The sequence below is a fragment of the Copadichromis virginalis genome, linkage group LG5 (assembly GCF_057382275.1).
Source record: "Copadichromis virginalis isolate Kocher_CV1m ecotype Utaka linkage group LG5, C_Virginalis_male_GT1.1, whole genome shotgun sequence".
Taxonomy (NCBI): domain Eukaryota; kingdom Metazoa; phylum Chordata; class Actinopteri; order Cichliformes; family Cichlidae; genus Copadichromis; species Copadichromis virginalis.
This window is the reverse complement of record NC_140622.1, coordinates 31,905,468-32,027,363: the sequence shown is the minus strand read 5'-3', so window position 1 is coordinate 32,027,363 and position 121,896 is coordinate 31,905,468. Positions and strand designations below refer to the sequence as shown.

The 121,896-nt window shown below is 38.8% G+C and overlaps 9 protein-coding genes and 5 pseudogenes across 13 annotated transcripts; 1 reads left to right on the top strand and 13 right to left on the bottom strand.

The window, feature by feature from the left end:
* Positions 1 to 571: 571 nt before the first annotated feature.
* Positions 572 to 9,984, bottom strand: agtrap (angiotensin II receptor-associated protein). Of its 2 annotated transcripts, XR_014920533.1 has the most exons (6): positions 9,785 to 9,984; positions 8,866 to 8,900; positions 8,566 to 8,674; positions 6,450 to 6,645; positions 2,867 to 3,010; positions 1,512 to 1,570 (listed from the first exon to the last, which is right to left on the bottom strand). XR_014920533.1 is itself a non-coding variant. In XM_085457364.1 (5 exons), the coding sequence occupies exons 1-5, from the start codon at positions 9,809 to 9,811 to the stop codon at positions 1,446 to 1,448; spliced, it is 492 nt and encodes a 163-aa protein (XP_085313490.1). In that variant the 5' UTR covers positions 9,812 to 9,984; the 3' UTR covers positions 572 to 1,445. The 2 variants fall into 2 exon arrangements, 1 of the variants encoding a protein (XP_085313490.1); XM_085457364.1 differs by lacking the exon at positions 2,867 to 3,010 and having other exon boundaries at positions 572 to 1,570.
* Positions 9,985 to 16,368: 6,384 nt separating this feature from the next.
* On the bottom strand, positions 16,369 to 39,867 carry draxina (dorsal inhibitory axon guidance protein a). The gene is made up of 7 exons (XM_085457363.1): positions 39,619 to 39,867; positions 28,879 to 29,384; positions 26,870 to 27,087; positions 20,504 to 20,624; positions 18,339 to 18,431; positions 17,999 to 18,088; positions 16,369 to 17,490 (listed from the first exon to the last, which is right to left on the bottom strand). Exons 2-7 carry the CDS (start codon positions 29,357 to 29,359, stop codon positions 17,378 to 17,380), a joined length of 1,116 nt encoding a protein of 371 aa, XP_085313489.1. The 5' UTR covers positions 29,360 to 29,384; positions 39,619 to 39,867; the 3' UTR covers positions 16,369 to 17,377.
* Positions 39,868 to 46,154: 6,287 nt separating this feature from the next.
* pank4 (pantothenate kinase 4 (inactive)) lies at positions 46,155 to 64,260 on the bottom strand. Its single transcript, XM_085457362.1, has 19 exons — positions 64,088 to 64,260; positions 63,558 to 63,640; positions 62,638 to 62,846; positions 61,846 to 62,029; positions 61,360 to 61,452; positions 61,096 to 61,249; positions 58,030 to 58,211; positions 57,814 to 57,895; positions 54,456 to 54,556; positions 53,240 to 53,395; positions 52,246 to 52,358; positions 51,759 to 51,846; positions 51,461 to 51,612; positions 51,234 to 51,289; positions 50,473 to 50,522; positions 49,835 to 49,939; positions 49,653 to 49,753; positions 49,114 to 49,182; positions 46,155 to 47,677 (listed from the first exon to the last, which is right to left on the bottom strand). Exons 1-19 carry the CDS (start codon positions 64,206 to 64,208, stop codon positions 47,428 to 47,430), a joined length of 2,349 nt encoding a protein of 782 aa, XP_085313488.1. The 5' UTR covers positions 64,209 to 64,260; the 3' UTR covers positions 46,155 to 47,427.
* Positions 64,261 to 67,516: 3,256 nt separating this feature from the next.
* Positions 67,517 to 68,181, bottom strand: LOC146710104 (transcription factor HES-5-like; annotated as a pseudogene).
* A 4,103-nt stretch (positions 68,182 to 72,284) lies between these two features.
* LOC146710103 (transcription factor HES-5-like) lies at positions 72,285 to 73,466 on the top strand. The gene is made up of 2 exons (XM_085458092.1): positions 72,285 to 72,392; positions 72,507 to 73,466. The coding sequence occupies exons 1-2, from the start codon at positions 72,285 to 72,287 to the stop codon at positions 72,921 to 72,923; spliced, it is 525 nt and encodes a 174-aa protein (XP_085314218.1). The 3' UTR covers positions 72,924 to 73,466.
* Positions 73,467 to 74,593: 1,127 nt separating this feature from the next.
* LOC146710102 (uncharacterized) lies at positions 74,594 to 75,684 on the bottom strand. The gene is made up of 2 exons (XM_085458091.1): positions 75,580 to 75,684; positions 74,594 to 75,473 (listed from the first exon to the last, which is right to left on the bottom strand). Exons 1-2 carry the CDS (start codon positions 75,633 to 75,635, stop codon positions 75,239 to 75,241), a joined length of 291 nt encoding a protein of 96 aa, XP_085314217.1. The 5' UTR covers positions 75,636 to 75,684; the 3' UTR covers positions 74,594 to 75,238.
* A 3,085-nt stretch (positions 75,685 to 78,769) lies between these two features.
* LOC146710101 (transcription factor HES-5-like) lies at positions 78,770 to 80,172 on the bottom strand. Its single transcript, XM_085458090.1, has 2 exons — positions 79,733 to 80,172; positions 78,770 to 79,606 (listed from the first exon to the last, which is right to left on the bottom strand). Exons 1-2 carry the CDS (start codon positions 79,793 to 79,795, stop codon positions 79,286 to 79,288), a joined length of 384 nt encoding a protein of 127 aa, XP_085314216.1. The 5' UTR covers positions 79,796 to 80,172; the 3' UTR covers positions 78,770 to 79,285.
* A 7,175-nt stretch (positions 80,173 to 87,347) lies between these two features.
* Positions 87,348 to 88,855, bottom strand: LOC146710100 (enhancer of split m3 protein-like). Its single transcript, XM_085458089.1, has 2 exons — positions 88,770 to 88,855; positions 87,348 to 88,654 (listed from the first exon to the last, which is right to left on the bottom strand). Exons 1-2 carry the CDS (start codon positions 88,803 to 88,805, stop codon positions 88,328 to 88,330), a joined length of 363 nt encoding a protein of 120 aa, XP_085314215.1. The 5' UTR covers positions 88,806 to 88,855; the 3' UTR covers positions 87,348 to 88,327.
* Positions 88,856 to 91,647: 2,792 nt separating this feature from the next.
* On the bottom strand, positions 91,648 to 93,376 carry LOC146710099 (transcription factor HES-5-like). The gene is made up of 2 exons (XM_085458088.1): positions 93,265 to 93,376; positions 91,648 to 93,149 (listed from the first exon to the last, which is right to left on the bottom strand). Exons 1-2 carry the CDS (start codon positions 93,325 to 93,327, stop codon positions 92,823 to 92,825), a joined length of 390 nt encoding a protein of 129 aa, XP_085314214.1. The 5' UTR covers positions 93,328 to 93,376; the 3' UTR covers positions 91,648 to 92,822.
* A 2,993-nt stretch (positions 93,377 to 96,369) lies between these two features.
* Positions 96,370 to 97,863, bottom strand: LOC146710098 (transcription factor HES-4-like). Its single transcript, XM_085458087.1, has 2 exons — positions 97,730 to 97,863; positions 96,370 to 97,618 (listed from the first exon to the last, which is right to left on the bottom strand). Exons 1-2 carry the CDS (start codon positions 97,859 to 97,861, stop codon positions 97,295 to 97,297), a joined length of 456 nt encoding a protein of 151 aa, XP_085314213.1. The 5' UTR covers positions 97,862 to 97,863; the 3' UTR covers positions 96,370 to 97,294.
* Positions 97,864 to 103,894: 6,031 nt separating this feature from the next.
* On the bottom strand, positions 103,895 to 104,629 carry LOC146710097 (transcription factor HES-5-like; annotated as a pseudogene). Its single transcript, XR_014920530.1, has 2 exons — positions 104,494 to 104,629; positions 103,895 to 104,378 (listed from the first exon to the last, which is right to left on the bottom strand). The product of XR_014920530.1 is annotated as a transcription factor HES-5-like (transcript).
* A 2,069-nt stretch (positions 104,630 to 106,698) lies between these two features.
* LOC146710096 (transcription factor HES-5-like) lies at positions 106,699 to 108,284 on the bottom strand (annotated as a pseudogene). The gene is made up of 2 exons (XR_014920532.1): positions 108,162 to 108,284; positions 106,699 to 108,048 (listed from the first exon to the last, which is right to left on the bottom strand). The product of XR_014920532.1 is annotated as a transcription factor HES-5-like (transcript).
* A 3,511-nt stretch (positions 108,285 to 111,795) lies between these two features.
* Positions 111,796 to 113,150, bottom strand: LOC146710095 (transcription factor HES-5-like; annotated as a pseudogene). Its single transcript, XR_014920531.1, has 2 exons — positions 113,029 to 113,150; positions 111,796 to 112,915 (listed from the first exon to the last, which is right to left on the bottom strand). The product of XR_014920531.1 is annotated as a transcription factor HES-5-like (transcript).
* Positions 113,151 to 120,391: 7,241 nt separating this feature from the next.
* Positions 120,392 to 121,005, bottom strand: LOC146710094 (transcription factor HES-2-like; annotated as a pseudogene).
* Positions 121,006 to 121,896: the final 891 nt, after the last annotated feature.

Sequence of the window (121,896 nt, the reverse complement as noted above, 5' to 3'; positions counted from 1 at the left end):
ACAGTTTCTCAAAATACAACTTAAACTTTAGAAGTTATAACTTTACATAAGCAATACAGCAAACTGCAACTCTGCATTATTTAGTATGCTTCTTACAGGCTCTTTAGTAACTGCAAGTAAGGTGTGTCTTGTGATCTATATGTCACGCTACTATGGCATGCATAATTTCACATCTCTATACTGTGACCAGTATAGTTACCACATCTCCATTTAGTCACACAGTTTATCAGGATTTCAAAAAAAACACAAAACTCCAATCTTGTAACACTTTCAAAAGTGAACCGAGTCCAAATTGTCCAAATGATGCAATCCCTGTAGCCGCTTTTCTTTACACTCATATCGCTACCATAGTCGGACAATCTGCCAACAAAAACTGAGAGTACACACTTCTTGAAAAGCTCAGTGAACGACTTGTTGCACATTTTCAGTAACCACAGTGCTGATGTGAACATTTCAAGCTTTGAACACTTTTACTGTAATAATACTTTCTCATATCTCTTGTGCCTACACAGCAGACATATTGTAACATATCAGTATGGTGTGGTCTGTAATTTACGCTAAACACTGTAAACAGGTTTTGCATACTTAAGCAATTTACTTGCAACTATTAGAATAACAAAGAAAACAATCGTTTACTTTTTTTTAATAATCATTAACTGACGATTATGTGATGCTACAAAATCAGCAGTCTCTATATTTTACATTTTGGTAGATTGGCAGCTTGATATGAAAAAAGTCTTAGTATGAAGAAACTAAATATCAGCATGAATGAATAGGGCCCATCTGCTTTGCAGTGAGTGTATTTTCATGCCAAGTTAGGAGATGAAACATTAACTACAGTTCTTGCTATGCGTTCAGTTTGGTTGAAGCAGTTCAAATTTCACATTGCTTTTGTATTTTTTTCACCCAAAGTTTAACTTCCATGGCACAGCAATGCACATTAATTTCATTTCTCGTTAGTCAAAAACCTCCATTCTAGTCAGCAGAACTGTAATATTTAAAATAAAAAGATCAATTGAAAAATATTAATCTACTGCTTACAAAATGAGAAACGGACTCTTTGCATCCGAAAGTACCACATTTGTGGGAAATAAAAAAGGTAACAGAAAACAAAACCGCTGTAGACACAGCAGTTCGATTCAACACCTGTCTACTAAAAACAGAAGGTGAAAAGTACGGCATCACAGCATGGGAATGGGAGAACAGTTTTTCCTCTGCGTGCGTTCAGCAGGTATGTGCCAAAGTTTGAAATGAAAATGGGTGTAATTATGCCACATTTCACTCTGAAGCTCAAACTGATGACTACTTAGCATAATAAAACTTTCAGAGTTACACGCCAACTGTACAAAACAGGGACGACACAGAATCGATTATAATACTTGTCCCAAAGTGCTGGGCAGGTGATGCTGAAAGGAAAACACTGCATTGCTCAACGGCTGCTTGGTTCAGTAAGCGCGAACTCCTGGTTTGCTGTCCGGCGTCTGGTTGAAGGGATTTCCTGAGGTAGAGGAGCCATCCTGCTGGTCAATGGACTGATAGGCATCTCGGTTTCGTGATACAGAAGGGAAACCTGCAGAGACAAGCCACAAGTCTTCAACATCAGATTTTAACCACATCTAATCATGGACCTTGGAGACTGGACTGTTGTTGATATACATATTTAAAGTACTGGCACCCAGAAAGCTCAAATCTTTTTCTTTATTGTTTTCCCTTTCTCCTTACACACAGATTCATGAAACGGTTATGCAGATTTGCTATCTTGAGTCAAGTGCCCAGCCATGTCTGTAGAAATATAAATGACAGTGCTTGAATCTGTTATTACCAGCATACATTAAAAATACACACTCCCTCTGATGAATGGTAGACTGAGAAAACAGCCACTTTTATTCAAAATCCTTCTTTGATGGAAGAAGAAATTCCTCCCATTTCCCCACTACTGTTTGATTAGTCATTTTGAGAAGAGTTTGGGCACGGGAACTTCACTGATGTGAGACTGAACATGAAAAATCTCTTGTCCTTCTGTCAGCAGTCAAATAATCAAGATTATTTGAAAAAAAAAAATAAATAAATTTACCAGAGGATATAGCTTCCTTGCTGTATTATAGGTGGGAACGTTTATGAAAGATTTTTATAAAGGGACTTCACATGAAGCATCTACAACAAACAGTCCTGACTCTGACATGGCCAGAATATCAACTATCCCCTTTGGCGTTTCAAAGACAGCACCTCTGCACAGTCCAGAGTCCAACTGCGGTGACAAACATGCACCTTTAACGCCAGTAAAACAAGAAATCTGGTTTCACTGCAGCTGTGTGGGAATATTGGCAATAGCCCAAAGATTGACCAAAGGATGGCATCACATAAAGCTCAACAAAGCGTGTGCATAAAACCAGGCCATACTCACTGTCTAGTATCACATCACATCATGTTGATTTTAATTAGGCTCATTTTAGAATGTGCAGCATCATGCAGCTCTGCTTTAAATACATGCAAATACAATGCAAGAGCACAAATGAGGCATCTGGGGACTAAAAACCTGAATAAACCATATAGCTGATGCAAACTTTCAGATACATATAAACTCCTAAAATACAATAAATAGTGTTTGCATAAGAGCAATCTCTTTTTTTTTTTTTTTTTTTTTCCTAAATGTCATTTAGCAATCTCTACAAACAGACATAGCAATGCAGGCAGGTATGGGCTTACTGAAGGTGGGAACAGTCAAATTAAAAGACACATTAAAAAAAAACACAAAGAGATGGACAGCAGAACACTGACAAGATGATTGTTTAGAAATAAATACAAAAGGGGAAAAAAAATAAATCTATTTCTCTTTATCATCCTGCAGCCTGATATGGAATCTTACTTCCTGCATAGAAGGAGTTGGAAGAGGATGATTGGAGGAGAGAAACTGTAAAAAGGGAAGAGGCCAGGAATCAATAGCGGCGCCCAATAAAGGCACTGTCAGCACTGTCCGTAGTGCATCGACTGTCCACAGAGGTCTCAAAGTCTGAGAGGTCAAAAGGTTGAAGAGAAGAGAAGAGAAGAAGAAATGATCAAATTCCAACTACAACAACAAAAATCAGCCTTTACAAAAAATAAATACTAAGGTGTGACAGTAAGGTATGCCAAAGAGCAAAGGATGACATGCAAGAAAAATAATGACATTTTAAGTTGGGAACAAATATTTAAGGAGTGCACATTAATTTAATTTAGGAGCACATTAATTTAAGGGTAATGCATGGCAGGCAGTCTGCTAAGCTGCAATTTACTTAGTTATTGCTAGCAAGGCTGTTGCACTTTACATCACGGCACAGTTCTGGTACAGTTCACACATAATGGCAGCAGACTCATTGCTCAAAATTAATGATAAGTGTTTAAAAGATGAGTCTGTCATTTCAGACGTGCTATGTTTATCTAGCAACCAACCGTCAATTTTCCAGTCGTTTGTTGTATTTAGTTTCCCTGGCTGCAGAGTTTTTACTAACTTTTCAATGTCTTGAGGTGCACTGTATGAAAATGAGACTCCTAAAAACAGTCTTAAATATGTATTTGTTGGCTAAAGCTTAAAGGTCCCTGGTAGGCGTTAGGCCTAGTATTTACTGTATGATGTGGAAACTGTTCAGACTGCTATTTGGTCTGTCTACAATAGTCTTTGCATGCACACGATTAAAAATCAAACTACACAAACGCAGAGATAAAAATTAATCTTATCTGTGTGTGTGTTTTTAAGCACTTGCTAAGTCTCTTTAGCAAATACGACCCTGGATAACACTGGCACAGTTTGAGATATGAAGTTATTCAAACCATTAATAAATGGCTTTTTCTAATGCCAATTTAAAACCTCAAAATGATTGCAGTTAGCCGTAAACATAAATAGGATACCAAACTCAAAGATGGAGCCTTTTCACTCTAAAAAAAAATTGTCCACATTTTTTTTGTAGCTTGTTGAGGCCAGAGGTCAGAAGTGAATGGCCAGAGTGCTTCAAGCTGATAGGAAGGCAAAAGCAACTCATTACAACCAAGGTGTGCAGAACAAAAACAACAACAATCTTTCTATAATTTAAAATCTTTATAATCTTTATAACCTCTTTCTGCTATTTGCACATTTTTTACTGTAAATTTCTAAGTTAATTTGTAAATTTTTGTAGTAACCTGTAAATTGTAAATACTGTAAAACTTTTTTCTGTCATTTAATAGTCGGGCATTGCACAGCTACAAACATTTCACCCCATGTCATACTTTGTATGGTTGTGTGTGTGTGACAAATAAAATTTGAATTTGAATTTGAAACCCTTCAAACTTGTAACATGGGCTACAGTAGCAGCAGGCACCACTCCCCTCAGCTAAGAACAGTAAAATGAGGCTACAATTTTAAACTGGACTACAGAAGACTGTAAAAAAAAAAAAAAAAAGGTGCCCTGTCTAATAAGCCTCAATTCCTACTGCACGAGAGCTGCCAAGTTACCCAGCAGGATAAGTTGGAATCTCACAAACCTCAAATCATCACAAAATAGTTTCTTGAAGATTACAATGATCTCACTGTAATGCCACGAGATCTGAATCTAAGAATGAACCTTTGGGATGTGATGGAAAAGGAAATTCAGCTGACAAATCTGCAACATAGTGTGATGCAGTCGTGTCAATATGGGTCAATATCTTTGAAAAATGTTTCCAGAACCGTGTTGAATCTATGCCATGAAGAATTAAGGCAGGTCTGAAGACAAAATAGGGCCAAACCCATTAAAAACAAGATGTACATAAAAAAAATGCTACCATCTATGGCTCACAAATGAGAAGGCACCTTTTCCTTTCAATTTTGCTTATGGCTTTTAATTACCTGCCAATCATTCACAGTGTAAACAAAATCACAGCTTATTACTTGCTGTTCTTTTTCAATGCTTTCATCTACCCATGTAAAGTACGTGCCTCACCTCTATGTGCTTTGACAGTCTGGATTTGCCTGTTTATAGGTGCTAAGCACTGGTTGGTTTAATGACCACAGTCACTTTGACTGACTGCAAAAGTGTGACGGCTCAAATGTGCAGTTTTTGCTTCATTGGATGTAAAACTTAAGTCTAATACACAAACTCAGAGTAATTCAACCACCATAAGAGGTCCATCAATCAAAATTCTGGGAGCCCCAAATACCTGAATCAACAGTTCACTCACACACACTTGATTGTCTGGTTCCCAGAGTGCTCAGTGCAGCGGGGAACCATATAGATGCCAACAACGCAATCAGGCAGCAATTAAAACTCACATAGTCTGAAACTGACATTAGCCGCTTTCATCAGTCATTACACACGCTAATGGATGTACCTGCTGTGTGAATGTGGCGGTAAAGTAAAACCACAGAGAGAGCACATTCATCAATATTCAATTATCTGCCAAGCATGCAGGAAATATATTTTGTCAACTGCAGTTTTGGGTCGCAATGCAAGAGAAATTTCATTACTTTACCCAGCGTGACATGAAATAACATAGTATTTTGGCCTATAATACTAATATTAATAGTAATAAAATTGCGTTACACCAACAATATGTGGTTTTATTTTTCCCATTTGTGTTGTTGTTGCTCTTATTATGGATCAATCGCTAATGAATGAGTAACATTTTCCGGGATTTAAGAGTCCAGCGGACGTCACAGCTCAGTGGGATTTCTAATGGAAAAGCTCTCAGCAGAGAGAGATAAAGTCTGCAAATCAATGACCACACACACTTGATCAAACATCCCTTCACTTGTTAGCGTGCTTATTAGATGTTTGCCTGCAAACAGAACGCTATACACCCAAAAGTCAGTGCCAACACAAAGAGTCTCTTTCTGTGTTCATCAGATTTGAGTCCATCTGTGTTTCTTTCCACATCACTCCTGTGCTATTTCTGTCCATGTGCTATCATGGCAGATCATACACTCGTAGGCCTGCATGTGTTTCTCCATGCAGTATAAACTGGTTGCCAGGATGACACACAAATGTAATAAACATTTCATTGAGAAAGGGTTTCTTTGACTGGCCGAGCTGCAGCTCAAATATTTCTCTGCATTTTAAGTCTTGTGACTGTAACTAATCAGTTTGACGGTGGAATCATCTGCCAGCGCTTTCGCTCAGCGTCCTGCCAGGTTGCTGCTCTCGGCAGGCTTTTCATGGCAAACGGCATAAAACAACACAAGGAAGACATCAAAGTGCCCTTGGACACATGCATTACTCCATACCTTAGAGCTTTGGTCATAAAGTGGTGGGTAGGCTCAGGTATTTTAGATACTTTCTCACTAGTTCTGAAATTATACTGGGAGATGTACCCTCTGTGTTGTGTATGTATTTCTGCTTTCATTACCTTTTCACAGCTTTCATGACAACAAAATGAAAAACTGAGGAACCTGAGCCAAAATCTTTTTAAATCTCGAAATGTTTTATGCTACTGTACGTGACCCATCTAGTCGTACTTACCAAAGTTGATGTTGTAATCTCCTCCTCGCTCGCGGTACATTTGGTAGACAAAGAAGCAGGAAATGGGTTTGAGCAGCAGGTTGAGGATGGTCATCCCTGCGCCGAAGCGAAACAAGTCGGTCGAGGCACCGAGAGGGTAGAATATTCCGAGATGGACGATGTCGGTCAATATTGTCAAAATCATCCCTATCAGAAACTACAGGGAGCACACAAAAGAGACATGTAAAGCCACATAATTGTAACATGGAAAATGAAGTCATTTGGTTGGTGGGTGTGATATAAAAAAAAACTAAAGTATAGCATACATGTTCTGGAAAAAGATTTTTGAGGCAAGCCATTACAAAAAGAGTAAAACAAAACAAGATCTTGTCTTATAATTTGGGACAGTCAATGTCCATATTGTTAAATGAGAAATAACTTTCCAATAAAAAAAGAATTAAATATGAGTTAAACATGCTATTAGTTAAACACTTGAAAATAAGTGAATTCACTTAAGGCACCTGAGAAAAATGCTGCCAGGACTTAACCATACTGGAAAAGATATACAGTGGGCTATATTACCTGCAGCTGATTGGGCGGGTGATTGATCCAATTTAAAATACCACTCAGTGCTAAGAAATCCTGCTTATCCATTAGTTGTGCACCAGTGTTTTTTCTTGATAGATCTTGGACATGAGTGAATATGACATTGGACTTTAATGTACACAAGGTAAAAGGCTCCCCTGTGGTTACATCCCAGCGTCTATAAGTCTAAATTAAGTTCAGTACAGTGACAGAGTCCAGTACTGTCAAACTCTCGTTTTGGTTACTGTCAAAGAATAACACAGTAGACAGCTATTTTGTTCAAGATTCATCCCTTCATTTCAAACACTCAAAGCCTGGACAAAGGTGGACTTTAAGTATAGTTTTGTTAAATCCATCAGTTAAAGTTAGTCATAGTGGGTTAGAGTCATCCACAAAGCTACATAGCCCCCTGAGATTAATATAATTTCCCATCAATTGCAGTAAAGAGTTTGTTTTAGTTAAATAAAATAAGTAACCACATCATTCAAACAGAAACTGAAAGAATCCGTCCATTACAAGGACATGAAGATTTAGAGTGTAACAAATATTTTGCATCAGCATAAAACTATTTATGCAGTGAACACACAACTAAAATGTAGCAACCTCTGGGGCTGAAAAATGAAATAAGAGCTGAAGCTGAAGCACCAAAAGCTGCAGCCCCTGAGGTTGGCTTCACGGGCCAATCAGGTCCCATGCTAAAATGTCCAACGTTACAGCAGAAATGCATAAAGCATTTTGACATCTGGTGTTGTTTAGTGTTCAATCATACAAAAACACACTTGAGTAATTTTAAGCCTGTTTTGATGCAAGTCAGAATAAGCATCCCATTTAATATTACAACACTTTATGAAGGTACCCTGCTAACCAAACTAGCTAGCAATAGATGGCAACTCCTCCTCACTGCCTGCTCATGTTAATATGGTCAGATTTGACTTGAAAAAAAAAAATGAACACAGCCAGAGCCAGAATGTGAAACTCGATCCAAAACTAAAGCCATGAAAAACCACATACCATTGTGGCCATCTTCTATATACAGTCTATGAGAAGGGCTCAGTACTTTGTTGACCCACAGTCAGGATGAGGCACTTAATAGTTTCCTCTGACAGACAGAAGAGCCAACTGCACAAGTTTTCCTTCTATCTGATAACGGCTCTCATTAAAAGCTGTTCTTGCTTCAGAACACAATCAAAAAACAATTCTGAAGTCACACTTTTGTTTAGTTTTTTTTCCCCTTAGTCAGCTGATGTCACTAATGTACAATGGAAACACCAGTCACGGGTTCAGAGTTACGGTATGATATGGGTTGACAATTCTGAAACTTCAAACATTTAAATTACATTTGCTTAAGGAGCCATTTTAAACTGTCTGAGGGCCTCAGCTACTGTACTGTGGTAAATTAAGGGCTCTTTTTCAAAGGGATGCTCACAGAATGCCCTAGATTCCACAGACAAATAGGTTAGCACAGATATGCAGCACTGCACCTAAAGTTGGACTACTTAATGTGTCACATGATGCTATAAGAGCGTATGAAGAAATGAAGGCAGAGACTCACCATGATCACTGCATCTATTGAGTCCCTCTGTGCAATCGCCCACACTCCAACTGCTAAAACGCTAAAGTTCGCCCATGTGAAGGCCACCGACAGCCACACCATACTCCCCCTGAAGGAAACACACAATTCATACGAGACAGATTCTTACACACCCCAGGAGAGTTACGTGCGATTTCACAGAGGATGAGACATGTAGGTGAAGGAGTTGACCTGAATCAGGAGTATAAGCATGTGTCTGTGTGCCAAAAGAGGAGAGAAATTCCTCAGGTTTGTGGAAAAAAAGCCTGTGCTCATACTCACCACACTGTAAGCAGCCAGTGCACCAGTACGATGGCCTGGAATAGAGAAGGACAAAAAAGTGTTTACACTGAACTGAGACCCAGAACAAACAGTGTATAGCTAAGAATGATGAAACTCTATCACTCAAACACAAGTTAAAAACTTCAAATAATAACTGCGTGCAGCTAATCTGCAGCAATGATTTATCTTTTTATTTAGGTCTCTAAGAGGACCGAAGACATCTTTTTTAACCTCGCCAAATTGCATTTTTATACATATGATTTCCTTCAATTCTGTGAAACAAAGTAAAATTAACTCATTTCAAAAAACTTTAAGAGATAAATGAACGAATGACTGAACACACTAAATGAATATAAAAATGCACCATCGTGCAGAAACTGTTAGTGTCCTCCAAGCTTACTTTTAACATCACAGGTTTTATAATCCTTGAAAGAGCTGTCCAAAATTACATTTGACCCATTTTAGTCTTTGGACAGAGCACAAGGACACTTTTGTCCCTGTTCAGTTTCACGGTTAATCAAAGGCATCAGTTCATCAGTTAATGTTCATCACAGAATATAGTTTGTCTCTACTATTTTTTGATACCTTAGTTCCCCCCAAATTCACTGCATATGAGTGTTTAAAGTGTTTGTGAAAATAAATATGTTTATATGTTTAAATAATGACCTCTGTCAAAGGACCTGCTGCCACTCAAAATTGTCCTTCAGGGACCGTATCCCCTGAACATTACCTTAAACACTTCTTACTTAATAGCAAAAAGTAGAGCAGCAGTTTACTGTGATCTGAGTCACAAGCAGAGGAAGGTCGTTGCCACACAGAGGAATTACCACTGAGGAACAGAGCTGACATTTCATTGAAAACCAGCTTTTGTTTGAGCGTACAAGCCGAGGCAATCAGAAACGCAGAAAGTAAACCTCACCTTTAGATTTATGGCAGGGATTTCCATAATTGTCTGTTTGGACAAAGCAGCTCCTCCTTGATCCGATTCGGCGTTTCAACTTGTTAAAGAGCTACATGAAAAAGTACTGCAGTTTCTCTTCTTACACAAACTTCTGTCCAAACCCCTCCTCCCGTCGGCTCAGCCTTGCAAACACAAGCCATGTGACAGCAACCTGACTCGTTCCCATGTGACTCCTGCCCCTCTCACCCCCTCACCCCCTCCCCCCAACCCCTGGGGTGCGGTTCAATTGGCAAATTTGCTTAGGAAGGTTACTAACTAACTGAAGAGACCCGGAAATATGTGTGCGGCAGTCAGCCGCTTCCGTGCTTCTTGTATTACTTCCTTAAGCAGAACTTTAATTTAATGATTTAATAATAACTGGACGCAAGGAATTATATATATATATATATATATATATATATATATATATATATATATATATATATATATATATATATATATATATATATATATATAATTGAAATGATATTTCACTCTTGTTTTTAGTTTATATTCCCCGCATGGTAAATTAATATTATTGAACTTTTCTTTGTGAGTTCCTGCCACACAAACACATGAGATTTCAATTAAAGGTCCAGAATGTATTTAGTACATCTTAGTAGAGTAGCTCAAATAAGTCAAAAGATATCAACCAAAAACTATTCTATTACACATTCTCAGGAGGATATAACTGTACCCGGATTCTCAGCACAGCCCGGTTCAATTTTCCTAAGTGGCCTTTCTAAAAGTATATTAACATAAAAAAATTCTGTGAAGTTTTCAGTGCTGACAGAAAAAAAAATACAAGATTAATATAAAAAAATATTATATTATATAAAAAATAGTAACATTTTATTTAAGAGTTATTATTATACTGTCAACTAAATATAAAGTGTGGTGATGGAGGTTGACTACCCAAGCACCCTGGGCTCCAAAAACTAGTGAAGCTCTCTGATGCCTCTTTCATCCCTTACAAATGAGGCAAAGTGGCTTAGTCCACCCACTCTTGCAGATGCATTCACAGCACAGCTAATTTATTGTATTTTAGTAACTGCTAATCCACATCCCGAATCATGTCTCTACCCAAGTAAGGATAGAAAAAGGAAAAATATAAAAGAAATGCTTGGAGAACAAAGGTCAATGGAGGACAGCTAACAAGTTAAAATGGTTTAGCTATCAGTGGTTGCTAAAGACAGAGAGCCATTGTCAGATGTGACACACTATTAAGTTTACTCAGCACGACTAAACAGCATGAAATTTCAGAAACAGCCAGAGAGAGTGAACCAGCAGCCTCTGCAAAGAGGAACTCAGTAAGTTTATTTCAGTCACTTGTATTTAAAGCAGTTTCAACAGAACATCAACAATGCCAACATCAAGCAGCATTAAGCTTTATTGTAGGTTGGACCAGCTGTGTCGTAATCAATGCACATTTTGAGGAAGCCTGTGTGTTTACAGCTCATGAACTAGAATACCACAATGACACTGCTTATTAAAAAAATGAGTTTGGTAGTCACGTATATGTTGATAGATGTTTATTATTGTTTGCTACTTCTAATGAGACACTGTCAGGCAGCACACCAACATATCAGCATACACTCTTGCAAACCTTGTCATGCATTATTTAATCATCCTGCATCCACAAGACCATTAGACTGTCATAGATGTTTTGTGTTTGATAACATCAACGGAGCACTAACAGACAGTAGTGTGAAAATGACTTTAAAAGGAAGTTGGGACTGAAGGAGTACTTTGAGCATTTGAACCACTTGCAGCAGATGGTGATGTCTGTTGTTTAAATAGATACTGGTACAATACATGCCCCCCCCCCCCCCCCCCAAAAAAAAAAAAACCCCAACAACAACAAAAAACAAAAAAACAACAACAACAACCTATAGCCACCTTCACTGAGTTCTCAGTAAACATTTTCCTGATGATGATTGAGTCTTAATGAAAACAACATGTGGACTCAATTCACAAGCATTTTCTTATTGCTAATTCAGATTTCAAAGTAGGCTATAACTTTATTTAGTTCAGACATTTAGTGAAGTCCAATTAAGTCACAGTCTGGTCAAAAGATCTTGCAGGTGCATTCCTGTAAACCTTACACAGCTGGTGTGGAAAAATCTTTTCTTGTCTTTCAGTCCATAAGTATAGTTTTTAACAAAAACATATGCAATAGCCATAATCATATATCACCACAGAAACACTTACTGCATATAAAATATATGTAAGCAGTCTCGTCTGTCATCACACAGCTCAAGTGGATGAAAGCCAGGAGGTGCAGATGCTGTGACAGGCTGGCAACCTGGATTTACCCTGCCTCTTGGCCTCTGCCAGCTGTGATAGGCTCCACCCACCATGACGGAAGAGAATGAGTGGAGGGAGGTGCAGCTGAAAGCTGTAGAAATCATTCAAAACTGTGCTTGTCTGATTATTATATTATTTCAAAGGGTGAGCGCTGCTTGCCCTTTGGTTCTTAATATTCTAAATTACCAGAATCATGAAGTATGTATCACTCGTTCCTTATGTGACTGCCATTTGCCTTCCTCACCGATGCCTGTGTGACATTATGTCCCTGGACTTTAGCACATTTAACCTTTAGCTCGCTGTAAGTCACTGTGGATGAGAGCAGCTGCCGAACTTTTAAAATGTTAATATGAGATTCACTCTCTGTGATTTCTGTTCTGCAGTCTGACTCAGTCTTTGGCACTTCTGTGCCCTTTTCACTGAAGACAGATTCACAGCCCAGTGTTGGCATATGGCCTCTGCACTATCCAGCATTAACCCTGACCCCACATGTGACCTCTGACCCCACACGTGACCTCTGACCCCAGTGGCAGCACACAAATTAATTTTTCTCTTTGACTGAAAGATAAATTTTTTAAAATCCACCATTATTAAATTTAGCAGCCTTGCTGTCCTGAATGTGCTCGTGTATACATGTGTGTGAAAATGAGACTGCAGTGGGACAAACACACGAATGTTACATTTTGTAGTGTAACGTCACAACTTTATCCAGCACAGATAAAGCACTCATACAAAAAACTAATATTTGAACTGAGCACATATAATTTCTTTGATGTTTTGACACGTGGTGGCAGATTTCGGACTAGCTCCCATGTGACGTCTTTTCATTTCTTGCTCATCTATGTGCTTTAAGAAGTAACCTGATTTTGAAAAGTTCCCTTGAAATAGACACCATGGGGGTTAATTAATTCAAGAAAGGTAAACATGCATTTGTTGTAGCTGCAGCTCTACAGGGATGTGGCTGTGTGTAATCTATCTTTTCTCTGGCTGTTGGCCAGGTTTCAACAGGGCACTCTACCAGAGCACTCTGACATAGGTAAATATAAAGAATACATGACTGTTGCTTTTATTTTGTGTCTGTAAATCAGGATAGCACAATCGCAGTTCAACTGAGATGGTGCTTAGGAAAGAAAAATCTGTGTTACTTTCTTCATCTAATGAAATATTGATGTGGCTAGATTTGCAGAGGCTTTGTGTGATCTGAACTACGCTGAATGTAATTTCTTGCACTTGCTCTAATGTGTCGTAAGCTTTGTGTTAAAGCATTCTGAGACTTAAGTGTAGATGGCAGATTATCTTATTACATGAAGATAGACGTTGCTTCTTTGGTGCCTCAAAAATCTCCATATTAAGGAAAATGCTCTCTTTGAAACAGGCTTACATTACAAAGTGTATCGATCAAAGTGAGCCATTTAGGCTTCATCTTCATAAAGATTTTATCTTTTTTCCTTAAAACTGTGATATAAAATAATGAAAGAAAGGGACTAGCTAACTACCTTCTGGCCCAGTGGTGGAAGGGGATTAATTACATATTCTGTGCAACCCTGTTTCCAAGAAAGTTTAAAATATAAATAGAAGAAGGGGGGATTTAAAAAACAAAAAACAAACAAAACCAAAGCCAAAGATATGCTTAATTTGACTTTGATGCCAGAAACACTTAAGCGTGATTCCTACTGCGCGTTGCATCACCTCTCCATTTAACAGCACGCTCTAAGTGTTTCAGAACTGTGGGCATTACTTGCTGTGGTTTCTAAAGCTTTCTGGATACTGGATTTCAGCTGCTTCAGGGCAAAACTCAACATCACAGCCATTGGTTTTCAGCCTTGTCCCTTGCATGCAAAGATTTATCCCAGTTTAATGATACTGAGCACTGAAGATGATGAAGATTTCACATTCTTTTTGTGTTTCTACACTGAGAAATGTTATCCTTAAACTATTAAATGACTTGCCTCTTCCACAGAATGATGAACCACCCTCCAGTACTCCCCACCATCCTTTGTTCCAAAAGCCTATTTATAATAGAATATAAGGACACATTGTTTCAGTTTCTACATTCAAAACTGACTCGAATTATTATTTCATGGTTGGTACAGTGTTTGGCTTATTCCTCTTGAAACTGCAGTGTCGCAGCCTCATGTGGCTCTTTTACCCATTTCCAGTGATTCCCTGTGACCCTGAGCCAAAAACAAACAACCCAACCAACTTTGAATATTTGCATCACAGCCTGTGTGTGTTACGTTGACCATTATCGTGTTAATTTTGCATACATGCAAAGATAACAATGGCTCGTGCTATTCCCCCTACCTATGGATTTCACATCCAAAAGAAATCTTTAGAAAAAACACAGAATTTAACAATGCAAGGATAAACCTTCACCACCAACCCTGCTAGCTTAGCAGTGGCAGTGAAACTGGCATGTTTTATAATTATTTTTACAATTGTAAATGGCTTTGGCTGCTGCATGTTCTACTTATTATAAAAGTAGGTGTTAATTTGACTGATTTGCATAAACCCAGTAGGTGTCAGGATAAACCTAAAGCACAGATTTTCCTAAAGCATAAGCAAAGTAAATGATTTTGTTCTGTTCTAATTTAATAAAAAAAAAAAAAAAGGAAAATATGATGTTATTATCACATAAATACCATATTTTAAGTGCCAAAAATCCATAGATTCCCGGCGGTAGAGTAATCACATGCAGTAGTTTTCATTATCTTTACCTGTGAACATGTTTTTCAATAATTGCTTTTAGAAATTATTTAAAATGGGACATTTTTTGTCAAAGTTAGTATGTGTTAATCTCAAGAGTCAGTATAGCTCTCTTTAGCAGACGTATATTTTTGCAGTCATTATTCTTAATTTTTAATAATCCTTCTTTATGGACTTCATGAACTTTCTTTTTGTTTTCTGCTAGTGTGTTTAAATTATTAATCCTGTCCAGGTGAAGTCCAGCTTTCCTAAAGATAACCTCTTATGTTCAATTAAATAATCTTTGGTAAGATAAAGAATTATTTGTTGAATCAGTGACTGCAAGTTGCCTCATGTCTGAGGCGGCAAAGCAACCCCAAGCCATAACATTTCCAGCACCGTGCCTAAGTTAGAAGAAGCTTCTGCTCCTGATCAGTTATCTTTGAACACATTATTCCAATAGGTCTTGTCTTTCTGTATAAATGGACACTGGCCAATTACAGTTTTGTTCCAATTCTATTTTTAGACTGCAAATGCGTGTCTCTCAGATTGTAGATTGATACTCTTTGATACAGATGGTTGCGAGAGTTATCTGCAGATCCCGTGATTACATTTTCAGGTACTTGGAGGCTTTGATTTCTTTCTCACTTCTTCAAAATGAGATACATTTCCTGTGGCAGGCAGGAAAAATTAACAGTTATTTAAAATCTGCACCATTTATAGAATAATAATTTGTTTCTATCTGGAAATCTTTTTAAATCTCATGGCAGACTCACAAGAATCGAAACCTTTTACTTGTGAAGGCCTCGGAGAGTGCTTTAGATTTGTGACACCGTACACCTGATTAGCAAAGAGAAAAACTTGAACCCTTAAGAATGCTCTTATCATTTTATCTATTTGAAGGTTTAGGAAATGTAGACGTGCTTTTACTTATTTATCTGTCATTTATTTACTGAAATTATGAAAATGAACAAAAAATGTCAGTTTTAAATCATATTTGTTTGAGTACTAGTTTAAAAGAAGATCAAATCTTTTCTTGTCCAAAAATATATTAAAAAAAGTAAAGCACTTTTTTTAAATAATTGTTTTATGTGATATAAAAATTACATTTAGAAATGTTCTCCTTGTGTCTCATCACACAATAGTGTCGATAAAACGACCGTCTAAAGCATAGGTGTCAAACTCTGGCCCGCGGGCCAAGTTTGGCCCGCAGCCTAATTACATTTGGCCCGCGAAGCCATACCAAATTACTATTAGCGCTGGCCTACTGGTATTATACAGTTAATATATATATTGTTTAGTATTAAGCTTTGCTTGTTCCATATTCAGTTTTTCAGCAAAACTTGTTTGAGTCCATAAGAAAAGATTCATTCTTATATCCAGAGATTTTTTTTTTCAATAAATATTAGCGTTAGCCCGCGACTTTGTTCCAGTTTTGAATTTTGGCCCACTGTGTATTTGAGTTTGACACCCCTGGTCTAAAGGATAGAGAGTTTGCTTTTTAGGATTAGTAAAAATGGTTTAGCCAAACAGTGTGTAGACGTGTAGAAACAGCTTAGCATCACACAGTGTGCATCCTAGTAAGTGTTTTAATTGTAAAAATAAAAACAGGCAGAAGAACTGAATATATAAACACGTGTTTGAGTACTGAATAAATAAAACAGACATGTAAAGTGGAAGGTCAGACAAGCATTTTGTTTATCTTACTATCATTAAGCACATTTTTAACAGTGGTGTCAATTAAAAAAGGTGTTGGTAATTCAAACACAATCATATATACAGTACAGGACAGCAGACCAGTTTAGATAATATTTTTAAAAATAACTTTTAGCAGTTGTTTGGAATACCAGCTCAGAGAAGAGGACAGGGAACGAAATCTGACACGCTTCTTCACATAGTCACGGCAAATAGTCAAAGATAAAAAAAAATTTTTTAACATTATTTTTGTTTCCATTTTTATTTAACTTGGTCTAAAAGTCTTGAAGCGGAAAACGCCACTGTTCTGGGACTCCAAAGATCTTAAAGCAATACTAAAAATTATTTTGAACAGGTCAGCGTGATGAAAAGTTACAAAATCTGTTCTTGCCTAAAAATGAAACCACATCAACAGGAACCATGAAGGCAGTAAATATTCAAACCTAATCTGTGTGAAGCTACAAACTTTAGTCACTGATGTGTCACCCAATGAGTGAATCTTTTCAACCAGGCAAATAAAAAGACAAAAAAAACCCTGCAGGTTTTCTTAATGACAAGAATTTGGAGAGGCCGTCTTCCTGCAGGGAATGAACAACACTAAATTAAAACAAGCGTGCTTAAAGTTGGTGATTTGCTGGATTAGGCTGCATAACGTATCCCACAATGCAACATTGAAATGTTATTTCCACTTTGGCCACCTGTTACTTCGCTTTAGCTGACTAGGTGTTGGCATCAGGGTGATTTATATATTGTGGGTTTGATTTGAAAAACCAGCAAGTCATCACCTCTAAGTACTTGGTCAGTTTAGCAGGGTCATGTGGCTTCTTGGTCAGGGGGGGTCATTATTTATGTTCTTCCTCCACCTTGGCCTTCATCACCTCCTCTTTATATGGTAATGAAACCCCCTTGGTCATTGCTGACTGACTCCGGCACCACGCAGCGACCCCTTCTCCTGGTCACGCGTCGCTTCCGGTGAAATTTAGCATAACAACGAAACCCTGAAAGATAACAAGTGACCCATTATCTGAAAAGGTGATTGAATTGGATAAAATATGAGTTTTAAATGACCAGAGGCAGTACTTTAACATTAGTAGAAATGCTCTATTTTAGGATAGAATAAAGAGCTGAATCAGCAACGCTAATGTAGCTGAGAAGGTATAAATTAAATTACTTACATTTAATATTTGTTAGAATTCTGCATCATCATCACATAATCTATGAAATGAACAACTTTAAGCTCAAAACAATGTCATGAAACACAAAAAATCTCAATTTACTGACACTTTGAGATTTACTGTTTACTGCTATGTTAGTCAGCCTCTAATCTTTTAGTCCCTCTGGGGACCCATTACAAGTCAAAGACTTTTAAAATCTTAATTGTAAACAGTAAGACTTGGGGGAAGTGACCCAAATGCACAACTGCACATGAAGAGATGAGCTGATGCTGATGCTAAAGCGCCTAATGATGCTAGTAGTGAGTAAAAAACGAAAGTAATAATCTCTCACCTTCCTCACACATGCAGTCGTCGTAGCATTTGTTGTTGAGACCTCTGTTGTGAGGTTTACACTCATGTTGCCTCAGGTCACAACAGGAACCTTGTTCAAGAAAAACACGTCTTTTATCAATCAAGCATGTTTTATATGTGTGCATAGACATTTAATATACAACACCAACACCACAGTCCTAACAGTGTAAAACACCGTTTTCAATGCTGGTGAATACATGGTCTGTGTGGTGTTTTATCACTTTATAAACAGTCAATAAATGGATTTTAAGATAACTGCCAAGAGCGATAAGGTCACAGTAAGGTCCTGAAAAATAAATATGACTCTTGTTTATACTGACCTGGAAGACAGTCCAGGTGGTGGTCACATGGTTCAATTGCATCAGCATCCACAGTCATATTTCCACTGCTGAGGTTCTTACTCCGCCTTTTGTCTGCAGAACAAGAAATGAAAACAGCTGTTTGAGCATCAAACCACTGATCAGTGTGCAGCGTCATCCAAGCAAACTGTTGGGTTTTTCACGCAGTAACAAAATTCTACTTGGTGTGTGATCTTCTTTCGGCTGCTTCCTTTAGGGGTCACCATCATCATCTGTCTCCATGTGACCCCCATCCCTAGCCTCCTTTTAGGTCACACCAACCCCTCTGCGTGTCCTCCTTCACTACATACAAAAATCTTTTCTGTTGTCTTCCAACTCTGTTTCCAAAGCGCTCAACCTGAGCTGTTACTCTGATGTACGCATATTGAATCCTGTCCATTCTGGTCACTCCCAATGAAAGTCTCAATATCTTCAACCCTGCTACCTCCAGCTCAGCCTCCTTTTTGTCAGTGTCAGCATTTTCAAACCTGTCTTTTAAACATTCCCCTTCAATCTTGCTGCTATCCTCATGTATAAAAAAAGAAATTCTACTTCACATATTTAACATGACACCCGTAAACACTGATGGCAGATTTAAGGCCTCCAGCTGCCCCCCAGCAGTAAGTGCTTTGTTACTTCTTACAAAATAATTATGTGTGTTGAGTTTATATTTCATTTACTTGAGCTTCATACGGTGGCCCCGGGAGGCCAAACAGACTGCAACTTAAGAAAACACCATCAATAAGAAAAACGCTGCAAAAGCACACAAAACACAATGAAAATAGGAAAAAGCAAAACAGAAATAGGAAAAACGAAAATAGAAATAGGAAAAAACACAAGGGAAGTGTTTCTGGGGAGACAATAACCCAAAGGACCAGCTGCAGGAACCCAAAACATGGTAGGCGTGTTTTATCATGATTCATATAATACTGATGACAGATTTTTAGGCAAATAGTTATGCTAACACACTTACCTCTCCTCTTTTCTTTCCTCACAAAACCGATAGATCCTCCACTTCTTTTAAGTGTCTTCCAGCACAATTATTAGCATATTTTGGTTCCTGCAACTGGTCCGTCGGGTTATTGTCTCCCCAGAAACACTTCCCTTGTGCTTTTGGAATTCTGTTTTTTCCTATTTCCGTTGTCATTTTTCCCATTTCCTCTATGTTTTGTGTGCTTTTGCAGCGTTTTTCTTATTGCTGGTGTTTTCTTAAGTTGCAGTCCGTTTGGCCTCTCAGGGCCACCGTAGCTTCAAGTTGTTTAAATTTAAAATATAATTTAAATAAAGTGTTAATAATGCAGTTTGTAGCCATCCTAACATGTCTCTAGTAATGGTAATATTGAGTCAGTCAATCTCTTCATCACAGTGGTGACAGATTACCATGAAATTTGATGCAGATATTCACGTCACCTAACCTGTCTGTGGCACCATCAGCAAATGCCTTTACTTAAACAGTGAACACGTGTTAAATAGATTGCCGTGAGATTTTCTGACTGTATTCAAGGTCTCTTGTGGATAAATTAAAAACATAGATATCCTGATGTTTCTGTGGAGCCACAAGCAAGTCACGGGAAGTTTATTCATAAAGGGCCTATCAAACACAGTTATTCAAAGTGTTTTACAAGATAAAATTTAAAAAAAAAAACATTTTAAAATTATTGTTTGTTTATGACAAAATTAACATAATAAAAATAAGTGGAGTTAAATAGTTTTAAAAAGTCCAGCAGTGTTGATTAATGCTGTTTTTAACTTCTTTTTAAAAATAATGAGAGCTAATAACTGGTTTGATTTGACTGCTTTTCTTAGTTATTGTTAAAGTTGCAGGAGCAGCATTCTGACCTAACTGTAGCTGTCTAATAGTCTTTTTTAGGAAGGATGATAAAGACAGCATAGCAGTACCCAAATCTACAACAGATAAAGCTATTGATAAGCGTCTCAACATCTTGCTTTGACACATCTCACTTGAGCTATATTTGTCGAATACAGAAGCTGTTTTAGTTAGTCTTAATATGGTCAGTGAAACTAAGGTCCTCATCCATAATTTCTCTAAGAGTTTTCACAGAATGAGGTCTTTGGTGTCCTGGGTTCTAGGTAGGAACTCATCCATCTGTCTTTGTTTTTAATAACTTTAAAATAACTTTACTAACCTTTCTTCTTGGAAGATGACCAGTTGTCTGCTGGTTTCATGTCCTCATAATCTGTCCAGTCAAAGAGAGCCATGTCCAGCGTTGGCATCACCTCTCCTTGTCCTTTTCCTCGTCCAGACCTCTGAAAAGGAAAGTGTACCTTGAAACTACACCTTACCTTTTACCCATGCATTATCAAGCATAGACAGTAAATACATTTCTGTCATCTGTGATGAATGCTTAGTTGTTTCAATTAAACCACAGCAGCAATAAATGAGTGTGTTTTGGTTTGCTCACTGTGTTTTGCTAGTAAATGTATTCGGTGTGTTCTTAATGAAACTCATTGGACTTGTGTTGTGACCAGCAGCAGTGATGTTTCATTGATTTATAAAATACCCCCACGGAGACAACAGGGATAGCAGCAGAGCTTTAAAAACCAATCGATTGGTAACAGAGAACATGGCTGGCCACACACCAGCATACAAATATACATCATGCAGTACTTGTGTGGTTAATACATAAACAGTTTACAGACTTGCAGTTCATTGAACAAACGCCTTTTCTTTCTAGTCAGTGGGGACAGCCACTGCCTGCAGATCAAATACAGCACAGAGTGGATGGTGAGGTGACATGTTTAAATGAAATCCAGCTGTATTTTTATTTTTATTTTTTAAAGAAATTGCATTGCAGTTATGGAAACGTACAGAATGTAATTTCTTACTTCATTATGTTTTGTTGTTGTCTTATCTATAAAAGCAAATGGAAGTGATTAGCATGCAAGAAAATCTTTGCCTTATGCGTTTATGTCAGGATGGTAGAGTGCAACATGCGATGCACTAAAGGTATGATGGTTGATGATGATGGTTTCTAGGCTAAGTGAAAAAAAAGCCCACCCAAAAGACCCGAACCACTTAAAACTGTTTTTTCCTATGTGTCAAAGAAAATAAATCAAGGTTTGCTGAACCAAATTCTTAGAATCTCCTCGAGTACCTATGCACAATTATGAGTTTAAAATGATCCTTATTTATCTTCGCTCTATTTTAGATGGAGACAGGCCCTTGCATCTGTTCTATCTCTGTTTGAAACAAGCTATTTTAGGCCAACTTTCTTCTAATTGGCTGATCCTTTAAAACAGAAGATTTGAACAGTTGGTAAGCGGGACATATATGCTCAAAGCCAGAGAACACAGAGAAGATATCCTTAATACAGAAGATCCTTTTAAGGATATCTGCTGTATTTGAAGGAAAATGTACTTGACAAAATGTTTGTGAAGGTTCTCAGTCATCCAGGTCATCGTAGTCTAAGGAGCTTGGAAAGAAAAGCGTCTGGACTTCTTTGAGTTGCTTGAAGACGTTTCACCTCTCATCCGAGAAGCTTCTTCAGTTCTAAGGTCAAATGGTGGAGAGTTCCAGATTTAAACCCAGTGGGAGTTTCCCCCCAAAAAGGGACAAAGGACCTCCTGATGATCATCTACAGTACCTAATCACATGAGCCAAGGTGTGAAAGCAGGTGTGGGTCACAATCAGCCAGGGTTTTGGGTGAGCTCATTGTGAAACCTGGCCCCACCCTATCATGTGATTTCCTGAGGTCAGATGGCCCAGGATGTGAGTGGGCGTTAAGGCGTCTGGGAAGGGTTCTCAAAACTGGATTATAGATGGCAGACAGTTGGTGTCGTAAACCACCACCTCTGTTCAAAGATGGTCGCTCACTTACGTCCACTGTGAGCGACCATCTTTGAACAGAGGGGGTCCTTGGTCCCTCTTTGGGGGGAAACTCCCACTGGGTTTAAATCTGGGACTCTCCACCATTTGACCCTTAGAACTGAAGAAGCAGCTGCCACCTCTCTGGGGACATCCCAGGTCCTCCAAGGTATGGAGGCCTATCTCCCCCCACCACTTCCCCTGCCAGTGGCAGACGCCCTCAGACATCGGTGCGTTGGTGGTTCTTTGTGTCCGAGGATGGGCGTCCAGGTACACACCGGCTCACTCCTTGGTGGCTGCTTATCGGGGCCTGGAGCCTGGGGCTTGCTCGGGCCGCTTCGGAGGTGGGGTGCCCCCGGCCTCTCGGCCTGGGGCTCGGTCACTCAGGCACGGCTGGCTGCCGGCGGAGCTCACGGGCACGTCACTGCAACCCCCCCTGGCTTCTGCTCCGCGGCTGCTGAGTGACCCCTCATCTGGGACTCTCCTCAGCTCTTTCTGGGACAGTGGCGCGGCTGCCCCTCTGTTGGTCTTCCTTGGTCTCTTGTGTTCTGAGGGCCTCTGGATGTCTGGAGTTTTGATCTCCTCCATACCTGCTTCATGCCCTGGAGGACGGGGCTGTGGCTCCCCACACCCTCTAGCAGATCATTACATGAAGGAACCTTTTAAAACAAGCACGTTCATGCTCACAGGTGTACACACGGGTGCTCACACACACAAACTACACCCTTTTTGGCTCCTACCTCAAAGCACACTGTGCGCTGTCGATCTTACGTGCTGCACAATAATGTTTAACATTTAGTATTTACAGTTATATTCCCATAGATCATCGTGATGTTGTTTATTCTATTGCTCTCGTTTTCTTCTGCTTGTTTTCTTTTTTCATTCTCAACAGGTGAAATTAAAAAAGTATCTACTGTTATCTATTATTAGCTAGTTTATTGTGATGGTGTTGTTTTTATTATGTTGCTCTTTGGTGATCGTGGTGATCCAGGTGTTTTGTTTGTTTTTCTTTTTTTCTCTTCTCCCCTTTCTCACCATCTCTTCTCCCCTCTATTTTTCTTTCTCTCCCTCTCTTTCTTTCATTCTTTCTCCCTGTCCTATCCCCCAGTCATGTCTGTCCCGTCTTTAAAAAACAAAAATAAAATAAATACATAATTATAATAAAGGTCAATCAAATGGACCAATATGGCAAGGCCATGATGATCCACTTGGTAAAGTAAATCCACTTGGCATCTTTCTTGGCCTTCAGACAACAATTCTGATGGCTAAAGATCCAAACAGGACAGGCAAAACAAAACAAAACAAAACAAAAAAAAAAAGAACTGAAGAAGCTTCTCGGATGAGAGGTGAAACGTCTTCAAGCAACTCAAAGAAGTCCAGATGCTTTTCTTTCCAAGCTCCTTAGGCTACTTGACAAAAATAATAATTATAACAGGTCTTTTTAAGGACTTTTTCTAAAAACCTATCATCAAAAAGCCATTGTGTTGTTATATTAGGTGGGAAAAAACAGCTGTTTTAGGATGGATACATTTTTGCCCCTCTAGCTGCTCTTGCCTTTTCTTTATTTGTGAATCTTTACTTATCTTTAATAGTTTTTTCCTGTTCTGCCTATTTATACGGCTCAAAGAATGGCTAAAAAAAAATCTAGTAAAGCACATGTGGTACTGTTTATGTACATGGCACATAAACATAGCACTCTGAGGCTCCTAATAGGATATTCAAAATTCATGTCAGTAGCTGAATACCTTGTGACTGATCCAAATTTATATAAAAGTGCCATAAATTTAGGTGTCGTACTTTAATAAAATATTGTTGTGGAGATCGGCGTTTGATGGTCTAGTCATAAAGAAAAATTTCTTGATGAATTGCTAAGACATCCCTAACTTGAATAAAATCCATAAGAACACGGTTACTGCCACTTTCCTCAGAGAGGTGAAACAAAATAGAAATGTAACACAGTAGGACTTTGTGATATCTCACGGGGAATACATGATCAATTAAAAAAAAAAAAGCTCCTCTTGGAAACAGATCCAAATTGTGTCCTTTTACCCTCAGGAAATGTGCCTGTGAAAATAACAATCAGTTTAATTGCAGGGGGCTACCTGCTTGTCCTCTACTGCTCATTAAACCATCAGCATAAAATCGAACATTAATTAAGAAGCCTCTCAGCATCTTTGTACAACTGGATCTGGGTTCAGGAGAGGCTAACAGCTTTTTCTGCTTTGGCCCAATAATATTTGACTGCTGTCAGAGTACAGTATGCTCCTGTACTCTCTGGGGTCTCAGAAGAGTCATAGTTTCTTTTTCCTTTGCATTTCCTGAGCGTTGTCCTTTTCCTTGTTTGCTTTGCTTCCCCATTCTTGCCTTGTGTGTGCATTGTCTCCTCACTGACATCCTATTTTATTTTGAAAGATCTTTATCTGTGTCATGTGTTTTTTACTCCCTGTCTTTGTTGTTTTTCTACCTCTTCTGATTGCCTATCCTGTCTTAATTGATTTCACCTGTCGTTTTTAAACATAGTTGTCTGTTCCTTTATAATCTCTTTGTGTCTCTTTGTGTCTTCTGTGTATTGTAAATGTCTTTATTTTACCCACTTTTGTTTTTTCCCTCCTTTAATTTGAAGCGGATTTAGAAGCAAAGCAAAGACACTAAAAGTTTCATCCTGGGTTTTTAGTGTTACAAGGGTGATTCGTTTCTTAAAGCTTAACCGCTCCAGAGCAAATTACATTTGAGATGAGAGATCAAAACAACAGACTATTCAGTCTCCTGGAAAATAGCCTGACCATTCCTGGAAATATTTTGTTTGTGTTTTTGCCACTCAAAAGTTTTATCACATTTTGCTACTTCATCCCATCTGTGTCCCGGTAGCTTGCACCAACATCCTCATTCTTAATGTCACTTGTTTTAATGAGCCAACTGCCAGTTGTTTATTTGATGACCTAAAAAGGACGAGTGACCTTTTGCAAATAAGAATCAGAGAATCAATGGGTTAGCGTGAGATTATTATAGGGCAGCAAAACGTCAGGGATCTCATTCATAAGAATGACTTTAAGTTGAAAACCATGAGGAAATTATTTCTAATCAGGCTCTAGATTTGATGTAAAAATAAATTTTTTGTTGGTTATAAGGTCCAGGATACATCTGAGGCCAAAGCTGGGATGAATTTTCCAGCTCTGTCTGTCTGCTTCTACCTTATTCAATGCAGTGACCACACACTTCAGCACTACAGTCGTTTGGTTAGCAGTCACAGTGCTTAGTCCATTAAATACTAGAGAATGCTTGACTATATTCTCCGCTATTATCACCATAATCTCATCCAAAAAGTTTTCCTCTGTCTTTGACTCCATTTGTGACCAAGCAATGTGCTGGCATTTTTAAAGGAGCAATCCTAAGGCAAGGTTTCATGAATCAAACATGAGCATGCCATCAGAAGTGATTAGGAGATCTGAGACACATGATAATTCATCGCCAGGGTCCTCACTAAAAACCATTGTTTGTTTTAAACTTACAGGTGTTAAGATGTGCTGTTAAAAATTACTGTGTAAAAACAAAAAACTCTGCTGAGGTCAGTGTCCGTCGTGCAGTTTTAAAGAAAGGGATACTCAAAATTGGATGGGTCTCACTTTGCCTGTGCGCCACCAAATTTAATGGAAATGACTCGGATAATTTTGGATTATTTTGCCTGCAGAGAAGCGGCACTAAAAGCAGACCTCTATGTAATAACCATTTTTAGTGACAGCACAATAGTAAGGCTTGGTTAGACTGTGGTACAAAAGGAGCTCGTTAGGTTTGGGAAAGATGAAGGTTTAAAGGACTTTAGCAGTAAACACGCAGTTAAGGTTACAGAAGGGTCGTGGTTGAAAGAAATAGCATTTACTAATGGTTTGAAAAAGGTGTCAAGCATGCACACACAACACGCAAGTTAATGGGGGACGGTGAGTGCTAAAGAACCATTTAAAAAGAAACACAAAATGTCTTCAATTTTCTACAAACTGCAGTTCAACAGTTCCTAACTGTCGTATTTTCATCCAGAAAATCAACCGGAAATTTCCCTGAAACATATTACAGGCTGTTGGGTTTTAACGGCAGTTTTGGCAAATCCAAAAACTTTCCTGATGTAGAGACTCTCTGTCCCCACATTTCATTTGTAACAGACCCGAGGAGTCTCAGGAAACCATATATTATTATTTTCCATTATAAATGTTGTTTAAGCATCATTCCAGGTGGCTGTGACGGGGGGTGAGTGATACCTCATAACCCCTGCAGATTTTTTCATGACACATGCACAGCCAGACACAAAAAAAAGACTCTCTGCGCCCATAGATTTTGTCCTGAGGTGGTCTTTAATAAAGAATAGGAAGGTAGTTACAGAAAAATGTGCTGCTGGACTCTGAACTCCATGATTTTGGGTTCCAGAGGTGCCGTTTTGTTATACAGAACAGGCCATATCTATCATACAAACTGTGACCAACAACCAGCCAGTTTGGCCTGCTGGAGGACGTTTTTCACAAGCAGCACCTTTGGGTTCACACTGTAGAGAGTGCCATTTCTATGATGAGCTATGAGGCTTGTGGCAGCATAACGGCTGTAATGGGGCCCATTTTCACTCTATTTCCACCACACATTGAAATCACACTGAGGCACAACACACCCAGCCTTTAATAACCACTCCAGTTTCGTTGGTTACCTGGGGTTTGGTTGAGGCCGGGGACAGCGTTGGGGGATGCTCGTTCATCACCGTGGTAACCGTAGAAGAGCCAGAGCCAAAGACGCCAATGATGGGGGAAGGGGGTTCATTGGGTGGGGTCATGCTGAGGGAGGGGGAGGTGGCAGAAGCAGAGGAGGAGAGAGGATCCTCAAATAGATCTCTGTCCTTCAATGCAGAGCTCAGTTCTGGAGAAAACCCTGAACAGAGAGAGATACATTTATTTTTTTTGTGTCAGCAAATCATATCAGCAGATTATTAGAGAAAGTTTAATCTAAAATACTAATATATAAAATAATAATAACAATACAAATATACTAATAAACTAATATTGAACTGCAGTTAAGATGAGATAGTTTTGTCACTATGGCATTTCAAACTGAAGGGGTTTAGATGTTTTTAACCTTTAATTTTTATTGCTATTGTTGCTGTTTTTCTGTTTACTATGACTAATTCTTCAAATTTTCCATAAACTATGGTTTATTCTGCAGCACGAGTCCAATAAAAAGCTTCTCAGTGTAATCTGTGCACCACGATAATGTTCCTGTTGTTGCAGTTTGGAACTCTGCAAACACCAGACCAAAAACTTGAGTTCACCTCCACAATCATTCATAATATAAATTCAGAGTCAGTAGTGGTAAATCAGAATGTATTTCAAGCTGTCATGCAGTCCCTGAACTTCTTAAATTTCCTTTTAAAACCTGAAAGTACTGTATTTTGTCACATTATGTCATATTTACAGAACCTTTCAAATGTAACTGTTATTAATTTAGGTTCAAAGCCAAACAGGTTTGTCTGTGTCAGAACTGCTGAAACTGTCCACTCGATCAAATTGACAGTGTTATGACATATAACAGTGGTTTCTAAGGTAACAGCAATTGTTCTATTGAGCACCATGGGAAGAATGACAATGTGCAGAAAGACCTTTTTTTTTTAGCTGTGCCCCTGAGGCGTGGCTACTTGCTTATAAATAGAGTGGGATGCTTAACTGTTTTTGCTTTGCTTTCCTCTACTCCTGAAATCTTTTTGGCAATATCAGTGTCAATATAATGACCATAGATTTAGGCAAGGATGTTGCTCTTAATTCATGTTTTAAATTCTGACATCTGATCATTTAAGATCGAGATGGAGTGTAGAAAGTTGTCATGTAGATATTTGATCTCTCGTCTTGACAGAAGACATTTAAGAATTCATTTAAATTGGTTTCCTGGCATGAACCTGGCTTTTAAATGTAGGCAATACTCTATCCAATAGAGTTTTGCTTTGTATTTGGGATCACTGTCATGCTGGAACGCTGCTATATCCCAGCAGGACAATGATCTGAGGTGAAGTTGAGGAATTTGGAGGTAGTCCTACTTCATTATTTCATCTACTTTGTACAGTGCCACTGGTACTTTTCTCTTGTCTGACCTTCTAGGCAAAGTGGTGTCACATGTGAATAACTTGTACTTATGTACAACTATTTGATGCTTATTTGATGATCTGCAGTTGTTTAGAAATGGCTCCATAGACCTCTGATGCTTGTGTAAATCTACAATTCTCCTTCCTTTGAATTTTCCCATTGTTCTGCATATTGGTCTGAGTGCTTTTAAACAAATCCTTTTTGTCCTTGCAAATAGAAACTACCTGATGTAGTCAATTATAATAACAAGAAGATAATAAATCTTGGCCTTGTCAAATTAAAAGACATTGCAGAACCTTCAGTACCAAAAGATTTGAGTGAGTAAATGGATATATTTCAGACTGTCTGCATACTTTTGACCTGGTACAGATCAAAGAAAATACAAAATAGACTAAAATTTGTACACCAATCCTTGTTTTTTTTTTAAATAATTAAAGATGTTTGCTGTACATTCATTCAAACATGGAAAAAAGAAAGGTCAAAAACAGCTCAAGTAAATCATGAAAAACCCCAAATTACCATGACTAATGATTTATGCCCATGCAAACTTTTGAGCGCAAATGTATGTCTGGGTTTGTGATGCACTAACCTTTTCTGTGACGCCCCTTTTCACGCCGGCTCCCTTGTCTCCTGTGCTCAGAATGGTGCCCATGTCCATTTCCATGCCCATGCCCTCTCTCCTTGCGTGTTCCTACAAGGTGGTTCTCCTGGACCTGGGATGGACTCTTCACACTCATTCGAGCTCTGTCTTTGTCCCTGCCTGGACCCATCTCCAGTCTCACTGGGCTGAGACCTTCTAGGCCTGTCCCATCATCCTCAGGTCTGGCCAAGGGTTGCAGGGGCCTGTGAGAGAGCAGCCCAGCTCCAGCCTTGGCACCCCGGCCACCGTGCCCTCTGCGGTTCCTGCTATATCCGCGGCCCTGTAGAACTTGCGAGCGGTACTGTAGGGCATTGCTGCCACCTGCTGAGGTCTGCGCCTGCCTCCTCTTGCCATGAGGAGCCCCATGCTCAGCGCTGTATGACAGTGCCAGGGTGGCAAACAGCAGCAACATACTCCAGGAGAGAGCCATTGTCTGTCCAGCACAACACCACCTACTGGGAGGAGAAAATATTTCTCAGTGCTGCACATAATTTATTCTGCGGTGTCTGCAGATTTGATCAGATTTTCCACAGAAGCTATGTTGAGGATTTGTACATCTTAAAAAATAATTCGTTTTGAGTATCAAATACTAGTTGCCTATCTTTCAGCACTCTATTTTATTATATCATTTGTATAATCTGCATATTCTGCATTTATCCAGAATAAAAAGTTACAAAAGAAATATACAAACGTTAATGTACACACATTAAAGATTATTCCCAGTTATTTTAATGATCCACAGGTTTTCCATAGCATCATTATAAAGTTGATATTGCAAGTTCCCTTTCCAATAAATTGTGACCTCTTCATTCTCCTACGACAGTTCCTGAACAATTATTATTTCCTTCAGTGACATATCCTTCTGGAAAAATATCAGACACACAATTAGTGCAATTTCCTTCCATTCAGCCCCGACTATCAGCCTTTTTGTGCAGAAGCAAAAGTTGGGAGACCACAGGTCCTTGAGTGTTGTGATGCGTACTCTGCTGTATTCATCATCCCACAAATTCCGACTACTTCACAGCCAGCCTCTCGAGCACACACCTTTATTCTGGTGAATTTGAAGAGACAATGGTGAGACGCTTGTTCATTTAAAAAAATGATTTTCCAACCTTCATTCAAGGACCTCTATGCCTTACTCATTATGAGATACTGCAGTGTGCACATGCTTCATCACGGTCTCAAGAGCTCTCCAACCGTACCTTTTATTGCAAAGGTCAACATATGTGTGAGGTGTGACTGAACTAAAATATGAGGTTCTGTATATCTACAATGGCACTTCATCCAAATGTGAATGAAATGGTGCTTAATAAAAAAGTAAAAATAGTTTTTCTTTTCCCATCTTGATATCCCAGCATGCACTGCAATGAAGCTCAGATTCAATTGTAATCCAACAGAGTACTATGTGCTTATATTAGAACCAATTTCTACAGTCATTGGTAAGAACACAAATGTCCAACACAGTGAGACTGGACACTAAGCAGCCTTTACACTCCCAGCTCAAAAGGCCTGTGTGGTATTTGACTGTTGCAGTTTGTGCTAGTGTGATAATAGCACTGGTGTACTGACATCATGTATCCTGCCTCCTGCATGCTCTAACTAGTCGTCCTGCTAACTATCCTGCCCTGTACTAGATGTGAGAAATTGTTTCTATTTTACTAGCAATTAATTAGATTATGAAAAAAAATAATGGGAAAAATAAAGTAATTTCATAAAATAAATAACTGTCATAATGACGAAATTAATCTATTAAAACATGTTGACCTCTCAATACTACAGAAATGATTCACTATAAAACTTGATGTGTTCTAGCCGTCATTAAACTTTAAAGATGCTTATACTGATCTGCACCTTATGTTAGAAAATGTTTGTTTATTTCTTTAATCATAACACAATTTGCCCTGTAATTAAAAAAAATCCAAAACTTAATGGCAAATCATATACATGGGATGTTTTGTTTTCTCCTCCACTTAAATAGGCTAGCACAATCCATTGTGACAGACATACACAGTGCTATTATGGCGCTGTGGCAGGTAACTCCTTTGTGTTAAAAGACAAATGGCAGTGCAGGGCATACAGAAAATCAATGAGGGAAAGTATTGAGCCATCAGTGATGGTGGGCACATGTGCTGTGTGTGTCTCCAAGGTGGAGTTGGGGGGGTTGATAAGCTCTCAGTTCTTTTATCACAGCGACGCGCACACACCAAGCTAAAAAAAGCACACCCTTGGTTTTAAAGTCAGTTATTTACAGTGGGGCAAAAAAGTATTTAGTCAGCCACCGATTGTGCAAGTTCCCCCACCTAAAATGATGACAGAGGTCAGTAATTTGCACCAGAGGTACACTTCAACTGTGAGAGACAGAATGTGAAAAAAAAAATCCATGAATCCACATGGTAGGATTTGTAAAGAATTTATTCGTAAATCAGGGTGGAAAATAAGTATTTGGTCAATAACAAAAATACAACTCAATACTTTGTAACATAACCTTTGTTGGCAATAACAGAGGTCAAACGTTTACTATAGGTCTTTACCAGGTTTGCACACACAGTAGCTGGTATTTTGGCCCATTCCTCCATGCAGATCTTCTCGAGAGCAGTGATGTTTTGGGGCTGTCGCCGAGCAACACGGACTTTCAACTCCCGCCACAGATTTTCTATGGGGTTGAGGTCTGGAGACTGGCTAGGCCACTCCAGGACTTTCAAATGCTTCTTACGGAGCCACTCCTTTGTTGCACGGGCGGTGTGTTTTGGATCATGTTGGAAGACCCAGCCTCGTTTCATCTTCAAAGTTCTCACTGATGGAAGGAGGTTTTGGCTCAAAATCTCACGATACATGGCCCCATTCATTCTGTCCTTAACACGGATCAGTCGTCCTGTCCCCTTGGCAGAAAAACAGCCCCATAGCATGATGTTTCCACCCCCATGCTTCACAGTAGGTATGGTGTTCTTGGGATGCAACTCAGTATTCTTCTTCCTCCAAACACGACGAGTTGAGTTTATACCAAAAAGTTCTACTTTGGTTTCATCTGACCACATGACATTCTTCCAATCCTCTGCTGTATCATCCATGTGCTCTCTGGCAAACTTCAGACGGGCCTGGACATGCACTGGCTTCAGCAGCGGAACACGTCTGGCACTGCGGGATTTGATTCCCTGCCATTGTAGTGTGTTACTGATGGTGACCTTTGTTACTTTGGTCCCAGCTCTCTGCAGGTCATTCACCAGGTCCCCCCGTGTGGTTCTGGGATCTTTGCTCACCGTTCTCATGATCATTTTGACCCCACGGGATGAGATCTTGCGTGGAGCCCCAGATCGAGGGAGATTATCAGTGGTCTTGTATGTCTTCCATTTTCTGATGATTGCTCCCACAGTTGATTTTTTCACACCAAGCTGCTTGCCTATTGTAGATTCACTCTTCCCAGTCTGGTGCAGGTCTACAATACTTTTCCTGGTGTCCTTCGAAAGCTCTTTGGTCTTGGCCATGGCGGAGTTTGGAGTCTGACTGTTTGAGGCTGTGGACAGGTGTCTTTTATACAGATGATGAGTTCAAACAGGTGCCATTCATACAGGTAACGAGTGGGGGACAGAAAAGCGTCTTACAGAAGACGTTACAGGTCTGTGAGAGCCAGAGATTTTCCATGTTTGAGGTGACCAAATACTTATTTTCCACCCTAATTTACGAATAAATCCTTTACAAATCCTACCATGTGGATTCATGGATTTTTTTTTCACATTCTGTCTCTCACAGTTGAAGTGTACCTCTGGTGCAAATTACTGACCTCTGTCATCATTTTAGGTGGGGGAACTTGTACAATCGGTGGCTGACTAAATACTTTTTTGCCCCACTGTAGGTGTTTCTAAAAACAGCACACAGGTGCCAGGGTGTGTGGGTGAGCGGGCTGCAGAGGATTCTGGTGATGTCAGGAGGAGTTTGCACTACGAGTGCCGGCATTGCTCCGAGGGATTTAAAGGCAAACGTTGTCCGTTTGCCTCCGGGAGTTCGACCAGTTGTGCAGCAAACAAACAAGAGTGTGGGGCTGGCCACTGAGACGAGACCTTTATCGTCAAACAGGTCCGCAGAGTGTCGAAGGGGAGGGTAATCAGCTGTGTCGCTCACATATATATAGTGTTTAGCTGGGATTACACTCTGTCTGTTTGACACATGAATTGATGCGGGTATCGAGTGGCTCGGATCTTATCTGGTCAAAGGGGTGATTTAGAAGGGAAACAAACAAAACATTTAAAGTTAACTGTGGTGCAGGGCAGTGAAACAAGGGGATTGATTAAGGGATTACATCTCCAAAGTCTTCTGTACACATTTATCACAGTAATGGCTTGACATCTGGGGAAATGTGCCTTCTTGCCGCCTAAGCGATGCCCCAGCTTATGTTACTCCTGTGATACATGCCTGTCTGTTAGCTAAACAGCTTTGGCAACTCAGACCCTTTTCAGAACTCCCCATTTGACCTCATCACACCTACTAATGCTCTAATTGCTCAGTTGTGTGGGCAATTAGTGGATTGAGAAAGCTGACTGTTACTGTTATCTCTAACTCTTACTTTAGTTGCTTACACAATTATTTCTGTCACTGTTTGCTTATACAGTCAAGTGACTATAGCAATAATGGTATGTTGTGCTGATGATCTGTTTTCGGTTTGTTGTAATCTGGATATTTTTCTGCTTTCTTTTTCTTTTAGAGGCTTTTATTGTGTATATGTTTTACATTCCAGGTTTAGTCATGTAGCTTTAGACCACACCTGATATCTATGTAAGAGTTTTGTCCGGTAACTATGGCCGAAAATGACTTTTAGTTATAAAAATTCATACACAACATATGTTGCTAAATAAAGCATCCATCCATCCATTTCTTACCTAGTTGTACAATTCATTATCTGGAGGGACTGAAGCCTATCTGTGATGAGGAAAGAAGCAGGGTACACTCTGTACCAGGTCACCAGTCCATCAGAGGGCTCTAAATAAACTAAAGAAATAAAGTCTATACATTTATCCATTCTCTTTGCTTATCCTTATCAAGGTTGCGAGGAGGGCTGGAGCCTGTCCCAGCTACCATAGGGTGAGATGCAGCGTACACCCTTCACCTGGACCAGGGCACCAGCCCATCAGAGTGCCCTAAAAAACTAAAGAAATAAAAATCATGTATGCGCGATCATCTTTTTAATGCATTCTAGTACCTAATTCACAGCTTCTTGTTTGAATAAACTTGTAGTCAAAAGTAGGTCAAAAGTATGCAGACAGTCTGAAATATATCCATTTACTCACTCAAATCTTTTGGTGCTGAATTGGTGATGCTGCTGTGATGGTGCTCTTCAAAAAAAATTTTTTCCCAGTATAAAAAAGTAACATTGTTACATCTCCACAGAAAAAGAAGGCACCCATTCCAAAGTAAGGTCTTCATAGATGTGCTATGTGAAAGAGAAAGTAGGCGGTGAAGGAGGAAGGCCACGTATCTCGGCATAGCAGCTCCCTGTTTTCCTCTCTCATACTTTCAAGTGCTGCTAACAGGTGGCCCTTTGAGGAGACACAGGATGGGAATGATAATGGAGCACTCCGGGTGGCATTCCACATTTTAAGCATAGTCTCTTGTGTGTGATAAACAACCTCCATGAACAACACAGCCTCTTGCCAGAGCTTGTATTATACAAGCCTGTGTGTTGAAGGTAGGGCACAGCAGGGCCTCTGCTACTGAGGCGATGACGGGCCAAACGAGTGGCCCGACAACTTTAATTCCACACTGAGGTAATCTGCAACTTGAATGGCAACATTTAAACAAGCAAATTATAGCTGGGCGGTAGCTTTCATGGCTTCTGTGAGATAGCTATTGGTTGAAAGAATAAAAGACTCCGAAAACCCATTTAATGACACTTTTAATAGCACTGAGGGGGTTCAAGGATTTCTGCCGATGTTGGGAGAGTTTTGCTTATTTCTTTCACATTTTCTGCTTTTTTTTTTTTTTAAACATCAACTTTGACTGGTCTTATCTTCTTTTTCTCACAAAAAAACCTCATTGTGCTTTCTATTTTATTTTGAATGCTTTAAATCCTGTATTTTTACATTCATGTCAGCAACCCTGCAGGGTTTGGCTCTGACTTTGTGCATTGCTGCATTTTTGGTGGAAAGTTGTCAGAGATTTACAGTTAACAAACAGTCAGGTGAATAAACAACAATGAGACACTTGTGTAGGTTAACGTGCTGCACGGGTGAGAAGCTCAGAGCAAATCACACCGAACTGCAGTATTCGTTTATTTTTATAGATTACATCGTCAATATGCAAATATAATCACATTTCCTGTCACGCAGGTCCTGATGTCTGTCTGTCTGCATGCAAGCTGTGTGTGTGTGTGTGTGTGTGTGTGTGTGTGTGTGTGTGTGTGTGTGTGTGTGTGTGTGTGTGTGTGTGTGTGTTGCAGGTCAATTTCTAAGAATAATATAATGCAAGTCAACCTCTGCGGATATGTATTTCTGTGCTGGTCTCTTGTCAGTGTCACAGGGTCAGCTTCCTGTTTATACAGAAAACTGTCTGGTGAAATATGTATAACATAACTTTTGAAGCATAAGCAAATAAAACAATAAAAACTCCCTAACAAAAGTCAACAGTGTTTTTAACAGTATATTAGGAATTTGGAACCCATTATAATTGCAGATATTAAAAAGTTGTTTTTACCACAACTAAATTTAGGTCTTCTCATAGACAGAAATGTTTGATTTTAGGAAAGGGCTTTAATAACTAACAAATGCAAAGTGTGTGAGTGACTGTCTTACACACTGTCAAATAACATGAAGTTGTGTCTTTTTTTTTTCCAGACTTAGAAAGAAGAAAAAAAACTTAAGGAACTGAAAAACCAATTTGAATTTTTATTATTTGCTCCTAATGTCAACAACAACAAAAATCTATCACCAGCAATCTGGTGCTCATATTTGGCTGTTTATGTGTAACTATATTTATAATGTGAAGTGGAGAGGATTCACATCATGCCATGGGAAATTTAAAGTCCAGAAGTAATAACAACAAAGTACACAAAAACAGATTTTTAATAGGAACGCATCTTGGATAATACTTTGAACCTCAACTCTCAAAGGTGTAAAGATTTATTGGTGTCTGAGCTCATCAGTGTACAGAGGGAAGCTGTGTATAGTAATATAAAATCCAATAAAATGTTTTACAAAATCCACATTTTTTGGAAGCAGGTAGGAGAAAAGCAGGTGATCTCTAACAGTGTGTAGAAAACACAATATATATTGTAGCAGTTTTTATAAGCCTGGCGTACAGTGTGGTGCCACCTGGGACACATGAATCAGAGCGGAGTAAGTATGAAATGATAGGTAATCTCACAAGAAATTGCAAAGGGGGCACTATTAGAGGGCTGGATGATTAAGCTCTGATGAGATCAGGGGCGTCTATCTGGGCTTTGATCAATTGGTCAGTCCCTTAAGCAGGACACACTCATATAAGAATAGACTTAACAGAGATTGAACCCAGATATTGGGAAAATGAGAGAGGAAAAGCAGTGAGGCGGAACAGGAGGCCACCCTGGTATTAAACTGCTGTACGTGTGCATCTTTTAGCTTCACCTGCTGTGACACCAAACCTCCAGGAGCCATCTGCTCCTCTTGTTTTATCCCTCATAGCAACCAGCAGGGCCATAAGGATAAAGGAAACAAAGGATCCAGGAACAGACTGTTGTCAGACAGAGGCCACCTTCGATACTTTTTTTCTTTGTTTCCAGGCCGCATACAGCGATCTGAAGTTTAACTCAGGAATACACTCCTGTTGATTAATGTCAGAATTACTCAGTAGATCTTATCCACTGGAGCAGAAAGTTATCAACCAGCTAATAATCAGGCTTGTGAGCATATGCTCAATTTGCAAATTTATTACAGGCTGTCAAAAAGAGACCAGGGGTCGCTTCGGGAGTGTGTGGCTGCACAGGAAAAAAGGAAAGCCACCTATCTCTTTTCAGCTGCTTGGTTCACTGAGCAGCAGCTCGAGTTTATGCTTGAACCAGAAAGAAAACCAGGAGAAGAAGAAAAAAAATGCACATTTAAACAAAGAAATATAGATGCGTAATCTGCTGTGTCACAAATATAACTCAGTTTTGCTCCATTCCATTTTAATAATGCTGAATATTTGATGTATTGCACTTGTCTCCTTATCGTCTGTAAAATAGTTCTAGTTTATGCTACCAAATTATCATAAATATCATCTCAATAACAAGCACCTAAATTACAGCTCCAGTAAATGCCTGTGCATAATAAACATGTCTGCCAACTGCAGTTAACGCCATAAAACTTCATTTCCTCAAGGGCCAATACCACTGACTTCAGCAATATAAAATGCTTTGTCTCCCCCAATCCTCCACAAACAATATCAATGGGATTCACACATAGACTGGGAGGATTTTGCAGCTTTTAGGTGTTTATTGGATGGCGGAGGCCCCTGGAAGCAACATAGGGTGATAAAAAAAGAAAACAAGAGCCATAAGGAAGGTCCATCTGTCACCAAGTGAGCCGGAGCAGGGAGCAGGGAGAGACAAAATGATTCGGTGGTAATTTGGTCGCAGGTACAACAGATGTGGAACGAGGCCAGAACATTGTCACTGATGCAAAGTAACATCAGCAACATCCTGGGATGGGGCCCTTATCGCCCGTCTGAATGCACACATACACACACTTTCTCTCTTTTACAATCATCGTATGCACACAAATACACACTCACAGTGGGGAAACCTCCTCCAGACACCCACATAGAGGCATGTTCCAAAAATGCTGTGAGACACAAACAGCACCAGAAGCACAGCAGGAGGCATCCCACAGAGAGGAAAGAGAATGAGAGAGACAAAGGAGGTGGGGGGACTGAGTGAAAAGGAGAAAATAAGATGTAATTCTAAGAGAGAGGAGAGCGGGAAAGAAAGGAGTGAGGCAGGAAGAGAGAGGGAGGGAGAGGAGAGAGACTGAAATCAAAGCGGGAGTGTGAGAGAGAGATGGAAAGAGAGGGAGGATTTATCCTGTCTTAATTAGAACAAAGTGTCGTGGCATCTCGTATTTTGTGGCAGATAAGGGCACCAGCTGAGTCCCCTCTTACACACAACAAACAACAAAGAGCTGGCTTCAGCAGCTGACAACAATACTTGCCCCTTTCTAACCCATGAAATGTGGACACCTGGGTCTGTCTCTGGACATTCTGCATGGGAACAGTTTGACCGGTCAGCGAGGTGGGAGGGGGGGAGGCACTCCTGTTTAGAGATGATCAAGTGAAGCATGCAAACGTATTATATGAACGCAAAGTTTCCCTTCTCCCCGCTCGCTCCGTGGAAGCGAGCGGCGCTGACTGCCTGCCAATGTTGAAAGCATCTTGATCAAACAGATGCAGCCATGCTTGGCAGTGGCGATCAAGGCGAGATTCACACCACGGTGGAGGAGACTGGATGGGAGTTTAGCAATGTAGCTTTTTTGGCTGAAAATCAATAAAAGATTAAAGAAATGAGGAGATTTGATTGTGCAGTGAGTGAAAGAGCAAAATGAAAACAAACAGTGATTCTTTTGAGGTAATTTCAATCGGTCTTTGATACCAGTAGACTAGATGCTAGTTCGGTTTATCACAGTGTGTGCGGCTTCTGCCAGGCACAACATTAACGACAAACCACTATCTTCCAAGTCTTTGAAACGAATCTAGAAAAAGACACAAAATTAATTTCCACTTGAACATCAAATGTTGTAAATGTGTCCTTGAGTTATCTTTTCATTTCCAACTCACTTAAGATCGAACCAGTTTTATTTGGGCCCGAGGTCCACTCACGGTGGGGTTCCTCCACACTCCCTCTGATCATGTCTAATGCGCCCCTGCTTGATTGACTTGCTATTAATTAGCATTAACTCCTTCAAGTGAGTCTGCAAAAATTGCTCCTTTCACTTTTAATTGCAAGGTGACACACAGAGTCCTCCCCCCATTTCTCTCTCACTCACTCTCTCTAACAAACACGCGAGCACACACGCGCACGCACCATTACACACAGCGTCTTTGGTGTGCAGTGAGCAACAATGAGCTGTCAGGAAGAGATAATCGCTCCGATCATTTATAACTATCCACACCATTCATCCATTAAGTTCCTTTGTAATGCTGATCTGATTTAAAAGCATGACAGCAGGACACACAAAAGTTAAATTAATTGTCGAGTCAAATCTGTTTTTCCGCCATCAAGCCATATCTAATCCGATGTTTGCAAACACTCACTCGTTGCACACAACCGTTAAAAACGACGCTCTGCCTGCCAGTCAAACCGCGTTTTTTTTTTTTTAAATCAGTGAATCTGAAAGGAAAACCTCGGCATTAATTAAGTTATTAAAATGGTCTGTGTGACAATATTAAGGACTAGACGGACAGAAGCAATCCTCTTTAAAACATTTGCAATAAAAGGATTCAGAAATAAAGATGCAAGTCCATGATGGCATCAGAACTGGGAATTGGACTCAGTCTGCTGTTTGAGTATGAATATCTATTTAAAAAGGGCAGAGCGAATAAAATAGCAGGAATTTACAAACGTCACAGAAACACCTGAAACAATGTTTGGAAACCAAAGAAACGATATTAGCCGCAATAGTAAGCAATCTAAGCACTTGCTCTGGCAATGATGTAATTCGTTTTTCCAGGATTATAACAGAGATGATTCCTTACTTTCTGTTTGTTTCTCCTTGTTTTCCTCTGGTGTTATTTAAGCCTCAAACAGCAGTTCGCTCATATGGCTGCAGGTTGACAGCAGGACAGGACCGAAGCGCAGCGCAGCAGCAGCTCTGTAGTCCGCTCTCCGGGATGTGCCGAGTATCCGGACTGTCTCTTGCTTCTTTATAATGAGGAGAGTCAACCACTCCGGAGTGCGCGCTCCCGAGTGCGCGTCAGCGTCAGGGCTAGCTTTATCTCCAAATGGGGCTTGTCCCGGCAGGTAAAACGTGGATAAAAAGGGGGAGGGGGGGTCGCTAGAGCATTGACGTAATACTGACACAATCAGCATTTTCTATCAGTTTTCCAAGTTGGGAAAGAAGATCAAACAAAATGATCAGAAACTTGACTTTTATGTGAAATTCTCAGCGTGTCAAAAATATTCCTTGTGATTTGTTGCCCCAGTAAGCCTCCTCGCTTATCCAATATGAACAAAGCTACGTAGTTTTTGATTATTTTCGCTTTCCAGTCAGCACATGTGCTTGTTTCTTTTCTCCAAAATTCAACTGTGGACAAAGCCCGAGCATAAAGAAAAGAGCTTCCCAATCTGATGTAACTACACGCTCAGAAAATAAGCTAGTTTACCTTTAGGGGTACAAGAGCTTGACACTGCAGCAGTACTTGTAGTAGGTAGGCTACTGCCTGATGTACTCTTGACAATCCTCTCATTTTTTACACATTCAGAGGGAGCAAAATTGTGTTTCCAGTAAGTTTTCCAGTTTTACTGACACCACAAAGCTTTATAGGTATATCAAATCAGCACCTGCAGCAAACTAAACTGCACCAGTTAATACAGGAAAAAAAATTAAACATGTCTTTGGGCCGCAGGAGCACTCTGAGGTAATCCACCTGGCACAGGGAGCACAAAGGTCCCAGAAAAGCAAGAACCTTCTTACTGTGCAGTGCTAACCAGTATACAAGACAGGTGCAGAATTAAACTTGGCATGCATTAAATAGCTTTTATTTAACTTAAATAAATAGCCAAATCCATAAAAAAGAGAAATTAATATTTTGCCTATTTTCTATTTGCATTTGCCTGCACGCAGATTTTAAGTCTGCGTGCAAAATCTGCGTGCAGAAGAAATAGTGCAAATATGTGCCACTTATGGGGTTTACTTTGGAGATATAGTATGTTGAATTTCACCTGCAAAGAGAGAAATAGACTTTCAATGTACTTTCTGCCAGAGTCAAAATAACATAACCTGTCTGACTTTATACAACTATAGCCAGGACATTAGAAAGACTAACTGCTCTAAATTCAGCCTTATCAACTAAATTGGTGCCCAATCTCACCAAAGTTGTTGTAGCTGAATGAGAACAGATTCCTGCAGCCAGGCTCAGAAGTCAGGTGAAAAGCATTCACAGGGTGGTGGAGATGGCCAGTGAGGCACATTAATGCATGTAGTTTTAGAATTTGAGGTGAAACATTTCATTCAAGAGAAAATAATTCTGACCCTATTTTTTTATGCCAAAAATAACTGGTTGCATCATCTATAAATCTATCTTTTCGAAGTACACGGCTCAAGAAGATTCCAGCAATACTTTTAATAACATTCAGCAGCGAGTTCGGTTTTTACATATCCTCTGCAGTGAATTTTGGTACTGCATCTTTCATGAACGGTTCTCACGCAAATCGATCTTACAAAGTCTGCAGAGCATCCAGCCCAGTCTCATTCTAAATCTACATTGTGAGTCTGTTATGTGTTGGCAAATTCAATTCTGTGTATTTGCAGTATGATTGTGTATAAATCACTTGGGGAAATAGGTTGACATTTAGAAACAGTCAGCTATTTTGTTTTGTGCATCCACACTGAAAAATGCGCTTGTTAGCTTTATTGAAACCAATGAACAAGCTTTATAGTCATTTGGTGTGAATGCAAACAATGGTGACAAGCCACTTAGCAAACTGTGAGTGCAGCGCAGAGGGACTGAGTCTGCAGAAGGCAGATAACAAACGGAAATTCCAACATGCCGTTAGAAATTAATATTGAGTGCCCAAACATCTTACTTTGTGAAGGGTCCAATTCTGACTAACCAAAAAAAGGACACGCTGTGTATAAAATCCCCAATCCTTGGGTTTAGTTATGCTTAGTATGGGCATATGAAGCAAACATCTTTATTTAGCATATCATTTCATAATCTCTTTACTTGGTGTAACATTTCTAAGGAGGTTAGTTTGCCTGTACATACCATGGTGACTATTTCTGTTTGAGCTTGATCGAGCGGCCCGAGAGGCAGAAAACAGAAATCACAAGTTGGAGCGGAGTTCTGAAATTTGAAGCACATTTACTTTTCCACCAAATGACACAAGAAATAGTTCTGGCCAGCACCTCTCCACAAACAGATTCCAGCATCAGTTCAGACAACAACTGACACACTTTTGGGTGCTTTACTGCTGAAACTACCTAAAAACATTTGAACACTGACTGTATTTTCTTCAGATTTAAATTTCCACATATTGCTTCATACTTACAGTGTATGTCAGGTGCAGAATGATATGAGCAGTCAAAGATAGCATTTTAATGGGACCCCTGTAGCTCCTGTGTGGCTTCTGTGAGACTAAAAATTCTTTTTGAGAGCTCATGATGGGAGTTGGTGGCGCACATGCTGGAATCAGAACGTATTCTCACAGGCTTGGATTTTACAGCAGTGTGGATTCTGAAGAACAGCTGCAGATTTACGATGGAAATATAGGAGGGTGATGTTTTTTGGGGGAGCTTTGTAATTCCCTTTTAAAAATACTTCTACAGCAGTTCTGCTTGAAATAAACTTTCTCAACTAATAACATATACATCCAGTGATCAGCTGCCTAATATTGTGTAGGCCATTAACTTGCCACCAAACAGTTCTCACCCAATAAAGCAAGAACACTGGTTGCTGGGAAGGCCTCTTCTATTTATTTCTTTTTGGCCGTGGGGTTTGAGAGTGAGGCCTGTTGGTATCAAGCTTATTACAACACATGCTGATGTTCAGCTGAATTGGATCTGGCAAGTTTGGAAGCAGGACTTGAGCCCTTTGTTGTAATGCTTGAGCCATTCCCAAGCAGTTTTATATGGTGCGCACATCATCCCGTTCAGTACCAACCACTGTAGGGTGTGCAGTGGGTGGTATGTGAACATAGGAGGATGTTACAGGAACCCAGATTTCCCAGAACACATTGCAGTGTAACAGAAAAATCCGTCATAGGTTTTCAATATTGTGTCAGACTGATGTATATACCAGATGAAACACAACTGCTGTAACAAATTAAACAGCTGATGATATTTTCACTGTTTATTGTCACAGCAGCAACTAAATTACAAGCTGCCAATGATGATGATGATGTACCTCCCATCAATTTGAATAACGATGTGTTGTGATTGAGTATGCATAAAAATTACAATGAGTTGAAAAGGCACCTAAAAGTAATACAAGATACAAGGCTGTGTTGTATAATTAATACCAAAGTGTCAGTAAAAGAAATGAGCAGTTAGCCAAGCTCAATAAAATAAACAAAAACTGAACTATCTTGGGTTTTTTTTTTTTTACCAGTGAAGTTGCTGAAAATTGAGACACGCGACCTTTTTGAAGGCCATTTTAGCACTTCACCCCTCTGCAAACTCACTGTGCTCCTCGAACACTAAATTCCACCATTTCTAAAAGAAAGAATAAGTCAGTAGTGGATAACATTTGAGTGAAAAAACTCAGATGTGTGAGAAAAAATTCTATTTACCACTTCCACAGGTAAAACCAGAAAAGCCATTTATCTAAAACAGTGGCGGTACCCACATTGTCATGTTGTATGTTTAAGGTCACGTGATTGATTTAATTGATGTTATTGTTGCTCAGAGTCACAAAAGGTTCAGCCACAGCGTGTTGAAATTCAAACTTGAGAAGAAAACTTCTTTTCAAACGACTGTGTTTACTGTAACTACAGTGATTTGTGTTATGCAAACAGTAACAGTCAATGCGTCACTGTCTCACTGGGGCTGTGGTATCAGTGTGTTATGAGCCTTATCTATAATTGGAAAGTTGTACAAAAACAAAAGGTGACAAATGGTCTGTTCCACTGCAGCTGCTGAGGTTTTTTGAAGTCGTTTTTGTGCCTTGTCAAGTGTTTGGTGAAGTAGTTGGTTTGATTTTCACAACATCAAACCAACTACTCATTTAGGTCAGATTATTGATGACCGGCTGACATAATACAATGCTAATATAAGTATGCATGCATGTGTAATTTGTTCCCTCAGTATAATGTACTGAATCTTGAAACCTAGAACCCACAGCCACCCACCATCTCGGTCAGTCTGCAGTATGAGGAAAATGCTAAAATGTTGATGTCTCTAATAGTTCTAATATTTTAAATTATAATATTCATCATCTTTAATTATTTGGCATTCTTTTTAGCTGTTGCGTTTGTATTGCATGCTTTGAAAAGTTACAAACTGTTTTAAGTGTCATTTAAGCAGGAATCATTAGCATATCAAAATGTGCATCAAGGCCATCATTCTCACTTAAATGACCTACAAGTTGGGCCACATTACAGTCAGTAGAAAGACTTTATAAGCAGGCCTTAAAAATATCATGCAAAAAGTCAAATCATAACTGTACGTTTTTAAATAAACATGTTTTTTTCCAAATTTGATTAACTTTATAGACATTTTATTTGTGTCTACAATTGTTCATAGTATGCTCTCCGTCACTTAATGAGTTCATTACGAAAAATAAATCAATCCGTGCATATCTACTAGAGAACTTTGTAAAGATGGCAGTGAGTTTCTTCTGAATACCCGCAGAATTAAGAAACACAACAGGTTTTATTTCCTTCTCCAAATCTATAAAAAAAGGTTTCTAGGTGATCAAACATGTTGGCATAATTTAGAGTGGTGTCATTGTAAGTCTCTGATTTCACTAAGTTTGTTTCAGTATGTTTTTTCACATCTCTTTATGTTTGCTTTGTTTTCTTGATTTTCCATGAATGCCAATTAACCTCCAGATGTCTTACATGCTAGTTTTCACTTCCTTTGAACCAATTTGTAACATTCTGGTAACCGTGAATGTTTGGTGCCAGTCCATCTTGTACTTGTAGATCTTTTAGTTTAGCATTTTGTTAGTTAAATGTTAGTCATCTGCTTGTTTGGGGAAAACATTTATTTTTTTGTATGTAGCAACATTTCACCCAGATACTGTGTGTATCCAGAGTGGATTATCTAACAGGCTTTCCTGTTACCAAATGGGAGTTCCTGTTCCCTGGAGCCAGAGCCTATGTTTGAAGTGGCTTTGAGCAGTTCACCCTAAATTCAAACAGCTTAAGGATGTCCCGATTGCCAGTTTGCCCCCATTAGACCGCTAACCAAATACAGTCCAATATGCTACAGCTGCACGCTACGCTGTCACAACACTGACATTTCTTTAAAACAAAAACAGTAGTCATTATAAAAATTGTAAAGAATAAGATTTAGCCATCGAGCAAGATGAGGCTGTTTCTTTTCTATACAAACTACTTTTTTCAGTGGCAGATCTCGAACCAACAACCCCTGCTTTTTATAAAAATACCGAATGGCTACAAACAACGAGTCTGGTATGATTTGAAACACCAGGAGTTGTCGGGACCATCAGCATCAATACTGACATTTATAAATTTCATTCATAGCTGTTATTGTTAAAAACAGCTGTGGACAGCTACTGGCATCATGCAAGATTAAAAGAAATGTAATGATTTATGGAATGAATTGATTGTTAACAGGCTACATCTGAATATTTCAATTAATACTAAATAATTGGCATAAATTAGACATTTTTTCTTTTTTAAAAATCTTTCTCTGTTAATCACGTGCATTTTTAAAGATGGTGGAAATAAATGTTCATTATGTGAGTTGATCACTGTGTACAAAACAGCAGAGTGGTGTATATGCACACAGATTATGATCAAACACTGATGGTAGTCATACAGCATCAGGTGTGTCAGTTCTGTGGATCAAGCTAGCCAAACTTTGTCAAGCTGTCTAGGTCCTATGTAGGACCTAGACAGCTTGTAGGAGGCAAGGGGTGCCCATTATCTCATGATGTGTGCATGACTGCACTGATGGATAGACAACCCTGTCTGCACTGGAAAGTGTAAAAAAACCCCCCCAAAACTAGCAAAAAAATAAAAACAAAACCTCCACCCGAGCAGACCTTTCATAGGCTATAAGCAGATGTCACCACATCCATAAGGGCAGGCTGAAGAACTGGTTGCGTGTGGGTTTTGGCAGTGGGAGTGATGAGCAAGAGAGAAAGCAGGAGGACCCCCTGCCAGGCCTCCTCATGCATTATCAGCTTGAAGCTCCCCAGCAGGCATCAACTGCCACATACTAGGGTGCTGAGCTTTCATACTGCCAGGGGCATGTTTGGTTTTTTTAATATGGGGCAACTTTCAACTTTCCCGATTTCTCTACTCAGTTCAAAACTCTTCTGACACATCTACAAAGAAAATGCAACACGCGCGCGCACGCACACACACTCACAAAGGTAAAATATAGGTTTTCACCATTTAATTAAAATTGATTGTCAAGAGAATAATAATACTCAAAATTGTGCTTGGTGTGCTTAACTGAAGTGATGTAATTTCACATACATACATACATAAATATATATATATATATATATATATGTATGTATGTATGTATGTATGTATGTATGTATATATATGTACAAATGAAAAATACAATATTGCAATATGAGTACAGAAGTGAAGCAACTGTGACTTTGGGAGATATTTTCATACCAAGAATGTTTTTAATCAGAGCCTGCCTTGAATTTAGACCTTTGTGATGAAGTTAACAATACAATAAACCACTTCACATCAGGTTTGATGTTTGTTACAACTAGAAGCTGCCATATTATTGCCTTAAAACAAATATCTTTTGACTCTGGGATGGACTGCAGTGTGTATTTGTACATGCCAGGTAATTACAGTGAATGCATGGACTCATGCCACAGCCAGCTCAGTGACATCAAGTTCCATGTGATGCTTACAGTTTACTGAACCTGAAATATGCTGTGTTAATTTTGACACCAAGCACCTTTGGAAAGACTTAAAGACTAAAAATCTACATCACAGTAGAATACTGCCACCTTGTGGAGGAACACTGTAGGTTTCTTGAATTGCTGTGATAAAGTGCTGCTTCTCCCACTGATCAAGCTGATCTTCCCTGATTCCACATCAACAGCTACATAAATGACAATGACAGTGATTCTTAATTTCAATTCGATTAGTGGAGTGAATGTCATAAAAAGAAATGTGAGTTTTTCTTTGTCTATGGCCTGAGAGTGCTGGAAAAAACTGACATTTGTGTAACATGACACCTACAACAGGAATTAAATGCAAAACTGAGTGAGTGAAATCACATCAACCTTAAGGCACATTAAAAACGTCTCACCACTGAAAGCTGTAATTATTCCTGCTGCTGTCTCTATCTAGCCAAAAAGTCAAATCCCTTAGATGTACACAGCCATGTTGGGAATGACAGGCGCACATTTTCAAAATAAAAGCTATGTATATAAACTGGTAGTACTGATAGCTATGATATGATTCAACAGAAAACTTGATGGATGTGCAAGAAAGCAATATGTTCATGAAGCCAAAAGTCGACTTTAAAATGAAACATACAAATCTCCCAATTAATGATCACCCTTAAAAACCCACATAAACTTTTAACAGTCAGCGTTAAAATCGGTTGTTCACTCAGTGGCAGTATACGATCATCCTCCTTACATTCAGAGCTTCAACTCAAACTGCTTCTGTCACGTTCAGGAAGGAGAAAAAGCACCGCAGTCCTTGTTTGGTTTCCCGGCTGGTACTTCATACTTGAAGACCACGCTGAACAGTTTTCCCCCCAGTCGGTCGGCCAGCCACGAGTTTTTGATAACGGCCATCTTGAGGCTCTCGCAGCTGAGCATGGCGTAGTAGTTGGTGTGAATGGCTCGACCCATTCCCTCGATGATCACCAGGTCGGTCTGCCGCTCCCGCACAACCATCGCCAAAACTTTGTCCAGGCGGCTGGGAAACAACAAAGACGTAGAATCACCTGATTTCTTGTCAGGACAGGGGCTTTAATCAGTTTATCTTACTCCTCCTCCCCAAGGAGTCAATTAACAGCTTATGTTAGCCACACTTTGCACTATTATTTTTATCATTATAGAAGCACAGCCACGACTATCACACGGTCCAAAAACAAGGAACTATCTTATCAGTATTCGGCTCTCCCGCCATCACTAATGTGATATTATTATCTTATGCTGATTACTTTAATATCAGTATTATACATACAGAGCCAAGAGAAGTCAAGTCATATCAGGTCAGAGTCTACATCACATATTAAACACCTTCAGTTGATCAAAGTGCTGTACAGGTTATACAAAATATACACTATACATATTAGTGACTAAATCAACAATAAATACAAAGAAAAAAATCAAATAGACAAAGCGAATAAGACTGTGTTTGCATAACAAAAAGTCAAGGTACTCTCGTCAACCATACCTGCAAACAACCAAAAACAAATAGGTTTTTAAAAGTAGTGAGAACATTTTAAAGTGAATCCAGAATGGACTGTATGAGAGAATATTAGTATCACAGGTCTGAAAGCAGATTAACCTTGTTCTTATCACTTCACGGGACTTTTTGGCATTTTGGAAAAAAATAGTCAGTTCATCCATCAGTGCTGTGGAGGTCAAATGTAATAAGATAAGATAAGATAAGATAGAACTTTATTAATCCCTCGGGTGGGTTCCTCTGGGAAATTCGACTTCCAAAAAAAGCACAGCAACGACCGAAGTTACAGTTACAGAACTGTTATATATATGTATATATATATATATATATATATGTATATATATATATATATATATATATATATATATATATGTATATATATATATATGTATATATATATATATATATATATATATATATATATATATATGTATATATATATATATGTATATATATATGTATATATATATATATGTATATATATATATATATATATATATATATATATATATATATATATATATATATATATATATATATATATATATATATATATATATATATATATATATATATATATATATATATATATATATATATATATATATATATTACACACACACACACACACACACACACACACACACACACACACACATATAAATACAGAGACAAATATAAATAAAATATACAAAGGGGATAAATAGAATAAATAGGAAAAAAAAAATAAAAATACAAGTGAATTGCACATTTCAAGTATTGAGTCTATTGCAATGTGCTTATTAATTCATTCATTCGACAGACATGGACTGAAGCTTGGATGCATGCATTCATAGCAAGAGGAGCTCATTCTGTCAGCTTCAGGCTGCAGTTTGCAGAAATCTTACTTAAAGTATTTAAAAAAATATTTAAAAAGTTCAATGCAAACTAAAACAACTAACCTCAGATCCAAACACGGAGAACTGGAACCGCTCTGCACCAGCAGCAACCTGTCCTCTCTCAGGCCAGCCCTACACAACAACAAACACACCACAGCCCAGTGCTTTGTAGACATCAGCCATGTGTACAGTATTATTTACAACAAGGATTTTGTTGCTCATGCTAGCTCCTAATGAGTAATGTTTTTGTTTACAATGCAAGGCAGCTCACCCTTAAGAATGAGCTGTTAGTACAAGCTATTTGTCATTTATTGTATCTTTGGGGGTGAAGGTTGTTTTTAATCAGTCATTCACATCTCCACAACTATTTGTTGTTTTGCTCTCAATACGGTCACTATGGCCCAAGATTAAAAAAAAACAAGCATGTTCATGTTTATCACTGTTCAGATGTGTAAAACTAAAATGACAAGTAAAACTAATTTATAGCAAACAACTAAAGCAAATTGGAATTTATCTAGTCCTTTAGGTCAATAATAAAAATCTATACCCTAAAGAGTTTGTCTCATCAATAACCACATTTAAAATCACTTATATACACTCACTCAATGACGGGATCCATAGCAGCAATTCTTTCTGTCAGTATCTGCAGTTCACCATTCGTCACGTCATTCAGAGCTGGACCAGAGTTGCTGGCCAAAACCACCTAAACAGTAGAATCATTGCAGAGTTTAATGAACATCTGACCAAATACTCTCTTTTTGTAATTATTCTGTCAGTTTCCTACCTCTGTTCCTCGAGAGAGAAGCTCTCTTACAAAAGGCATCACCCCTAGAATGATGTCTACTCCACTATTATCTACGAAAAACAAGGCACACTTATGAGGAGGACCCTGCAAGAGAAAACCAGGATGGATGACATTCAGCCATTAATTATCAAGAAAATAAAACACAGAAACATTCCTGCAAGTATGCAAAACACTACTAATGACCACCCAGAAGATGTTATCCCTTTGTGGTTCATCAAAACATGCTTATCCCTAGTTCAAAAAGTGTTGAACATAAGGTGTTTATGGTAGGTTTAAGACCATTTATTGTCTCAGTTTGTGTTTTCACACGAAGCTCCTCCAGGGAAACGTCTAGAAAGGTACATGACTGCAGTACATGTGTGAAAAAGCTTCAATCACATAGTCAGATCCAAAGGGAAACAAAGTTTGCTTAATTTCTAATGAGACATCCAATGAAAGAATACACTTATATCCAACACAGAGGTGAAAACATGTCTGAATCAAACTGTCTGCTGCTGTGTGATGCATGTAAAAATGCACAACTTCAGCCAAGATCCAGGCCTGATTTTATAGATATTGCCCTAAGATCACATGTGAAAACAGCTTGTGAGTGTGAAGACCAACAGAATGAATCTGACCTTTAGTCTTTCAAGCCACTGGTCATAGGAATCAACGAGCCATGGCCGCTCTGAGAGGGGAATAAAAAAGAAAATACAAATGTCAGTCTGACCACCAAGAGGCATAAAAGCAGGTCTAAAATCCGACAGTGTATCATCAGCAGACATCAGAAGGTGTAACAGCAAGCAAAAAGGCACACAGCTTATAGGAAATGTTTGAAGTGATGTCAAACTAAACAGATACCTTCCTCTTGAAAATATCAATCTGCCTCCACACCAGCTGTACAACAATATTTACTTGCACTTAAAAGTTCATTTTCATGCTTCAGTTGTCATGTGATGCTGGGAGATTTTCAATATGCTATCTTAAGGCTTAATGTTTTTTCTCTCTCCTTAAACTAATATGTGATTGGAAATCCAATCCAATCAACCCAAGGTGTACCCATGTGATGACATTAAAACTAACCAAGTTACTTAAGAGGAACAAAAGTTTGAATTTGGTTCCTCGGTCTTCTCATCTCTCACATCCTGACTGGAAGGAGATAAAATGTAAGAGCAAGTGAGAGAAGCAAGGAGACATGTTAGTATAATAAAAATAAGCCTAAACGTTCTGTCTGTCTGAGTGCTTATGAAACACAGTTGACCCTCACATTGCACACAATGTGCTTGCATGGACTGAGACACAGATAGACCTCTGACAGTGCTTATGCCCTGCTAACGTGTAGTTAACAATACTTCTGCAGTGCAGTTGCAACTGCAATTGTGTTAAAGTACTTGGATACCTTCCAGCTGTCGTTTAGCCTCCTCAAACCCAAACTCGGGGTCAGATTCCAGGACGCTGTAAGTGTCAAAACGAAACAGACTAAAGTGAGCTCAAACCAGCAACAGTTTACCAAAAAATAACAAAACTTCAAGACTGAGGCTAAAATGTTTTGTGTCTCTAAAAGCTTGTGCAGCTGGGTTGATGTAATCTATGAACCCAGCAAGAGATGAAAAAAAGACCACTCACTCTGACACGGCCTTGGCTCCCCAGTCAAAGACATTCCCAGCCAGGACACCCTGGACTAGGGCAAACTGTTTCTCCTCCCAGCTCAGCTCATCCAAGGACTTCACTGCCTTTTGATAGTACTTGAGAGCAATGTCATTCTCCCTCTGTTTAATCTGAAATACAAAAAAAACAATACAACAAAAACAAAGTCAACAAAAAGAAAACTACAGAGTCATGACATTGGTCACTAAAGGCCAATTCAGCTGTAAAATTCAAGAAAGGTGCATAAAAGCAAAACAACACATTTGATAGATTTCACCTTAGAGTAGGGATCAGGAAAGTTGAACTCGTTTAAACAGTGTTCCCTCGTGTCTAACAAACTTCTGACAGTGAGGGATCCATAAGCACTAGGTGAGAAGAGAAGCACTCTATGTTAGCAAGAGAGAAACATATAGAAACAACCGGGCTGGGATAATAAATGCAAAGCACTTTTCCACAGTTTCCCCCCCTTTTTTAATGTTCTGAAATAAACTATTAGAAAGTTAAAATATATAAATATCTGGAATTTGGAAGTATTTCTTCTTTAAATTTTATAGACTGTTACAGACCTAGTGCTGTGATTCTATTACTAATCCACACTTATGGAGTGCAGCCCAGTCCTAAAAACTGAAAGAGTAAACAGGATCAACATCAAGATTTTGCTGGTATAAAGAGATGAAACTAATGCAGACGGTGAAGAAAGAGTTCGACTTAAAGCAACCTCTGAGTAAACTAGATGCAGTAGCAGAGCCACTAGCAGTCCTTACAACGGCTGTTGACGAAGGGTCTGAAGCTTGTGTCTGTATTTCTGACGGAACTTCTCAGCACGCAGGGCTGCCTCCGGCATGTCAGGCTGACTCGCTACAGCTCTCTTAACCACCTGCTCAAGGACCAAAAAAAAAAGTAATCAGAAAACACTTCAACTTTTGAGCAAAGAAATAAAAGAAATGTGTATACATCACCATGTAAATGGCAAATATTTCGACTAGAACTTTTCCCAGATCCAAAAGGGAAACGTGAAGCTTTACTGTCAGACCAGGATCAGGTCAAAATTCATTCCTTTGTTAAAAAAAAGATCCCACCACATAAGAGACAGATCTCCCCAACAGTGACCCAAAAATCAAACTACACTATATATCAACCCAATTATGAGCAAAGATGGGATAATTTCTTTGGGTTCAGAAGGAAAAAAATGGATGTCATGCACAACATTTTCTTTTTGTCTTGCATGATGTGTCACAATCTATGAGAACCTATGCCTCATCTGAGATCCCTCAGTACGTCCTAACAGAAAGACTGGCATGTTAGAATTATTTTGAGCAATTTAATTGAGGTTGACCAAAATAAACACAGAGCAGTCTGACAGCCAACGATGCTGCCAGTGCAGTCAGGTGGAACTGTGACTAGACTGGCAGATAGCATTACAAACACTGCTTTGGTTCCCATTGTGTTTACATTCTTTACTGGAAATTACTAGCTAGCAGCTCTTCATGATGCTGCATGCATGAGTAACGTGGGAAGAACGTGCAGTCAGTCATGTCTATAGTAATGAGAAGACAACATTACTTTGTAGCTGTCTAATCTGACAGAGTTAAAATATTAATAGAAACAGACACCTTAGAATTCATACCTTCGATTTCAAAGCCGAATGCTGGGCTCCGACTTGATTTTTGTCATTGTGTTTTTTCCCCATTTTTTAAGAATAATTTTGCAGATGTTTACCACATTTGTCTTGCTATTACAACTATGATGCCATCCTACCCCATCTAGGGCCTCTTCGAAGCAGTATAGCCAGTATTCACGGGCCAGAGCATCCTCTGTGAGGTCCACAGTGTCAGGGATGTAAGAGGAAGGGTCTTGCAGCAGAGGCAGGTTCACCAGTTGCCTCTCCAGACGGTCCATCTCCAACATGTCAAACTGTACAACAAAGACACAGAAAACATTCACACTATCACGCCTTGCCCATAACAGGCTTTTATGGATAAAAGCCTAACCACTCAGATAACTTGACGTTTATTCCAGCTGTTAAATTGTACAAGCCTATTCCCACTACCCTTCTTAAACACCATCATTCCAGGATGTATTTTAAAATATTTCCCCTTCTTTGTGGCACTCATGTCAGTATTTTTTCTTCAGTGTGTCAACAAAAACGATGAGCGTGAGATGTAGTAAAGAGGAGAGGTTAAACCAGAATTTAACTCTAAAAGCCAATGAAAGCCAACAGATTCATTAAATGGACACAATCAATAGTCCATTAGAGGAAGTCCTTTCCTTTTAAAGAACTTAGTACATCTGCTGATGGTTTCTCGAGAGGAAAGAAAAGCAAAGAAGTCTGCAGTAATGAAAACTAGTGAATGCGAGTTGGGCACAAGGGTATTTCAGTGATTGTGGGCTGAGGGAGGGAGACTGGGAGTGGGGAGGGCACATAGCTGCTCCTGCTACTACAGTGGCCTAGAAGCTCAAGGTATTACAAAAAAAGCAAAGTGCACACCTGAAACACTTCACATCTTTTAAAACCATCAAACAACCTATTATTTTCTATTGTTCATCTAATGTGAACACACAAATGAATGCCTGTCACAACAACTGTTTAAGTGTTTGCAGTTACACGACGTGTTGAACACAACCAATGTGCCATCAAACCACCAAACAAGCAAAGCAGGCAGAGGTACTTACAGGAAACTGAAGGAGAGAGTTAGAAGAGTGTGTGGACAGAAAATGGGAAAAAAATTAGAATACAAAGATGAACGGAATGAATTTTTTATGACTTTGTATTCAGCGAGAACAATAATGATGGCATCTCCATCAAAAACGAAAACATTAATTGAAGTTTATAGACAAACTTATCAATAATTAGATGGAAAAGGATGTAAAGAAAAAAAACATTAGCAAATGAGGGCTGATGTGCCATGTTGTGCTACGTGGCCCAGCCTCAGGTCTTCAGATACCACAAATCTCTAACTCACTGTGGACTCACCGTTCCACTACGAGCACGTTGCATAGGATTCATGTCAGGAGAAACGCTCATCAGACCTGAGCTACCTGCGTAATTCTCACCCCAGCTATACTGGTTTGGATCTAGAGGAGAAAAAATGTAAACGTTAATATATTTACCAAACACTGTTTGGATTACAGAGAATTTTAATATCATTACAGTTAATATTTAAACAAGTCTTTTGCAAAGTTAACGTATTTAAATGTTACCGTTATTGGTCTTTGATGATACACCATTCCTTTAATATACTATTATGGCAGTTTATGAAATGTGTTTTTGTCAAGGACCACCTCCACAGATTTTATTTATACTTAATCTCACTAAAAACTGCTTCCAAAAAAATTCTCATAATACTGTTAAGTTTTCAGTGATCCTTTTAATGTTTCCCACAGAATACCCATAACTGTTCCAGTGGTCACTGTGGATGGACTTTAACTTCACCATCTTGGACTCCAACTAGCAAAGGTAGTCCCTGTTGTGCAGTCTTGAAGAGCTTAGTGAAGGAGCACTAGTGCTGCAGGTTCTGGTTAGAGTGGGCCTTCAACGTGCAGTGGATCTCAAGAGCAGGAAAAAAAAAAAGACTACTTTTGTCCAGCTGCAGTCCGTGACGGGGGAGTAGAGAGTCTGTCCAACCACAGGTTGAATCTAGAAAGCTACTTGATATAAAGGATTTAGCAGCTACTAGTTAGCTCACGTGGGTAACGACAGCGAGACCTGGAGGGGCGTGATTGGGAGGAACGGCCTCCCTGATCTGAACCCGAGCGGTGCTCTGTTATTGGACTTCTGTGCTAATCACAGTTTGGCCATAACGAACACCCTGTTCGAACATAAGAGTGTCCATAAGTGCACGTGGCACCAGGATGCTCTAGGCCGTAGGTCGATGATCGATTTTGTAATCGTATCAGCAGACCTGCGACCATATGTTCTGGACACTCGGGTAAAGAGAGGGGCTGAGCTGTCAACTGATCACCACCTGGTGGTGAGTTGGATCAGGTGGCGGGGGAAGACGCTGGACAGACCTGGTGCACCTAAATGCGTAGTGAGGGTGTGCTGGGAACGTCTAGCAGAGGCCCCAGTCCGCGAGATCTTCAACGCACACCTCCGGCAGAGCTTCAACAGCATTCCGAGGGAGACTGGGGACATTGAGTCCGAATGGACCATGTTCAGCGTCTCCATTGCCGAAGCTGCTGCATTGAGCTGCGGCCGCAAGGTGGTTGGTGCCTGCCGTGGTGGTAATCCCCGAACCAAATGGTGGACACCAGAGGTGAAGGGAGCCACCAGGCTGAAGAAGGAGTCCTATCGGGCTTGGTTAGCCTGTGGGACTCCGGAGGCAGCCGACAGGTATCGACAGGCCAAGCGGAATGCGGCTCGGGCAGTGGCTGAAGCAAAAACTCGGGTGTGGGAGGAGTTCGGAGAGGCCATGGAAAAAGACTTTCGGGCTGCCTCGAAGAGATTCTGACAAACCGTCAGACGTCTCAGGAGGGGAAAGCGGTGCTCTACCTGCACTGTGTATAGTGCTGGCGGAGCGCTGCTGACGTCGACTGAGAAAATTGTCAGGCGGTGGAAGGAATACTTCGAGGACCTCCTTAATCCCACTGACACGTCTTCCGAGGAGGAAGCAGAGTCTGGGGATGAGGGGAATGACCCGCCAATTTCCGGGGGCGAGGTCACTGAGGCAGTTAAACAACTCCTTGGTGGCAGAGCCCCTGGTGTTGATGAGGTCCGCCCCGAGTTCCTGAAGGCTCTGGACGTTGTAGGGCTGTCCTGGTTGACACGCCTCTGCAATGTTGCGTGGAGATCAGGGGCAGTACCTGTGGACTGGCAGACCGGGGTGGTGGTCCCCATCTTCAAGAAAGGGGACCGGAGGGTGTGTTCCAACTACAGGGGGGTCACACTCCTCAGTCTCCCTGGGAAAGTCTATGCCAGGGTGCTGGAAAGGAGAGTTCGTCCGTTAGTCGAACCTCGGATACAGGAGGAACAATGCGGTTTTCGTCCTGGTCGCGGAACACTGGACCAGCTCTTTATCCTCTCCAGGATACTTGAGGGTGCATGGGAGTTTGCCCAACCAGTCTACATGTGTTTTGTGGACTTGGAGAAGGCATTCGACCGTGTCCCTCGGGGTGTCCTGTGGGAGGTGTTGCGGGAATATGGGGTGTCTGGCCCATTGCTACGGGCCATTCGATCCCTATACAACCGTTGCAAGAGCTTGGTTCGCATTGCCGGCAATAAGTCGGACTCGTTCCCGGTGGGTGATGGGCTCCGCCAGGGCTGCCCTTTGTCTCCGGTTCTGTTCATAATTTTTATGGACAGGATTTCTAGGCGCAGCCAAGTGGCGGAGGGCTTTCGCTTTGGTGGCCTCAGAATCTCATCTCTGATTTTTGCAGATGATGTGGTTCTGTTGGCTTCATCGGGTGAGGGCCTCCAGCTCGCACTGGAGCGGTTCGCAGCCGAGTGTGAAGCAGCGGGAATGAGGATCAGCACCTCCAAATCTGAGGCCATGGTTCTCAGCCGGAAAAGGGTGGAGTGCCCACTCCGGGTCGGGGATGAGTTCCTGCCCCAAGTGGAGGAGTTCAAGTATCTCGGGGTCTTGTTCGCGAGTGATGGGAGAAGGGAGCCGGAGATCGACAGACGGATTGGGGCTGCAGCTGCAGTAATGCGGATGCTGCACCGGTCCGTCGTGGTGAAGAGGGAGCTGAGTGTAAAAGCGAAGCTCTCAATTTACCGGTCGATCTACGTCCCTACCCTCACCTATGGCCACGAGCTGTGGGTAGTGACCGAAAGAACGAGATCGCGGATACAAGCGGCAGAAATGAGCTTCCTCCGAAGGGTGGCTGGCCTCTCCCTTAGAGATAGGGTGAGAAGTTCGGCCATCCGGGAGGGGCTCAGAGTAGAGCAGCTGCTGCTCCACATCGAAAGGAGCCAGCTGAGGTGGTTCGGGCATCTGACAAGGATGCCCCCTGGGCGCCTCCTGGGTGAGGTGTTCCAGGCATGTCCCACCGGGAGGAGGCCCCGGGGCAGACCCAGGACACGCTGGAGAGATTATATCTCTCGGCTGGCCTGGGAACGCCTTGGTATTCCCCCGAATAAGCTGGAGGAGGTGGCTGGGGAGAGGGAGGTCTGGGCCTCTTTGCTTAGGCTGCTGCCCCCGCGACCCGGCCCCGGACAAAGCGGATGAAGATGGATGGATGGATGGATAGTTAGCAGCAGAAATTATAAGATAAGAACAAGAGCCCTGTCAAAGACCAACTAGATCAGGTTGTTGTCTAAACCAAAGCAGAACAGTCAAGTGCAATCATCGTTGTTTGAAAACCACAACAGGCATTAGCTGTTTCTTTCTTACTGTCTTCCTCTGCTCCTTTAAGAAAGGCTCCAATGGTTCCCAAATAACCTTCATGCCTCAAAAACAAGGCCTGAACTTCACCCTACAACAAAGCAAGAGGAGGTCAAAAGGCTGTGGTTTAAATATTGTACAGTTCACAGCTATACTGACATGAAACAAATAGACGACTGCCTTTTGTAAAGTTGTTTCTGTGTCAGAGCACAAAGTTTTGCTTGCCTTGGTAAAGAAGTTGATGCTATAGGTGATTGTGTGCATGGTAACAGGGTGTCCTCTAATAAAGAAGCCTCCAAAATACACTCTGGACAGGTTGTGAAGCTTGGCATAAAGACAGGCCAGCTGCCCGATGTCATTGCTGATCATATGGAGTAAACTCTTGGCCATGTCTTCTTTAGAAAAGTCTAAAATTCAGAGCAGGTTATATGAACATAAAGGCATAAAAGAGGTAAGACTTTATATTAGCATATAAATAGCACCGGGATGGCACTGTGATAGCCTCCATAAAACAAAAAACAACAACAACAAAAAAACAAACAAAAAAACAAACATATTAAAACACTTCCTTAATTTTCAAACTGGAACTATAACCTAGAATTACTACTTACCTACAATAATTGCTCAACAGTAGCAGCTGAACAGTTACAGACTTCACTTCAATAAATTATAAAAGATGTTGAATTTTCTGGGATAACACCATCCCTTTATTCCATAATATTCACCAATACAACACCGGATGAAGAGGCATCAATTTGATTCTGCAGCTGTAATAAAACTGAAAAATATTAGATGCTTTTTTTTCCTGGAGACAACAAAATTCAATTTATCATGATAGAGTTTGGCTTTCACCCATCCATCCTCTTCTACTTTTCCAATTTATGGTAACATTCACACCTATGGGCAATTTGAATCATCACTTAACCCCTAACCCCAGGAAGTGCATGTCTTTGGACTATGGAAGGAAGCAGGAGCACACAAAGAAAACCTGACAGGGTGAGAACTTTTTGCTGTGAGGCAACAGGGCCAAGTATGGCTTAGAAGCAACTCAACACGATTTCCTCCTTTAATATGTATAGTCAATATGTAATATATGAATAAACCAGCCCTGGTTCATGAGGTAGAGCAGGTCATTCACTAACTGGAAGGTTGGTGTCTCCAGTCTTCAGTCTGCCAAAGTATCTTTGGGCAAGATCCTAAACCCCAAGTTGCTGTTGATGTTAGATAGAAAGCATGTGTAGAAAACTAAGTAGAAAAGCTCTATATAGGATATTTTTTTCCTGACATTACCTAATATATAGGGTGTCACTAATGTTAGCTCAAACTCGTTTGTAATTGCAAGTTCTGACAAGTTAAACCCTCCCTAAAAGATATGGCATGTGAGAGGATTGTTAGGCATTAAACTGGGCTGCAATTCCAATAGAAATGCTCAGCCATGACAGCCATGCTCATATGTCTTTGAGCAAAAACATCACATGAAGTAGTTAACAAGGTAAAAAAGAACAGGGATCCTGCCTTGTTAGAGAAATAAAAGTATCTGGTTATAATCAATTTATTTAAATCAATTACGTCTTTAAACTGCAGTAGCTACACTTAAAAATCACCATTATATGACAGTTAAAAAGGAAGAAGCCATTTTTCCACATACTGAGGAAGAAACTACTCAAATGTAATAATCTGAGGTGGACTAGTGTGGTTTGAGTTTAAATGCAAATTCAGATATATTACGCTTGGAAACTAGGCCATCACTGAAATACATTTTACCATGAATAATCTGAGCTTACTGCAGCTGTTGCCCTGCAGCTGTTGATCTTCAGAGCAAGCCTCTTTCATTTTAGGACTAAAAACATACTAAAAGGATGTGAGGTGTTTTTTTTGTCATGATAAATGAATAAGCTGCAAATACAAAACACAATATATAACCAAGTTGTTAGAGTCTGACATTACAAGGATGCACAGTACTGTCTTTAACCACCCACAATTTCTTTATAATTTGCTTCCATGAGATGCACATTCTTGCAAGTTTCTAATTTTTTCTTGGGAAAACGTTCTTTGAGCTTTTTGAAGGTCTTTGAGAGTTTTCTTTGGACATTAACTGCTTTATGCTCATTTTCAGCCCAGTTTTTGTACTATTTTCGCAATTAAAGAAAAGCGCAATATAACTAAAGGGATGAACCAGTGTTGTGTCCACACATAACAGACAACTTAAAAAAGAAACAATTTTAAATTGACCCTTTAGGCACTTTCTTATTAGCAGCCTGCCACTTAACATATAATTTGCTCCCATTTCTTTAGTTGAATCCACAAAAAAATGCTAAAGATAACAGTTAACAGGCATAAGATAATATTTTTTTGCAACGACCAGGTGATTCCCAAAGAGCTATTAGCTGGCTTGGCATACTGCAGCATGCTGTGCAGTGTACCCATTAGAAATATTTGAGGAAGCTGGAGGATAAAAGAAGAAGTGGCATGCCAAATATCTACAGCAGATGAACAGTATATGAAACTCACTGCCTTAAGAAAAAGGAAAAAATCCAAAGATAAATATGGCCCTTCAGTTGATCCATCTACAGTTCACTGAAGCCTCATTAGAAACGGTCTCAGTGGAAGGGTGGCTGTCAAGAAGACACTCTTCAGGAGGGGAAACGGGGCAAAAAGGCTGAGGTATGCCAAATTACACTAGAACTGAACTGAAAATTAGTGGCAACAGGTCACATGGAGTGACGGATATGATTTTATTTATTTTTTTGTTTAAATTCATTTTTAATATGTACAGATGAGTTCAGAGTAGAAATACAGCAGTCAGTGTCTATAGCCATCTCTGAAACACAGAGGAGGCTCTGTAATGGTTTGCGGCTGTGTTTCAGCCAGTGGTGTTGGAGATCACAGAAAGATTTTGATCCATCATCCAGTGCAATATGTAAAGTATCTGACTGGCAACAACTTAATTGTCCAGCATGGGTGTGAACCCAAACACACTGACAATGCAGTGAAAACAAACCAAGATATAATGATTCATTATCAGCCATTAATTGGCCTTCCCATTGAAGCAGTGTGAGAACAAAAACACAGCCAACATCCAAAGAAGAGCTTTGAATGTCCTTCTAGAAGCCTGGAAAAGTCCTCTTTAATACTACTTACAGAAATTACAATAAATAAATAAATAATAATACATAAATTATTGCACGTTTTCCCATTATTTTTTAGCAAAATGTAATGAAATGAGGAGTGACTCAACACTTACATAACACTACAGGTTAGCTAAATGAAACCTGTTCGTCCATGACTCACCTTTGTCGGCAGTAGCAGACTTCCCAAAACTGCTCGCTATAAGATCTCCAGTCAAGCCCAAATACCCGTATGATCCTCCATAGATATCTTTAACAAGCATATCAACACTTGCATGCTGACCTTTCGAGGCCAACTGTAGCAGCTCGTCAAATCTCTATGGTTTAAATAAATTTTAAAAAAAAGTCAAGACAACCTTAAATACACGATTTAAGTAGTTGCTGCTAAATGACTTGTAATAAAACCAGTCCACATTACTCAGGATACCTTTGTTTTGGTGAGAAGGGCTCCAAGTCCCCAGAATGTCCCTCCACCTATTGAGCTTCCTCCTATTCTCTCAAATTTGTCCTCTGATTCAACCTGGAGAAAGTGAGAAAAAAAGTGATACAGCGTAGTGCGTTAATCACAAAAGAACCTAGTAAATCAAATGAAAGTGATCATATAACCTCTTAATATTATATTTTTACTGCATCATTGAGAGAAGTGATAGTATGTTCTATTTAACAAAAAACACTGCATCTTAAGTCCTTTTAAAAAGCCAGTATTTGTCTGTTGTTTCTATAATTGAGCTTTTTAAGAGGACACAAAGACATGTGGGAAAAACAGGGTATTTGGAAAGTATAACAAAGTATACTCTTAAAATCTGTGCAAATGCAAAGGATGGGAAGAAATGGAAACATGTTCCAATGTAATGAATGCAGATGCAGCACAAGAAGGAGCATTCTTTATTCTCTTACTTATTTATTGTATTACCTTAACTATGGACACCCCGGAGCCGATGTTTACCAGCAGGTAAGGAAAGATGTCTGGATTAGTCGTCTGAAAGCGGAATTCTGAGTCGGCATGCTTGGCGTACACGAAAGCCTCGTGTGGTATGTTCTTCAGTACAAAATTACAGCCCTTGATGAGGCATGTCATCTCATCCTCTTTGTCCACTCTGCCACAGTACAGCACAAAAACAGGTGAGCATCATCACCAACAATAACAAACGATCTAATTCAATGTGACTACAAATTTACACTCTTCAAGCTACACTGGCTACACAGGTAATAATTACAAACAAGCACCAGCTGATGCAAATACGTTACTTTTTTGTATTAAATGACTAGAGTAACAAACTGGGAAAACTGAAACTGTATCTCGCTCTCGATCACATTAATGGTTTTTTTGTCGTCTGTTTAATTAGCCGATACAAAAAAAGAAGGCTGCCAAACTTGGGAAGCCATCAAATATTAAATATTTTCCAGAGGAGTCTTTATAAGGTCTTCCAAAGGTCTCTGTAAAAAAAACATACAATTTGTCGTGCAATTTCCTGTTTTACAGGAAGAGGACAGGATATTGCTTTGTGCACTGGTTACAACAAGAACGGAGGACTATTGTTAATTCAAGGCTGGTCACCCAGAATATGCTAGAAATGTAGCTCCCTTTGTTTCCATTTATACCTACAGTTTCTACACTTTAGCACACTGCCACAAATGCTGAATGATACAGCACAGGTAAAGGTTTTTTTTTGGTGATAGCTAACATTGATTTGTATATACTGACTTGAGTCCCAGTTTCCTCTCGATTAGCTCTTTGAACTTGTGTGCCCCTCCACCTGTGGCTTTGATAACTTTGGTTTCAGTGTTAACTAGATGGTCTTTAATGAAGTCCAAGCATGTTTCGATGTAAGCATTTTCAAACTTGATAAAGTGCAGGCGTGCCGTCACCTCCTCCTGCATTGATATTTCATACAGCTTGTCACCAGCAGCCGCCTAGAAAACAGACATACGGAAGAGAAATGTCTGAGTACTTCAAGCAGTCCAGATGTTGGCTTCTGATACAAGCCCTGACAAAAAATGTGGAATTGCTACACTTGAAGGATGCACAGCCAGCACTTATTTTTAAACTCTGTAGCAAATCAAATTAAAAAAAACAACAACTCAGAAATATATTTAGTAGCTGAATAGTTTGACTTCAAGATGTAGGAATGCATCTAATGTAAAGGACCAAGGGAGATGACAATCATTATGATTAAGTGATTTTTACGGACGTCCCAAAGCTACAGTTAAAGCTTTTCCTCATCCCCGTGACATGGTCAGCAAACAACCCAGATACTAATCTAATTGAAAATTATAGTTAAAATTATTAGAAGGAGATTGATGGAGAGCTTTGGTTTTTATAGTGGAGCATATACCTCAAAAAATCCTGCACATCATAACACCCAGAGGAGGTGCAAGAAAGTACTGACATGTACTTCGTGAAAAGTACAGAGTACTAGCTGATGATGTAAGGATGGGTCAGCACACTTCTCCCAATACTTGATCTGATTTTGCTATGTTTTTGTTTGTTTGTTTGTTTGTTTTTGTTATTCTAAGTAACAAACAAAAACAAAACAAGGCTGAATGAACATCCTACAAGTGTGCTGATTCATATTTTTGGGTGGTTGCATTTTAAAGCATAAACAGTGTATTTTTCATCCGTACCTTTGCAGTGTGGTCGAATGATCGCACTTTGGCCACCTTGTGCTGGACGGTTGAGTAGTAAGCCAGCTTTGTCAAAGAGCCACCTGTTAAAGCAAAACAACATCGATAATGTCCGATAAGAAAACAGCAGGGCGAATCGACATTTAAAACGAGCAATGAAGTGACAAACTCTGATGTTGTCTTGAAAGAGATAAGTTCTTATAACGGAGTAGCTAACAGCTAACGTGCAGGCTCGTGCACTTGTCAAAGTTGGCCAGGTTGTGTTTAGGCACACATCCGCTTAAAGGTAAAACGATAATCCCGAAAGCTCATCAGACTTCAATCTTTAGAATAAACTGACTGGCTGTCAAACAAATTAACATCGCGTGTAAAGTTAAGCCGCTACCATTAGCTTTGTCTTCTTTCACCTAAAGTCTAGTGTTTGTCAGAGTATTAAGGATGCGGCAGAGCTGGTCTACAAACACGAAGATTAGCTCAGTGTGTACAAAAGTTGCCGCAAAATGAAAGAAAGCGCTCATATTTCCAAGTACCGATATCTATGGCGAAGCGCTTTGCGTTTTCCAAATTGCGGAAGATTTCATCGGGAGGAAGAGTAATGCTTTTATCCATGGTGTGACTTGTGTTGCTGTCAACTCGACCACATTCCGCCATGGTCGGTAATTACGTGACGCTGTGTGCGTGCTGTACGTGCGTGCCCCGCGACGTCCAATCAGCATCCACGCCCAGTGCAGCGCGTGCACGTCATCTGGTAAACAAGTTCTGGAGCGACGTGAACGTTAACAGGTAGTAACGCGGGTTTTTTCCCCCATTCCACACTAATAATTATTTTATTATGTAAAAAACGTATTAACTAATTAAAAAAACGGATAATTTTAGAATTCGTGGACGTACAGTTGACGTCAGAAGTTTACTTATACTCGTCACAGACGTGAATGGTATGATATTTGGGGGGCTTTTGATGACTTATTTGAAGTATTCTTTTTCCAGGGTGAAAGAATTAAACTAAGAACTGAGCGCACAAGTTTGAATTTATTTTGGATTTTTTTGTAATCCAGGCACATAGGCAAGTGAGACTGAAACCCTTTGGCACCTCAAAATTTCATCAGAGCACCCCTAAAAATAACTAATAGTAGTAATAGTAGTAATAACAGCGCATTTTAGTATTATTTTCTAAAATTATCTTCAAATGTTTTATTTTCCCAACTTGTCAACTGACGCCAGTACAGGATAGAATGAAAATAGGTTTAATAGGTTTAATGTCTAGTGTTGATGATATCATGATGTTACAGTGTGCTCACACAGAGGCGTTGCTGGTTTGATTTTAATAGACTGAATAAGACTTTGGCTGCAGCAAGAAGATGAAGATGTAATTTCATGACACAAATCAGTGACGCAGATTTAAAACACACTTTAACTGACATATAGCAAAAGTTCAAACTGAGGGGACATTGCTGTGACTTATAAAATGTCTGCTTTTTTATTTGTCCTATAAATAGTGTTAAAAACTTTATCTAATCTATCTTAAATCACTAGAGATTATTAGTTAATTTTAACTGTCTGAGCCAGTAGTCTGCTGGTATGTCACAAGTTGCGAGCCAAGGAGATGATTTTTTTTTTTTTTTAGTTCTTAAAAATTGTCTGTTCCTGTTCTTATTGAATTGGGCTTCAGTGTTTGTTTAGTGTACAGCTCCAGATCCAGGTGACAGCAAGTCAAAAGGATGTTGACTGTTAATAACCGTCTGCAACCTGAATTCAGTTTGAATGTTGCTGTAAATAGATATGAATCTGTTAGTGCTTTTTGTTACCAGTAATATTTAACTTTGTGCCGGCACCAAGACTGAGAGACGAAGATAAAGAGGGCTGGATGGAGACAGCAAAGAGAGAGAGAGCGAGCAAAAAGAAACAATAAAGAGTAGACATGTAGTCAAATTCACCAGAAATGATGAAGCTGTAGCTTCTGTTTTCTCACATACATTGATGATTTCTCATAACTAAGCAGTGTTTTGTACTGTTGTTGACTCACATCATATTGATCCCATATTGATATGAATGGTCGCATTTTACAGGATTCATACCACTCTAAACTTGTCTTGAACAGGACGGCTGCCATGTAAGGGACTACAAATCTATTCTCCACTCATGAAATTGGAGTACATGATGCTCTGTGCTGTGACTGCATATTAAATAGAGGGTTTGCACTGTATGAATTCAAAAACTTTAATATAAAACAACTGTATTACCAGTTTGGTTTGTTTACAGGTCTATGGAGTGACAAGGTGATGTTCCAGTGTCTGTACTGGATAAGTGCTTGATGATTCGGTGGACTGCCGTGGTTAAGAGACTGAAATAATGTTGTGCTTGTTTGTCATCTTATCTGCTTTGCCACATTTCTTTCACTTCTAATTACTGAGTCTTTGCCTCGGGTTTGATACCTAAAGGCTCCACCCTAAAATGGGTGGATTAGATTGGAATCTCTGATTATTTACGTTGATTAGATTTGTAAACAGCATATTCCATAAATATTAATTATGGAGCGCTGCATTTATGAGACGATTGGAAGCTGAGCCTTCTAAAAGTTTGAATGTAATTGTCCCTGTCTGCGCACGATCGAAAGTAGACATACAGGCTCAAATACATGCACTCCCACTCGTATATGATGCATAACTTGTACTAATGTATATGTTACAAAGTACAAGAACTAATGATCTTTCTTTTTTTCACATCCAGTCCACTGTCATTAAAAATCAACACTACTTTAGTAAATGAAAAAAAAACATGTTGAGTTAACTCCTTAAGAAGTCAGAAATCTGTCAAACTGATGATTAGCTTGACTTCTAGCTTGGACAGAATTGGGAGTTTAGTCAGAACTGTCATGTTGCAGTTTTTCAGTAATAGAGTCCTGTTACAAATGCAGCATGTAGTCTAAACATGAAAACCTTCTGCTCTGCATTTATCAGCTTTGAAAAGCCATTCTCAGGGCTTTATTCAACCATTTAAATGGCCTGTTCTGGCTCAAGGGCCACATGTTTGAAGTGTGATCCTAGACTGTGAAATAAGAGGAGCTTGCCAACCTTAAGACTAATAAAGGCACAACAACAGATGGGAATGATCAAATTGTCAGTTTTATTTTACAAGTCATCATATGTTTTAAGAAATGAATCGATTTCTGTGTTTCAGCAGCAGCTACAAGATATTTGGCAGCCATAACAGAAAGTGTCCTTACTGAAAGATGTGGTTCATGTATCTCAACAATGTAATGCTCCAGTAAACAATGACAACTCTGCTCCACTAAAAGCTTGACCAACACTGATCTTTTGTCAGTAGAAGGGATGAGGTGACACAACTCAATGTTCAGTTATTTATTTATTTATTTTTGATCGTGAAGAATAAAGAGGTCACATCATGTTTACGTACTTTCACTGAGGCATGAGTGGTGATGATGCATGGCAGCAAAAACTTGTATTTCTAGTCAATGCCCTTAATCAGAGTAGAATGAACAGCTCCAGTATGTTTAAAAAAAGGCACAGCAGGATAATTTAATATAAACTAAAGAAAGTGACCCAAATCTCAATCAGAGAAAATACATTTTGAGTTATGCACACATTTATGCTTTTTTGCACTGCAAAATATGTTAATAATAGAACACATAATTCCAGTACCCAATATGGGTCAACAAATCTTCCAGATAAGAAAGCAATGCATAAAAGTGCATCAGAAAGGGTGATATTAAAACAAAAAAGTAGGTAGAAAATTCACAACTCCTGTCAACAGGAATATAAGTTAAGTATGATCATTCCTAACCAAGCTCGGTCAGTTTTTATGGTAGTTATCATATCATGCATCAATGAGAGAAAGTATGTTATCATAGAAAACAATATTGTGTTTCTAAAAAAGAAAGAAACTATCAGTGCAACAGAACTTTGTGCTCAAAATCTGTCACAGATTTCTCATTTAACATTGAAAATCTTATTTATATTTAACCAACATGGTCACATTGTTAACATCTTCTGTCAGTTGGTGTCTACCACGGCCTCCAGAGGGAGCTGTTGACTCGAGTCTTATCTTTGGTCATGGTAGTCTGGACTGTGTAGCTCAGACGAGAGATATGAGCCTCTCTCAGGTTGTCAGAGGAGTTTTGCAGTTTGTTGATGTGGTTCAGCAGTCTTCTCTGAGACAGAGTGTTCGCCTCCTCTTTGGACAGAACATGTGCCACCTCTTGGACACATCTGGAGTAGCCCTTATCAACAGCTGCTGAAGCCACAGCTTGATGCTGCTGCTGCAGTCGTCTCAGGAAGCAAACGGTCTGCTGTTTGAGGAACTCTGGACCCAGGAAAGACTTGAGCTGCTCAATGCTGCTGTTAATTCGCTCTCTGCGTAACTTCTACACCAGAGGCTTTCTAATCTGCAAAAAGAGGAAAGAAAATAGTAAATAAACTTTATCCAGAGTGTAACTTGAGCATTATATGAGACAATTTGTAAAGATATGTTTAGGTATTGGTGGGCAATTTACCTTGTGATTCAGAGTTGAATGCTTCTGAGAATTACTCATTGCTGCAGTGATTGTAGGTGCCATGCCTGGATATCTGTGCTGTAGAAATCTCATCTCTCTATCATCTTCATCTCACTATTTATAATCTCACATCTCCATATGAATATGTGGGTTCTGGCCTGGCTGAAGTTTCTCACCATTTTGACCAATCAGGGAGCTCAGCAAGACAATATGGATGAAGCAACATGCTGAATGTTGTTTTATTGCTGGAGGAACAATAGCTAGGTCTCAGGGGAACAGGTGGAGGACTGGGGGTGGGGGTAATGGGTGGGGCTTGTATGAATCTGGGAAAGTTGTGACCCTGTAGAGAGGAGATCTTCCCCCTGATGCTTTGATCAATAACTTTGACTGAGCACACGCTGATCATCCCATCACACATGTGAGAACACGCCATATGCACCTTTCACATTAAAAATCCCATGATGTTAAAATAAAATAGCAGGATTGAAAGGCAGATTTGTGTTTTAAGATTAAGCAATAATCTGAGACATAGCACAAGGCCATATGCTGAAGTTTGATTATTACCTTTTTTGTTTTAATAGAGTGCATTAGTTAAACCAAACTTACATAATGTAAGTTTAGTTTAACTTTCTCAGTCAGGAAATAAGATATCACCTGAGATATTAGCTATTAGAGTCCCTTTCTGTATTTATTACCCACCATCGTTAGTCAAATTATATATTGTGGCATTGATTTAAAAAAAAGTCTTTGTCAAAATGTACTTTGCGGAAAAAGCCTTTATAACCTGTTTAAAAAGGACCACATTGCCATGGTATTTTAGTATCCATCAGTGGAAAAAGTAAAGAGGTTTAGATTGAAATAATGACCCACGACACAGAGTGGAAATGAAGCTGGCAAAAGTTACAGAATTGGCACCAAAGAGAGACCAGCAGAGAAAGAAATACAAGGAAAAAGAGAATAAACAGTGAAGAAAATCTTCCTCTGAAGTGTGCCAATTCCCCTTTGGAGAATAGTCAGGTGCTGGTGAGGTTGAAGATGCTAATCACACTGAACTGTGACTCGCTCTCTCACAGTTTTCCCACACTCTGTTCATTGACTGAGCTCTCACTCAACAATGGGCATGTGCCTTGTTAAATGCTAATTCATCTACACACCAGCAGCTCCCGGCTCTCCCATGAGGGCAGAGTTTGTTGTGTAGACACTGTCAGTAATTAAGCTAGGAGAGTGAGTATAAACACAAATATTTTGGTTAGGGATGTGACCTAACTGTTAGTCAACAAAGTATATTTGGATGTGTATTTTATATTTAAATTTTATGTATGAGCATTTACTTTCTATACCTGCACAGACATATCAGAATCAGAATCAGAATCAGAATACTTTATTGATCCCTGGGGGAAATTATTTTTTGTTACAGTGCTCCATTTTAAACCAACATTAAGACAAGACAGACAATACGCTAACTAAGAATAGTACAATATATACATATATATACATACATACATACATAAGTCACTCATAGATAAATAGTTGGAAAAGAAACATGTGTAGTTGTAGCAGCAAACAGTGTGTTAAGTGGATGCGTTGTACAGGGAGATGGCCACAGGCAGGAATGATTTCCTGTGTCGTTCAGTGGTGCTTTTCGGTAATCTCAGTCTCTCACTGAACGAGCTCCTGTGACTGACCAGCATGTCATGGAGTGGGTGGGAGGTGTTATCCAACATTGTCTTTATCTTGGACAGCATCCGCCTCTCCGACACCACCTTGAGGGAGTCCAGCTCCATCCCCACAACATTGCTGGCCTTACGGATTCGTTTATTAAGTCTGTTGGCATCTGCGACCCTCAGCCTGCTCCCCCAGCATGCAACAGCATAGAGGATCGCACTGGCCACAACAGACTCATAGAAAATCCTCAGCATTTTCTGGCAGATGTTGAAGGACCTCAGTCGCCTCAAAAAATAGAGACGACTCTGGCCCTTCCTGTAAAGTGCTGTGGTGTTTTTAGCCCAGTCCAGTTTATTGTCAATGTGTACTCCAAGGTATTTATAGTCCTCCACAATGTCAACACTGACCCCCTGAATTGAAACAGGGGTCAAGTGTTTCCTGGTCTTCCTGAAGTCCACGATCAGTTCCTTGGTCTTTGCCACGGTACTCTGTCTCATCATCCCTGCTGATGCATCCAACCACCGCAGAGTCATCAGAAAACTGAAAACTGAAGATGGCAGGTCTCTGTGCACTGGCTGAAGTCTGTGGTGTAGAGGGTGAAGAGGAAGGGGGAGAGGACAGTCCCCTGTGGTGCCCCTGTGTTGCTGATCACCTTGTCAGACACACACTGTGGGAGACGTACATATTGTGGTCTTCCTGTCAGGTAATCAACAATCCAGGACACCAGAGAAGCATCCACCTGCATCGCTGCTAACTTATCACCCAGGAGGGTCGGCCTGATGGTGTTGAAAGCACTGGAAAAGTCAAAAAACATGACCCTCACAGTGCTCGCCGGCTGGTCCAGATGGGTGTAGACACGATTGAGCAGGTAGATGATATAAGGTCATTATAAGTATTTATTAAGAAAAATATGTAATAAATATGACATTCTCCTTTTTTTATTTTATATTTTTACTTTAAAATATTTCATTTATTTTATTCTACTTTATTTTCAGGTTAATTAGGCTCTTTTTTAACTTTATTAAACTTTTTTGATTTGTCATATTGTATTTTATTGAACTATTTAATGTATTGGCTGCTATTTTTGGACTAGATAAAGTATGCCTTGTCTTTTTTTTTTTTTTTTTAATTGTACATTATTATAGCTGTTACTATTCTACTTACTTTTTCTTTTGTCATGAAAATGTATCCAGGTAATACACATTGTTATAATGATGTAGCTGTCGGGAGTTTAAAATTGGTCATTGGTAACAATGTAGAACTACAAATAAAAATGTAATTTAAAAACAGTGTGATAATTTGGCACTTTTCTTTCATTTAAATTGTATTTAAAAATAAAATTTATTCAAAAAAATAATTTAGATTTTATTTAAACAAAACCACAAATCATAACAAAAGTTTTCAAAGAATATATTTAATATCTGTACAAAAAATATAATTATTAAGAACTCTAAATTAACATTTTCTCATCTTGAGTGAGTAAATTATGTAAAAAGTTTAAATTCAGTGGTAAAGAATTCCTCCCCCTTCACAGACATCTTTGTCTGGCCTGCCTCTATTGTCCCTCAGGGGCTCTGTGAGTGGGTTTTCTCTGGTTTCCCACACTCTCCCCATTTACTGCTTTCAAGAACAAAAGAAGTGTGTCTGGTTGCACATCACATTAATTATGGAGTCAGTTTACGAGTTTTGTCTCATTGCCTGTGAATGGAAATTCCAGCCATCAAGACTCGTCATTACCAGGCTTTTGTAAAACTGCTATAAGGAATGCAGACATTTTTGGATTAATGAAAATTCAAAGGCTCCTTTTCTCCTTCTTCGAACTCAGATTGTCTCTCTGCATTCCAGGCTTTTTTTCTTAATTTCTTTTTCCTTAAGTTTTTTTTTTTTTTTTGATGATGATGATGATAATGATTTTGATAGGATAAAGGGTGTTCACTCATGAATTGATCGTGTGCTGGTTGTGGTCTGATGAGTTTAGGTTGTATCAATAATCAAACTTTATTAAAAATCTCATTAATCCAGCTGTTGATAGGGAGATGTGTTGAGGAAAGTTTCTGTTGTATCTGCGATAGTATTTTGTGCGATAACAGTATCAACAAAAATATCTCAAGAGTATTACTTTGATGCATTCTAGTCAAGTTAAAATGACACCTAATTGTGACACGTTTGTTGTAAATAAGGCAGAAATATGTGGTTGTCTAAGCTTAACATATTTTCATGACCGTTTCAGATGTGTTTTCTGTTGTTATGATGAGCCTGTGCTCAGTCAAAGTCATTGATCTCAGCATCAGGCAGCAGATCAGCTTTCTCTACAGGGTCACCACTTTCCCAGATCCACACAGAGCTGTGTGAGTCTCTCTCCATCAACCTCCCCCCAGCCCGCCAGCTGTTCCCCTGAGATCTAACCATTATCCTTAAGGCAATAACACCATTCAGTGTCTTGCATCCTTTATTGTCTTGCTGAGCTCTCTGATTGGCTCAGACTGTGAGAAACTCCAGTCAGACCAAGACCCACACATTCATATGGAGATGTGGGAGTATAAATAGGAGGGATGAAGCCAGCAGAGATCAGATTCTCGCTACAGCACAGAGATCCAGCCATGGCACCTGTCACTGCGACAATGACCGGTTCTCAGGAGCATCCAACTCTGACCCACAAGGTAAACTGGAGACTCATAGATATTTTAATATCACATACAGCCAACTGATTTTTTTTGTGCTAAAAACTGTGCCACTGAACAAGTTTAGTAATATTATTGTTCTTCTTTCTGCAGCTCAGAAAGCCTCTGGTGGAGAAGTTACGCAGAGAGCGAATTAACACCAGCATTGAGCAGCTCAAGTCTCTGCTGGGTCCAGAGTTCCTGAAACAGCAGCCAGACTCCAAACTGGAGAAGGCGGACATCCTGGAGATGACAGTTTGCTTCCTGAGACGACTGCAGCAGCAGCGTCAAGCTGTGAACTCTGCAACAGTCGATCAGGGCTACTCCAGGTGTGTCCAAGAAATGGTCCATTTCCTGTCCAAAGATGAGGTGAAGACTCAGTCCCAGAGAAGACTGCTGAACCATGTCAACAACCTGCATGCTTCTTCTAATAAGAACCTGAGAGAGGCCAACTTATCTAGCTCCACAGTCCAGACGAGCATCATCAAAGACAAAAGTCCAGTCAGCACTGCTCTATGGAGACCTTGGTAGAAGCCTTGGAAGGACTTGTGTAAAAGTGTGCTTGGAAGTAAAAACTCTATCTTCGTAGAAGTACCTGTAATTGTACTTGTTTCTGGGATTGTCTTATTTTGAAGGGTGCCTGTGCAGCATTTTCCTTTAATCTATATTATTGCCTTTTGTAAAGGTCAGATTCTGTGTTTCTGCAATATTTGCAGACAACGGGTTGGCTGTTATTTTGTGTTTCAAAAGTAGTCGCATTCCGATTCATTGTAAAGTAGACGTTATTATTCCCAGTTTGAATTCCTATATAATGTTGGTTACACTGACAGTGATGTATGTATGCATGTTGAACATGTGTAAAATTTTATGTGATATCCACATACTTTACTGATTGAAATGTCCTTTCTGGTCTTTAAATGTGTTAACTGTCTGCATTTTTAGCAGATAACCTTCAAGACAAACGTGTTGCTTATTGACTCTGTGAGTGACAGCACACATACCTTCAATGAAGGCGCTGTTATTTGTAAAACATCTCAAAATGAATGTATCTCTTCAAGCCAAGTGATGCGCAATAAAGCAATCAGAAAAAACAACACATTTTGCTTGACTTATTTTGATTATTTAATCATGGAAATTATATAAAACTGAAAATCTGCTCTGCATGTTTAGCAACGTGTTTTTTAATAGGCAATGTTATCTGAAACAACAGGGTAACTTTACCTGCTGTTTACTGAGAAAAATGTTTTAACATCTTTTGGCAAAACTGCTTATTTCTCACTTGACTATGACTGTTTTTGTTAGGTTCACATAAAAATGTGACGGACCGTAGAACAGACAGACAGATGCTGGTAAAACTCTTCTCTTTTGAGCTAATAGCTTACACCATATTTCATCATTCTAAAATGTGGTGTTATATAAAACAGCATGACATATAGCTACTGCATATGCTGATGGGATTAGCAGCACTTTTTCACAAGCAAATTTAGTGTTTGAATGATGGCTTAACAGCAGTGTTAAAGTCCTGTCCTCCTGTTAAAATATGATACTGTAGATCAGATGCTCCCAGTGCTCTGATGACTGAGTGTCTATTTAGGGAGTCAGCATGTTACTGAGAATTGCACAAGAAAACTGCACACAAGTTGTTGTGCTGGCTTGTGTTTTTTTCCCCATGATAACCACAATATTTGTCAGTGCTAAGAAGGTGAGGCCTGCTATAATGACCAGGACAGAGGAGCTAAAATCGAAGAAATGAATGAAAATCTCTTTTTGTCTCATTCCAAGCTGCTATATCATAGCATGAAATAAAGTGGATAAAGGCAATGCATAGCACTACATTCCTTTCTGGATGTGCCTGTCAGTCACACACGAATGGTTGTCAAGGGCTGCCATTGGAACCCTTGCTCTATGTCATCAAATTCAGACATTATCATAGTCTACGATTAGCATCTTTTCACACTGATCAAGCCTTTCTCATGAAACATGGTGTTTAAAATTTCCACTCAAGGGAGTGTGAAAATATAATACATTTAATAAAATTATAATAAAGTTTCTTGAATCAACACAATATATTTAAATAGTTTGATTCTCCCAAATTAATTCAAATAAAGTCACATGACAAGAATTTGATCTTCACATATTTATTTTCTTGAAATATGCAAAAAAACAACAACATAAAAACAAATTAAAATCCACTTTGGATGAATAAAAACGAAACTGATGAATAAACAAAATATGCATACACAGCATAAACAGAGATGAATCTCCTTTCAAAAGAAAGGTTTGTATTAAAGGATTTTATCAAATATACCTTGAAACAAGGCAGCAAAATACATATGCAAAAATATAATCACACAGTGTTACTGTTGGTATAAAATGTAAAAATTATACCGCTAAAATTCTGGTGAAAAAAAAATAGTAATTACACAAACAACAACTAATTGTTGCATAGTTTCGAGGCTGGATTTTTCTTCTGTGGCCTTCACATAAAAATCTGACAACCACAAGAAACATAAATCCCACAAATAGCAGCAAAACACATCTTCTGCACAGTCAACAACCACTTTTGACCCTGAATTCAGTTATCTTTCACAGGCTCCTGTTAAAGCTCAACTGAAATCATATCGTATGAGCTAAAATAAATGTTTCCTTTTAAAAAAAGAAATACTCAGTAAAATGGTTGAAATGTGCCGCAGGTGCCCTTGAGAGTCTCCTTGTCGTAATGCAAATAATGCATCTTTTAACAGTCAGTAGATTTTTAACACAGAGATCCAGCTTGCATCACTGCCATTAAAAATGCGGTGGTTTGAATCCAGTTTCGATGACTTTTTGTAGTTCGTGTTTTGTTCTTAAAAGCACAGTGGAGCCACGTCATCCTCTGCATCGGGAAACAGGCGTAAAATGTCCCTTGAATATTTGGAGTAGCCGTTGTGTGTCAGCAGGGCTTTTCTTAACGTGAGCAATGACTTTGTTTTCTCCAGTAAGTCTGAGAGAGGGAGACCATTCTGCAGATGTTCTGCAATCAGAGCCTTCAGCTTCTCCACTCCGGTGCTGCATTTCTTCTCCAGCATGTGAAGTTTACATCTGAAAGAAAAGTCACAACAATGTTAACATATTTGTCCTTTTGGTGAAAAGTACATTTCTGGTGAACAGCTCGTACTAGGAATAGAGAAACAGAACTTCAGCTCACCTAAACAGTTGCTCCTTCATGGTGTCTTGAAGAGTGAGATCTGCGTAGAGAGCCATGACGAGGTCTGTTTTTTCTTGTGGGAAGTTCTGGTCTTGCTTGCAAAGGTTCAGACGACGTCTCTGTTTACTTCTGTGTGCCTGCTCCTTATTTATGCTGCTCATCTTGCGCTTTCACTGCTTTCTGGCCAATCAGGGGCCTCAGAGCTCAGGACAATAGAGCACATTTAATGGCTGTCATAGAGAACAGGTGGGATGCTTTATCTGTATGCCATACATAAGAGAGATCAGTGGGAAAATGCTCTTCCTGAAGTGGACACGGGAAAATTTTGTTTCCTTCTGTGAAGCTTAGACTATGCACATGGACCATGATGGGACATAGGACAGACACTTCAACGACACAAATCTAATCGACACTAAAAAGACTGTAAAATGTGCTGTGTGGATGATAAAACTCATTACTAACATATTATTAACATCTCAACTGCAACAGCAAATACTCACAACAACATTTTTTAAATACGTGGCTTTTTATTCTCAAATAGCACCACTGTTTCTGTCTTTAATTATTTCTAATGATAAAAAAGACAACTCAAATGAATAATATTAAATAACTTTCAAAATGAGGTAAAAGCATTATTAATATTTTTAATGTTTAATATTTTCTCAGTCTCTTTTTCTCAGCAGCCAGTTATAGCAAAACCAGATGGTTGTGAAGTGGGCCTCTGTGCTTTCCCTGCCTGAGAACGGTCCCGAGGCTTTGTTAGAGCAGACACACTTCTATTGTGTGTGCTGCTGAGCAGGCTGCATACAGAAGTGTGGGAAGCCGTGTGTCGCTGTGGCTCCCAGCAGCAGAGAAAGAGGAGGGCGTGTGACTGGGGCACGTTCGGCCTTGTGCATGGAGCTGTGGGGGGCTCAGAGGCAGGGAAATGAGAAACCTGAGCCCCTACACAGACAGCACAGACAGATGGAGAGGAGATAAGCAGAGAATGTATACCCACTTGAGCCTGGTTATATGTCAGTTTTGCATTTTTTTAGGGTGCTCACTGTATTTAAAAGCACAACATAAAGATAAAAAGACATTACATCAGTCATTACAGAAACAGAAAACAGACATTTCTCAAAGGTTTTATAGTAAAATGTTCTTTTGACAGACTACAATAGTAGTATTGTAAGACTGAAAGTGGCTACTGATTTTTAACTAGTTGGTGTGCCCACGTGGATACTCTCGCCAGATACTTTACTAGGTATACCTTCTCAGGGTAACTATCTATCTATTTACATGTTATTTCAACAAAGTGCTGGAAGTGATTTTGCTCAATACTGACAGAATAATACGCTTGCTATTTATCAAAAAAAGAAAAAGTACCAAAAAGTAGACATGCAGTACCCCAGTACCTGAAAGACAGAAGGAGCCCAGTTGACAGAACTACCGAATGGGTCCCTCCACATTTCATGGCATTTATATATTGGTTGTGTGAAGGTAAAGTTAGACAAAGTATAAAAGTTAAACTTTTATACTTTGTCTAATAGGACTCTGGAGGGCCACCCCAATAAGATGAACTCAGCTCTGCTCAATATTAATTTAATCTCTTTATAAACATATTGGTGGGAGCCTCCAAAACAGTCCCAGTTTCTCATGTGGCCACTTGGGAGACTCCTGCCTGACCTCGTCTGTCAACCTGTCCATCACCACTGCAAACAAGAAGGGGTTCAGAGCTGATCCCTGATGTAATCCCATCCCCATCTTGAACCTTTTTCTCTCACCTGCTGCATACTACATGTCTGTCTTCCTGTCCTCATAAATGTCCATCACCAGCCTCAAATATATGCTACAACTACTTTCTCATTTGTAGTTCCTCTCTTGGCTCCCTATCATATGCTTTCTCTAGATCCACAAAGACAGTGCAACCCCAGCACTCACAAAGCAAGCATTATACTGTATCTGCGGTGCTCTTTCTCTACATGAATGAATCCACATGAATCATCTCTGCTGCTCTCCTTTGCTTTTAACCTTGGTTTAATCTTCGTTTTAACCTTTTTTTCACTTTGTCCTTGAAAATTTGTACCAGTACACTTCTTCTCCATTCTCCAGGCATCCAGTCATCTGGACCAACCGGCTTTTCAATCTCCATACTTTTTTTAGCTGCCTTCATTTCCTCCTTATTAATTCTCTGAACTTTCCTCTTCACTAACTATTCTCCATCTCTCTGCCTCTCTCTTTCTCTCATTTACTTCATTCATCCGCTCCTCAAAGTGCTCCTTCTATTTTGTCAACACACGCTCTTCACTTGTTCTTCCCATGTCTATTTATGTCCCTAATCGCCTTAACCTTTGAATACTTTCCTGTACTTACTCATTCCACAAAAACTATGGACAATGTTCTTCAACTTACACTGTTTAATTTTTGCCTCTATCATCACTTATTTTTCTTGAAGTGAGCGCTGTTTTATGTAGCATCACTTCCAAAGCCATCCTACAGGATACCATCAGATGCTACATTCTCCTCTGCCACTACTGTACCTTTAAGTCTCCTATCTCAAATTGCCCCTTCTGCAAATTGTGTAGCTCACTTCTGTGCACCTCTCAGATCCCTTGTGTGTTAATCTGTGTTCCTCAGAGGAGCTGAGAGGAGGGGAAACCAATTATTATAACTACCAAGTTATGCAGAAGAGCATCTTTGTTAAACCTTGAAAAAAAAATGAGCTACAGCAGCAGAAGACCACACCTGTCGGACTGAGGGCCCCACCTCTCAGTTAAGACCAAGACCCTGAGTCTACAGTTCACATGGACACATGGACAACAAAAGTTTAGCTTTTTTGAAAAAACAAAACACTGTAAACCAGCTTTTTATCTTAACTTTTCTTTGGTACAAGCATAAAACCTTGCATAGATAATACTCCATAGGAATGATGGTGTTTCTTGATGTAGACTTTTGAATTGTCATGTTAACTGTATCTCGTTTAAATAAAAAATATAAACTACAAATAAGTAAAAGAGATCTGAAAATGAATTCAAAAGTTCCAAAAGCTGTAACCTATCAGAAACTGCTTCTTCTCTTTGAAAGGTTGACCATAAAGCGTCTTGAAAGCAGAGAGTTAGATTAAACGTGCAGAGTGAAACTTCAGCTTCTACTCAAAAATGATCAAATGCCCTTAAAAAATACCCAAAGATATCAGGAGACATCGTTTCCATCTGGCAGTGTTTGTTTATTCAATGAGACAAAGTGAGGCGCATAAAGTATAAATCTTCAAACAGCAGGTGATGATACATCACAGCAATAACTTGTAAATGACTACAAGAAACACTGTACTCAAAGCGAGTAAAGGAACAGCTGTCTTTATGAAAGACAAAACGCCAAATTACTAAACAAAATAAAAAGTGACCTTAAAACAGATCAAAGGTTCTAATCACAATGTAATAATAACATCTACATAAAAATGTAAATAATAATAATAATAAAGAAATAATAATCATTGCTGATGCAATCAATTTGATTCATGCAACATACATAGCAAGATGTTTTCTTTCTTAACATGAAAAACAGTACTGGTGTCATTTACCAGGAAATTACACATTAAGCACACAAAGTAAAGACTTCTGTAACTACAGAAGAAAAAGTACAAAGAATTTCAAGGAATTCAGTCCAGTAATCTTTGACCAATATGGTCTTTTAAACCATTGTATTAGGGACTACTTTATGTGAGTCTCTACCACGGCCTCCACAGGGCGCTGTTGTCTTTCGTGGTGCTTGTCTGGACTGTGGAACTCAGAGGAAAGAGGTCATCCTCTCTCAGATTTTCATCAGAAGCTGTCTGCAGCTTGCTGAAGCTGTTCAGCAGGTTTCTCTGCTGCTGGTTCTGCAGCTGTAGCTGTGTCAGGAAGCAAACGGTCATCTCCAGGATGTCTGCCTTCTCCAGGTTGGAGTCTGGCTGCTGTTTGAGGAACTCTGGACCCAGGAGAGACTTGAGCTGCTCAATGCAGGTGTTGATTCGCTCTCTGCGTAACTTCTCCACCAGAGGCTTTCTGAGCTGCAGAAAAAAGAACAAAGTCATTAATAACATCATTTGGGAGGATGAAGTTAGCCTTAACAGAACACAAGCTTTCATGATTACTGGCATGCTGTGAATATTATGTAAATTCTATGTTCCACTTACCTTGTGAGTCATTGTCAGATGCTCTGGGGTACTGGTCATTGCTGCAGTGACTTTAGGTGCCATGCTTGGATTTCTGTGCTCTAGAAGTCTCTGTAGATAGCACCGATCTCTGCTGGCTTCATCCCTCCTATTTATACTACAGCATCTCCATATGAATGTGTGAGTCTTACTCTGATTCAGGTTTCCCACAGTCTAAACCAATCAGCGGGCTCTGTCAAACAATAAGGCATGTGGAGCCAGCAACATGCTCCAGTATGCCCAGGGGATAATAGGTTTCAGGGAAACAGCTGGAGGACTGGAGGGAGAGGGAGAGATAGGTTCAGAGTTCTATGTGAATCAGGGAAAGTGGTGACCTCCCAGGGAGGCCTGATGCTGGGATCGATAACTTTGACTAAGCGCACGCTTATCATCCCGTTGGGGAATTTTCACCTATGGGGGAATTTTATATATATATATATATATATATATATATATATATATATATATATATATATATATATATATATATATGTGTGTGTGTGTGTATATTAGGGGTGCAACGATACTCGTATCGATATTGAACCGTTCGATACAGTGCTTTCGGTTCGGTACCCATATGTATCGAACAATACAAAATGAATTTTTAATTTATTTTATCAACTTTCCTTCTGACTATGCTGTCTGTGTTGAGCGCTCAGTGGATCTGCGCTCCACAGTGCAGCCTAGGCGGAGTAGTCGAACGCAGATTCACTGAGCGCAGGGCAAGCTAGCGAGACAGAAGTTAAGCTCTCCTTGCAACATGGCAAATTGAACCTCCCCCACCCTCATTCAGATCTGGTGTTTGGAACTATTTTGGTTTTCATGTGACGTATTACCCTGAAGGTAAGCGCGTCATGGACTAAAGTAAAACAGTATGTTGGATGTGCCACGCAATGCCCAATTACATGGGTGGGAGCTAGTGTGTTAGCGCAGTTAGCTCGTTAACGTGTTGGCCGTCCAGCCCCATGCACAGGCCATCCGCGTAGCTCATTAACGGAGATTTGCCGTGTTGTGGCGTTAACGTCATTTCAACAAGATTTACGCTGACAGCACTAGTGGGAACACAACAAATATGACTGCACATTTACACCGACATCATCCTAGTGCAAAGACAAGTGAAAACAGACAAAAATAACAAGCATGCATGCTACAAACTTTACCCGAGTCATTTAGACAGCCGTTAGCACATGATTCTCCTCATGGGGACCTGATATGTTTAATATGCTGCTGAGAATATAGCCCAGAAGAAGCATATAGTATAGCTTTTATTTTGGAAAAAGCCATTTCTCTGTAATAAACTCTCTTTTCCAAAGATGAGTGATTCCTCAATCAGATACAGGGATCGCAAAATCGCCTGCCCGACGTCCCGGGGCTAGCGATTTTTCCAGTCGGGCTACCAAAATCTATCTCTGCCCTGCCCGTCGGGCTATCGTAGGAAGGAAAAATATATGTCAATGCTTTTGCATTCTTTCGGAAATGTAGCTGGGTAATTATGTCTTTGGCATCGGTGAGCCACTGCCAATATGTGACATATTGAAATCGCGTTTGAATTTGCCTTGTTTTTTGCTTTCACTTTGCAATTGCACGAACTGTGTATAGAGAGCGACAGCACTGATTGGTGAGTGATGATAATTTGCGCACCAATTCCTCTGACATCGTCTTATCAATCATTAGCTTACTATGCAAACATGACAAGTGAAATCTCCCGCAGCAAGCTTAAACATGTGAGAGGTTGATCGCGCAGAGAATCGCTGAGCGTTATGTGAGTGCGTGTAAAAGCAGCGGGATATATATTGTAGCAGGTCAGGGCTGTTCGGGGTTCTGTTTGTACAGTTATGTTTTGTTTATGTTGCCATAGTGACGGGTGACGCCCTCTCACTGCGACGGTGTGTCCTTCCGGGGTCAGAGGGCGCCCTGTGTGTTGTTGTTGTTGTTGTTGTTGCTGTGCTGTTGCTGCACTGAGCAGTTAGTTCTTCTGCAGATGTCAATAAACGGCTGTGCTCCCTGGCTAGCTCACGGGAAGCAAGACATCCGTCACAGTAGATTGGTAAATCTCTTAAAATATACAAATATTCTTGAATTGTCCCTTCTGTTAAAAATTGCATACACTTTAAAGATGTTTTGTCTTCAAATTTTGTTTTACATCACATCATTGTTCCTACTTTACATATGAAATATGTTTTACACCTTATTATAAAATTTGTAGTTGTAGTGCAAGACAGTGATATGGTGATCCTACTTTGGGTAAAAGAGGAATAGCCAATATAACAGTTAAAAACATCAGTTTTTGAAGTCATGCTCCCATTTATCCTGTGTCCCTTCAGGGCAATGGTCTTGATCTATTGTTGCCCTGGGGGTCTGTGAGTCAGCTTCTTCTGGTTTCCCACACTCTGTCCTTTGACTGCTTTCCATGGAAGAGCAATAGAAGTGTGCCTTATTGAGTGTCACATCAGAGTGTCACGTGAATCCAGACTCCAAAAACGTTAAACTTCTTATTCACCTAAAGGTGATATAAATAGATATGCACAACATGTGTTTGAATTTTATTTGGTTTGATGACATGACTTACTATAATCAAACAGAGTAAAATTATATTAATAACACTCCTAATAATCACATAAAAGTGCTTTGTTTTGCACTAAACATGTATGTTTGGCTACAACAGCAACATTTTACAGGCATTTACAGTCAACTTAACAGTTAAGAAATAGAAGAACATTTGTCTTTGATCTTTATAAAGATGTTAGTGATGACATAAAATAATGAGTAGACATTGTTTTCAGCAGGCAGTCCGTTTATTCAACAATGATAAAAGCTCCAACAGGAAGTGATGATACATCACAACAGCAACTTGTGGATTTCGACAAGAAAAGCTGTAATCAGAAAGAGCTGTCTTTATGAAAGACAAAGTTTACAGCAGTTACAGTACTCAGTGTCTTTGACAAATTAATTTGAAATAACACAAAAATATTAATTAAAAACTCACTAAACAAAAACTGACCTTACAGGTCAATATTGATCAAGAGGTGCAAATATCACAATCACATTTTTAACCCACAATAAGGATCAAGAAAATTGTGACAGTAAGAAAACCTTTTAGAAAAAAAACCTCGTAAACATGTGGATCCTATAACAGATCAGCTTTGAATCATTATTACATTTTTGTTACAATCTGTCCTTAAAGAGGACACTTAAGTCACAAATATCATAACCAAAAGGTAATGAAAGCTACTATAACATGTACAGTAAGGATAAAGAATATTTCAGATTTCATTCATGTTACATACATGACAAGATGTTTTCTTCCTTAACACGAAAGGTACTGTTGCCGTCATTTCCCCTGGAAATGTCATCTTGCACACACACAAGAACACACAAAGTAAAGCCTTCTGAGCATACAGAAGAAGAAGTTCATTGAATTTCAAAGAATTCAGTCCTATCATGTTTGATCAATGTGGCCTTTTTAGCTCATCTATTAACTCCAGTCTGTAGGTGTCTACCACACCCCCAGAGGGCGCTGTTGACTGGACACTTGTCTGGACTGTGGAGTTCAGATGAGGGAACTCAACCTCTTGAGAGTTCTTCTCAGAGGAAAACTGCATCTTCTTGAAGCCAGTCAGTAGGTCTCTCTGCTGCTATAGCTGCATCAGGAAACAAACTCTCATTTCCAGGATGTTTGCCTTCTCACATTGCTGTTTGAGGAACTCTGGACCAAGGAGAGACTTGGACTCGTTGCAGCTATTGATTTGCTCTATGCGTAATCATCTGAGGTTTTCTGAGCTGCAGAATGAAGAACAAAGTTGTTAATAAACTTGTTAAAATTTAAAAAATGCAAGTGCCTATAATCAATATCAAAACTGGTTCAAATAAAATCCTCAGTTTACCTTGTGAGCCAGAGTCTGATGTTCCTGGGGATTGGTCATTGCTGCAGTGATTCTAGGCGCCATTCCTGGTTTTATGTCCTGCAGAGATCTCTGTGGAGATCTGTGTTCTGATCTCTGCTGGCTTCATCCCTCTTATTTATACTTCACCATCTCCATATGAATGTGTGGGTTTAAGTCTGGCTGAGATTTCCCACAGTCTGAACCAATCAGCGGGCTCTCTGACACAATAAAGCATGTGGAGCCAGCATCTTAGTCCTGTGTGCCTGGGTGATATTAAGTCCCAGAGGAGGAGACCTGGAGGGAGATGGAGAGGTACTTATTATGTGAATCAGGGAAAGTGGTGACCTTACAGTGAGCAGATCTGCTGCCTGATGCTCGGATCAATAACTTTGACTAAGCTAACACTCATGATCCCATTGCATGAGTGGGGAATGACAAACTTTTAATGTATGAGTTGGTGGCACTTTTTAACATGTCCCACAACTAAGGGTGTACTTGTAATTAAGTGAAATTTTAGCATATTTTATGTCAAATTACAAAGTAATTATATTTACCTGCAAATAGGTAGAGGACGTACACTAGAATAAGAGGGTAACGAGCCACGTTTTTACAGGAAATAAGGAATTAATTATGCTTTAAGTAAATTTAAGTAGTCTGTATGTAATTTGAAATATGTAGAAGTAATTTTAGGTGGTGCATAAGTAATTTTGTTTTAGAGGAAAGAAGTAGTAATTATATTTCAAGCCAATTTAAATAGTGCCTAAATTCTGTGTGTTTTGCAGGCAAGGTAACTCAGATTATGCTGTAAAATGTTTAGTACAGAATTAGTAATTTTAAGTGCAAAATTTCTTTCTCTAATCTTTTTGAAAAACAAACAATATTTCCTCTTCTTACCCTGTAAGTACAGAAAAATGGCACACTCCCATAAACTCCTTTTAAAACTCATGCTTGAACAGAGAAAGAAAAGATAATTAGACTTGGCTCCATCATTATAAGTTCACATAGGCTTCCAAGTGTATAGAACGTCTATCGTACACATTTATGTAATGAATATTAAAGGAAGGCCAAAGTGCTTAGACCTGGGCTGGTTTATAGTATTACTAAACATATTTTTTGCAACTGCACCATTAGTAAGCTGAGTGTTGTTCCCATTGTTTTAGTTTAAATTACTCAGTGCAATAAACTTACTGGTGTCCTTTGTGTCTTTTCACACATGCCATATATCCAGTGTGAGTAGCAAGTTGATCTAAGTTTCCCACACGGACTCTCTGTGTTGTGTTCAATGAACCACAAAGGGATTTCAGTGACAGATGCTGCCTGTGTGTTGTTGAAGAAAGACAGCATTACATCATCAGCCATCTGGAGGGAAAAGATCCCATTGGATGGCTCTGACAGCTTGAAATTTTTAAAATTAGTTTGAAAACTCTATAAGAAGCAAAGTAAAAATGTTTTGCAGGTCCTACTTTCAGTTCACTACATTTTCTACTTTAAGGCATAAATATGACTGATAATTACCAGCCACCAAATGGATGGGAGGGTAGAAGGTTTCCTGTGAGCAAGCAGTTTCCTCAAGTGTGCCATTTCCCTCTGGAGAAACAGCAAACTGCTGGTGGAAAGATAACTAGATATTCTGGATTTTTCCCACACTTCCTCCTTTAACAGAAAATTGGCATGTGCCCATTTCCAAATTAGTTTGAGGATTGTTTTTCTTTGGGCCAAAGTGTGACAAACCTCTTAAAATATGTATCTGACCCAGGACAGTATCCCTTCTGTTAAACAGCTGTATATGTGCTCTTTATACAGGAAAATATAGTATGACAAGTCTCTGTGTTTGCTTTCTAAATCTGGGTCACAACATTTAGGTGAACACTTTATTACACAGCATGAACATACAGACATTCAGCTAACAAATAAAATCTAAAAGTGTAACAATTAGACTATATTATTTGATCGTCTTTGATGGAAGTCGTTATCAAGAAAACTATTTTTGAATTCAACCAGGAAACCATCAGAGATTGTAAAGGAGGAGAGCCTTGTGAGCCTCTGTCATATAACTCAAAGGTTTGTTTTCAGTGCTGAATCTAACAATAATGTGTTTCTGCATAATTTCAAAAAGCCCACAAGGCATAATGGGTAATTTCCAGAACAAGTCTGGTTGTCATTAACCTTAACTTTATTCTGTTTATTTGCAAAACCAGTAGAAGAGAGCAGATTTAATATCAAACTATTCATAATTCACAAGAGGTAATTATTCGGAGAAGTTTCAGAACAGTCCCCTCAAGTTTTTACATTTATGTTGACTAAAGCGTTTTGTTTTACCACAAGCTCTTCCTTGCTGTGCTGCAGAAGTAAGCTTTGCAACATTTGACTGTATGCAGTTGTAAGAATGTCACCAATGAATTCAGTTGTGTAGCTAACTGGCTAACAAGCTAGGACTGTGTTTCTAACACCATGGAGTTTGTATTTTTTTCCCCAAAGTATGCTTGTACAGGGTTTCTTAAGTAAGTCACCAATACTACAAGAATACTTTCACTAATCTTTGGCCTGGTGGTTTTTATGCTGAGGTATTTCTGTTTTAAATAACGTCTTTGCGCCTGAGTCCTGTGTGGTAGGTTTCTGTCTACTCCTGAAGGCTTGAGTTGAAATGAGCTTTTCATTCTGTGAATTAGACTATACACAGCTAGAGCTAAATCCTTAATTTTCAGTGTGTCGCTGTGAAAATATCCGTTGACAAACATTATCATTGACTAGATGAGTTGCTATAGCCCCAGAAAAACTAATCTCAAAGAACTTCATCAGGACTCACAAACCGGCAGCTAACACATTTGGGGTAGTGAGGTTTATGGTGGCACTTGACTTTGTAGTGAATCATATAAAACAGCATTGATCACCATCTTTACAAATACTTTCAGACCATGTGTTACAAGATCAATATGTGTTCTTAGTGCTTATGTTCTGATTATATTGTTTTATGTATTTTAATAATAAAGGCTTGTAAAGCAAGGCCACTTTTGACTCCTAAACCAAGTGCTCAGCCAGACTGAAAAACAGGAAGTTAGTGTAGAGCTGTACAAGCATATAAATAAATACAGGAAACCAGGCAGAAAAAGAGGAACTAGTAACATATAAGGAGTTGTTTGTATCGAAACGATGTGTGACGTGTAAAGTACCAAAATAACACCTATATGAGACACATTTTTAGCTTCTAATGTTGGAGATTCTGCAACTGGCTTTGGGCTGTGCAGGGCTCTCTCTTCCGGAAGATGATTGAATAAAGAATTATAAATGTTTTGACCACTCCTGAGTCGGGTTTTCTCTGTTCTATCATGGGGATCAAAGAATCGAGTTTAATACATGTTTTCAACTCTGGTCCACCTAAAAAAAGTTCTCCAGAAGCTAATGCTTGAAATGGTTGTTTTGTTTAACAATATTAAATTATAATGTTTTAAAAGTACTGTTGACACTGCTTTTTTTAAACAGAGGAAGAGCCAAAAAACACAATTTATAAGAAACAAGTTTCACTTTGAGCCACGCTCCCATTTATAATCTGATCGTTCTGGATCTATTGTTTCACTGGGGCTCTGTAAGTGATTTTATTTTGGTTTCCCACAGTTCCCCAGTTGTTATTCGGTTCAATATGACCTAAACTAAATTAAATAACACTCTTCATCACAGAATTTTGTGCTTTATTTTCCTGTGAACATGTCTTTTTGAGAAACAATTATAATGAGTGCTGGACCTTCTAGGTATTTATAAAAAGTGGAGACTTAAAATGAAGGAAAATGAAGAATGCATATCTTTCAGCAGATAGGTCAGTTATGCCATAAAATAATATTAGAGCACAGTGTTTTCATCGTACAGTGTTTGTTTATTTAGCATGAATGAAAGCTTAAACAGGAGGTGATGATCCATCACAACAACAACTCATAGTTTCTACAAGAGACACTGTACTCATAAAGAGTAGAGGGAAAGCTGTCTTTATGAAAGACAATGGATTTGCAGTATTTAGGAAGCCACAGCAATGTTTTCCTCAAACAAAGCAAAAAATTTACAAAAATTGACCTTAAAACAGGTCAGGTAAAACCATTAAAATAAACTGCATTGTCTCTTCAAATCTGAGAATGACTTTTCTGCAAAACATTTAATTTGATCTTAAAACAGATCCCTTTTCATTAATCACTTACATTAAAGTAAACTTGATGAAAAAAAAGTTTTATCCACAAAGGATACAAATAAAAACTCTCACTGATGATAAAAAGCTATAAATAACCCAATTACACAACTCAACCCACAATGGGTTCTAGTGAGTCCAGTTCAGGTAAAGTTCATTATTACTTTCTGGTCAGAAAGAGGACATTTTAATTTTAGATTAAAAAATCAATAATGGTAAAAAGTATTACTATAACATAATCACTACAAGAAGTACCTCTCAGATATAATAATGATTGCAGATTCAATCAGTTTTCATTCATGCAATATGCATCTTATGATGTTTTTCTTTCCTAACATGCAGGATACTGTCAATGTCATTTCCTTAGGAAACGTCATCTTGCACATACACAAGAACACACAAAGTAAAACCTTCTGTACATACAGAAGAAAAAGTCCACAGAATTTTAAACAATTCAGTCCAGTCATGTCTGACCGATATGGTCTGTTTAGCTTGTCTGGTATGGAGTCCAGTGTGAGTGGTCTACCACGGCCTCCAGAGGTCGCTGTTGTCTTTTCTCTCCAGAGAGCATTGGGTGATGCTGGTCTGGTCTTTCGAGCTCAGAATAGAGAAGTCAGCCTCTTTCAGCTTCTCATCAGAGGCAGTCTGCAGCTTGTTGGAGTGTGTTAGCAGGTTTCTCTGCTGCTGTAGCTGTGTCAGAAAGCAAACGGTCATCTCCAGGATGTCTGCCTTCTCCAGGTTGGAGTCTGGCTGCTGTTTGAGGAACTCTGGAACCAGGAGAGACTTGAGCTGCTCAATGCAGGTGTTGATTCGCTCTCTGCGTAACTTCTCCACCAGAGGCTTTCTGAGCTGCAGAAAAAAGAACAAAGTCATTAATAAACTTGTTCAGGAGTTTTGTTTTTGTTAGCAACAAAATATATTTTCTACAATTTGACAGTTTACATGAACGAAACCTTCAGTTTACCTTGTGGTTCAGAGTCAGATCCCGAGAACTGGTCATGGCTGGATCGCTATGCTGTAGAGGTCTCTGTAGAGAGAATCTGATCCCTTCTGATTTCATCCCTCCTATTTATACTCCATCATCTCCATATGAATGTGTGAGTCTTGGTCTTGTTGAGGTTTCCCACAGTCTGAGCCAAACAGAGAGCTGCTTGAGACAATAAGGCATGTGAGGCAGCGACATTCTGTCATTACCACCGGGAGTATAATAGTTAGCTCCCAGGGGAGCAGGTGGAGGAGATAAAGAGAGTGCAAGAGGGCGCTTTGTGAATCTGTGAAAGGGAGCAGATCTGATATCTCAGCACACCCTTAACATCCTATCAAATACGTGCAAGTTTACTTGATCTAATTAATGAATTATAGCTCTAACTGATAGGTAGATGACATTAGCTCTTTGCTTGTTTACCAAAAAAACTGAAGAGTGAATTGTGTATTGAATGTATTGTTATATTTAATTTGTAATTTATCAAGATATTTCATTTGATACTTTATTTAAACTTTTATCAAACCTTTTTTCAATAAAAAAAATCCAATTTTTCCTGTAATAACATGGTTGAGTGCAAGAGCCTGTGATTTTCTCACTGAAATTACTCAACACGATTATCATGCTGCTGACCACATGCAGTCATCCTTTGACACGTGCCGTATATCCAGTGTGAGTAGCAAGTTGATCTCAGTTTCCCACACTGACTCCCCGCGCTGTGTTCAATTAACCACAAAGGGACTACTGTGACAGATGCTGCCCGTGTGTTGTTATACAAAGAAAGAATTACATCACCAACCATCTGGAGGGAAAAGTTCCCATTGGTTGGCTCTGACAGACAGTTTCAATTTAAAACTGCTGTTAAAAAGTTTATCAAAACTAAACTCAGAATGTTTAAACCTGTCACATTTTAAGTTTTCTAACACTATAATACATTTTGAACTTTGGTGATAATCACTCACTCACTACTGAGTATCAAAGTAATCAACATTTTAACTGTGAGAGTGGGAGGTTTCCTGAAGTGTGCCAAATCCCTCAGGAGAATTAGCCGGCTGCTGGTCGGCTGATCGTTATTCACTCTCAGCTCTGTTCTCCAGAGTTTTCCCACACTTTAGTAAAAAAAATTGACATGTGCCAGTATGTAAGTCAACATATTTTTTTATTGCAAAGGTGTGTGAAATCTTCTGAAAAATCTTGCCAGTTTATTTTTAAAAAAAAAAAACTGGTTGTTCAAACCTTTTTGAGAAAAATTAAAATTCAATAATCTTACAACAAAAAACAAAAAAACAAAACAGATTTCTGATAATTAGTTTTAAATAAGAGTTGCATGTCTGCTACTTAAGCTAAACTGGTACACACGGCATATAGCATCCTCTGATGTTTGCTTTACTTTATTGTTATAGCAAAACTTTTTCACCGAATCCCCAACCTGCAAAACACAGGTTTCAGGTGGTGGATGCTTAAAAAATATAAAATAAGAAGAGAGATTAAAAAATTACTGTGACCTGTAGTTCCTGTAGACTTCCTGTTATTCAAAAAACTTTAGCTTTTTCTGAATGACTCTTTTTCAAGGTTTGTACAATGATTTTCCACATCACCTCTTTGATTCTAGTCCACAGCTGAATCGTTCTCAAACACCTTGTGTTTAAATAGTGCTTCTAGTTTAAGAAGATCATATAACAGTTTTCTGATGGAAATGGTACTGCTGCTTTTTTCAAAGGAAGCGTAGCCATCATGATGATTTAAAACATCTTTCCGCTTGTGGAGTCTCGCTCCCTTTTATCCTCTGTCCCTTCAGGGCAAAGGTCTGGATCTATTGTTCCACTGGGGCTCTGTAAATGAGTTTCTTCTGCTTTCCAACACTTAGTCCTTTCAGTGCTGTCACTTGAGAAACAATAGAAGTGTGCCTTATTGAGCACCACATAAGCTAAAATATACATCATCTTTTAAGATTTAAATGATTAACTTTGAAACAATTATTAAAACATGTGAATCTGATGATTTTACCAGAAAAGTTAAAACACTGCATATTTGATCTTTAAGTTTAAAGATTTGACTTCCAACTGAACAAATTGAAATAACATCGATGGCCCTTCTCATTACAAATGTTGGCTTTTCACTGAATGTGCATTTTTTGGATAAACAATTATAATAAGGTTCTAAAGGTTTGAAGTATTTGTCTACAACAAATGGAGACAAAGATACAGACACATGACAGAAAATGAAGAACATACAGTGCTCAACAAATTTATTGAACCGCCTGTTATAAAACAATAAAACAGACATCTTAGAAATCTGTCAAAAACTTGTTAGAAACTAGAAATTACATTATAAATATGAGCCGGCGCACTGGGTGCCTCTGAGAAGTCAGAAGTTAATTGAGCATTACAATCAATCACTAAAACTTTTTTTTTCTGTTCTGGAATCCAAGTAAGTAATTGTAATTTAGTATCATAAGCAAAAATAATAATGTGCTTTACTTTTTTTTTTTTACTTTTTTTTGTAAAAAACAAAACAAAAAATGTATTGATAACAATTATATTTTAGCATTAAAAATATAATTTTAAATAATGAGTTTGAGCATACTGGTGGATTAACAATAACACAATTACCAATTCTGTTCATTTATAGCAGCTGTTCCACCAAATGTAAACCTTGGGTGCCCCAAAAAGACGTTACATGGACTTCTTCATTCTGAAAACGCTACGTCCAGATAAACAGAATCGGCTTTTTGGGATTTCATTAGCTTGATGATTGAGCATGCGTCAATGCACTTACACTGGGTGGTGTTCTAATAAATTTGTTAGTCACTGTCTGACTAGCATCAATGTAAAAAGATAACAGATCAACTGCATAAAAATTATATGCAAGCACAATGTTTTACACTGGCAGTGTTTATTTATTCAACAAGGACGAAAGCTCAAACAGGTGGTGATGATACATCACAACAACAACTTGTAGATTTCTACAAGACACACTGTACTCAGAAAGAGTAGAGGAAAAGCTGTCTTTATGAAAGACAATGAATTTACAATATTCAAAAACCCAGTACTCAGTGACATTTGATTTCTTTTTCCACTTTCACTAAACAGCAAATGACCTTAAAATACATTGTTATTAACTGCTAAATTCAATTTTTTCTCACAAAGTAAATATTACTTTGTCTTCTCAAACCTGACATTAACAAAAACAGTAATGTTTTCAGTAAAACAATAAACATATTGATCTTAAAACAGATCAGTTTTAGTAATGACATACATTGAGATACACGTCATCTAAATGTCCGCATAGAACAATTAAGATATTAAACTGATCAATAATGATCATGAAGTACCAATATCACTGTCAAGTTTTTACCGACTAAGAAAATTGTGATATTAAGAAAACCTTTTAGAAAGAAGCTGTAAACACTTAGATCTTATAACAAATTCAACCTTGAATTTAGATTAATGTTAAACTGATCAGAAACAGTCAAGAGGTACAAACATCACAATTACACGACTTGCCCACATTGAGTCGTATAGTTAGAAAATCTTCATGAAAGAAATACTAAACATTTGGATCTTATAACAGATCAATTTTGTGTGATTAATATCTACAATCACAATAAATCCTTAAAATGGACACTTAAAATTTAGATCCAAAAAATCGAAAACCAATAAAAGGTAACGTCAATGTCAATTGAAGAAAATCAATAATAGTAAAAAGCATTACTATAACATCATCAGTACATGAAGTACAGAAAGAAACAATTAAAATTGCTGATGCAATCAGATTCAATTAATGCAACATGCATGACATGAAATTTTCTTTCTCAACATGAAAGATATTGCTACTACACTTTCCTTAGGAAATATCATCTGACACACACACACACACACACACACACACACACACACACACAAGAACACACAAAGTAAAACCTTCTGTACATACAGAAGAAAAAGTCCACAGAATTTTAAACAATTCAGTCCAGTCATGTCTGACCAATATGGTCTGTTTAGCTTGTCTGGTATGGAGTCCAGTGTGAGTGGTCTACCACGGCCTCCAGAGGACGCTGTTGTGTTTTCTCTCCAGAGAGCATTGGGTGATGCTGGTCTGAACTGTGGAGCTCAGAAGACAAAGGTCAACTTCCCTCAGCTTGTCATCAGAGGCAGTCTGCAGCTTGTTGGAGTGCGTTAGCAGGTTTCTCTGCTGCTGTAGCTGCGTCAGTAAGCAAACGGTCATCTCCAGGATGTCTGCTTTCTCCAGTCTGGAGTCTGGCTGCTGTTTGAGGAACTCTGGACCCAGGAGAGACTTGAGCTGCTCAATGCAGGTGTTGATTCGCTCTCTGCGTAACTTCTCCACCAGAGGCTTTCTGAGCTGCAGAAAAAAGAACAAAGTCATAAATAACCTTGTTTGTTTGTTTTTTGTTAGAAAAAGAAAAGAAAGACTATCAACTTAATAATAATTTAAATCCAGGAAGTGTTCAATTTACCTTGTGGGTCAGAGTCAAATGATCTGTTGAAGTGGTCATTGGTGCAGCAATTGTAGGTGCCATGGTTGGATCTCTGTGTTGCAGAAGTCTCTGTAGAAAGAATCTGATCTCTGCTGGCTTCCTGGCTCCTACTTATAGTCCCACATTTCCATATCAATGTGTGGGTCTTACTCTGGTTGAGGTTTCCCACAGTCTGAACCAATCAGAGAGCTCTGTGAGACAATAAGGCATGTGGAGCAGCAACATGCTCCTGTATGCCTGGGGGATAATGGTTAGGTCTCAGGGGAACAGCTGGAGGACTGGGGGGAGACTGAGACATGCCCACAGATCACTGTATGAAGCTGGGAAAGTGGTGACCCTGTAGAAGATCTGCTGCCAGATGCTGAGATCAATGATTCTGACTGAGCACCCAGTGCACGTGTGCGGGAATAACAAAGCTGTAATGTATGAATTTCAAGTAAGCAAAAAAAGTGATAGACTAGGTGAATTTCTCTGCATTTTCTGCTTCTGTTGATTTTAACGGAAAATTTTGTAATTTGTATTTCCTATCATAGAGCTTAAATATCTTTTTTTTTTAAAATTTATTCAAAAACATACATTTTGAAAACTCCATAAGATTTTTGAATGCTGTATCTAATTTAATTTGAATTTCTCAATATAATACATTAAAATACTCAAAACAAACTCAATCCAGATGCTACTGTGTCTTGTGACACGTGCGTTGTAACCACTGTGAGTAGCAGGTCGATCTCAGTTTCCCACACTTACCCCCGTGCTGTGGCCATTGAGCCACAAGGGGATTTTTGTCACAGATGCTGGTTGTGTGTTGTTATAGAGACAGTGAATTACATCACAAACCATCTGGTGGGAATGGATCCCATTGGTGGGAATGGATCCCATTGGTTGGCTGGGATAATAACATTTGAAAAGATTATATCAAAATAATTTCTACTTTTTTAATCTTTGACACATTTTGATCCTCGGTTCGTATCTGTGACTGATAACTGACTGAGAGCTGGATTGAAATTTTGGGATTGTGATGGTGGGAGCCTTCCTGGGTGACACAATTTTCATGAAGTGTGTCAAATCCCTTTGGAGAATTCACAGGCTGCTGGTGGAGTGATTGCCACTGAACTCTAGTCTCATGGGTTTTCCCACACTTCTATCATTTGCCTAAATAAGCATGCCCCAATTTACAAGTTAATTTTCATCTTGAAGATTATTTACCCATAGTTCAGTTTGTGAAAGTTGAAATTATTATCACTCCAACAAACTGGAAAGGGACTTAGAATGCTTTACATCAGGAATGGGGAGGCCAGATACTGCAGCATACGAAGAAGCATACAGAGGTTCAAGATCTGTAATAAGTGAATTCAACTACAGTAGGTTAACCTCAGCTAATAATGGGTAATGTTTGAGTATTTATTCATCCTCTGGCCTTTTGCTGAGATGCTAAATCTTTTGTAAACCTTATGCTGTATATGTTAAGACTGCAGGGCAGCTCACTGGTGTGGTGGTCAGCACTGATACTTGATATTAACAAGGTCAGTGGTTTGAATCCAACATGAGACCTTTATGTACAGAATTTGTATGTAGTCCCCTCTATTAGGATGTTATGAATGGATGCCATCACTACCCCTATTAATTTAACTTTTCTGTATCCTCTAGCTTTATTTTCTCCTGTGCAGACTGAGACAACATCAGTGTTTTGCAATAAATTTCCAGCTAGCTATCTAATTAGACAGCTGTTTTCTAGAAATCCCCAGTGACTTTCATTGTTTTTTAAAGTGGTGATTTGTGAGTTTTAAATATTAGCTTGTGTTTTCTCTCAGAAAAGTGGGGTACTAATAAAATCGACTATGTTAACCGGATAACTTGCAGAACCTAAGAATTAGTGATATCCATCCAATGTAAAGCTGTATCTATAGCATGTTTCTAGAAACAGTATGTCTTGTTGAGCAAGATTCCCTTCTGTCAGGGGCATGGAGGCAAGCTGTTACATGTTCATCTGGTTTCTCTGTTTCATATTATCTTGGAAAATATATTCCTGAGAAAGAAACGACTTTGATTTGAGTGCCAACAAGACATAAACATGACAAGAGAGAGAAAGACTGTCTACAGACTTGGCAAAGGGTCAAGTGAATGAATGAGAAGAAATGCTGAAGTAAACTTCAGGCTTCTTGCAGTTCATTTTGAATAACCTTTATATGCCTACTTAAAGAGTTTGCATGGGCACTTTTAATTAAAGACCTCTAGTTTGTTCAGTTTAACTTGGATCCACAAATACTTATGAAACCATCTGTGACAGGGAGCTTCTTCATTTGGGCTTGAACTTACAATAGGCGTTATGACGAATAGATTTTTAGACCCCAAAAAATTAACAACGATTGAATGTGTGACACGTTGAGCAGTTTGCACTGTCAATAACAAAATTATTCTTTCATTCGTGTCTTTAATTTAAATCCACACAAGACACTTTCGAAGATCTCTTGTTAAAATAGAGATTAACAATAAGAAATGACAATTAAAAAAAATGGTGTTGCTGTTTTATGTAAGGAATGGACAAAATCATGGCCAAAAAGACAACAACAAAACGATTAGAAATAGGGAGTCAGGCTCCCTTTTATCCCCTGTCACTTCAGGGCAAAGGTCTGGATCTATTGTTCCTCTGAGGCTCTGTGAGTGAGTTTCTTCTGGTTTCCCACAGTCCGTCCTTTCAGTGCTTTCACTACAGGAACAATAGAAGTGTGTCTTAGTCTGCATGTCATTAGATTTCATTTGTGACGGTTTCATGGAAGTGAGAGCTACAACAGAAACACTTAATTTTATCAAAGTAGCAGTGTCTAAAAAGTGTCTTTTATTTTTGTTTTAAAAACCCAAATATCCAGAAAGTTCCCCTCATTAAAAAAAGAATTGAACCTTGTTTTTCTTTTGTATGCTCTAACCTAAATAGTTTTTAGACTGCAGCATTTTTAATTGGATATGTAAATTAAACAAAGATCTGTGATAAACACCCCTTAAATTGACCTAAATTGGAAGTGAATGGAGTACATCTTTGCCATTACTTATGAAAACCACAACAAACAACATGGAAATACAGTTTTCACTTGGCAGTGTTTGTTTATTTAACAAGAGCCACATAAAACATAAATGCTTTAAACAGGAAGTGATGACACATCACAACGACAACTTGTAGATTTCTACAAGCCACACTGTGCTCAGAGAGAGTGAAGGGACACCGTCTTTGTGAAAGACAAAATATTTACAGCATTTAAGAACACATTAATCAATATGAAAACTATTAATATCGACCTTCAAACAGATCACATTTACGTTCCCAAAGGAAAAAAAGAAACACCTATCACAAAAAAGCTGACAGTGTGAAACATAAAATATTAATCTTAAAACAGATTGGTTTTCAGTAATCACAAAGTGATCAGTGTTTGTCAAAAGGTACAAATAATATACTGTTTAATCCTCAGTGAAGTGGGGGTTAAAATGGTCATATCAAGCCTTTTATAATTAAAAGGATAAACAACTGGATCTTAGAACAGATCTGTTTTGATATTAAATGGGGGTCAAGTTTAATTTTACAATCAGTCCAGAAAAAGGACATTTCAATCTTAGATCACAAGGGTCAAAAACCAACAAACAAAATACTACATTTGGTTCATGCAACATGCATGACATGAGGTTTTCTTTCTTAATGTGCAAGATGTCATTTCCTCAGGAAATGTCATCTTGCACAGAAAAAAAACAGACAAAAACTATAGTACTATATATACAACTATGTTACCATAACACGTACATTAGGCATTGATAATAATCGCTGATGCAATCAGATTTCATTCATGCTACATGCATGACAAGATATTTTCTTCCTTAACACGAAAGGCTCTATTGCTGTCATTTCCTCAGGAAATGTCGTCTTGCACACACAGAAGAACACAGAAAGTTCAAATAATTCAGTCCTGTCACGTTTGACCAATATGGTCTCTTTTTTCTTGGTATTAACTCCAGTTTGTCGTGTCTACCATGGCCTCCAGAGAGCGCTGTTGATCGGACATTTGTTTTTTTTGGTGATCATGTTCTGGACTGTGGAGCTCAGAGGAGAGAAGTCAGCCTCTTTCAGCTTCTTATCAGAGGCAGTCTGCAGCTTGTTGCAGTGCGTCAGCAGGTTTCTCTGCTGCTGTAGCTGTGTCAGGAAGCAAACGGTCATCTCCAGGATGTCTGCTTTCTCCAGTTTGGAGTCTGGCTGCTGTTTGAGGAACTCTGGACCCAGGAGAGACTTGAGCTGCTCAATGCAGGTGTTGATTCGCTCTCTGCGTAACTTCTCCACCAGAGGCTTTCTGAGCTGCAAAGAAGAATAATGCAATTAATAAATTTGTTCGGGAGTTTTGTGTTAGCAAGAAAATATAATTGATACAATTTTATAGAAAACAAATTCCATTAATTTTTGATTTACCTTGTGAGTCAGAGTCAGATGCTCCTCAGAACTGTTAATTGCTGCAGGGATTTTAGGTGCCATGCCTGGATCTCTGTGCTGTGGAGATCTCTGTAGAGAGAATCTGATCTCTACTGGTTTCATCCCTCCCATTTATACTCCAGCATCTCCATATGAATGTGTGGGTCTTAGTCTGGTTGAGGTTTCCCACAGTCTGAGCCAATCAGAGTGCTCTGCGAGACAATAAGCCATGTGGAGCCAGCAGCATGCTGCCGTTAATGCCTGGGGGATAATAGTGAGGTCTCAGGGGAACAGGTGGAAGACTGTGGGTAAACGAAGGGAGTGTAACAGATCTCTGTGTGATTATGGGAAAGTGGTGACCCTGTAGGGAAAGGAGATCTGCTGCCTGATACTGGGATCAATGGTTTTGACCGAGCACACGCTGATTATCCCATCACATGTCAGGGAAAAACATTCATGTTTTAATGTAAAAATTATGGGTAAAAATAAAATAATGGGATTAATGGTTTATTTCGCATGTGTTGTTTATAATGAGATTAATATTAAGGGAAACTGTAAACATCAATTTGATTTTAACTGATAATTTCATTTATACTATTGTATAAAGAGTTACAAATTTTGTTTTATATATATATTTTACAAATGCAAGAATATATTTTGGTGTTGTACCAATTAATTAAATCATAATGTCTCTAGAAAATAATCATGTAGCCGACCAGATGCAGTCATGTCTTTTGACACGTGCCATATAGTGAGCATGAGTAGCAATTTAATTTCAGTTTCCCACACCCGTGTTATTGTCAATGAACCACAAAAGAACTTCTGTTGCAGATGCTGTGGGTTGTTATAGAAACGTGAGGTTACATCACCAACCACCTGGAGGGAAAGAATCCCATTGGCTGCCTTGGACAGATGTTACAATTAAAATTTATAATAAAAAAAAACATTCTTAAAGTAATCAAATTAGGGTACCACAATTTGGAAAGTATTATTTTCAGTTTGCAATCAGCTACACATTTTATACCTCTAATGCTAATCATGATTACTGATTACTGACCATCAACTACATCAAAATCTCACCTCTTAGGGTCCTGGGGGTGGGGGATGGTGGTGGCAGTTTCATGAAGTGTGTCCAGTGCTTCTGGTGGATAATTCACAACTGGTGGGGTGAATGTGTCCTACTCTTTTCTCCAGAGTATTCACTTAACCATAAATAAATAAATAAATAATAATAATAATAATAATAATAATAAATAACTCTTGTGCCCTGTTGCAGGTTGAAAATTCTCCCATAGAATCATCTTTAAAAATATTTACCTATGTAAAAATAAAACTGAATGTCATGCCCTGTCATAATTGACATAAATAACTTAAGCAAAAATATTAACAGTATTGGATGGCCTTCAACTTTTTGTCACTCAGAGTTTACATGAAAAACAAGAAGGTCAGATTTTGCAGCAGCTGAAAAAAAATATGTACAGCTGCAGCCTGTGGGTGGAATTAGATTATTTAGAAACTGAAGTTGTTTCCCCTTAACTTAAACCTCACATAGTCTTAAATGTAACAGGATACAGCTTCATATTGTAATGCTTAACCTCACTTCAACTTTACTCTAACCCGCTGTGCTTACTATGAGCTCATGAACCTTTGTAGTTAAAACAAATTTAACAACAACGGGTCCACTACAGCTGTGCCATTAAAAAAATGTTGTAACTGAATTTTTAAATTACTGTAATGTATTGCTAAATTATTTTAGTTAGTTTGACCCCAAAAATAAAGATCTATCTCAAACTCTGCAAATGAAACAGTTTACTGAACAAAATAGTGGTGTGATATATAAAAAACTAGAGTAACAGTTTTAATCAAAGGCTTGATGTTAAACTGATTGTTGTAAAATAACAGACGTTTTAAGCTCTGTTCTTTCAGGGCAAAGGTCTGTATCTGATGGTCCAGAAGGGCTCTGCAGACAAGTTTATTCTGGTTGTTGACTATTCGCTGCTTTTATCATTGACCGCCAGAGGGCGCTGTTGTTTGAACATTAGTTTTTGGTGATGCTGGTGGAGCTCAGAGGAGAAAGTCAGCCTCTGTCAGGTTCTTGTCAGAGCACCAGAGCAGCTGGTTCAGCAGTGGGTCAGCAGGCTTCTCTGCTATCAGCTCTGCTATTTGCTCTGCTGTAGCTTTGTCAGGAAGCAAACAGTCATCTCCAGGATTTCTGCTTTCTCCAGTTTGGAGTCTGGCTGCTGTTTGAGGAGCTCTGGATCCAGGATAAACTTCAGCTGCTCAACGCAGGACTTAATTCTGCCTTTGCACAACTTCTCCACAAGAGGCTTTCCCAGCTGCAGAAAGTAGAAAATACATTTTTAAAAAATTCAAGAATTTTGTTTTAGTAAAAATGTATCTAATTTATTACAAGTTTTTGACAATTGCGTCAATTTGTGATTTACCTAATGAGTTGGGATCACTTTCTCCTGATAAGCGATCATTGCAGTAGGGATGTAGGTGGATCTCTGTGCTGTAAAGGTCTCAGTGGACAGAACCTGATATCCCTCCCATTTATACTTCACCATCTCTATATGAATGTTTGGGTCTTTCCCTGCTTGAGTTTTCCCAGTCTGAGCCAATCGTGCTCCTGTTATTGCCCAGGAAACAGTGGCTAGAGATCAGGGGAACAGGTGATGGACTCTGGGAGAGAAGTACTCTCAGAACTCAAATTGAATCTCAGAAAATAGAAACCCTGTAAAGAAAACTAATATGACTCCTCATCCCAGCTTAATGATCTATTAACGATCTAATTAATGAACCACATATAAAGTAAAACTTACTTCAATTTTTTGGTCTCAATTTGTTTGATAATTTCTAAACCCAAACCTTTAATGCATCTTTTTTTAAATAAATAGTCAACTGAACATCATTCAGTTTTAATGAAATGCTTAATTTTTATGCAGGATAACAAGTTATGTTTACTAACATGTTGACAGTTTATCAGATTGGTATTGTGGGCTGTTTTAGTTTTCTGATTGGTTTGCTGTAGTTTATTGCATTACTCAAGTACTCAAGGCAATAATTGTGCTGTTGCTCTTGTGTCAGTGACATGTGCCTTTTAGTCAATGAGAGTAACACGTTGATCTGGGTTTCCCACACTCACTCCCTGTGCTGTTGTCAGTGAGCCACAAAGAGACTTTAGTGGCAGATGCTGCCTGTGTGTTGCAGTAGAAAGAAAGCATTGCATCACCAACCATCTGGAGGAAAGGATCCCATTGGCTGGCTCTGAGTGGTAGTAAAATTTGAAATTGTGGTGAAAATCTGCCATAATCAGAGTAGTTTCACATCATATTTTCAGGTTGCAATCACTGTGATGGGGTGTTCATGGGGATTGCTGAAGTGTGCCAAATCCCTTTGCAGTAATAAAAAGCTCCACAGTCCTCCAAAATTAGCAGGTGCCTGCCTACAAATAGACTTTCATTAATGGACTGCACACGTGCAGGTGCTACACAGTGGATGGGCTTCTCAGCAAATAATTGCCCATTAAGCCTTGAATGCATTTCTTGAACCCCATGATATACATCTATAACACATTTTGAGTTTGATCAAGCATTGTTTATTTAAACTATTGTTTGTAATGATAAAGGAATTGTTTCCTTTTGGAAAGCCAGATATCATAAGCAATATACTGTAACTTGGACTTCAGCTGTTATTCTCTTAGTTAGAAAAAGAAAAAGTATGATGGCCCGTGCGATTTTGTAATTTGAGGAGGGTTTAGACTCCTGATTCCTTGTTAATCTGTCAGGGCAAAGGTCTGGATCTATTGTCCCACAGCAGCTATGTGAGTGAGTTTTGCCTGGTTTCCCACACAATTCCCTTTCACTGCTTTCACTGGAAGAACAATAGACGTGTGCCTCATTATACAACACATTAGATACATTGTCTGACGTCAAAGGGATGTGTTTAAAGTTACATTTAAAAAAAAAATGAAAACATGCACGAATGCACAAAAACATGAATTGGTTTGATGGCTTAATGTTGTTCAATTAAATACAGTGACACAAAACGAATAATTCAGCTTCATTAAATGAGTTTCGATTATATTGCTCCAGACTTTGATAATTTAGTTAAATAAAACATGTGTAGTTTGATTGTCTGTTAAATTTCTTGAAAACTGATAGCCTGGTTTAAAGATGAATTACATTTATATAAATTGGCATGTTTTTTTTTTAAATATTTATGTTAAACGTCAACAAAAAAAAACATGTCTACTCACTGTACTGAACAGAGAAACAGCTGTCTTTATAAAAGACACAAACAGATTGTGTTTCACATAAAGCAAGGTAGATGTTTACAAAGTTATGAGCACCAATTCGTGACTTTGTAGCGACAAGTTCACACCGTATATATTCTGCCAAACTATGAGAATACTATGTGATCATGAAATGTTTTTTGGAATTGGACTTCTCTGTATGTTATTTTTAAACTTTTTCTCTCTCTTTGAATTGACTGTAAGTGCTGAAAATTGCTAGTAGGAAAAATACACAGTTTTTGTGCTGGACAAAGTCATCTTGTCCATGTCACATGTGTGTCCTCTGTCTCTGGTTTGTAGCTGCTCTCAGTTTCCCACACTCAGTATTGAATCATGTGGTCAGTGCACGACAAAAGGACCCTGAAAAGACATTATATAAAGGTTTGGCTGTGCTTTGACTGAAACTGCGTGACGTCACTAACCATCTGGAGGGAAAGTACATGATTGGTTGGCATGACCAGGCCTGATAAAAATCCCAAATTACTGTCAAAACCAAATCAGTTGTTTATAACTAAAACAATCTGCACCTAACTATTACACTTAATGGAGAAATTTTGGATTGCACATAACCAACTAGTGATCGATAGTTAAGGACTCACAGCCTAATTTGGTTCTAAAGTGTGCCAACAATCCACCGCTGAAAGGATGTTAGTGACATATTTTATGTACATTCATTTTGGACGCTTATTAATAAGAATAAATATTTGCATGTTAAGTATCTTAACACCTGTATGTTTAACATGATCGGTTTTCAGCATTATGCCACCATATTCCATTTCACTCTCTGTCTACCGAGGACAAAGATCAACATTCATTGTCCCCACTGGGGCTCTGTGAGTGAGTCTCTTCTGGTTTCCCACACTGCGTCCTTTCACTGCTTTCACAGGAAGAACAATGGAAGCGTGTCTCCTTACCCATAACATTAAAAGACAATAGTTATCGTTGAAGTTTTGGCCCTCCCATGGCCTGGGGACTGCTCCAAAGTGGTGGCCAATAATTTGTTGATATTTGAAGCTCAAGAAAAAAAAACATTTAAATTTGAATTTTTATATTTAAATGAAGTCCTCTTCCAGTTGTGAATTTCCACTTTTTGATTGAATTATGGATTGACAAATGAACAAAACCTTGTATGATCACAATATTTCTTTATTAAGACACACTCAGTATTAACATTTTATAAAGGCTCCAACGGGAGGTAGATAGAGGTGATGATACATCACAACAGCCTGGTACCGTACTCAAAATGAGTGGAGGATCAGTCATCTTTACAAAAGACACCAACAGTATGATGTGAATCTTCATATCAGACTTTCATAAAACATGCTCGAAAAGGCATTATCTTAAAACAATCACAAAGTGATCCAAATAAGTCAATCCACTGTCTATACAGTGTATTTATCAACTTAAATGCATTTAATTGATACACCAATGATTCTAAAAATGAAAAATAATCTGACATTGTGTCATTCCCATAGGGATTATTTTTTCTAGTTCTTTTTTTTTTTTTTACATGAAAAAGCAGAATAACAGGTTATGAAAACATCTGTACATACAGAAGAAAGTTTTCATGTTGACATGATGCTTTCTGTCTTTAGTCAAAAGTTATTGTTTGGGTCAATAACAAACTAAAGATAACAAATGTTAATATAACATCATCAGTACCTGAAGAGTAGGTAATATTAATAATTTCAGATGCAATCAGATTTCATTCATGCAATGTGCATGACAAGATATGTTGTTTCAAAAAACAAAATACTTTGTTTCTTTGATTTCCTCAGGAAAAAAAAAATCTTCCACTAAAAACCAAAAAAAGTAAATTGTTCTGTATGAACAAGAGGAAAAATCTTAAAAATCTCTGAATTACAGAAGAATGCGGCTCTGAATTCTTTGACCAATATGATCATTGAAGTTAGTAAGGCTGACTGAAGACTGTAGGTTTCTACCACGGCCTCCAGAGGGAGCTGGTGAGTGTGTTGTCTTTGGTGATGCTGGTCTGGACTGTGTAGCTCAGAGGAGAGAAGTCAGCCTCACTCAGGGTTTAACAGAGGAAGTGTGCAGCTGGTTGATGTGGTTCAGCAGGTTTCTCTGGGACTGAGTCTTCACCTCCACCTTTGACAGGAAGTTGACCATCTCTTGGGCACACCTGGAATAGCTCTGTTCAAGAACTCCTGATTCTGTGGTTTGACGCTGCTGCAGTCTTCTCAGGTAGCAAACGGTCATCTCCAGGACGTCTGGCTTCTCCAGTTTGGAGTCTGGGTGCTGTTTGAGGGGCTCAGGACCCAGAAGAGACTTGAGCTGTTCAATACTGCTGTTGATTCTCTCTCTGCAGATCTTCTCCACCAGAGGCTTTCTGAGCTGCAAGAAGAAGAACAAAGTCATTAATAAAACAGTTCTGGTGCATAGTTTTATTGTTATCAAACAAAATCTTTCATGAATAATGAATGACATTCTGATCTGATCTCCAATTTACCTCATGATTCAAAGAGAGATGATCACATCACATGGTCCTGAGAATTAGTCATTACTGGAGAGACTGTAGCTGCCATGGCTGGATCTCTGTGCTGTAGAGGTCTCTGTAGAGAGACTCTGATCACTGCTGCCTTCATCCCTCCTATTTATACTCCCACATCTCCATATGAATGTGTGGGTCTTGGTCTGACTGGAGTTTCTCACAGTTTTGACCAATCACAGAGCTGTCAATTAGAGAAAAGAAATCTTGCCCGCCACATTGATACATCCCAGGGGAACGAGTGGAGCACTTTTGGGTGGGTGTGTCAGCGTAAAAGAAAAGCTCTGTGTGAATCTGAGAAAGTGGTGACCCTGTAGAGGATACATCTGCTGCCTGATGCTGAGATCAGTGACTTTGACTCGGCACACGCTTTTCAAATCAAACTGTTTCTCTGATTAAGATACTTTTCAAGTCTCACCTGACACCCACTTAGTGTCATTGATTATCCTGAAAGTAACATTTTTGGTTCTCACACAAACTCAATCAGACATCAGATGGTCTGTGTGTTTTTCTATGGAAAAATCATTTAATGTCAGATCTGATCTTTTCCTTCTGACATGAAATTCAACTCATGTGGCAAAGTTACCAAATTTCTGAAGTGTTGTAGAGAATGTTTAAAGATTAAATAAAAAAATCACTGAGATAGTTCTGCGAGGAAACTACAAAATAATAGCAGTGATAATAACAAAAAATATTGTTTCATTATAACATATAGAATGGATTTATCTTTTTTTTTTCTGATGTCCAGATGTAGCAGGTGTGTTTTTTGCTTTTCAGTTTGTGGTTGGTGTGAGCAGATAGTTGTCCTCACTTTCCCACACTCAGTGCTGAATGATGTGGTCAGTGCACTACAAAGGTCTTTGAAAGGAGCTTTTGTGATGGTCGGTGGCCGTGTCTTCCAACAGAGACAGAGCCTGACGTCAACAACCATCTGGAGGGAAACAACATGATTGGTTGACTCAAAATTTACTCAAATTTCAAAAGCTGAATATTTTTGCTTTCTGTAATAATATACAATCCATGATCCACTATTTCAGTTTACAGTTGGACAAAGTTTGAAAATTGCCCATCATGAAACTTTCATGTTTTCACAAGCTCCAAATCTCATGTTCTGAAATGCAGGAGAAGGTCAAGGCAGCTGTTTCCTGAAGTGTGCCAAATCCCTCTGGACAATAGTCAGAAACCCGTGTGGTGAAGAATGCAAATCAACTTGAACTGTGACCCTCCTTCTCTTTGGTCCTGGAGAAGAAAAAGGCTCCTCAAGATGTAATTTTATCTACATGTACAATATGTATGGATCTGTGTGAATTCTGGTAAATATATGTATTATAGATTAAAACAGCAGGTCACAGTTTGGGGGTAAAAAAAAATCACAAACACTTTAAAGTTATGATCATAAAAATGTTTATAGATATTGTAATCTCATAAATTCCTCCATTAAATTACAACTACATTATTTCTTAAGTGCTACAAAACTTTGGAGATCAGCAAATATTTTCATGTTATTTTATTTCATGGTATGTTAAAAGTAAGTAATCCCATACAAATGTGTTGTTGTTTTCCATCATCAGTTTTCATTCCATCATACTACCTTTCGACATGTTTCTCCTCAGGACAGAGGTCAGCATCTGTTGTCCCGCTGGGGCTCTGTGAGTGAGTTTCTTCTGGTTTCCCACACTCTGTCCTTTCACAGTGTCACTGGAACAACAATAGGAGTGTGTCCCCTTACCCATCATGTGAAGAGACAATAGTTATCATGAAAGTTTTAGCCTCCAAGTAACGACTGCTCCAAAAATGGTGACTGCTTAAGGAAAACATGACACACATATCATTACTTATCGGACTATTTCAATCAAGCTATTGCATATACAAAAAGTCCCATATGAGTTATAACTCATCAGATATTTTAATTTGATTTGAATATTATTGTCATTTTAATTTCTGTGACATTTGGATTAGAATAAGGCTCCAGATATGATCATGAAGCCCTCACCTGTCACCCTACTACACCATAGTCCTGGTGTGAGCTTTGCTGTTTTTACAATATATAGTGATATTGGCCCAATAAATGTATAGGATGCCTAGATGAGTGATCCACTATCACTACAAGACATATATGCGTAACATAGAATGAAATGATAACAGAAACACTTTGATGTCCTTTCAGTGGTTGTTTATTAAGATAAACAGAGCGTCAAGTTTATATATGAGAGTAAGATAAATGATGATGCATCACAACAATAACTTGGTAACATCACCAAGACACTGCACTCAAAATGAGTGGGGGACCAATCATCTTTACAAAAGACACAAACATTATGACATGAATCTGCATGTCACATTTTCATAAAATACACTTTGGAATAAGCACAAACTGCACTTTATAACAAAGACAAAGAACAAAGGGATTCTACAACAAATCACATTAAAACAATCACAAAGTGATATGAGTAGATGAACCAAATCCACTGACTTTACAGTGTCAGGTATATAATCCTCTTAAACAAAGGACAAAAATAAATCTGGCTCTGACACAGAACAATGCAGAATAATCACAAAGATTAAAATTAGTTTAGAAGAAACATCTCAGCAACATTTGAGCAATCGTGTGTTATCAACATGATAAAATTCAAGAAGTAATAAACTTCATTTCAACATAAGTCACCACAATGTGATGCACATTTTTACATACACTGCTAGTAAATATCAGCAGTAAATGCAAATTGGAACAAGAATGTCAAATGTTCTTTCTTAACATGAAAGAGGAGCTTGTTTCATTCTTTCCATAGGAAATATTTGTTACATGAACATGTGAATTATGCCTGGTTTTACAAACACCTTCTGTACATACAGAAGAAAAAGTTCCTTAAATCTTTGACCAACGTGGTCTCCAAACATCTCTGTGGTATGACAAGAGGCTTTCTCTCTTGACTTGAAAGATGTTGTTGGTGTCATTTGCTCAGGAAATATCATCTTGCATGAAGAACAAAACAAAGAAAAACCTTCTGTACATACAGAAGAACAAGTCATTGAATTTTCTTTCCCTGCAATCGTTGACCAATATGATCAGTGTAGATTATTTAGTAGTGATTCCAGTCTGCAGGTTTCTACCACGGCCTCCAGAGGGAGCTGGTGAGTGTGTTGTCTTTGGTGATGCTGGTCTGGACTGTGTAGCTCAGAGGAGAGAAGTCAGCCTCACTCAGGGTTTAACAGAGGAAGTGTGCAGCTGCTTGATGTGGTTCAGCAGGTTTTTCTGGGACTGAGTCTTCACCTCCACCTTTGACAGGAAGTTGACCATCTCTTGGGCACACCTGGAATAGCCCTGTTCAAGAACTGATTCTACGGTTTGACGCTGCTGCTGCAGTCTTCTCAAGAAGCAAACAGTCATCTCCAGGATGTCTGCCTTCTCCAGTTTGGAGTTTGGCTGCTGTTTGAGGGGCTCATGACCCAGAAGAGACTTGAGCTGTTCAATATGATTCTCTCTCTGCAGATCTTCTCCACCAGAGGCTTTCTGAGCTGCAAGAAGAAGAACAAAGTCATTAATAAAACAGTTTTGGTGCATATTTTTAGTGTTATCAAACACAATCTTTAAAGAATAATGGATGACATTCTGATAATATCCAATTTACCTTATGATTCAGAGTCACATGATCCTGAGAATTAGTCATTACTGGAGAGACTGTAGCTGCCATGGCTGGATCTCTGTGCTGTAGAGGTCTCTGTAGAGAGACTCTGATCACTGCTGCCTTCATCCCTCCTATTTATACTCCCACATCTCCATATGAATGTGTGGGTCTTGGTCTGACTGGAGTTTCTCACAGTTTTGACCAATCAGAGAGCTGTCCATTAGAGAAAAGAAATCTTGCCCGCCACATGCTCAGTGGTCATATTAGTAGGGGACAATTGATACATTCCAAGGGAACAGATGGAGCACTTTTGGGTGGGTGTGTGTGTCAGCGTAAAAGACTCCGAAAGCTCTGTGTGAATCTGAGAAAGTGGTGACCCTGTAGAGGATACATCTGCTGCCTGATGCTGAGATCAGTGACTTTGACTCGGCACACGCTTTTCAAATCAAACTGTTTCTCTGATTAAGATACTTCTCATGTCTCACCTGACACCCACTTAGTGTCATTGATTATCCTGAAAGTAACATTTTTGGTTCTCACACAAACTCAATCAGACATCAGATGGTCTGTGTGTTTTTCTATGGAAAAATCATTTAATGTCAGATCTGATCTTTTCCTTCTGACATGAAGTTCAACTCATGTGGCAAAGTGACCAAATTCATTTCCCAAGTGATGAAGGACACTAGAAAACAATATCATTCATAATAATGAACAGTACTGTTTCATTATAACATATAGTATGGGTTTTTCTCATTTTTTCTGATATCCAGATGTAGCAGGTGTGTTTTTTGCTTTTCAGTTTGTGGTTGGTGTGAGCAGATACCTGCTCTCACTTTCCCACACTCAGTGCTGAATGATGTGGTCAGTGCACTACAAAGGTCTTTGAAAGGAGCTTTTGTGATGGTCGGTGGTCGTGTGCTCCAACAGAGACAGAGCCTGACGTCAACAACCATCTGGAGGGAAACAACATGATTGGTTTCCTCCAGATATGCTAAAATTTGAATATATAATGCAAATACATTTAGATTCTCTGATAATACAAAACTTGGTTTTCTGTTTTTCAGTTTGCAGTTTGGTTAAATTCACTTAATTCCAATTTTATCACAAACACCTGCTGCAGATTATAAATGAGGCGGTCGACACAGCTGTTTCCTGAAGTGTGCCAAATTCCTCTGGACAATAGTCCGGCACTCGTGCATGGTTAGGATGCAAATCAACTTGTACTGTGACCATCTCTGTCTGAGGTTTCCCACCCTTACTTCGTTAAAGTTTTTCCCACTGGGTCTCTGAGAGTGAGTCTTGTCTATTTTCCCTCTATTTTCTATCTTTTTACTGCTTTTTCTGGTGGATCAATACAGTTTTGTCTGAATGCTTCATTTAAAAGTTTTCAAATTCCAGCAGATCAAACTGGCCACATTTTCCCACCTAAATAACTACACAAAGGAAACTTCCTTGTGGAGTTTAACTTAACTTATGACCCATTGCAAACAAAAAAAAGTGACAACTCAGTCTGTCATAAATGTTTTTAATCAGGAATATTCTCATTGTTCCACCAGACGTGTTAAACCATAGGCTACACAGTAAATCAAAACACTCATTCAAGATGTGTATGGTGAAAACTATATGGAAACTGAGATCATATACAAAGTTTGTATCATTTCAAAAACGTGCAATATTGCATTTAACAATCAAATTGGTTAAAAGGAAAATGCTAATATTTTTTTATGAAGTCATCCTATCCAGCTGTAACAGATGTACCATCTGTCTTGTGGATTGTAGTTGGTGTGAGCAGACAGTTGCTCCACATTCCCACACTCAGTGTTGAATGAGGTGGTAAGTGCACCACAAAGGTCTTTGAAAACAGCTTTTGTCATGGTTTGTGGTTGTGTGCTCAGACAGAGACAGAGTCTGATGTCACCAACCTTTCTGGAGGGAAACAACATGATTGGTGTTTTCAACCATGTGATAAAATCCCAAACTAAAGTCAAAACCACATCAGCTGTTTCTCATAATAATATGCACTTGCCTATTCAAGTTATATCTGTTGAAAATGTTACGTTTTTACACAAATTTATCTTGGTGTTAATGGTACAGAAACTGAATAAATGTTATTTAAAGTGTGTGTGTGTGTGTGTGTGTGTGTGTGTGTGTGTGTGTGTGTGTGTGTGTGTGTATATATATATATAGATATATACATATATAAACACCCAGCACGCCCCTGCGGGCGGTTTTTCCTTCAAGCTCGAGTCCTCTACCAGAGGCCTGGGAACTTAAGGGTCCTGCGCAGTATCTTAGCTGTTCCCAGGACTGCGCTCTTCTGGACAGAGATCTCCGATGTTGTTCCCGGGATCTGCTGGAGCCACTCGCCTAGCTTGGGAGTCACCGCACCTAGTGCTCCGATTACCACGGGGACCACCGTTACCTTCACAACCACATCCTCTCGAGCTCTTCGCTGAGCCCTTGATATAGGATAGGATATATATATATATATATATATATATATATATGTATGTATGTAGATAGATAGATAGATAGATAGATAGATAGATAGATAGATAGATAGATAGATAGATAGATAGATAGATAGATAGATAGATAGATAGATAGATAGATAGATAGAAACTATATACATCTCTTTAAAAAATATTAATATAAATAACAATAGGAAAATATACTAGCTACCTACAGATATTAGAATACAAATTAAGAAATAAGCTCTGGTTTTTGGGGGTGGGGCTGCAAAATATTGGTAGAAAATGATGTGCAAAGTCATCAAGCTGTTAAACATTACAGTTTCAGAAACAGGGCTGAGAGACTGAGAATCTGTTTCTGATGTGTGCTAAATAGACAACAGTTCACAAATGCTGAAATGGTTTAGATTACTTTTTTTTTTTTTTTATTTACTTTGGGAACACAGAGATCAGTATTTTCATTTCATTTTTTGTGTGTATGTGTTTATGCCTTTTAAATATTTTAACTTGCATCCACCCTCACTCACCGAGATTTAAAAAACGTGCAGTCTTATAACACTATAGTTCTAAGACCTTTGCAGTGTTGTTCTATTGGTGTTGTCATGTACTATGACTAGCTATTCAGTATTTTAAACCTGTCTGTTATGTATGATCAGGTTCCACTTTTCATTCAACCATATCACCTTTCCTGCTTTGTCTCCTCAGAAAAAAGGTTGGCATGTATTGCCCCCCTGAGACACAGTGAGTAAGTTTTCTCTGAGTTCCCACACTCTGTCTTTTCACTGCAAGTTTTATCTTCTGGAACTGAGAACTGCTCCAAAGTGGTCACTTGATAATTTACCTTGATCACATACACAGAGCTCCTGCGAGACATGTATTATCTAACTTTGATATTTTGAAAGCTCTAAATAATTTACAATTGTAATACATTAATAAGAACTTCTTCAAATATCATACTTTATACTACTGTATAACATTACCATATTACAATATTATATTACAATATTATGCTATATAAAATACTGTATGGGATTTTTAAAGGAATGATGCATACTCACTGCAAAATAAATAAATATATATATATATATATATATATATATATATATATACACATAATGACACAGGAACAGAAAAAATATTTTGATTTCAATGTTTATTAAGTTAAACTCAGTATTATCTGTTTTATATATAAAAGCTCCTATTGGAGGACGATAGAGGTGATGATACATCACAAGAACAGCTTTATCAGCAGGACACTGAACCCAAAATGAGTTTAGGATCAGTCGTCTTTACAAAAGACTTAAACATTATAACACAAATCTTCATATAATGTGCTCCAAAATGAGCATAAACCACACTTTATAACAAGCGTGAAGAAAATAACGCTAAAGCGCATCATATCACAATGATCACAATTTGACATTATTACTTAATACAAAGTAAAGTCGATATACATACATATATATATATAAAGTTCACATGCTTTACAGTCTAGACATGCTTCTATACCCTCTTATACAAAAGGATAAAAATAATTTCACAAGTCCATCCTGAGTAATTAAAACATATATACTTAAATACAATGCATTTAGTTTAAAATAAAACCTTCTGTAAACACAGAAGAAAAAGACTGACCAACATGGTCTTTAAGCTTGTCTATTGCATGACAAAATGTTTTCTCTCTCTATTACAAAGATGGTTGGTGTCATTTCCGCAGGAAATATCATCTGTGACCAAGAACAAATACACACAAAGTAAAACCTTCTGTACATACAGAAGAACAAGTCTTTTTTTTAAAAAAGAAAGAAGAATCCTGTAATTTCTGACCAATACGATCATTGCACTTAATGAGTTTGACTCCAGTCTGCAGGTTTCTACCACGGCCTCCAGAGGGAGCTGGTGAGTGTGTTGTCTTTGGTGATGCTGGTCTGGACTGTGTAGCTCGGAGGAGAGAAGTCAGCCTCACTCGGAGTTTAACAGAGGAAGTGTGCAGCTGCTTGATGTGGTTCAGCAGGTTTCTCTGGGACTGAGTCTTCAGGTCCACCTTTGGCAGGAAGTTGACCATCTCTTGGGCACACCTGGAATAGCTCTTATCAACAGCTGCTGAGTCCACTGGATGACACTATTGCTGCAGTCTTCTCAGGTAGCAAACGGTCATCTCGAGGATGTCTGGCTTCTCCAGTTTGGAGTCTGGCTGCTGTTTGAGGAACTCAGGACCCAGAAGAGACTTGAGCTGTTCAATATGATTCTCTCTCTGCAGATCTTCTCCACCAGAGGCTTTCTGAGCTACAAGAAGAAGAACAAAGTCATTAATAAAATAATTCAGATGAACAGGTTTAGCTTTATCAAATGCAATCTTTCATGAATAATGAATGACATTCAGATGATCTCCAATTTACCTTATTAGTCAAAGCGAGATGATCCTGAGAATTAGTCATTACTGGAGAGACTGTAGCTGCCATGGCTGGATCTCTGTGCTGTAGAGGTCTCTGTAGAGAGACTCTGATCACTGCTGCCTTCATCCCTCCTATTTATACTCCCACATCTCCATATGAATGTGTGGGTCTTGGTCTGACTGGAGCTTCTCACGGTGTTGACCAATCAGAGTGCCTGACATAAGAGAAAAGAAATCTTGCCTGCCAGATGCTCTGTGGTCATATTAGTAGGGCACAATTGTTATATCCCAGGGGAACAGGTGGTGGACTGAAGTGGAGATGGAATAAAAGACTGAGAAAGCTCTGTGTGGATCTGGGAAAGTGGTGACCCTGTAGAGACTATTGATCTGATGCCTGGTGCCAGTGACTTTGACTGGGCACACGCTTATCAACCAGTTACAGCTGTACAAGTGCATATACAGACCATGTATCAGTTCAGTGAAAAATTCAATTTCACTCCTACTGTTTCTCTGCTTCTGATGTCTTCACTCTTCTCACATTTGCTGTGAGCTAAACTGTGCTCGGGACACTGTGTCCTCAGTCAGAAATTGCATGTTCTTTGTACTAAGAAGCTGATCCAACTGATGAAGACTTTTCCATTATCAACTACAACTCTACCAGGAAAGGTCTGGATAAGTATGCAGTTTTTCTCTGACTCAGGTGTCAGATATCCATATCTAGTAAGTGTGTCCCCTGTCTTGTGGTCTGTAGTTAGTGTGAGCAGGAAGATTTCTCACTTTCCCACACTCAGTATTGAATGATGTGGTCGGTGCACTACAAAGGTCTTTGAAAGGAGCTTTTGTGATGGTTGCTCGCCGTGTTTCTAACGGAGACAGAGGCCGACGTCACCAACCATCTGGAGGGAAACAACATGATTGGTTGCCTCAAATATTTAATTACATTTGAAAATATACTCTACAGTAACTGAAGTTATTTTCAACAAAATCACAGAATCTTAGTTCCACTTTTTAACTTTTGAGTGATATTATTTTTTAACATCTAGTGAACTCGACGGTCAGACTTTGCATGAAAAGGGTTTTTCCGGCAGCTGTTTCCCGAAGTGTGCCAATCCCCTCTGGACAATAGGCGCATGCTGGTGCGGTTTAGGATGCAAATTATCTCGAAGTGTGACTCTTTGCCTCAGAGGTTTCCCACAATCTCTCCATTCATCAAAGTTTGCCGTTTCATCTAAGAAGCTGGCACACATAGTCATCTTACTTTAATGAATTTCTTTTCCATTCTTTTTTTAGATATAGATAATAGATATAGATATGTAATGGTGCACTCCCAAAGCGCAATAACACATTTTTGGAATGCTTTTCACAGCAAAATCCTTTTTATTTTTATAGCTGTACAGAAAATTATTACAAATGTTCACTCATTTTAACGTTTTAGTTTTCATAGCCTTCATTTTAAACCTTTTAGTTCGTATATCTATAGGTTAGGATTATGTTTAACCCATCTAATAATTCCTCATCATCACCATTTGCTATATTATTACAGTACTGATCACTCACTGTAAATTCTTTCAAGTAACCATCAAATTTAAAAGATATCACACAGGTAGTTTTTGAATTCTAACATGTCAACCTGAGCACACTGGCCAGCTTTATTTTTAATTAGTTTTAAGTTTGTTTCTTTAAATCTCCTTTATTTCCACTTGGTTGAGTTTCAGTTACTTTACAGAGCCGAGTTGCTTGTTTCGCTTCAGTTTTAATTACCATGCTAACCATGTCAGTCAGACACTAAAAGATAATGTCCCTAGTTGTGACAATACCTGCTAGCTCTTCATTAAGCCATATAGAAGTTACGCTGAAAATGTTCATGGATGATATAAAATTATTCCACTGTTTGGAATCGCAGAGTGATGACAAAACATTATATCAAATGACATGAATTCACACTTAAGGAGTCAGCAGTACATTAAACTTCCCGTTTAAACAATAAATGCACGTAGCTGATTAGTTTTTTCTTTTATTTCAACGTGTCTATATTTGTAGGTACATGTGTTGTAGATATAACTTGGTTATATCTACAACAGTTTACTCATATATGGAAGTTAAGATAATCACAGAGTCAAGATTAGATTAATAATCAGTTAAACTAAGAAGTTAAAACAGTTGAGCTATCCATTGCTTTTCCACAGTAACAGATTAACAACCAAAACTTTTTGGTGATCCTCTAACAGATAAATGTTGAGTAATAAGAGGGATTATAAATGCATATTCTATCTCTTCAGGGCAAAGGTCTAGAGTCCCACTGGAGCTCGTCAGTGAGTTTCCCTGGTTTCCCACTCTGTCCTTTCACTGCTTTGACTGTAACAACAATAGCAGTGTCCCTCATTATACATCGCATTAAATGCATTGTGTGACATCACTAATGGGTAAACTGTTAACGCTTCTTGATTGATAACACCCACAACTGACAGCTGCATCATTTTAAATGTTTTTCCAATGGGTTTGGTGGCTTTATCTATTCAGGTATGAACTGAAACTGTTCATCAAACAACCTTGCTAAATGGCTTCAAAGCTTTATGGTAATTATAGATAATGATGTCATTTGTAAGGAAGTCATTTGTATATAGTAAAACTACAGACTCATGTGAGAACGCAAAATTGTCAGCTGGCAGTGTTTGTTTATTTAACAAGGCACACGGCGCCACATGAAGTATAACAGCTACAAGAGGAGGTGATGAGACATCACATCTGTAGCTCATGTCTGCGAGTTACACTGTACTCAGAGAATGTGAAGATACAGCTGTCTTTATGAACCAAAAACAGTGCACAGTACAGGGTTCTTTAACATTATTTAGCAAATGGACAAAAGGTTTTAATGAACAAAACAAATAGAGTAAGTCTGACCTTTAAACAGATCAAATGATATTAAACCTTATTAATGGTTAGCAATCACATTGTCACTAAAAACAGTGATATTGTTACACAAAAAAGCTTTTACAGTTAAAGGATAAATGTACTAATCCTAAAACGGATCATTTTTCTATAATCACACAAAATAATATTTTTTTTAAAAAACTTTTAAAAAAGCATTAATAAAAAGGTGATTTGTTGGATCTTACAACAAATCTGTTTGAGTAAACGCAGTTTCAGTATCAGAATTTGTCCATAAAAAAAGGACACTCGAGGTTTTGACCAAAGTGATCAAAAAATAATGTTACTATAACATTATCAGATTTTTAAGTACAATATAGTACAATATAAAAGTAATAATTGCCAATGCAATCAGACTTCACTCATGCAACATGCATGACATTTCTTTTTCTTCTTAACCAGAAAGATATTATTGCTTGCATTTCTTCAGGAAATATCTTTTTAAAAATACAAAACACACACAGTGTGTGGAGATATTAACACTTCTGTTAATCCAGAATAACAAGGTATTCAAATTTCAGGAATTCAGTCCAGTAATCTTTGACCAGTATGGTCAACTCATGAAGTTGCAACTCCAGTCTGTAGGAGTCTACCATGACCTCCAGAGGGCAGTGTTGACCCAGCTCATGTCCTTAGTCCTCCTTAGTGGAGGTAGTGAGGATTGTGCAGCTCAGAGGAGAGAAGTCAGCCTCTCTCCTTTAAAGAACATCTGTCTGCAAGGTGTTTGTATAGTTCAGCTAATTTTTCTGGGACTGAATCTTCAAGTCCTCCTGCAACAGGAGGTACAGATGGACACATCCGAAGTAGCTCTAATCAATAGCTGCTGAGTCCACAACTTGGTGCTTCTGCTGAAGTCTTCTCAAGTTCAAGCCATAATGTCGTCTCTAGGATGTCTGCTTTCTCCAGTTTGGAGTCTGGCTGCTGTTTAATGATCTCTGGATCCAGGAGAGACACGAGTTGCTCAGGTCACCGGTCGATCTGCTATCTGCATTATTTCTCCACCAGAGGCTTTCTGATCTGCAAGAAGAACAAAATCATTAAGAAATTAGTTCATGTGCATAGGTCTATCATTATGAAGCAGTAATTCATAAATTGGCATTCTGAGAGTCTCCAATTTACCTTGTGATTCTTGAGATCTGATCCTGAGAATATCAAATCATTGCTGGAGTGACTGTAGGTGCCATGGGCCTCTGCAGCATGGCAAGGGTCTCTGTAGAGAGACTGATCTCTGGTGGCTTCATCCCACATATTTATAGTCCTGCATTTCCATATGAATGTGTGGGTCTCGGTCTTACTCAAATTTCTCACAGTCTTGACCAGTCAGAGTGCCTGACATAAGAGAAAGGAAATGCCAGCTGCTCAGTAGTTGGGAACAATAGTTACATCTCAAGAGAACAGGTGGTGGGCTGATGCAGAGATGGCGTAAGAGAGTCAGAAAGCTCTGTGTGAATCTGGGAAAGTGGTTGTTAAAGAAAGTAGATCTGCTGCCTGATGCTGAGATCAATTGACCACTACATGCAAATACAGCCTACAAACCCATAGTATATATCTGTCAGTGATTCTGTTTGTTATGGGTATTGTTCAGGAAATTAATACGGATAAAGCACTAACTCAATGCTCTGTGGGTGCAAAAGTAGAACTTAAAATTTTCATAGCTTGTTTAAAACCTTTTTGAAGCTATTTAGAAAAAAGGCATGTCCAGATGGGGCAGGTGTGACCTCTGTCTTGTGGTTTGTAGATGGTGTAAGCAGAAAGTTTCTCCCAGGTTCCCACACTTAGTATTGAGGGATGTGGTCAGTGCACTACAAAAGACTTTCAAAGGAGCTTTTGTGATCCTTGGTGGTCGTGTGCTCCAACAGAGACAGAGCCAGACGTCACCAACCATCTGGAGGGAAATGATCTGATTGCTTCTGTCTATGAGCTGGATCATTATTTTTTTTGTCATTTCTTAAAATGTAGAAAAGTGAACATCATCATCTCTTCAAGCCTTAACATTTTGCAAATGAGGGTGAGGGATTGAGACAGCTACTTCTGAAGTGCGCCAAATCCCACTGGACAATAGTCTATGTTGGTTTCGAACTCAATTTAAACAAAGTTTTCACACATTCTGCCTACTGAAAGAATAAAACTGAAAAAAGATTATCTTTGGGAAATTTATCAGTAGCAAATATAGTGTCCGTTAAGAAATCCGGTTTCTTCCAAAAGAAATCCACAATACCACTGTACACTCAGGTGCGTTACCAGTTCTTGAAGTACAGTGTTTACTAAAGGATTCATGCAACATCAATGAAATATCAACATCAACATACACTGAGATTAACAATAAATACATTGCTTTACAAATTTATTAGACCACCTCTCATAAAAAACAAGAAAACACAAGTATTTTAGAAATCCATCAAAACTAAAAATTTAATTATTTATTGTTCTAACAGCAACAAATCCACCAATTGCCTTTTTACACCCAAATTTCAGTCATCACACTTCTCCGAGACAGCACGTTTATTCTCACTCCAACACGCAACATACCGTGTTGGTATGTTACGTCTCATAAGGATGCGGAAGGGTACCTTTCGCGTAGCTATGAGACACCTCAGGATGTGACAAATCTTCAGTATGTTACACGTTGGCAATGAGAATACACCGTCTAAGAAGTCAGAAAATAATCAAGCACAACATTCAACCACTAAACATTTTTTTCGTTCAATAATGCAAGTAAGTGAAAAATAATGTTGTGCTTTACTGTTTTTTCAGCTTTGTTTTCAACAGTAAATTTATAATTTAAAGGATAACAAAAAAAATACATTTTAGTATTAAAATTTTTCAAATAAAACACTTCTGCATAATAATGGGTTAACCATTAACAAAGCAAGAAAAAATATTTTGGTAATTGACAATGCTGTTCATTAAGGGCAGCTGTACCATAAACCTTGGTGGTGGTCTAATAAATCTATTAAGAACTGTATATTTACTCTTTAGAATCATCTTCTGATATTTACAGTAAACTAATCTCCTTTGGTATTTGGTACTGGTATTTTATGGAGTTTCAGCATCATACTGTAGTTGTCTGTAAAACCTGCACCTTTTTGTCCTGTTTATAACGATACATAACACTGAAATCTTTATCTTTATTATGTACCCGGACACCACTCTGTTATACATGGTTCATTTTTTCATAGCTTTATAACTTGGTTGATATTAGCCAATAATATATATATAATTAAAAGAGTTCTAACTTGAAAGAGTAGGCTTTCGAGTATACCCTCTTAACCTTAGGGTTAGGTCAGCATTTGTTGGGGGTCTGTGAGCAAGGCTCCTCTTTTTTCCCACACTCTGTCGTTTTGGTGCTTTCACAAGAAGAAAAATAGAAGTGTGTCTCATAACCAACACATCAGGAGACACTAGTTATCTTTAAAGTTTTACCATTTTTCCACCTGGGAAGGAGAACGGCACCAAAGTGATGAATCACTCATTAGTTTTTGCACTTAAGTAGAGACATTATGAAATCACTTACATTTGGCGTAAATCACTTACCTTCATTTATAAACTGCAACACAGATAAAAGATTTTGTCAGATTAAAGATTTTTTCAGATTAATTTGAAAGTGTCCTTTTCCTTGATTTGATCTTAAATAACTGTGCAGGTGATTGCCTAATTTGTTATTGCATTTTTGAGAAAACTTGGAGCAAAACTCTTTATTTCAGCATAGATGTTCTTTAGGTTTGTATGGACAACTCATGACATGTTGTCCATACAAAAGAAAAACACAAAAAAATACGGGATGATTTGTAAAATAAAAATAACATGTCACACAAAATCATTTGATTTCAATTATACATTTTTTAGCATAAACTCAGGCTGCGGTTGAAAACAGATAATGGTGATGATGCATCGCAGCTGTAACTTGGTAACATCAGCAGGACATGAAGAGTGAAAGATCAACTGTCTTTACAAAAGACAAAAACATTGTGACATAAATCCTCATATCAGTGTCGAAACAATAAGCAATAGTTTCAACACATATCACCACAATGTAATGTACAGTGTTACTTTAAATACTAGTGAGCAGTAGCTGGATATGCTTGTTTGGTCAGCTTATGATTTGATTGGAACACCAAGAATGTCAAACGTTCTTTCTTAAAACAAAAGATATGTTTGATTTAATTACTTCCATGGGAAATATGTTTGACAAGGAAGTGTGAAGTACACTTAGTTTAAAATTTAAACGTCAAACTCCCCAAAAAAGAATTTATTTTTCAAATATTTAACCAACCAGCTGACCAAGCCTTGGTCCTTCAGCTTATCTGTGTTTTCTCTCTTTACTTGAAAGATAGCGATATCACTGTTTCTTCAGGAAATGTTAAGTCATTGAAATTTCATAGAATTCAGTCAATATCATCAGTATAGCTGATCTAGTAGTGACTCCAGTCTGTGAGCTTCTACCATGGCCAGCAGAGGGAGCTGTAGACTGGACTCTTGTCTTTGGCTGTGACAATCAGAGGAGAGAAGTCTGCCTCACTCAGGTTTCCTTCAGAGGAAATGTGCAGCTGGTTGATGTGGTTCAGACTGAGTCTTCACCTCCTGTTTTAACAGAACATGCACCAGCTCTTGAATACATCTTGAGTAGCCCTTAACAGCTGCTGAGTCCACAGGTTGACACTTCTGCTGCAGTCTTTGCAGGAAGCCAGGATGTCTGCCTTCTCCAGTTTTGAGTCTGGCTGCTGTTTGAGGAGCTCAGAACCCAGGAGAGACTTGAGTTGTTCAATACTGCTGTTGATTCTCTTTCTGTGGATCTTCTCCACCAGAGGCTTTCTGAGCTGCAAGAAGAAGAACAAAGTCATTAATAAAACAGTTCTGGTGCATAGGTTTAGTGTTATTAAACATCATCTTTAATGAATAATGAATGACATTCTGATAATATCCAATTTACCTTATGATTCAGAGTCACATGGTCCTGAGAATTAGTCATTACTGGAGAGACTGTAGCTGCCATGGCCAGATCTCTGTGCTGTAGAGGTCTCTGTAGAGAGACTCTGATCTCTGCTGCCTTCATCCCTCCTATTTATACTCACACATCACCATATGAATGTGTGGGCCTTGGTCTGACTGGAGTTTCCCACAGTCTTGACCAAGTAGAGTGCCGGACATAAGAGGAAAGAAATCTGGTCTCCCACATGTGCGCTGGTCATATTAGTAGGGGACAATAGTTTGATTTCAGGTGACCATCTCAGAGAGCTGTGTGCAGATAATAGAAAACTGTGACCTTGTAGAGAATACTAATACACTGCCTTGATGCTGAGATCAATGACTTTGACTGGGCACACACTCATCATCTTGATACACTTTCTGTATGAATTTGTGAGCAGGAAGTTGCTGTCAGATTCCCACAGTATTGAATGATAGAATAGAATTAGAATAGAATTCAACTTTATTGTCATTGCACATGCACAGGTACAGGGCAACGAAATGCAGTTTGCATCCATCCAGAAGTGCTTTAGTGATATAGATATATTACAATATATATTAGCAATAATATAGATATGTGAGTATATTACAGAAATGGGTCTATTATGGTATGTTATAATGTACACGGTATGAAGTATGTTGTGAATATTCTATAACTATAAGTATGTACAGGCTGTAGTGAGTACAAGCTATGTACAGGATATGAACAGGATATAAATATGAAAAACTATACAGAATATGAAATAAATAACTTTACAGAAATCTGAGATATACAGCTATACAGAAATGGGAACTATGCAAGTTGTAAACAGTTGTAGGGTTAAATGATGATGTCAGTGCACTACAAAGGTCTTTAAATGGTTACTGAGCTCTAACAGAGGCAGAAATTGACATCACCACCATTCTGGGATCCATCGTTTCAGTTTACATTTTGCAACTGGGTGAAGTTAGAACATCTAATTATCATGAAACCTTTATG

What these genes read in the sequence shown, in the direction of transcription:
- agtrap (XM_085457364.1), bottom strand. Translation starts at nt 9,811, where the DNA reads ATGGAAATCCCTGCCATAAATCTAAAG. An exon ending in CACTGGCTGCTTACAGTGTG is followed by an intron (nt 8,675 to 8,865) that starts GTGAGTATGAGC and finishes TGTTTCCTTCAG; the next exon opens with GGGGAGTATGGTGTGGCTGT. An exon ending in CAATAGATGCAGTGATCATG is followed by an intron (nt 6,646 to 8,565) that starts GTGAGTCTCTGC and finishes TGCTCCCTGTAG; the next exon opens with TTTCTGATAGGGATGATTTT.
- draxina (XM_085457363.1), bottom strand. Translation starts at nt 29,359, where the DNA reads ATGGCTCTCTCCTGGAGTATGTTGCTGCTGTTTGCCACCCTGGCACTG. An exon ending in CGGCCTCAACCAAACCCCAG is followed by an intron (nt 20,625 to 26,869) that starts GTAACCAACGAA and finishes TTTCCTTTTCAG; the next exon opens with AGGTCTGGACGAGGAAAAGG. An exon ending in CCACCTGGACTGTCTTCCAG is followed by an intron (nt 18,089 to 18,338) that starts GTCAGTATAAAC and finishes TTCTTGAACAAG; the next exon opens with GTTCCTGTTGTGACCTGAGG.
- pank4 (XM_085457362.1), bottom strand. Translation starts at nt 64,208, where the DNA reads ATGGCGGAATGTGGTCGAGTTGACAGCAACACAAGTCACACCATGGAT. An exon ending in TCGAAGAGGCCCTAGATGGG is followed by an intron (nt 52,359 to 53,239) that starts GTAGGATGGCAT and finishes GTCCTTGAGCAG; the next exon opens with GTGGTTAAGAGAGCTGTAGC. An exon ending in ACCCTTCGTCAACAGCCGTT is followed by an intron (nt 51,847 to 52,245) that starts GTAAGGACTGCT and finishes CTTCTCACCTAG; the next exon opens with TGCTTATGGATCCCTCACTG.
- LOC146710103 (XM_085458092.1), top strand. Translation starts at nt 72,285, where the DNA reads ATGAAGCCAGCAGAGATCAGATTCTCGCTACAGCACAGAGATCCAGCC. An exon ending in ATCCAACTCTGACCCACAAG is followed by an intron (nt 72,393 to 72,506) that starts GTAAACTGGAGA and finishes TTCTTTCTGCAG; the next exon opens with CTCAGAAAGCCTCTGGTGGA.
- LOC146710102 (XM_085458091.1), bottom strand. Translation starts at nt 75,635, where the DNA reads ATGGCTCTCTACGCAGATCTCACTCTTCAAGACACCATGAAGGAGCAA. An exon ending in ATGAAGGAGCAACTGTTTAG is followed by an intron (nt 75,474 to 75,579) that starts GTGAGCTGAAGT and finishes CTTTTCTTTCAG; the next exon opens with ATGTAAACTTCACATGCTGG.
- LOC146710101 (XM_085458090.1), bottom strand. Translation starts at nt 79,795, where the DNA reads ATGGCACCTAAAGTCACTGCAGCAATGACCAGTACCCCAGAGCATCTG. An exon ending in ATCTGACAATGACTCACAAG is followed by an intron (nt 79,607 to 79,732) that starts GTAAGTGGAACA and finishes TTTTTTCTGCAG; the next exon opens with CTCAGAAAGCCTCTGGTGGA.
- LOC146710100 (XM_085458089.1), bottom strand. Translation starts at nt 88,805, where the DNA reads ATGACCAGTTCTCGGGATCTGACTCTGAACCACAAG. An exon ending in ATCTGACTCTGAACCACAAG is followed by an intron (nt 88,655 to 88,769) that starts GTAAACTGAAGG and finishes TTTTTTCTGCAG; the next exon opens with CTCAGAAAGCCTCTGGTGGA.
- LOC146710099 (XM_085458088.1), bottom strand. Translation starts at nt 93,327, where the DNA reads ATGGCACCTACAATTGCTGCACCAATGACCACTTCAACAGATCATTTG. An exon ending in ATTTGACTCTGACCCACAAG is followed by an intron (nt 93,150 to 93,264) that starts GTAAATTGAACA and finishes TTTTTTCTGCAG; the next exon opens with CTCAGAAAGCCTCTGGTGGA.
- LOC146710098 (XM_085458087.1), bottom strand. Translation starts at nt 97,861, where the DNA reads ATGGGAGGGATGAAACCAGTAGAGATCAGATTCTCTCTACAGAGATCT. An exon ending in ATCTGACTCTGACTCACAAG is followed by an intron (nt 97,619 to 97,729) that starts GTAAATCAAAAA and finishes TCTTCTTTGCAG; the next exon opens with CTCAGAAAGCCTCTGGTGGA.